The 144,179-nt window shown below is 43.5% G+C and overlaps 1 protein-coding gene across 1 annotated transcript; it reads right to left on the bottom strand.

The window, feature by feature from the left end:
* Positions 1-67,051: 67,051 nt before the first annotated feature.
* On the bottom strand, positions 67,052-138,403 carry CDK5RAP2 (CDK5 regulatory subunit associated protein 2). Its single transcript, XM_054284215.1, is given in 41 exon segments — positions 67,052-67,671; positions 68,529-68,575; positions 71,520-71,658; positions 73,531-73,677; positions 76,469-76,725; positions 77,457-77,534; positions 78,505-78,753; positions 80,140-80,261; positions 80,473-80,662; positions 80,929-81,045; positions 84,621-84,746; positions 85,890-86,074; positions 86,815-86,863; positions 89,323-89,555; positions 91,462-92,062; positions 94,228-94,344; positions 95,774-96,038; positions 98,673-99,135; positions 101,221-101,405; positions 102,018-102,065; positions 102,636-102,731; positions 106,684-106,812; positions 108,246-108,361; positions 109,950-110,080; positions 113,756-113,853; positions 118,776-118,949; positions 119,674-119,844; positions 125,207-125,425; positions 126,764-126,856; positions 127,448-127,567; positions 127,970-128,023; positions 129,327-129,489; positions 130,385-130,536; positions 131,986-132,106; positions 132,849-132,925; positions 133,730-133,840; positions 137,190-137,257; positions 137,895-137,956; positions 138,095-138,296; positions 138,299-138,317; positions 138,320-138,403. Coding segments are annotated over 41 exon segments (6,105 nt in total). The 5' UTR covers positions 138,371-138,403; the 3' UTR covers positions 67,052-67,611.
* Positions 138,404-144,179: the final 5,776 nt, after the last annotated feature.

Raw genomic sequence — 144,179 nt, 5'->3', positions numbered from 1 at the left:
AGGCATTTTTGTGAAGTCTGCTCTGAACTGGATTGAGCCCATCAATTCATTTCACATCCATCACTACCCAGCCATTAAAGGCAATGACTTTCTTTCTCCCTATTGACCTGGTCTGCAATCAGAGCAGAGACCTTGAAAGGTGAACAACTATTAACAGACCCCTGAGCCATCCAATCCCCTTTAAAGTCGTGTCCTTTTTTTCTGTTTTCTTTTTTTTTTAACTTTTTTTGAAATTTTTAATGGAAATCACTCTGCTTTAATCCAGACATCTCTCTTGTTCAGGAGACCAAGGCTGCTTGATCTGCTCGGTGGAAGAACGTGTGACATTAAAACATGTTGTATGAAAGGATCAGCCCAGCTGTCACTAATTAACCTTTCTTTTTTAATATCAGTTAATTTGCAACTTGCTTTTCTGAATCACACCTCTGTTAAGTCAAGGTTCCCACCCTGCCTTCCCCATCTCACAAATTATTCTTTCTCCTGAGTTTTTCCCTGTGGCTATTCCATGTACAGTGCCATGATGTCATGGACATTTAAAAAAATACCAGGAGTCTGTGGTTCTCTGGGACATATCAGAGATATGAGCAGAATGCAGTGGCAGAGCAGAGCCTCACAGGCAGAAATAAAATTTCACTCTATTTTTGTTCTCCAGAATGGGATGGTTAATTGCGGATGAGATAAAATTTATCCCAGAACCACATTATATGGGGAATTTTCTTGTGGGAAGATGTGCTAATATTCATCTGGCTGAGAGTCCAGGGGTTAGAGGAGCTGTGTTAGGCTCAGAGATTATTTTCTGACAGAGATCAGATCCCATGGAGAGCTCAGAGCACTGTGCTTGATTTTCCTCTCATGGGCACCACTTTCCACACTGGCCTGCCAACACCAGATTGAAGTAGAACCTTCATGAGAGGAGGACCAGGGTTTTCCACTGGCCAAGGTGTCAATATTACATTTTTGATAATCACTCTAGTGTTTTGCACAGCTTCATTCCAGCAACTTTGGCCTCAGACAGTCCTGCAGAATTCCGATTTTTCCCTGTTAGACAACAGATCTCCAGGCTGAGCCCTGAGGGGCTCCTACCCCATCAGGGAATCTGGCTGTTTCTACTCATGTCTCTGATTACAGAAACCTGTCCATTTCTCTACTGGATGATAGCTGATGTCTTTTAAACACTTAAAAACAAATACAAGACATCACTGGTCCTCATTATTTAATTTTCAAGGAATATACATTAATTGTTGAATAGAGTTGTCAGGGGTGAATTAACCACTCATCTCCACTGTTGCAAACTTACAAAATAACTTGAAAGGGGACTTTAGATTTTTAATATTTTTCCAGCATCAACTGTCTGACAACTCAAACCCCTCTGCACTGTCACAACTTCTCTGCACACTTCTTGTTTTGTTTGGATCATGTTTAACCCCAATTCGTGCCACCCAAGAGGCATCACAGATATGGGCACAGTGATGGACAGACCCAGATGGCAATTCCAGGCATGGGGAAGGGTCAGGAAGCACAGAGTCACCCCTGTCAGCCAGGAGCAAATCCGTGAAGAGCCTGGGCTAGTTAGGGAGAAGAGCTGGGTTAATGTAGAAATTAATTTGGGGTCGTGAGGAAGCAGAAGGAGCTGCTGCACGTTTGAGTGAGTTTGTGCATGTGCCTGGCAGCACTGCCTGTGTTCTGTGCAATGTGTATTTTGGGCTCTGTCTTTTAAACCCATTAAGTGTGAGAAGCAGTAATACACTGCAGCTAAATAGAGAAATTAACTCCTGCTGCACAACTTCCTGACGTTAATTCGTGTGCTCAGTGAATGCTGGGCTGGTGAACGGACATGAGTTGGCCGTTCCTTATTTTAAGGAACTTTAATCACATGAAGCTAATTGGCACAGTTTCTCCTGTGATGCTCACACGTGAGTTTGAGGTGTTTCAGAAAACATTTGCTCCACTTCTTGGAATTTGGGTTCTTTATGGGGACTTCCCCAACAAAGGGGAAGCAGTTCTGGCTGAGCTTTCATTTGACAAAGATAATACAGACCTTGGAAGCCAAGATAGTAGCAATAACACCTGGAAACACATTGCAACCTCCTGTCTGGTAAGGAACAAACATAAATGCCTTTATCAGAATTTTGTTAACTTGTTCTATGTTGTTTCTCTCCGTATTTCTCCCCCAGATGCATCTTCTCTCCTTGTTTCTTTGCACGAATATCATCCTGGCAGTATCTCAGCTGTGGTTCACACACTGTGGCATGGACACAAGCCAACACCACCAGCATCATCCCTGCAGATGGGGAAAAACAGAGACAAAATCATATTGGAGTTACAGAGTACCACTCAGCAAGGCCATGGGAGGGGGAGAAACAGAAAGAAATCTTTGGTTTGCTGTGACCAGGTGGAGGAGAGGTGAAGTAAATTCATTTTGACCAGAATAAAATCAGAATGGGTGAATTTCCTGGTTAGACCTTCATCAGTATCTCTTCCCAAGGGTCAGGCACATTAGGCAGGAATATTGAGGCACAATATGAATCAACTGCTGATAATTTTCTCTCAAGCCTGTGCACCACACACTTTGCTCACCTTGCTGCCAGGTGAGGAACATGAATGATCAGGGAAAGCACAGGAAGTGTGGCCAAATGGCAAATATCCTGAGCTGTAGAACACTGTGTCACTCAGAGGTGTGTGACACTGCCTGGGGCTGGTGTGGTGCTGCAGGGCTGTGCTGAGCACCCCAGGATGGCACACTCTGCCTGCTCTGCTCAGCCTGGAGGAAGGTTGGAGTTCGCAGCTGGCACTGAAGCAGGAGAATAAGCTGAATTATTGTAAGTGAAGAAAAAAATGTGTTTTTAAAGGAAATTATGATACAGCCAGATTATCACAAGGCACTGGCTGTGTTATCAGCTCCAAGGCTGGACCCTTCCACTGCCACTGCCAAAGTCTGTGGGGCTTCTGCAGGGACACAGAGAGTGCTCCTGCAGTCAGATGTCACCTTGTCCTTTTAACTTCTTTTAAGTTCTTCTAAGCCTTCTGCTGTTTACATTCTTGTAATGAACTTTCTCACTCACTTTACTTAAATAACTTATTGTTTTGCATTCTTCTATGGAGGAGGGAAAATCTGATGGACTGTTAGTTTGTCCAGTGTCATTGGAGAGGTGGCACTGTCATCCTCCAATTCACTGTCACTCTTGAAAATCTATAAATTTTGGAGTCAGAAACTAAACTTTCTTCTTTTTACCTTGGAGGTTCCAGTGTCCATGTTGTTTTATTTTGTGTCCTAGAGTGACAGTCAGATACAGCAGCTCACCTGAGGAGCTCCATAACAGGCTTTTAATTGCTCTCATTGAACCACTGGGGAAGGTCTGTCCATCTCCTTTAGGGCAGAATGAGGGTGCTGGAGCCCAGCCCAGCGGGGTCACAGGAGGACTCTTGTGCCTTGTCCTCACACCCATGGAGTTTGGTTGTGTGCACATTCCCTGAAGCGTGGGAGAACTCAGTTTGACTGGAATCCTGGTGAGAGCAGCCTTTCCTTGTGAGGGCTGCAGCAGCTCTGGCTGCACCATGTCTTTTTAAGCGTGACATCCTACAGTGCCAGGACAAGTGTGCTTCCAATGGCCTCCCAGCTGGGAAATGTCCATTTACAGGGGTGTGTTACAAGCCAGACATTCTCCTCCAGTGGGAGCTACCTGCCTGAAATCATCCTGTCTGTGCGATGTACCTGTCCCATTCCACCACAGTTACACAGCGCTTTTCTCTGCTATTTATTGCCTGTGACTGAATGGCTCACGTGTGGCTGGGCTGGAATTTGGGGTTTTGCTGATGATATGAAACCACAATGTTTTTTTCTAGCATTTTATGTCTCTGCCTGCCTCCACAGCCTGTGCTGCCCTTTGCTGCACATCCCCCTCTGCTCCCTAAGGGCCACTGAGGCACGAGGAGCAGGCCAGGAATTTAATATAATTTAAAATGTGATATCAAAGTAAGGAATTCATCCCAGCCCAGAGACTCAGGCTTGAGACTCCTTATACCTCATTCATGATTATCTCTCAGGTCAAGGTCCCTGCAAGCAGGACAGATCCCAGAGAGATCCTTGGGCCCTGCCTGTGCCACTGACCTCCCCTGTAGCCTCAGGCAAGTCACTTCTTCCTTCAGGATTGCTGCTTCCCCTTCCACCTTCCCTCCCTTTGCCTGAGCAGTGTGTGCTCCAGGCCAGGAGGATTTCCAAGCAAGTTTATCTTGCCTGGAGCGACAGAGCCCTGATTTCACTGGGGGCCTGAGCTCCTGCAGCACAGAAGAAAGAGCTCATTCCCTCCTCTGCGTCCCACAAAGTGATTCGGCAGGAGGATGAAGTTAATGAGCGAGTGACACTGCCTTGCTGTCATTGTCATGGGGGAATGAGGGAGGAGATGTTTCTGCTTACCAGGGATGCCTTTCTGTTAATGTTCATCATTTCCAACACTATAGTTTTGGAAATAAAGGAAATAAAGGAGGAAGAGTCTTGTCTGGAGCCTCAGTGAGGGAGGAAATGTGTCTGCTTACCAGGGATGCCTTTCTGTTCCTGTGCATCATTTCCAACCCTGTCGTTTTGGAAATAAAGGAGGAAGAGTCATGTCTGGAGCCCCATCCAGCAGCAGAGCCTCTCTGAGCAGCTTGCACCAGCAATTGGAGCAAGAAGAGGCATCAGATGATGCTGGGGAAGCAGGATTAATAGAACCCAAGGGGAGACAAGCTGCATCATTATGTGCTGGTGACATGATCAGGGCTTTTCAACAGCAGCACAGGCGTGTTCTTGGGGGGCCCTTCCCCTGGCTTGGGCAGCAGCCATCACTCAATCATAAAACACTCTCAGGTGTTGACAGGTGGAAAATGGAAATTCTTTAAGGGAGGATTGCAAGACAGTTTGAGCACTCTTGGAGGACAGTCACCACAGAGGGAGGTCATGCTAATTGCTGAAATGAAGGTGATCTGGAGAAGCATTGGCAGCCGTGTCCTACAGTCACCTTCAGCACAGCAAGATCCCAAAATGCTGCTCCCAGAGCATTGGACCATGTGCCAGCTCCTGCAGCCCTCTCTGAAAAGGATGCTTCAAGAGCACAGTGCATTATAAATTGATGCCCACGTGAACATGCATTCCCACTACCTGAGGTAATTATAAACTCTCTTCTTTAAGAATTCCTGGCAAGACTCCTCCATTTCCTTCCTTAAACCAAGTCCTCTAAGTCAGAGGACTTAGAGCAGAGAAAAAAAAAGAGATTATACTCAGCCTCATTTCATCAGCCCTTCCTGAATTCACACACTCTGTCCCCTCTAATGCTGTGAGGAAGATGATACACAGCTCAATGGTAGTTACACATTTTAATAGACAGTGAAATGTGAACAGGAATTGTGCAAAGACAAACCTATGTAATTACAAGGTTAAATATTGTGATAGCTGAGCCAAAACAACCCTGACAAAACCCAGACTTCTGACTTGCAACCTGTGACTGAAGCAATTCAGCAGAGTGGAACAAGTCTGGAGTTTGGGGTTTGATTTTATTTAGGTTTTTTTTTTATCATCTTGGAGCAGCACAATTTCTGAGTACAAGCCAGAGCAGTTGTCTGGAAGAGTGGCCACTCCTTTCCCTCCTTGGAAGCTAATGGCTCATCTACCCATTCAGCAGGAGTCAGGAGATAGTCATCTCACTGTAATATCTTTTGTCTTTCTCCACCGGCACCTCATTGATGGGCAATTTTTCTAAACAACAGCAAAATTGCAGTGCCTGCTTCTCTGTCAATAAATTCCATTATTTCACATGGAGCTTGGCTACCATAGCTAGAAAATGCTGAAGTGATTACATTGAGGAGCTACAGATCTGTGGCCTGAGCACTCTATAAATCTATGGGCAAAGTTTGATAAAGCACATTGATACTTTATCTGACAGGAGCCTGTCTAGATTTATGGGGCTTGAAGCTGCTTGCACTGTCATCCTTGATTCAATTAATGCAAAAGCAGTTCCCATCTTCACAGTTCTTACTTGTTGGACAAAATGTGAACTTGACATTCTTCCCTCACTTTAATGAGTGAAATATAAAGTGGTGGAATCAGCCAAGAATAAAAGCATGGCTCTGGAGTGGGGATGGTGATGCTCCATGTAAAAGTGCTGGGATCCATGGAGGATTTGCTCCAGTCTTGGGGTGCCATCAGTTTCTCCCTTAGTCTTTTGTAGTCCTAATAATAAGCAGCAAAATCAGATTAAATTGGGGGATGTTTACAAAATATTGTATTTGACTTTTTTATTTGCTTCCAACTGGCCGGGACTGAGTTATTGAGAGACAGGGAGAAAGAGCAGGTTGTGCTTTGGGACAGCAGGGATGTGGCTTGTGGGACAGAGGGCCTTTCATTACTAGAGAGGGTTGACATGGGATCTTTAAGGTCCATGCCATTATTTTGTGACTCTACAGAAGTCTCTGTCTCCTTCAAACACCTGCAACAAAGCACTCCTGGCTTTGTCTTGATTTGCTTTTGTGTGCAGAAAGTGTCTCTTAAACACTTGCTGTGACATTGATATGTCAGGTCCACTTCCACATCCTTTGAAGGCCCAAAATCCCGAAAGTAAATAAATTATTTATGCAACTCTTGGGCTCATCTTTGCAGGAATAACCCCCATCCTGCAGGGCTTCTTCCTGGGGGAGTGGGAGCCACTGCTGGTGTGAGAACCTGTGAATGCTTCCTGTGTCACAGACTTCTTTTCATGAAACTCCTTTCCTTAGGATTTTTTCTCCTGAGAAGCTGAGAAGCCTCAGGAACAAAATGTAAACAATGATTATCTGCTGCTGTGAAATGCAACAGGCGCATCTGTGATTGGCCCATGTTAGATGTTTCTAATTAATGGCCAATCACAGTCAGCTGGCTCAGGCAGAGAGTCTGGGACAGCTGCCTTTGTTATCATTCTTTCCTTTCTATTCTTAGTTTAGCTAGCCTTCTGAGGAGAACCTTTTTTTCTATTCTTTTAGTATAGTTTTAATGTAATATATATCATAAAATAATAAATCAAGCCTTCTGAAACATGGAGTCAGATCCTCATCTCTTCCCGCAAAATAAGACCCCTGTGAGCACCGTCACATTCCTGTGGGATGCAGTCCAAGGATGGTTGGATCTGTGTGTGATACCTGAGCTCTGGAACAAGCCCTGCTGCTGGTGTGCACTGCAGCTCTGTGTGCAGGGAACGTGGAGCAATCCAGGAAAGTGATTGACCTGCCACATCAGGAATATCTGCTGTGATTTCTGCCCAAGAAGAGGGAGGTTCTCCCAGCCATGAGGATTGAAGTGACGCCTGAGAAGTGCCCAAGATCCACAGTGTCCCCCAGGCAGGGAGCAGCTCACCCCAGAGCATCCCTGCCATCCTGGGGACCTCACCTGCACCCCCTGGCATGGTGCAACTCCTCTGTGCTCCCTGGCAGGAAAGCAATTTACTGCAATTTACTGTAAATCATCATAAAAGCCCTTCTCTTGTGACACACTCAGTCAGAAACCCTAAAGATGACTGACAGGCTCCTCATAAATATTTATGACCTCTAAAAAAAGATTGAAAGAAAGAAAAGTTTAATTCTTCCCTCGGTGAAGTTTGGCAGTGGAGACTTCCCTGCAGCAGCCAGGTCTGCCCTTGTGAACCCACCCTGCTCTGCCCAGGGTCACCTCTTCCCCAAAATCAGGAGGGTGCAGAGAGCCCAGCCCTGCCAGCTTGGCCATGGGGACAGAGGGGTGTCCCCACGCTGTCCCACTGCTGCTGCACTCAGACATCAAATCCAGAGGAAAATTGGAGAGACTGTAAGTGCAAGAGGCGTTTAAAACCCTAAAAAATTGCCCAAAGTAGGCAAAGCTGCTTTTCTAATGGCCTTAGCACAGGGCTGCTGCACTTAATAGTTTGTTTTTACCATGAGGAAGCAAATCATGACCCAACCAGGGTCCTTCAAGGCCAGGTTTCCCAAGAGAAATCAGCCCACAGGCATTTGAGCCCATTCATTACAGCATCTGAGGCTGATTAGGATTTTATATCCATGTTATTTTGCTACTTTGACTTCTGCTCTTTCTCAGTTTATAAATATTGTGACATTTACTGCTGCTAGTTTGGGAGAATAGGTTAGAACCGACCAAAGTCTCGGTCTCTGTGCTGCAGAGTCAAGCCAGGAGAGGAAATTTGAATATGGAAAATTAAGTGAATGTTCCCCAGATGAAACTGTCTCCCAATCATAAGTCATGTGATAATAAATTTCAGTTGAGTGACAACAATATTAACAAACTGAAAAAAAGATTGATGTGCATCACAGGTCCATGAATGCAAAATAAAAGGGAAAGGCTTGCTAGCCTGTGATAGGCAAAGTATAAATATGTATCACTTGGTTCTAAAGTGAGTTATGATTACATTTTCCTACTTGTACCTGAAATCTGTAGAGGTTATTCATCTTATCCCTGTATCAGCCATGACAGTTATGGCCCTGCGCTGCATACGGCACAGATACCTGTTCAGCAGATAAATCAGCAGCCATGAAGGGACCTGTTGTTATCAATTTGATCTCCAGAATAAATATACAAATATGTGTACAGCATTGTTGTCACTGAGAACAATTTCCCTTCTCCTCGCCGATACATTTTTAAGAGGTTGTTCCAAGAGCCACTTTCTGACAATGCCAGAGGGAAACAGAGGGGAGCGATGATCAGGCAGGAGGACTGGATTTATGGACTGTTGTCTATTTTCTTTTTTTAAAAAAAAAAGAAGAAGCCAATCTCTTCATTGTAGCATCTCTTGTCCTCGGAGGGCAGCGCTGGCTGTCTGCAGCGAGCCGGGCAGGGAAGAGGCTGTGGGGAGTTACGGTCAGTGAACATCTGTAAGAGGAAACCATTCCTGATGAGGCTCAGAGTGGCATTGCCTCTCCACTGGTGCTAAAGAGCTAAAGGTTTTATGATGCAGCAGAGACTGTAGTTTAATCCTGATTTACCACGGCAGTTCAGCCAGGAGCAGAGCTCAGCCAGGGCTCAGCCAGGCAGCGCAGGACCCGCACACCTGGTGGGGAGCTGGGCAGGGGGAGCCAGGGGAGATTTCTGCCCTTTTACTTGTGAGGCAGATCACAGTGACATGCACAGGGATATGGGATCACTGGGACTGTGCCCCTGCAGCACTGCCTGCAGCCTCTGAGCAGGGGGACATTGGGTCCTGCTGGGATCTGAGCGCTGGGCAGGAGCAATGCTGTCCCAGAGGGGTCTGTCCTCACTGGGCACTTCTGCACACTCATCCACATCCATCCAGTGCCAGTCCTGGTTACCATAGGTGACAGCCCTGTGCCCCTGCAGCACTGCCTGCAGCCTCTGAGCAGGGGACATTGGGTTGTGGTGGGATCTGAGCGCTGGGCAGGAGTGACGCTGTCCCAGAGGGGTCTGTCCTCACTGGGCACTTCTGGACAGACCACTCATCCACATCCATCCAGAGCCAGTCCTGGGGTTGCCACAGGTGACAGCCCCTCAGAGCCCAGCTCTTGTCAGCTGTCCCTCCCTGCAGAATCACAGCAAGAGGGGGTATGGCAGCAGAGACACCAGTGCTCCCAAATCGGCTGCTGGAATATCCCAGCAAAATGGGAAGGATTTCAAAGGACTCCTGTGCTATAAAAAACATCTGCCTGTGTGCACTGACCTGAGCCCTGTGGTTTTTGGTCCCACAGTGAGCAATAAAGGCTTGCCCAGCTGGAAATGCTGATGGGTACTGAAGTTAAGATGTTGAATTCATGCTTGCCTTCCTTGTTACAATCACTTTGTCAGGGACTGAAATGGTTCATGCCTTAAACGTTGTTATGAAGGAGTTCTGCCCATTACAACAAAAGCTGTATCAAGAAGCTACAACCACAGAAGCCCACTACTCCTTGAAGAGCATTCACATGGGAGGCAGCTGAGGGGGTGCCATAATCTACAAAAAAATGCTATTGACTTTGGCATATGGTCTCATTTACACCTTAATTCTGGCAGGGGCATTGCCAATCAAAAATTGGACTGTAACAGATGTGTTACAGGTGAGGGATGGAGCTTCTCCACATTCACCTAAAAGTCCCAGCATGATGAAAAGGCAGCAGCGACTGCACAGCCAGTGCCTTGCCTGAATTTTCTACATGCTACCAAGTACCCATGAAGATGATGACAACATGAAAAAGTTTCCATCCTTGACAGCTACATTCTGTCCTTGGACTGAGTTTCTAAGTCTGGGGGGAAGAACAGTGGTTCTGTATAATTTCAATTTCCAGGTAAGGCTGGAATGAAATCTCCTGATGACTCTGCCTCAGTAGCCCAGGGAAAAGATTTCTTCCTGAATTGTTTTGGGTCTCTAAATGCTGTCTCTTCTGGGAAGTCTTTTGTTTCTTAATTGGTACCTTTCATGCAGCTGCATCACAGCTGTGCTGAAAGTCCCCAGCAAGGATAGAGCCCCAGATTTGCCAGGAGATAAAAAAACATTGTTTTCAAATAAAGTATGACATGGATAGGTGTTTGATCCTACAAATCATAACCTCCAGGCTCCATCCCATCTCACACAATTAATCACCTCCCCTTCCCTGTCAGGCAGTTGTGTGTAACAATGCTGTTACTCAGGCACACTGTGACTCTGTGCACACCCAGGTTTTAAAGCCTTCTGACCTTTTCTCCTTGCTTTTCTCCAAGATTGTGCCTTTGTTTTAACCAGCTGTACACATTTCTTCAATAACAGCGTGGCTTTGATTTTGATTTCCCCAGGGAAAGCTCGGGCTTCGCTCTGGGAAGTCAGAGGTTAATAAAGATGTGTTTGATTTGGAAATGAGAAGGCGGGAGGGATGTGCTGGGGAGTTGGGGGAAGCAGGAAGCTTGATTGTGAGGATGGTGAGGATGTCACCTGCGAGGCACCTGAGCTGCTGCACGCTGAGCGTGTTTCATGGCACGCAGGGAGAGGAGATGAATCAGGCTGGGCTTTTTCCCTAAACCATGATACTTTAATGAAAAACAACTTCTGTCCTTCTGCAAGAGCTATTCCTATTCTTGAACTGTGAAGGAGGAGGAGGAGGGAGCAGGAAAATGCCATCTGAAATTGTTGAGCTAAATTCAGAGACGGCGCATTCTGGCCAACAAGGAAGATGTAACCGTAGATCACAGCATTCTGTTAATGAGGATTCATTTTTAGCCCAGCTCGTCTGTAATGAAAACCCCTAACATTTAATTTCCATAAAGGCAGAATTAAGGCTGTCTTTAACCTCAGTGTTCTTCTACATATTTGATTTTGGCTGTGGTGTAAATCTTCGTGCTCAAATAGCAATGTAGGATCCTCCTCCCACCATAATAAGTGGATAATGCTGACTCATAACTCTCACTGTAATTCCAGACCAAAAATGTGCAGCTCCCATTGTTGGGGATACTGTCACTAAAGAGGTATCACTGCTTGAGCTAAATATTTGCAAAAAGAGAGGATTTGTTACACACTGAGACTTCTGTGTTTGCAGGAAAGCAGTGGTGAAAGAATATAGGTGGATGCACTTGTTTTTAATATATAAAAATTAGAAAAATTCTGTTTTCCCTTGAAGTTATTTTCACCTCTATTAGTGTATTATGTTGCCATGGCCATTTGGGCACATATTTTGTGTTTTCCAGCACCAAAATATCATTGAAAATTTGGACTTTGGGCATTACAGTTGTCACTTTGCCATTACACCTAAAGAAATCCACCACCAAACAAGATATGAAGGACAAATCTCATGTCCCTGTGACACTCGAGCATATTCTAAATCACCACTTTCACTCACCTGCAGAGCTGTTTTGCATCAGTGTAAAAACTGCCCAAATTATCACAAACAGCAGTGGCAGAGGCTGATATGCACTGTGCTATGAAGGAGTGGAAGGTGAAAAACACCAAATTATTTGCTGTGTCTTCATTTCATCCCCTGCCAAATGAAGCCGCTTCCAGAGGAGGCTGGTGGGGGTTTCTTCCTGAATGTCTGGAAGAGCTCAGAGGAGGTGGAAAATGCAAAGGAATCATAAAGTATCCTTTCAGTAAGGCTTCCTGGAGAAATTAGGAATCTTAATGTTAATTAGAGCTGTGTGAATAATTCATAATGGATCACTCATTAAAAGAATGCTGCTCCTTCTTTCTGTTTGCAAATTGTCCATAAGCAGATTTCTCTGGATTGTGCTTTTTATTCAAGGCTATTTGCTAAATTATTTTAAGGGAGTATTTGCACTGTGCTGCCTTGTTCAGGAGGAGTGAGCTGGGCATATTGAATGGTGGGAATTCACCACGATCACCTCAGTTTTCACTGGATATATTGATCACCTGGAGGGTTTCTGGATGTGCTAACATTTGGAAGACGGACTCCAGCACGAACACTGGATTACAGCTCCTTGTGCTCCCCCATCTGTATGTCACATCCACCCACTGTCTCTCTGTTCAGGACTTGCCTTTGCATAGAATTATTCAGAAATGTTTAAATCAGAATAATTATTCCTGAACAGCTCTCTCTCTGCGAGCACTTATCCTATAATAAGAGTGCTGTGTACCAGTTTAGTTTAATCTGCTTGAAAGTGAGCTAAACTAAACAGGAATAAGGCATGCCAACTGCAAAAGAAAAGATGCCACAGAATTGAAAATCACAGCCCATCTCTTGTTATTTAACACAAAATCCCTTTTCTGGGTCAAAGAGGGGCTGAGGCAGCAGTGGGAGCACTCTGTAAACACCCTGCTCAAAGCACCCACTGTTAGGGAGGGGATGCTCAAAGCGACTTTGAGTGTGACCCCAAACAGCTGATCTTTGGTAATCCAAATGATTTCCCATGTGTGCCCAAACCCTTTGGCTCCAGCACTGCCTGCCTGGGGGATGTGCAGCTCCCAGCACAGCAGCCCCAGTCCCTGGGCACAGAGGGGTTAATGACCAAGGGTTATCCCCTGGGTTAATTCCCCCCCAGAGCAGGGGCAGGATTAGGATCAAACACCAGATCCAGCCACCTCCAAACCCCCACCTCCATCCTCTGAATAAATATTCCTGCGTGGAAGAAAAAGAAAGAAATAGACTATCAAAAGCTTGGTGGGTAAATATTCCTTCTGCACTACAAACCGTTGCTTACAGCTAGTATTTTTTTGGGTAATGATCTGCTTTTAGATTTTCTCTGAGATGTATATTCCATCTCTTTGGCACTGTCTCAGCCTTATCTCTGCTCATTTTTTTCCCCCAGCTTCCTTAAATCTCTTTCTTTACCTTTAAAACTCTCTTTCCCCAAGCAGTTACAGATGTATTATTGCTGGTTTTGCTCTTAACATGCAGCTGAGCAGCTCGGCAGGCAGAGGGAGGATGCTCGTGGCAAACTCTACATCCTGGATGCGGCTGGAGGAGCTGAGCTGACCCTCTGGCTCCAGCACCACCAAGTGCAGTGGGGCTGTATCTGCCCCAGGGGGAGGTGTGAAAAGTGCATATTATATGGCTCTACGCAGATATTTACATATGTATTTCGATGTATTAACATTTTAATAATAAATGTAGCCTTGTAATTAAAAGGTAACTTTTGTATTTAAAATAAGAACTCAGTAGATAGGATGCTTTTTTAAGAAAGGAATGAGGTACTTGCACCAGATAGCAGCCACAGGGCACCCAAATCTTTCAGAGAAAAAGAATTTATTGCTCCCTTATCAGAGGAAATTAACTTGTTCCCACCTCGAAGGCGCTGTTAGGATTAGAAGGAAGAAGTTGATGATGACCAGACAGAATCCTGTGTTTGAATGAAATTTATGCATCATGTATGAGGTGTATGAATATGCAACAGGTTATTGTTTTTAAGAGTTAATCCTTTGTTAACATAGATCCTTTTTCGGGCTCCTGCTGCCCAGAAAAAGGTACCCAGACTGTCCATAACTCTTTGTCTCTATTGTCTCATATTGTCCTAATTCAATTTGTCCAAATTATTTTTACTCTAATTGTATTACTATTTTTATAACCATTTTATTACTATTAAACTTTTAAAATTTTAAAAACAAGACATTGGTGTTTTTCACAGGAGGTGAAACCAGAGCTGAAGCTTGCAGCAGGACACCACTTCATAAAGGATACCAAAATAAATTTTAAAAATAATAATAAAAAATAATAAATGAGGAAATTAATCCCAAAAAAATCCTCGAAGTCAGAGGCATGGATTTGATTTTCTCAGAGCCAGCAGACAGGCTCCCTGTGCAACCACAGGTAGGATTTTCACCAGGATTTTCACCAATACTCCAAGCAGTCACATTTTAGAGCAGGGTCTCACTTGCACAGGGGCACTTCTTGCCAAACTTCAGCTGCTTAAGTTTGGTACCTGCCTTGCCCTGGTGATCTCAGGTCCATACATGCCCAAAGGAGGGTGAGAGTCATTCTCAGCTGGACACTTCAGCCAGGAGAGATTGATTGTGCTCTGCTGAATAACAAATCTGAATTAGGTTCCCTGGTGAGGCCAGCAGGAAAGTGGGTTGCATCAGTCTTTACTGGGGTGAGAATCACAAAAGACATGGGGGGTTGCAGGAGTTAAAATAAAAGATGTTATTAGAGATAAATTACATTTGAACTACCAAACCTGGGAGTAAGAAGCTGCCAAGGTACTTGGGGATGTTAGCAAATGGAGAGTTTGCATGTCAGTGTGTGACTGGGTGCTGGGTGACAAACAGGCCAGGCTGCTGTGACTGACAGCTGGGCTGTGACTGACAGCTGGGCTCCCACTGCCAGCAGTTCCTTCCCATCCCACCACTGGCATCTCTATCCCGGCCCCACACCATCCTCTGCCATCCCACAGCCATTCCTCGGGCAGCTTTGGCAGGATTCCCCCAGCCTTGGTCCTTCTGGCAGCTTTTGGGTTAACAAGAGTTTAATTCAAAGTCGCTGCTGTGCCCCAGTGCCCTGGTCCTGTGCCTCAGTTTCCCTTTGTGCCCTGATCTTGTGCCTCGGTTTCCCTTTGTTCCCATTCCCCCATTCCTTCCACGTGCTGCTCCCTTTCCCCTCGGAGCAGCAGGCACTGACACCACACTGCAAACCTGCTGAAGCACCAGGGTGGTGCCTTTTTGAGACTACCTAAAAACAGAGGCCAGGCAGAATTAAAGGAATAAAAAGTATTTCTATTCATTGAAAGGCCTCCAGGTACATTTCAGGCAGATTAAGCCCTCCAGAGGTTACACCCAAAAATGGATGATGGGTCACAGGTTTCACACTTTTATAAATTTGGTCCATTTGCATATTGGGGGTTAATTATTACAGCTTCAGGTAATGAACTCATTTACCCCAAATTTGCTCCCTCCAACTCAATTTGTTTCCATCTCTGGGCCCTGAGGCAGTGAGGTGTCCTTGATTGCCAGGCCTGGAGAGGAATTGTTGTGTCTGCCCAAAATAGGAAAGCAGCAGCTCACACTGTGTGTGGAGCTTAGAGTTATGCACTAAAGGATTGCAGGAGTAATCAAATATATGAAAAAAAATAAAACTAGAATCCTAAGGCATCAAGGGAAGGCTCAGCCCACCGTGCAGGCAGAGGAAATATCCCACTTGGAGTCAGTGGATACAAAACCCTCCTGAGAGACCCTTCAGGAGCAGGGCCAGGGCTCCCCCTCATTCCCATCCCAAATCCCCTGGGAGTTTAAAGGATGGAGCTGTGCAGTCACCTGCCAGCCTCCCCCAGCCCAGGCCATAAAGGACAGAGGCAATGGCACCTCTGTCCCTGTGCTTCCCAGGAAGGGGATGTTAATATACCCCATCTTTATTATCCTATCTGAAAAGATATTTCGTTTTACCAGTTTTTACTGCACAATCTCAATAACTCCAACTTGTTTAAAGGCTCACTGCTCCAGGAAAATGCATTACATCTTGGCTTTTAAATCTGCCAGCTCCCATTTATTGGTATTAATAATAGATTGGGAAAGCTGTTCTTTTTATTTTGGCCCTCTGAATAATTTTTTTTTCCTCGGTAGCTCTAAAATCAAATATTTTAAAAAGAAATTGTCTTCAAGCAGCATTTCTGTATCCTAAAGGTGGTCCCACTCTGTGTGCTGCTAAGGACTCATTTGCAGTACTTAAGAAAGGGGAAAAGGGATGGCAGAAATATAGTAAAACTGTTTAATAATCATTTATGAGTCCAAAGTGTCCAGGGAAAAAGTTTTTAATAATAAATACCTAAATTAGTTTTCATTTAAAGTTTAGGCATCTTTAATTTAGAAATACTATTTAGGCAGAGAAATGTTGATGAGGGCTGGAGTAATTACTTGCATAAGTGGAAATACAAAACTTTGGTGTTTCTACACAGTTCATTCTCCTCCTAACTCCACAGAGGCTTTTTAAAGCTGAGCTCACCCAGAGAATTGCTGCCTGCATGTTTATGTATTTACTGTAAAGCTACTCTTTTTTTAAAAACTTTTATTTTTGCCAAGCCAGCATTGGCTTTTTAATCTTTCACTCGTTTCAGCATTACTGTAGTGGAGGAGGATATTAATGGCCAGGCCCTTCTCTCAGCAATGCTGGTGTAAAAGCAGAGTAAATGGGCTGAAATCAGTGGAATTTCCCCACGTTTGAAGCATCCACACCCAGCCCCTGGTGCTCAGGGGATGTGGGAACCTGGGATCACCTCGAGTTTACCTTCACCTCTCTCCTGCTGTGCTAATAAAAACGTGAGAGTGGAATTTTGGCCAATAATAATTCTTTTCCCCTCTGCTGTCTGCTGTGCAAATGCAATCCCTGCATTCTTATATTGAAGCTGGGAACCTCTAAGCAATTACTTCCCAGCACATTAGCATCCATGTGCTAAATGCTAAAGGGTTTATTCAGTGCATTGCAGGATCAGGTTATTGCTGAGTCTGTCCATCATGCCCAGAAATTACTGCTATAAGTGCTTTAAGAGCATGGCCAGCACAATGGAGATATAACCCCGCTGAAGGACTGCAGTGCTCCTATTTAGAGAAAGGGGGGGGGGGAAAAAGCTGCCAAAGTGTTCAGATGCACAAAATCTCATCATCAAAAGCTCATCGCTGGAGGGACCAAAAAAATGTTAAAAAAAAAAGAGACACAAACAACTTTATACTGAAATTGAGTGGAAATTGGAATAGTGAAGGAAATATGCTTTCTTTTTCAATTCCAGATGCTCATGCAGTCTTTTGCCTGGGATTAAGAGGTCACTTATTGCAGCCTTAAAGGATAAGGACTGGGCTAGATGGGAGAATCAGCAGCTGTTTATTCTGTAAATGTTTGAATATGAATCAGGTCTTCCTTTCCAGAGATTTGCTTATTACTTTTATTTACCAGGATAATATCAGAAGTCTAATTAATTCTCCCTACCTTTTTCAATCCTCAGTCTCTCAGAGCTTCAGCAAAGCTGGAACCCTTTAGAGCTTTCCATCTATTGACTGAAATATCCTTGTTTATGAGGATGGCTATGTCTTCATCTTTTCAGCTGAGATTGCCTCAAAATGTACTACTGCAGAGCACAGAGATAATGCTGGGGAATAATAACTTCTTTTTTTCTTTTTGCATTTGGTTATCAACCAGTGGTTTATTTCTGTAATTGTCTTTATCAGAGTCCATGGTGCACAGTGGTTAATATTCAGGAATTGTTATTATCTCTTTCAAAATTTAGAAATATCAGCCTCACTGAGACATCCCGAGGTCTGGGGCTATGAAGTGACTTCTCCAAAATCACCTAGGGGAGGATTTTAAGGCTGAGATTCAACAGACCTAAATGTGATGCTCAAAAATCAGTGTCCAGTCCCAAAGTGCCTCTGCAAACCCTTTCTGGGGAGACCTGCCACTCTCTGAAGCATTTCCGGAGTCAAATGCAGCCCTGAAAGGACAAATTAGCTAATTTAACTAGGATTCTCTGTGCTAATTCAACAAGGATTTTGTTTATTCTTGATTATTTCTGTGGGTGACACTTGTATTACTGGATTTTGCTGTTTGCTCACAGCACTCTGCCTTTGTGCAGTTGACACAAATGTTTCCAGGTTTTAAAAGTTTTCAGCTAATTCCTATTGACTCCTTTTAGATTTTAGGAAAAAATTCCTTCTCCTTCTTGTGACTCTGGTGCTCCCAAAATAGTTGTTCAGTAAAAATAGCTCTTAATAACCCTGTGGCCCAAAGAGGGGGCCCAGCCATTTCCTAAACACAGCACGAGGTGTTCTGTCTTGATTACGCATTCGTTATTGATAATTATTAATTATATGCCAGTTATTACCCCACTCTCTTGTTCTATTGGCATGCTGTGCATTTCAGAGAGGCAAAAACCATTCCAGGAGGAATGGGTGATATCTGCTGAGCACAATAATTAATAACTTTATGGTAATGATGTACAACTCCTCAGCCCTGAGCTCTGGAGCACGCAAGGAAAATCTACCCAGGCTGGTTCTCACCTTGCTCTGCACACTTTGCACTAAGGCTGGGACACTTCTAGAGGCAAGAGAGGGGGTGATAATTAGTTACCATTAATTAGAGGGCACTGCCCAGGCTTGGGCCTCTTGGTTTTTTGCAATATGGTGTTACACTTGGATTTTGCACTATGGTGTCACTCTCGGATTTTGCAGTATGGTGTCACTCTTGGATTTTTGAGGGACTCCAAAGACATCCCTGGTCATGTCCAGCCACCTGGGCTTCCTTGAGCAAGGAAGGTGTAAGTAAGGAATTCTTCCTTTAGTGGGCAAGGAATGCAAAGCAGGAAAATCGTGGCCCTTGCCTGGTGTCTGAAGTTGGATCATTACAAAATTCAATTTTGAAAAGCTTGATCCTCCTTCTTGCACTCCTCTTTGAGCACTACAGTGATGGAAACAACACAGAAATACAGCCTTGGTCATGGGGTTTTCTCCCCTCCATCCATGCAGAGCACCAGTGTCACCCTGTTCTTCTGAGTTCTTCTCAGCCTTCTGATGTTTACATTCTTATAATGAACTTTCTCACACAGTTTTATGTAAATATTGTTTTACATTATTTTCTGGATGTCGTGGTTTGACCGGAAATGGGACATCTGGGATATTTTGTTTTGCTGTGATTACCAATGGGTAATTGGAATTTAAGATGGGCACTTAGTTTGACCAGTGGGACATTTGGATCCGCCTCTTGAGACTACGAACCCAAGGGGTTAAAAGCAGGGCTCTTGGCCTTCGGAGCCCTCTTGGGATTTCCGGCGTGAAGAAGTCTCTCCCCCGGCCCAGTTGCTGGCTGGGCTGGGGGAGGGGAGAGCCACGTGGCCCATTTACGGTAGGCCCGGGTTCGGAGGAAGGGTGGCAGACCCTTGAGCGACCAGTTTATTCCCCCCCCCAGAGAATGCAGCCCGTGCTCGAACTGTATATCTTGAAACTTGATATCATGTGCCGGTAGGCAGCACGGCTGGGAGGAGAAAGGGGGGGGCAGCGGGCAGTCCGGCCGCCTGGGAGAGCTTTTAACCCTTTGGGGAATGTAGGCTTCGCAGAACATTGCCTTTCCTGGGAAAGGGACAGGAGTGGAAGATGAAGGAAGAAAATCAGGCCAGTAAGGAGGGTCTGGCAAAGGGAGAAGAGAGATGTTGAAGGAATGGAGGAAGATGGAGTGGCAGTTTTTGCTGGACTCTTTTTTGTTGTATTTCCATGGACTGTTTCCTGGTGAGGCAGAGGCTGTATTGCAGGGGGAAGCGGAGGCTCGGCGTCAAGAGAGTTTGGTTTTGAGACCCCTCGGCCCCAGGGGGTATAGAAGACATGGGGGGGGGGACAGAGGTCCCAGGATTGTGACTGTACTCTGCTTGGAACGAGACGAGGCATTCTTAAAAGGCCCTGAAGGCAGGCCCCTGCCCCATCCCATGCCAGGTGGTGAGAGCACCTCGGCATGGAAAGGAGATGTCACGAGATAGCAAGATACCGGGCGGATTGCTGATTGTGACAAGAAGTCCGTGGCACAAGGAAGGACTCCGTCTATCCCTTATGAGCTGAAGATTTGATTTTTTTTCCAAAGGGTGGTGCCAGACCGAGTGTGGATAATTTTTTGGGAAATGTAAATGTGTTTGGGAATTTGGTGGGAGGAGGATAAGGAAGTGTTTCTGTGTAGTTTTCATTCTCCTTGTTTTTTTCCCTGTGTGTGTGTAGGTTAGTAATTGTGTGTGTAGTTTAGTAATTATGTGTGTAGTTTAGTTAATAAACTTCTCTTTATGTTTAAGTTGGAGCCTGCTTTGCTTATTTCCTGGCCACATCTCACAGCAGATATCAGGTAAAAGGTATATTTATGGGGGCCTTGGCTTTGCCAGGCCTTAAACCATAACACTGGAAGAAGAGAAATCTGATGGAGTGTTGGTTTGTCCAGCATCATTAGAGAGGTGGCACTGTCATCCTCCAATCCACTGTCACTTTTGAATATCTGTAAATGTTGAAGTCAGAAATTAAACTTCCCTCTTTTTACCTTGGAGGTTCCAGTGTCAGTGTCGTTTTGTTTTGTGTCCTGTAGCAACACACCAGGGCCAAAGGAAAGATCCAAAGCTCCCACTGACAGACCCACTGTGGTGAAGGGGGTCCCTTGGGATTTACACCCAAAGTCTCCTCCCAGCACTCCTTTGGCTCTGCCAAGCTGCTGTGTTTGTATTTCCAGCCTGGCTGTTATTTGGATGTGCATTAAGTAGCCTCTTGCTGGCAAATATGAGATGCTGATAAGCTTCTGAAATCTATATTCCAGCCTTGAGATAACAAGACAACAAATTTTTTTACATCCTAGGGAAAGAAAAAAAATGTGACAGGCTGTTAGGGGAAGAGATCAAGATATGTGCAAACACAAATCCCTGTCCCTCCATTCCTGACTCAGTCATTCCCTGGGTGACACAACTGGGATAAAGGGAGTGTCCTATTCCCAGAGAGGGGACAGAAGGCATGCAAGCACCAGGGCTGCAATTGATTTTCCTCTGCTGGAGCAGAAATTACACTCCCAAAGTGGCAAAAAAAAATAAATAAAAACAAATGAGTCATAAACACCCCATTTGAATCTTTAAATGAATATCGGATTTTAATTATAGAGGTTTAATTTTTAGAACGGAAAAGCTACTTTTGCACAATTACTACGTGGAACTTTTAATTAACTTTCAAGAACTTTCTCTTACTTAAAAAAAAATCTAATTAATAATACTTAGGGAGCTATTAGCATAAAATAAGTCATGGGCAGGGTAGAGAACTATAAAGCATATATTGTACAAAATCACTTGGAAGACTGTTAATTCTAAAAACAAAGGCAAAGTTTCCAGCTTTCCTAGTTCTGGCCTATAAAGAGCCTTTTTTTGGTGAATGAAAGCATGAGAAAGACATGGAAATCACAGGATTTGGAACAGAAAATGTTTTTATGTTAATCAGCTGCTGCAGAGGGCTGGAAGACTGGGAGAGGGTGTTTCTTTCACCCAGCAGAGGTTCCTTTATTTGGGAGAACATGACCCTGGTAGGTGGGGTGGTTCTAGGGAGATAGGGAGTGAAGGAGTAGGGAATGGGGTTGGGAACCCTCTCTATTGCTCCCCAAAGAGCCCAAACCCAGCTGTGAACAGAGGAGCTGAGCCTCACTGCTGGCCAGGAAAAGCAGAAAATGCTCTGAGCTTTTCTTGCCACCCACCACCAGCTGGGAAGATGGGGATGAAGGGAGCTGCAAAATCAGGTGTACCAGAAACCTTCCCAAGGCATGCCACAGCCCTCCTGAAGGAAAGGGTCTGTGTTTATGCAAAATCTGCAAGAGCAGGCTCAGAGCAGGAGGGGGGACAGTGCTGTGACGTTCTGGTGCAGGAGGATATTACTGCAGGAGCCAAGAGGGAAATTAAGTCAGGGTACAAGGACACAGGGAGGGCAGCCTGTGGTAGAACTTGTTGCTCCAGTAATGGAACAACAGTGAATGAGAGCCACTTCACAATAATATTTTGCCCAGGTCTTGTTCCAGCTGAGTTTTAAATTAACCAGTGGATACAGCTGTCAGCATTTCCTTTATGAGATTGCTCCTACACAAGAAATCCTCCACAGTCAAAGCAGCATGTTTGGAAATCTCTGTGTTTGAGCCTGATCATCTCGTGCTCTGCCAGCATTGCTTTGACTCAGCTGAATGTACACTGAATTAAACTGAGACCTGAACATCCTGGACACAGTGTCCTCTATGGCCAGCTCAGAGAGAGCTCTCACCCCAATATCCCTGCAGGGAAGGAAGGAAGGATGCAAACCTGGAGATTTGAGCCATTCCTTTGCCTGAGGTGGGGTAGGAATTGAGCTTTGCAGCCCCTTCTCCTAATGAGCTCTCTGGCCAGTACAGCTGAAAAGTAAATCAATGAGCAGGAACAAAGTACCTGGACCAGAAACATAAAACTTTGGATTGGGGACCTGCCTGAGGACCCCAAGGGCAGAAACAACCTGCTCTGCTTTTGCAGCAAACCCACAGTGTGTGCCCAGGCTGCTCCCAGCCAGGCTCTGAGAGCAGAGAATGGGATAAATCCTCCACCTTCCTCCTCCTCGTGCTGCTGCTCTGTGCCTGGGCAGCAGGCAGGCAGCCCGAGGGCAGATCCCTGACAGCCTGACACAGCCCATTGCTGTCACAGGGCTCAGGGGACCCTGCTCCCTGTCACCTCCTGGCCAGGACCGGGATTTTCTGAAGCAGAGCTGGCCCAGCTGGCTGAGCTGGACCACATCAACCCCAGCTTGGGGCAGGTTGTGTTTTGGGACCCTGCAGCCTTTGACTCAGGGCTCTCTTTTTGTGATTTCTGCTGGGTGTTGTCACCCTCCCTCCTGTGACACAGCCCCCCTGCCCTGACCATTCAGACAAAACTTCTGTTGTGGCACCCAGCACTCAGATTTCCCTTTTGTTTCCTTTGTTCCCCTGTTTCAGCAGGTCTGCCTGTGATGTCTGGTCGTGCAGGGCTGTAGGATTGGGATTTTGGCTGGAATTCTGTGCCCATGGCAGAGGAGCAGTGTGTTCCCCATGGAGCCAGGCATGCAGCAAGGCTTGGGGCTCACCCCCAACCCCAACACCCTGTCTGAAATAACTTTAAACCGCTTGTCCCAGGATTTTTTCGGCTGCTTTTTGGGATTTTCTCACTCACCTTCTCCCACAGGGGATGATTTGGAGCTCGCTCAGGTGAATCTGCACAGGTAGGAGGGGTGAGGGTGATGTGTGAATGCCCTGGAGGAGAAAAGGGGACAAAGAACAGGAAGGAAAAGAGAGGAAAGCATCAACTTTGTCAAGTTCACACTTAAATCCTACAAAAAATGTGATCCAGAGCCCCTGAGTGCACAGGACACAAGCTGGACTGCACTTATCTCACTCCTCTGACAGGCTGGGAACTCAGAGATGTGTTTTTCTCTGGAGCTATGAAAACATGTCACAAAATCTTCTACTTTTGCATTCCAAGTAATTTTACTTTTACAAGGAAAAAAAAAAAATCACCCCGAGCTCTTGAAAAACAACTGCCACAATAACAAGAAAGGGAAAAAAAACAAAACCCACCAACACCCAAACGAGTTGTGATTCTCACATCCCTGCTAGGATGTTCCAAATATAACCACCAAACACGGTTCTTAAGCCTGTATTTATTACTACACAAATCTAGTTTAAAAACAGCTCTACAGGGGTTTGTGTTCAGCTGTAGCACAAGAGCAGAGCGAAAGGACAGTGGTGCCAGCAGAACTGTAGGGCTGCACTGACCTCCAGTGGAATTGGGAGAAATACTCCAGTGGTTGAGGCTTTTTCACAGCCTTCCGAATCCAAAACTTGCCTTGTTTCGAGCTTTATGGAGGCACCAAATTCATATAAGGATCAGGGAATTTATTACAGATTACTGTATACTTAGGATTAATTCGTTAAAATACTGTAAGGGGATTTGTTTGGAATAACGTTTCCAGCCTAAGTCTAGCCTCATCAAATTTAAACTTAAATATGCAGGTATTAAATAGAGCTTTCCAAAATCAATCAGCCTGAGGGGGTTTTTAATTGATTGAGGAGGAATTTTAACTCCCCTTTTCCATTGCAGGAAATTGTTGAAGACGGTTCATTTCAGTTTTCCTTTTGGTTTGGTCACCTAATCACGGAGCTCTAATGACAGCTGCTCCCTGACATTTCCTCTCAGCACGCAGGAGGAGCTTTCCAAGGTCACACAAAGGTGATGGAACAGCAGAGTGGCACTTCTCAATCTGCATGGGGATGATTGATGGCCCCATCAGATACTAGAGAGACAAGGCGTCCTTTCATGTCCTGATCAAAGGAGAGCATCCTGTGCCCGAGATATTCTCCAGAGTGCCTTCATTTTACAATCCCAAGGTCAGCTGAAGGAAGACCTTTTTTTGTGGAATTTTTTTTTTTTTTTTGTGGCATTTTTTGGTGGCATTTTTTTGTGGCATCTTTTTCCTCTGGCCCTGGTGGCTCCATGTGAGCTGCTTTAGGAGCTGCACATCCCCGGGATGAAAAGGCTGACAGTGACACAAAGGGCTCACCCAGAAACAGCTCCTCGGTGCTAAAAGACAGCCAGCCTTTCCTGAGAGCAGCCCCTCTCCCCTGGAACAGCCAGAGGGCCCTTCCAAGTGGTTCAGGAATTTTCTCTGAAAAGCAATTAGAGAACTATTGTTCAAAGTGTGCTCAACAAGGAGGCAGTGAAGACCTCAAAGGGAAGAGGCAGAGCCTCTTGGCTTGATAAAGGCACCCCAGAAACAAGCAGGGGGGAGTCAGGCAGGCAAGGGGAGCTGGAAAGAGAAATTGAGAAAAGAAGAGAAATTGAGACAGAGCTGTGGGTTGGGGTTTTTTGGATGGGTATTTTTGGGGGAGGAGTTATTTTGGTTTTGAAGGCAAGATTAAAATATTTCAGAACAGTCAAACACAGTGAAACAAAACGTTTTGGCTTTGCATTATTTAACCTTACTTAATGAGTTCCTAAGCCCTTCATTCAAACATAGGCCACATTTTAAATCTGAATTGCAGCTGGACAAGTAGAAGGGTTTGATCTCCTAAAGAGCCTCCCAGGTCCTTCGTGGTGTTTGCTCTGCACCCACCTTCATCCCCATGTGTGACAAGAAGCAGCAGCCCAGGAAGCACCAAGGTGGGGTGTCACCCATCACCTTACACCCCACCACCCCAGCAAGGCTCTGTTTTACTCATAATTCCATCACTTAGCACTGGTTCCCCCTGAACAGAAGCATTTTTGAAAATCCCATTCATTTTGCATGCCCTGATAAGCCATAACTGTTCTGAACAAATATTGTGTTCCATGTGACAGTGGCATCCTTGGCCTCTTGGTTCCTGCTCTGTCACAGATCCTGGAGATGTTCACAGACATGATCACACAAGGAAAAACCCAATATTGCCTTGCTGGAGTGGCAGGAGCAGAGGTGTATTTGCTTGGTTTATATTTCAGAAGTGTATTTTCTGCTATTTTACAGCAAAAGGAGCAGACACAAACCCGCCTCAGGAAAACTGGTGGCACAGAAAATTCCAGCCCAAGGTTTGGCAAAATTATAATCAACTGCCAGCAGTGTTTTTCTAATGAGAGGTGTCAGGTGATTTCAATAAGCACAAATGCCATTCCTCTGTATAATTGACTGTGAATATGAATATTAAGATATATGTCAAACTATTTAAATGCCTAGTGGCTTTGGCTTTATGAAATACCCTGATCCACCTCTAGCAGAATCTTCAAGGGATGTTTTTTATCCCACTCACAACCAATAAAAAAAATTTCAGATGAGATTTCTTGATATTAGTGCTATCAGAGAGCAAGAGAGTAACACACAGCAGGTGGAGGGACACTGTGCATGTAACACCCTGTGTGCTCACTGGGATTTTTCCTTCAGCAGGCAGGATTTGCTGTTCCTACAGAATGAGTCCAGCTGTGACTTTTCACAGAAATGCTCCCCACATGGCCAGAGCAGCCTGAAACACCTTCTCTCCTCCTGGGTGTGAGCCCAGCTGCACTTCCATGGCTCTGGGAAGTCCCATGGAATCCTGCAAGAGGGAGATGCTCCTCAGTGTCTTGGGAAGCTGCCAGGTTTTAATGCCTGTGGTGTGTTATTACTTCCTTGGGAATACATGAAAAATATCAGTTAGGGAAGCAAAGAAATAGGACCTTGGAAAAATAATGACCAAAAAAAATTTTTTGAAAGGTGAAGGAAAATAATTTAAATAATTTACCTTTTAATGATGGTTCTCTGTGAAACTCTGGCGATCCAGGTGCTGCCTCTCCCACCTGGGGTACATGGACATACCAGGGATGCTGCTTTCAGGTGGAATCTAAAAGGCATCACCCAAATTCCACTCACTTCTCAGAAGGGAAAAACATTTCTTGCTTTTGTAGCTTCTCCTTGCACTGTTATTGCAATGCAGCTAGTGCAGTGGGTTGATATAATCTATCATATCTTAATTAAAAGGTCGGCAGCTTTCCCTTGGACTTTGTTCATTTTGGTTTAGTGGCACCAAACTAAAGCAATTGGACATTATTGAAAAAACATGTCTTGATGGCACTGAACCAAGACTCCTGACAAATCAGTTGGCAGAGAGCTTCACAAGTGTGTCCATTCATCATGCCCTGCAATAGTTATTTGTTTCAAAATGTCAGAATTTTCCACAGATCAGAAGTTCCCTTTCCTTTCTGTCTCTATGGCAAAGTCCCTCAGCTGAGACCCCCCTGCACTGAGCCTTGCAGGAGTGCACAGATCAGCAAGACATGTCAGCTGCTACTGAGAGCATAAACAAAGTCATGGAAATTATCCTTAGAAAGCAGAAAAATATGGATGTAATGTTATAAAATTGTTTGCAGAGTGCTGAATGAGGAGAGCCCTCCAGCCCAAGTATAAAACATCTCAATTACACAAACCCCAGATTCATTATTCCCACTTTGATGCTGTGCTGCACACATGTACAGTGCTGTGGTTCCTTCTACCTCCTTACTCCTTAGTTTGTTATGGAAAACCTCTTTCGTGGTAGAGATTTGGCCCATCAATTAGTAATTGTAAAAATGTGGGAGAAGAGTAAATTAGAAAAATATTTTCTCTCTTGAAAAAGTCGCTTTTTTTTTTTTATTTACACATTTCTTTATCTCATTCTCTACTTTAAAACCCCAGTTGTTTATTTCCCAGGCCCTACTTATCAATGCCATATGAGGAAATGTTCTCCAGCAGTTCACGGTCCTCAGATCCAAGGGTGGGATTTTTTAAAGGAGTCTGTTGATGTTTCTGTGTCAATGTGGAGCTGGGGTGATGCTGTTTCTACAATTAGGCTGCACTACCAGGACAGTCCTTTGCCACCCTATGGAGCAGTGCTGGGAGCAGGCAGAGGCATCCTCAGCTGCAATGACCTTTAGGCAAACAGCAAAGACTATTTATAGGCAACAAATTTCACTTGCCGTCACATCAGAAGCAGAATTCTAAGGGTTAAATCACCCCATCAGAGAGCTAGAACAATATCCTGCCACGTATCCCCCATCAAGAGCAATCAGCACAGCTCTGGATTTTGTGGCTGTTTATAACACACTGCCCACAAACAAGCTGCAGACCCAAGCAGGGACTTGAGATAACAAATGAATTGGAGCAAATCTCAGCAACAGCTCCTGGACAACTCGTGGACGGGGAGGAAACTAAATTAATCAGATAAATTATTTGCTCAGCTCGGGTAGGAAATGTCAAACACTTCAAAACTGAGCTTTTGGCAGCAGGATTGCTGTTCCCGGATCTATTTAAGATTTCTGCCTTTTGCATTTGTCACCAGGACTGGAAGTGAGTGTGTTTTAGGGGGGGAGATGTGCCATGCTGGGCACGTAGGCACAGCCCCTGGCTACCTGCAGGGAGGGTGCCAAGCCCTGGAAAGCAAAATGCTGCTCCCTGGGCTGAGGGAAAACACTTCCCAGCAGCTCAGAGCTAAGCCTGAGCACAATATTTCTGTCTGAAAGGATTTTTCTCCAAAAGGATTTAACTGCTGATTTTCTAAGGGGTGTTTCAATTAGATTTATCTGCTCTATGGAAATATTAACTCTGTTTTTAGAAATTCTGCACAAAAATTAATTTTTCTCGCTGGAAGTTGGAGTATTTTTATTCTGGAAGATTGCTGCAGTGCTGAGGGGAGGGATAGCCCAGCTGGCTGCTGTTCACTCTGCCTGTGGTCACAAGGCTCCCCAGCCAAGCCTTGACATGTGCCAGACCCTGGGTGTGCTCCCATCCCATTGCATCCCATCCCATCCCACCCCATCCCACCCCATCCCATCCCATTGCATCCCATCCCACCCCATCCCATCCCACCCCATCCCATCCCATCCCATCCCACCCCATCCCACCCCATCCCACCCCATCCCATCCCTGCCACAGCCCCAGGGGTTCTGTAGGACCTGGTGTCCATTCAGCAAGTTTTTCTGTTGGTGATTTCTATTTTCCTCCAGAGCCAAACCACACTTGCTATAAACCAAGACAGCAATGCTTTCACCTGGAATGATTGTGGCTTTCAGCCAAGAAAAAACCAAAAAAACACAAAAATCCACACCAAGGAAAAACTCTTCAGAAAACCTTACTGTATTGACATGGATGCTATTTAACAAAAAAAAAAAAAAAAAGTTTTACGAAAGGAGAAACAACATTTTTAGGGTTATATATTTGCACACCTTGTTTCATTTCAAAGCTAATCTCTAGGTGTAAAATTTTCCCTCTTGCAGAGGGAACATTCCTGCAGCAGTCAGATCCCATCCTTCCTTGTGTCCAGGGTGAGCAAAGGGCAGGACTCTTTATCCAGGGGCTTGCAATCAAAAATGTCAAAGAAATATGCAAAAAACTTGCAAGTTTGGCAGGACCCTGTTGTGTTTCACCAGCTTGTGTCACTGGAAATTTCAGCTTTCAACTGATATTTGGTTACATCAAGCTACGTCAAGGTGGTCTTTAGTTTAGAGCACCAGTTTGAAGGAGACGTATTAACCTATAAGGCTTTATCCACAAAATAAAACCAGTATTTGCAGATAATTCCTCCCAAGCCAGCAGCAGTGTAGGTGAGTGAGGAAACACCTGTCCACTGTCTCTTACTTCAGCAAACAGGACATTGTGAGGCCCCAAAACAGCCTGGATCTTTTCTTAGAAAAAATGAGAAAATGAGTGTATTTCAGGGGGGTGTCAAAGCGCTGAAGGGATTGGTTTGCTGAGTCAGAGTTTGATTCCCACCCAGTGGCAGGGTCACAGATTATCTCCAGCTGGAAGGGACTGGGTGGACCACGGGTCCCTGCTCTGGATGGATTCACCCCTGCAGGTGAGGACACCTGGTTGGCACTGCCAGGTGAGCCCATCCCACAGCCCCAGGGCACTGGGAGCTGTCTCCTTCCCCCGAGTTCAGTGTTTATTGTGTTCCTAACCAAGTCTGTTATCAGCAGCTTTGGAGTTTGTTGCTATCTTAGACTAATCACAGTAATGAAGGCATTGAGCAGAGCCCTTCTCAGGTGGCATTTACCATTGTTTGCTGCAGATAACATAAAGCTTTCTGATTACAGTCGGCTTTTATCACTTCAGAGCAAATCTACTCCACTGAAATGTGCTAATAAAACCCACGGAAGCAACAAACTGGAAAGAAGTGTTACAGCAATAAAGGAACACGAGGGAAAATGTACAGCTTTTGCCACTGTTATCATTTTCAATTTATTAAGATCTAACCATTTTTGTAATATGGTGCTATTGCTGGGGGTTAATTTAATCTTCTCTTAATACCAGGCTCCAGTCAGTTTCCAGTGTCAATTTAGATGTAATGCATATTTCTGCATTGCAATCAGAGAAACCCCCTCCGTGGCCCCATGACCATATGCTTTCAACAATCCAAGAGGAAATGTCCAGCACTTTACACATTCATTTATGAGATTAGCTCCAGCCTTTAAACACACAAATCCCAGACAGGATCTCGGGCGTTGTGGCTCTGAGGAGAGAGTGGCTGCCATGGGGAAGCACTGAGAGCCCTCCCCCTGTGCCCCCCTTGGAAAACCACCCCAATTTGTTTGGTATTTCCTTGGAAGACCACCAACCAAACCACACCATATTACAAAAATGGTTAGATCTTAATAAATTGAAAATTATAACAGTGGCAAAAGCTGTACATTTTCCCTCGTGCCGCCTCTCTCTACAGGGCCCCAAAGCCAGGCTGGGAACTGCTGGGTTAAATCCTGAGAGCTTCATTCAGTCTTTGCTGAAGACAGCAAAGGGTGATGTAAAACCCAGCAAAGATTTTTAAATTGCCACTGGAGTGGCTAAAAAGAGCAGGCAAGACAGCAACATACATAAAGAACAGAGAGGGGAAAGCTGAATCCAAATATTTGGGCCAATGCAGGAGATGGACAATCTGTGTCCTCCACATCTGCACACACGATACATGGAGAGTTTGTGTCTATAATCACCCAAAATAAATAGCACCAAACTTTGTGCCTGCTTTGCATGAGAGACACTGGCCTGGCTGAGATTTCAATCTTTGTCTTTGCCAGCAAGTTATCTCTTGCAAATTAAAGACATCAAACCTCTCTCATACCCACCTCCCTGGCTGATACCTGCTGCCCTGCTCTTGTGTGATCTCTGGTGTTGTTTTCTCCTGAAACATTCAGCTCCTGCTTCTTCTCTTTTGCTATGCTCTTGCGCAGCTAAAGCATTCATCTGACAGGAGCAGGAGTGGAAAAGCAAGTTATTTGGACACACTTCCCTTCTTTGGAGCCTTGTAGGTTTCTGGATTGCCCTGGACATTGTCCAGCCTCTGTGATCAGACACTGCACATTCCTGGACCCATCACCATCTATTTGTCCATCTTGGGGGACATGTTTCCTGATCCATGGGAGCCTCCTGGCTCTTCTCCCAGCCTTCACTTTGTTCCCTTTGTGGGCATGCTTTTAAGAAGGGAGAAGAAATGGGGATTAAAGAGGAGATAACAGATCTCACATCTCTGCTATGCTCAGCCTGACATAACTGGTTCCCTCTGTCCTAACAGAGCAGATGGAGAGGTTGAATCTTCAAAAGATCCAGTGATTTGGCAAGGTCACTCAAGAGCAAAGGGGCAGAGATTGAATTTAAGCCTAAAGCACTCAGGTTCTTTTGCTCTCCCTCTGGTCTCTAATGAGAGCCCCAAGTGTGGAGCCAGGGATGTCAGAGGTCCAAAATAGAAAGGCAACATCTGCAGGGATCTGTCAAAACCCCTGCACAGACATCACTCCCAGTTCAGGCACCTCTGAGAGAGGCCATGCAAGATCTAGCAGTCAATTAATGAGATTTCCAAGGCAATGGGTAAATTAGGTGCCAGCAGAGAGACTTCCAGCTTCCTACAGGGTTTGGGGTGAGTGAGAGGGGTGGGTGCAGAACACCACAGCAGGGAGGGACAAAAGGTGTGCCACTGCTTCCCTCACCCCCAGAGCTCCTGGCAGGAGCATCTCCAATGTGCTGTGCAGTCCCAGGAGAGGCTGCAGGATGTGGCTAGTGTGATAAGGAGTGGCACTGTGCAGAGCTGGCCTGAGGTACAGTGAATAAAGAGAGGAAAACATGGGTCATTCTGAATCTCAGGGACTGGGTGGGGAGCAGGGAATGGCAGAACCTTTGAGTGCTCTACCTGCCAGGCATGTGCCTTGTTCAGGGCAGGCTTTTGCAGGCATTGCTTCCTGCTGAATTGATATTTCCTCACTCCAGGATCTCTCCTGCATTTGCCTCCAGGCACCAGGCAGATCTCAGGGTTGTTCCTTACACAACATCTTCATCCTCCCTGTCAGGAGGGCTGCAGGTGACACTGGGAGGGGTGGGCAGAAAATGATCCAGCAGCCCCACAGAGGGAACCCCGGGTACAGAGACCATGGGCACAAAGCCAGAGATGGAGCTGATAAACTCAGTTCTGTGCTCCAGAGCCCAGCTGGGCACAGAGGGCACAACAGGCAGGGCATGTGTGTCCCCTCCCTTCAGTTCCCCAGCTCAGGAGCTGCCTTGTGAGCAGCTAATGAGATTAATGCAAATGGGTACAGTGAGTTCTACAACATATAGATGCCCTTCACACAATGACGGACACCTTCTGCTACCGTTTATTTTTCCAGCAATCATCAGTAGCACTAATAATAATTAAATCTCAGAGGCTGTAATGAATAATACATAGCAGCATTCTGGTAGCAAAACAAAAAACACCTTTAAAGATTTTCTCCTAAGCTAACATCAGTGCTTGTTTCTTGCAGTGATTTTTTTTTTTTGTGATGTATTAAGCACCTTTAAAGTCTGCAGTATTGAAACACAGATAGCACTGAGGCACAAAATAAACCCTAGAAACAAAGAAAGGCAGGTGCCACTAAGCTGAGCATTTTTATTTGTGTGTAACTGGCAGAGATGAGCAGTCACAGGGGAGCAAAGGACAGGGATGTGAGGGGCTGATGGGACACCGAGGGGTTGAATCCTGCTGTGTGACCTTGGGCACATCAATAAGGGATGAAGTCCATCTCTTCCCAAAGTCAAGCACTGAGGTGGGGCTAATCTGTGAGGCTTTCCAAGCCAAGGAGAGGGCAGGACTGGAGACATCTTCAGTGGCTTTTGGTGGCCACTGATTTGGGCTTTTGGTGGCCACAGTGATTTGGGCTGGTGTCACCTGTGCAGGTTTCAGGCAGGTCCCAGTCCCAGTCCTACAAGTCAGAATAATTTTCCAAGAGAGCATCCCCCATTTGAAAAAGAGCAAATCCATGTTCCCTCCAACTGCTGCGTTTGCAGAGCTGCAGGAGGAAAATGGCCAGGTCAAATGTCTTTATTTACTCCAGGGTGTAACAATCTGGTCACTCAGAGAGGCCTCCAAAGGGTCATCCCTTACAAAATGGGCTTGTAACACAGTGGTTCCTTAAGGAGTGTCTGAAGAGGCAGAGACGGTTCAGAAGAGCCCTGACAGCTCTGACACGACTTCACTGCCTCTGCAAACCCCAGATCCAATTTCTCTTCTGGACTGAAACAGCCAGGAGGCTTTGTGGAAGGTCAACCAAAAGAAACCCTCAATGTGAGCCTGGTGTGGGGAGCAGAGAAGGGGCTGATTTTCCTCTCTGGTACCAGATCAGACAGCAGAATTGCCCACTAAAGGAGCAACTGGTTTAATCAGTTTAATCAGCTATCACAGGGATAAGCATGAGATAAACAGCCCCACACCACAGCTTGAATAACACAATACCCCAGCAATGAGCTCAACAGCAACAACCCAACAGCACAGCAGAGAGCTCAGTATGAATAATCCAATACCATGGTGATTATCTTAGCATGAACACTGTGATACCACAGCAATTAGCCCGGCGTAAATAACCCCAAATCCTGGCAATCAGCATGGCATGAAAAATTGCATCCTGTACCAGCAGCCAGGGCATAGCAAAGGCAGAAGGAAGACAAGTGGAAGAGCACTGATATGAGTTTATTCCTGCATGGTTTATACAGCAGCACCTGCTCTGGAGCACTCCCAGGTTGTCCCTGTGCAGGCAGCAGAGGGAACACCTGGAGACCCCCCAAAATCAGGGGGGTGGGCTGGGCACAGGGCTCTGGAGGGAGAAAAAAAGGCTCATTCTCAGGAGGAAATGAGGAAATGAGGTGGCTTTGGGGTATTTTTAAGCATTGGATGAACCCAGGCCTGCAGTATACTCCAGAACACTCACTGCTGCTCTGATTCTGCTCCCAACAAAGTCAGTGCAGGGACAGGACCAAGGGGAATGGTTTCAAACTGAGAGAAGCTCTAGATTAGAGATTTGGGAATAATTTTTCCCTGTGGCAAGGCCCTGGCACAGGGTGCCCAGGGAAGCTGTGGCTGCCCCTGGATGTTGTGGTGTTGTGAGGGTCCCAGGATGAGGTGAGAGATGAGAATTGGCTCCAAGTTCTCAGAAGGCTGATTTATTATTTTATGAGATTATATTAAAAGAAAATTATACACTATAACTATACTAAAGAAAGAGAAAGAGACATCAGAAGGCTGGCAAAGAATGACTGACCAGAGTCCTGACACAGCTGGACTGGGCTTGGTCATTAAGTAAAAACAATTCACATGCTGGGTAAACAATTCTCCAAACCACATTCCTGAGGAGCAAAACATGGAGGAGTTGAGGCTTCTTATCGTGCCAGGAGAAGAAATCCTGGCAAAGGGATTTTTCATAAAATATCACAGTGACACATGGATTCCTGGCAGTGCCCAAGGCAAGGCTGGTTTTGGAGCACCCTGGGATGGGGGAAGGTGTCCCTACCATGGCAGGGGTGGGATGAGGATGATCTTTAGGGTCCCTTCCAACCCAAACCACCCTGGGATCTCCCAGAGGCTGCTGGAGGGCAGCAGGGGTGCAGGGGAAGGGGCTGGAGCTCAGGAATTCCTCCTGAAGGTCCCTCTGGCCATGAATCCTCCTGCCAAACCCTCCCCCAGAGATGGAGCTGGCAGTGCTACCACCCTGACTCCACTTAACACAGGAACGCTGAATTTATATGTGAGTCACAAATACATCTTTTTATGCACTCTTAAAAACCAGAAGCATAATTACCAAGGTCAATATATAATGTTTATTTCCTTTATAATAGACATTATAATTTCACTTTAGGGAAAAGCAACTGTATGCATAAAAATAAAGACAAATATTAAAGTCACCAAAATAATGGAACCAGATCACTCTACTAATCCTAAATTTAAATGCATTAACGATCTCTGTAACATTAAAGGTCTGATAAGCCAAATTAGGTTTCTTGTAAGCATAATTAATCTTCTTTTTCAATGAAGATATTACAAGGGAGTTAATTTGAATCCCAAAGGCATTTCTAAAATTGAATTATATAGATAAAGCAAATATTTGACCTTTTACTGATAATTGCTATAAAAAATCAACATGCAAATGAAGCTTATGAAAACCTCTCCTGAAAATGGTATTATTGGGGTAATAAAATCCTCTATAAGCAAAATGCCAATCATTTAATGCCTTAAAAGAGAGGTAACCCCTACCTTAACCTATAATTTGAGAGTATTAAATTACAATACTGAGGTCTGTGTTTATTAACAAATAATTAAATGGAATCAAACAGAAATGATTATGTCAAATGCAGGGATTATCTGGTTTTATTCATAGGTCATTAAATTTAAAAGACTGCTGGTGCTGGCTCACCTTCTCTTCTGAAATGATTTTTAGTGTCATTAAATGATGGTGATATTTATTGATTTAAATTGCCCTCTGACTGGAAGGGGCTTTCTCATGGCACCGAATCAGGTTATCTTTGAAGAAAATTTCAGTGTGGAAACAGCATTCACTCCTCCACCACAAACTGCAGAAATCTCACAGAGCTGGAGACTCCCTGGGTGAGTTTAGGACTACGAAGGTGCCTCAGTCTCTCGTGGTAAGCATGGACCCCTCTGGCTGCTGGGACTGACTGAACCACATCTCGTCAAATAAGTCACAAGGGCACCCAGGTATTGCCTTTTTTTTGCTAAGGTTTTGAATTAAAATGACCAGGACATCATTTCCTTGTGTTTGCACAACACCAGCCAGGGGTTGGTCTGTGCTCGTGGTCCCACATCCCTGCATGGAATCAACAGGACAAATTTGAAATTAAACCTCAGGGCCACCCATAAAACCAGCAAGCTTCCTATTAGCCAGGAAGTAAAGGAAAAGCTTTCTCATGCTTTGAGCTGCTCCATCCAGCCCAAATTTGAGGCCCAACAAAGCACTAGAACTGAATTAAAGCACATTTTGTAACCATTCTGCTCCCATTTTGATCTCCAGAATGGTCAACCAAGAACCTCAGTGAGGTTTGAATGTCCATCTCCAGACTTCTGGAGCTGCTCGCAGCCAGAACTGAGTTTTCCAGTCTCAATATAAGATGTAGAACTCCTTCTGGCCCAGTCAGCACCAAGCAGGACAACCAGAGCTGGTGCAGTCCTTGCCTTGGCTCTCTGGCCATGCTGGGAAGAATTTCAGAGCCTGGGAGCCAACAAAGCTCCCCAGTCCTTTAGGGTGTGGAAATACCAACCCAGAAATACATAATAACCTGATTTTGTGCAGGTCTGGTTTTGACTTCAGTAGCGCTGGCAGAAGATGGTCCCCAGCAGCAATTTGAGTCTGCTCCAGGTCAGCAGGGTCCTGCAGAGAAGGATCACTGCTATATTGAGAGACTTCTCCCAGACAGCATTAACCAGTCTATTCTATCTCAAGCCCCTGGTCCTTAGATATAATTGCTTTATTAAATGTCACAAATGTTCATTTGACTTAGATGGTGTCTGCCTCTCTCTCTCAAAAAGGGAGAATCTTAATTTAGACAGAAAATGGCCCATTTGCTGTTGAATTCAAAGCAAATACCCCATCTCTGACTCTAAACTCAGGCTCTTCTGTTGGAATGTTTGCAGTAAGGGACATTTAAATGGCCTGAAACAAAGTCATTTTCTTTGTCATTATTACACTGGAGTTTTCTATCTTTCTGATTAGATTAGAATTGAATCTGGTTGAAAGAAATTGAATTTGTACATTTCCCTAATCATACGATCTTCAAACACTGAACTTTCTGGTAGCAATTAGTGCGCCCTGATCGGAACGAACCTTCCGAGACGGGAACTGATGGGAACAGGGGATGAAAAGCTGTTGATGAAAGTGATGATTTATTGATAAACCACCACCTGCATAAACCCTCTCATGCTCCTCTCAGGTGATTGCATTTCTGGCATCTTCAGAGCTGAAAAAACTGCTCTGTTCTGTGTTTGTGGAAAATTCACACCCTTTGTTGTCGCGGTCAGTTGTAGAATTGCTGTGACAGGGTGTCACTGTGATGTTTTATGAAAAATCCCTTCACCAGGATTTTTCTCCTGGCAAGATGAGAAGCCTCAGAAAATAAATGTAAATAATGATTACCTGATTGCTTGGATTGTGATTTGGAGGTTGCTTACCAACAGATGCATCTTGGATTGGTTCCATGTGAATTGTTTTTAATTAATGACCAATCCCAGTCCAGCTGTGACAGACTCTCTGGTCAGTCACAGGTTTTTATTATCATTCTTGTCTAGTCTTCTGATGTCTCTCTTTCTTTAGTATAGTTTTAGTATATAATTTTCATATTGTATCATATCAGCCTTCTGAGAACTTGGAGTCAATTCTCATCTCTCACCTTGTCCTTGGGGTCCTTGGGGACCCTCACAACAACACCACAACAACAGGGTATCCCTGACTTGCACTGGTTGGATTTTTGTGTTTTCATCTGGCAGCAGGAAGCTGGTTTAGTGTGCTGGGGCTTGTAAATCCCCTCTGAGAGCAGCTGAGTGTCCCTGTGCCCAGTGTGCCTGTGGAAACTCCAGCCAGGGTTCTCTTGGATGCTCCTATCTAAGAGCTGAAACACACATTTGTTGTTACACTTTGTTTTCTGGGCATAGAACCCTCTTTCCATCTGTTCCTGGAACAAACTGGAAAAAAAACCCAACAATTTTGTGCCCCCATGTGTGCCAACTGACTGTCTTTTCTCAGTAGGAACCATTTTTAATTTCAGATTAGGCAAGCCACCTCATGATGGCAAAGGGCAGCTGGGTGACATCTCCTCCAGCCAGAAGCAGGGTATAAATGTGTGTGCACTTGTGAGTGTGTCAGCAGCGCACAGGATCAAAATAATCATCAAAAAATGGTCCAAAAGCTGAGTGCCAGCACTCAGCCTGTCACCCCTGTGTGTGAGCCCTCCTTGGTGGGCATCACTGAGAGCCTGAGGAGGGGAGGGCTGGTGCAAAGCACAGGGTTGTTACAGGTCAGGGGGTTACCAATGAGAAGCTAATCACGAGTATTCAAGGCACAGGAGATGCTTTCTGACAGCCACCCAGAGCTAAATGATTGCTGAAGTGACATTAAATTAATTTGCTTTTGACACAGATGTATTTACCCCTCTGTGAGCAGAGGATCACCTCGCTGGGGCCGGGGTTTGTCTTCAAGCCAGGAGTGGAGACAGTTTTAGTGACTGCTCAAATGGAATGTGTTTTTATATTGAGAAGGGTTGTTTCAAGGAATCATCTATCAAAAGGGAAAACAAAATTTCAGCGAGCAGAGGCACTGTTAGAGCAGAACCCGAGAGATGAAGTGCAGGATCACTGTTAGTGGAAGACTGGAAATAAAATAGGAGAACTCCAACTTTGAAACATTTGGCTTCATTACTCTTCATTACTCCTCAAACAATCAGAGCTGCCTCAAGTCATCTTCACACAGGGCTTTTTTTTCCCCCTGTTTTGAACATTATTCCACAGGGACACTCTCTGAACTAGCTCACGTTCCTGCTGCCTTTTAAGCTGACATATTGTAGGGAAGCTTCTGCAGTCCCCTGAAACCAGACACAGCCCTGTCTGGATGTTTGTCAGTGTGTAGTACAGCAGTAGCATTTAAAAAAAAATAAATAACTGTTCCAAATAAAATGAGCAGCTGGTGTTCATCTGTAATCAACAGAGAGAAGGAGAGGTATTCCAAGGGGGTGACTCACCAGGAGATGTGTCTGAGATAAGGCTGCTCAATGGACTTGTCCTCATCTCGCGGGCTGTAGAGGGGCATGGATGAGTAGCATAGTGGTGGATGGCAGTAGTCAGATAAAATTAATCTATTCAAAGTGGCTAATCCCTTCCAGATGGCTTGGGGGATTAATAGAATTCCACAACATTGGAGTCTGAGCGAGGGATCAGTGAGCACCCTTTGGCTTTAGAGCTCATGGAGGCACAGGGGCTCTTGGAGCAGAGGAAGGTGGGCATTGCAGAGCTCAGGGGACAGGACACATCTCTGCCCCCAGCACAGGCTGGCACAGCTCAGCTCTCAGGGGACACAGAACACACAGGCAGGGCCAGGACATCCAGTCCTGGTGCCATTTGTACACCCTGGGCTCATCTGATGGATCCTGCACAGAGGAGCCACGGCTGCAGCTTTGCCTGGGGCAGGAACCCAAGGTTTTACAGGCACCAGGAGAAATCCTGCTCTGCTTTCTGTGTGGTGGCCTTTCCATGGGATCCCTCCTGCAGGGACAGTGGCCTTTGGAGGGAAGTGGAGGATATCTGGTCCCTCATCACAGGTCCCAGATGATCTCCCTCTCAAGACAGCATTTTTAGCATCAAGCAGTGCCTGTGCAGAGGCTCCAGCTAATGAATGGTTGCTCAAGGAAGCTATTTTTGCCAGCTGTTGGCAGTAGTTATTTTGCTTTTAATTGTGCATTCACATGCCTGAGTCTGATAACAGTGGCTGCTGTGGAAAAATGCAGTTTCATGAATAATAAATGCTCCCTTGGAAAAAAAAACCTCCACTCTGTTTTAGATACCAGAAACCTCCTGATCCACTGTTGTCAGCTCTGCAAAGTCTGGTATTCACCAACACATTCAGCATCCTCCTGAATAATGATAATTCATCTGTGTTCACTTCACTAAACTATCATATTTTATGGAAGGAGTTAATTAAATAGTGATTTGCACTTCCGCTGAACATTAAACATTTAATGCAGATGCTCCAGTCACTGCCTGAGCTCTAAAGTGGGAAATGCCTTCAAAACTTCATATTTCCTTAAGAGGTTTAATGATGCTGGATCAGGCTATTTGCATACATACATATCCAGGCATATTTTACACCAGCATTTATTGCAAATAAACCCAGCTTTCTTCTTGCCATGTTCTCAAAAATACAGGGTGGGACACACAGATTGCAACTGAAGGGTCCTCTCTGCATGATTTGCCCCTGCCACCATCAAATTAATGGGCTCATTATTGAAAGATTTTCTAGGAAGGCATTAGAAAGAAGCAGTTATCTACAGCGGGTTGTCTCTGCTATAATTTAGAATAAATTAATTGGTAATAAATTAAGAATGCTAAAAATTAATTCTCATACAGGAGTGGGGCTTATAAGCATTGCCTTCAGCTGAAGTGTCACAGTAAATCCTCTGTAAGTAAATCATCCTTGGCATGGGGGATGTGAAAAATGCCAATCACTTATTTTTAAAATTTTAGAAGTTTAACAGTAATAAAATGGTTATAAAAATAGCAATATAATTAGAGTCATAAAAATTTTGGACAATTTGGATAAGGACAATATGAGACAATAAAAGCAAAGAGTTAAGGGCAGTCAGGGTATCACCTTCTGGGCAGCATGAGCCCAAAAAAGGAACCACATTAACAGAGGATTAACCCTTAAAAACAATAACCTGTTGCATATTCATACACCTCACACATGATGCATAAATTCCATTCAAACAAAGGATTCAGTCTGGTCAGTGTCAACTTCTTCCTCTGAATCCTGATGGGGTCTTCAGGGCTGAGTGAGGCAGGAAGAAGTTCATTTCTTCTGATAAGAGAGCAATAAATTCTCTTTCTCTGAAAGATTTGGGTGTCCTGTGGCTGCTGGTGCAAGTACCTCATTCTTTTCTTAAAAAAATATCCCATCTATATTTCCTAAAAAAATATCCCATCTACAGTTCCTATTTTAACTACAAAAGTTACCTTTTGACTACACAACTACATTTACCATACTATTAAAATGTTAATAGTACTATAATTTACTATATTTACATATAGTAAATATCTGCATAGAGCCATATAATATGCACTTTTCACAGGGAGGAGAAAGAATTAATATTAATGTGCATTGGAGGGGATGACACAGAGGTGAAATGTAAGGCAGCCTTGGGATGGGTGTGCCAGGAGGGCTTTTGCTCCCTGAAATACAAATCCATGGGCTTTGTGGGCAAGCAGTGCAGAAATGAGCCCCCACTTTAACAAAACTTGGCAGTTTTTTCCCCATTACATTCAAAATAAAATGAAATTGGAATAGTTTCTCGTTTGGGATGTATTGCATAAAAGTGAAATTTTTTATTTTAAGTCATGTTTTCAACTGAGGCAGAGGTGGGAAGACAGTGGAGGTGTTTCAACACATCTTCAAAAGCAAAGAAGTTTCATTCCCTCCACTCCCAGCAACAATTTGAGAAGAAAAAGGCAAAATTTCTCTTTAAGTTGTTCCATTAATAACACTGCATCTCCCAAGTGCCAAATTGGTTGGGTCTTTCCCTCCTCCCAAATTCACATAGCTTCAGTTTGAAATATAAGAAGCTCTGATTTTTCATTCTACCCCAGGATTTTCAGATCTAAACTTCCTTCAGCCCTTACACAATCATCTCCCTCAAAAAGAAAAACCAACAAAAATAAAACAAAAAAAAGCTTAAAGCAGTTTTTGCTGCATATAACAAATGCTCTTAGAGTACCAGCTATGCTTTAATGTACATTAGTTTTAGATCTCATTGCCCTTTTCCGACTAAGCTTGTGCCTAGAATTTTTTTAGGCTATGAAAAATTATTCACAGATATGTCAAGCATTAAGTTAGTAAATTAATATAGGTTTGAATTCAATTTGTTTTAGCAAACTACTGTTATAAAGAGCCTAGTGTAGCATGAATTATTATCCAGATTTATGCTCAGCATCTGACAAAACGTTAAGCCACTTTTTAAAGAATCCACTAATTCTAAATAAAGGCAGAACTGTGCCATTCCCACAGGGCAGTTCCCACTGTGTCATTTTTAACCTGGTGCAGTTCCTGCCATTCATATCTCCCAACTCCAGGTGCTCCAGGTGGGGCAGGAGGTGGGGACAGAGCTCTGGGAGGGGACAAAATGCTCTCACATTTCAGCACCACCTGAAGAACAGGGAGCAGAGGAGAGTGTCCAAGTACTTAAAGCAGTGATGGTGAGGTCCATCTCCCCTCCCAGAGGTGAAATAATAGAAAATTTGGTTTGCTGTCCTGCCAATCATGACAAAATTTGGTTTGCTGCCTGCTAATTTAGGGGGTAGAAGACAATCCCCACAGCTGGCAGCTTCAATCCCTGCTTGAGAACAGAACAGAGCATTTCCATGGGCTCCATGCACAGGAGCAGCTCTGCATCTCCAGGAAGGAGCAGGCAGCAGCACCTAAAAACCCACACACCATTCACAAACTGCTCCTCTGGTGGGCACCAACTTCTGATTAAACTCTGCCCATGCTGAGCTCCAGCCTCCCCTGGAAAGGAGCCACCAGCACATTGCAAGATTTACAAGGAGCAGATGAAATCGAGCCCCACAATAGTTCATTATAATTAACAAAGCTGGAATTGCACTGGGCTTTGAGCTCTATATCAATGCTAAATATCTCATTACCAGTGTAAAATATTTATGTCTCATGGTCTTTATCAGAAATGCAGGCTCACAGTTAGTGTGTCCTGGGCCAGAAGATGGATTCTGAGGAGAAAATGAACAGCTTGGAATAAAAGGCTGGCAGGATAAAATTCCTTGTTGCACATGACCCCAGTGATGGAGGGAGAAATGAATGCCCAGCAAAGGCACAGCCTGGGGCTGCAGAATTATGGTCTCTGTAGACAAACCCTCTCCACTTTCACCCCTGTGTGTCTCCTCAGGGCCAGATCAATCCTGGGCTGTCACAGCTTATGGTGCTTTGTGCTTCAGCTTCATCATGGGCTGGCAGGTGCTCCTGGGTCCAGCTCCAGGGCTGCTGGGAACTGCTGCTGCTCACCTGCCCATGGATCTGGAGACTTCCCTGCAGCCCAGCCTGCTCCACCTCCAACCTGAAGGATTTGGGGATTTCCAGGTCTTGAAAGTGCAAGATAGGGCTGATGGACTTCTTCATGGGGTCTGCATTGTCCAGGAGCTTTGCTAAGCTCCCCTGGGGTCTCCTTTTCTCTTCCCACTGGGAAGAATGCACCTCTGCCAGCACAGCCTTCCTGTGGCCCCCTCAGCACCCCTGGGTGCTCCTTCCCAGCCAGGGCAAGGCTGCAGGGCCATCACAGCCACATGCAAAGGAGACAGAAAAGTGATTTTTTTGTTACAGATTTTAATCTTTCCTCTGGAGAACAAGGGTCAAGTCCTGGGCAAGGGCTGCAGCTCATTTTTGCTGGCTCAGCAGTGCTTCACTGAGAACTTGAATAATTTGTAGGTGTGAATCCTGTTGTGGAGCTTGGAAGAGCTGCACCCCTGCCTGCCCTGGGCTGGCTATCTGTGCCTCTGAGTGAGACTTGGAGGCTTGATTCCCTTCCCCTTGAAGGCAGAGGGATGTCCTTGTCCTTGTCCCCTGGCCTTTCCCTGGCCTGTGGGTGTGGGCAGAGCAGACACATCTCCCTCTCCTGTGTGACGGTGTTCACAGGGGTCTTAGGATGAGGGAAGAGATGAGGATCTGACTCCATGTTTCAGGAGGCTTAATTGAATATTTTATGATCTATATTATATTAAAACTATACTAAAAGAATAGAAGAAAGGATTTCATCAGAAGGCTAGCTAAAAATAGAAAAAGAAAGAATGAATAACAAAGGCTTGTGGCCCGGACAGAGTCTGAGCCAGCTGATTGTGATTGGCCATTAATTAGAAACAACTCTATGAGACCAATCACAGATGCACCTGTTGCATTCCACAGCAGCAGATAATCAATGTTTACGTTTTGTTCCTGAGGCCTCTCAGCTTCTCAGGACAAAAAGTCCTAAGGAAAGGATTTTTCATAAAAGATGTCTCTGACACACTGGGACCTCTGGGCTCCACTCTGCTCTGAATAAACAATTTTCCCCTCTAGTGCCTCTTGCTCCAGATGTGTAATGAGTTCCCAGGCTCACTGCAGAGCTCAGCCATGAAGCTGAGCCCCTCAGAGTCCCAGCAGAGGTGCAGCTCTGGCACAGGGACAGGCAGAAGAGCCCCTGCTCCACTCCACAGAGTATCAGTGCCAGGTTATTGCCACACTGCCCTGAGCCCTGCAGGTCACCCTGCCCCTTCCCCAGCTCCTTGGGCTTGCAGGATGCTGCCTGGGAGAGGGCACAGACTGGGAATCAGGCAGGAAAAGGTGATAATGGGATTGTCAGCATCTTCTATCCCAGAACTGTGGTGTGAGGGATCCCAGCCTGGCTGGAGCAGGGCAGGGTGGATGGATTGCTTTGCTCACAGCAGCTCTCACAAGTGAGGTGCTGAACGGTTCAACTTGGCCACATTTAGTTTCCAAAAGCTGCCAACACACTCCAAAATATGGGGCAATTTTTAAAATTCCAATTAGGGGGTGAGCAGGTTCTGGCAGAGGGGAGCTGGGAGCACAGAGGCACCATTTGTACACTTTGGACATTTATCTGGGAGATTAGCACCTCCTAGCAAACAGGTATTAACTAAAATCTGCCTGAATTATGCTTCTAATTACAATTTCATTTGTGGTGGTGTTGTGTTTATTACAATAAGCTTCCTGTGTATTTATTGTATTATGTATTGGAGTGAGGCTTGGGCTGCTGAATGTATGTAAGGGTTTCTAAACATTGCAAAGCCCTTTATGCAGGGCAAGTCATTTTATTCAAATTTTGGAACCTTTCTCTGGCATTAACTGCAAGAAATATTCCAGGTGTCCACCTTCATTCTGATCTTTAGAAGTTTTACTCCATCATCTTTGCTTTTTATTTTTCTCTCTCATTTTTAACTATTGCCCAAAATGACAATTCTATAATTTTTTTGCCTCAATAATCTCTTTCTATTGGAGGTACAATTAGTATTTGGATCACCCTGTGCTTTTGGTGGGTGACCTAAAGGTATTTTTCTTCATTGCTGTTTTTTGAAGTGGGCATTCCCCTCCATTTTCTCAGGTGCTTTAATCCACACCTCTGGACTTTGTTGCTTTTGCTTTTTCAGTGATGGCAACCACCAAAGTGACCTAAGGAGCAGCTGTGTGCTCTAAGGATCCCATTGCAGTTTTCATGCTGTAATATACTCAGTCTTTACACAAACACCCCAGAGCCAGGACAGCAATAAATTATAGTCAGACCATTGTGCATTTAATGCTCTCATAAACGTATAAAGTTTGTCTCCAGAAAGCCATAATGAAGGAAAGCAGATTGAAGCCAGGAAGTGTCTCGTTAGCATGTGATGGAAATGTTAATCAGCAGTCTTTAGGAGGATGTAATTAGTTCCCCACACGGTGCTGTGTGAGGTTCCTGGGGGCAATCAGGCAGCAAAGGGCAGAGCAGTTGGAGGGGAAGGTGGGGAGAAGGTTATTTAGCTGTGGGAGAGGGGCTCCTTGGTGCTCTCCTCCACCTCATGGTTATTGGGGTTGGCCTGGGGCAAGGACCTGCCTGAAACCTGCCCTTGGTTCATGGAACCAGGTAAGTTGTGGCATTATTTCTTTCTGCTTCCAGGGGCACTCAGGCAGCAAAGCTGCCCAACATGTGCTGATAAAAGAGGCACCAAGCTGGAAATCTCCTCAGGTTCTGCTGAGTACCTGCTCCTCCATCTTCTTCTCCTCCCTACTGTTCTCACCTCTGCATTTTGGGGTTTGTGTGTGTCCTGGCCTGTTCTCTGGTCAGAGTCCTTGCTGCAGTTTGGGGAGTAGAACCCAAACCCCTGGTGCTGCACAAATGGCACTGATGGGTGTCTGTGGCGTTGACTCCTACATCCATGGTGTGTTCCCTTAAGCTTCCATCCTGACAAGTTCCCTGTGCCACAGGCAGAGTGGTGCCTCTGAGAGCTGCCTGAGCCCCTGCAGGAGCTTGAGCTGGAAGTTGCTGTATTTTACTCCAAATGAGCTCCTTTTGTTTCCATTTCTAATGCAATCAAAGCTCCAAGTTCTGTGCTGAAAACACAGTCACTGTGTTTCACACATCCCTCTGCTTGGAAGCTCTTGTATTTTACCAGCGCAAAGGTGTTTCCATCTGAATGGAAACCAAAGTCTGATTTTCACTGAATTCACAGAATCATTGGGTTGGAAGGGACCTTAAAGATCATTGAGTCCAACCCAGCCCTAACACCTCAACTAAACCCTGGCACCCAGTGCCACATCCACTCCTTTCTTAAACACATCCAGGGGTGAACTTTATTTCCTTGGACTTGAGAACTTTTGTTAGCTGGGCTGGATCCAAATTTCCTCCTTGTTGCTGTGCTTTTCACCCTCTGCCTGAGGCCTCAGTGCTATAACAGAAAAAACAAAAGTCCCAGTCCCTGGGGTTCTGTATTGACAATGACTCCTCCAACATCTGGGACTTTCCTACCCCAACAGATTTGCAAGAGCAGAGAGACTTTATTTTACTGGCTAATTCTGCAGGAAACAATAAAACATGCAAACCAGGGAGACTGTAAACCACCCCCATTAAACCTCATTATTGTCAATTTGTGCCTGGTACCTGCGGCTCGTCGGAAGTTCTGCCTGTGGTTAACCAGAATTGTTGTTGTTTATGTGTTTATGAGCTCCAGCCCAGCATATGCTTAATGGCTCTGCTGCTCATCTCTGTCACTGTGGTTTTCCTCACTGTTTTTGGAAGCACTGTGGCCACAGCAGGCACAAACTGTCTCTGCCCAGCAAGGGCTGCTGACCTTCTGGCAAGAGGTGCCTTTGGTAGCAGGCTGTGAACTTTTGTCCTCCTCTCTAGCACTGCTTTTGGCTGGAGAACTGCAAGGAGCAATAAAATGGACAGGAAAAATGCTACAGCACCAAATCCTGTCTCAGAATGGCATCAAGGCCAGACCCATCAGAGGGGGCTGATTGATCCAAACATGAACTGGGCAACAGGAGAAAATATCCCAGCTGCAAGTTTGCTATTGTCCCCATGGGAGAAGACAAATTTGAGGGTTTTTGTAATATTTCAGTGCCTGAAATTATTTGATTGATGACTGTGGGTGTAGGGTCCAATGTAGGAACCTATCCTTCAGGGATGGTTTGGGTGGACTGCAGATCCCACTTCCTTAAGGTTATTCCTGCTCAGCTGTCAGCTGCATCTAGAGGTGTCTGAACCCCATGGCCTGGGGAGTTTATTCATTTCAATCTCTGAGGAAGCTGGCATTTTTATACCATGCATAACAAGACTGGGCAAAACTGGTGTTCCCAGCCTTTGTAATCAGAGGGAAAAGTCCATGGTGGAGTTCTCCTGGAAGAACTGGTGTGCTTGTGCAGGGAAGGAGCTGATGACACACAAAGCAGGTCTGGGCACTCAGGCCTGGGTGTAGGTGTGGGATTCCTGACATTGGGGATTCCAGCAGAGGGGCTGTCTCTGAACTGCCCCCTTTAGTGTGGCATCAGTGCCCCTTCCCTGCTGTTTCCAGGAGGTCCCAAAGCTCTGCTGGAGACAGACCTCCATGGTCAGTGCAATATCTGCTCTGTTAACCATAAACCAAACATTCCTGCTCATGCTTTAAGCTGAATTAGTGAGAAATGCAAACTTTTACTTCAGTGCCTGCCTTTCTCTTATGGGGCTGGAGGAGTGTTACCTTTCCTGGGCTGGTGAGATAGATATATTCCATAACTCTTCAGGGAATTAATATTCATGTTATTAAGTTTAACATATTGCTCTCAGTTCCACATCTTTTTGCTTTAACAAGCAATTGCAGACTCAAAATGATGAGCATGGTTGCAAATGCTGCACCTCTCTTTGGGGTCTGGGGATGTGAGTTTTACCAATTAAAGTGGAAATATGTTTGATCTGCACAGTGAAAAAATCAACAGGCAAATTTACAGTGTGTAAGATTAAAAATGCAATGGTGGGACCTCACCAGAGACCAGTGTAACCCTCAGCTCAAGAGGCTCTCAGGGAGAGCTGATTTTGCCCTCTTTGTCCTTGGGAAGCTTATGGTGGGGTCAGAGCATCATTCCTTGCCTGGGCTGCAGCAGACACCTTTCTCTGGGGTCAGTGCAATGGGACTCCAGTGGGTCTCTGCAGAGCATCAGGTGCTAGTGGGAAAAAAAAATACAAAATTTCCAGCATCTCTGGCCAATATCTTGAAGCCAATCCTGTTTTGGGGAGGTTTGTTAGGTTTGGTTGGGTTTTTTTTCTCCAGTTCTTTTCCAAGCAAGAACATTTTAGGATAGATGTTCTGTATCTGTGGGACCCCAAAGTTCCAGCTCCCCCTATTACAGGATAGCTGAAGATTTCTGCCAAAGAAACTCCCAAAAATCTCCCTCCTGGGCTTCCTTTCTGACCTTCCAATTCAATAGATGCCTTCATCCCTCCCAGCTGCAGCTGCCATGCAGTCTGTGGCACACTGGGGATAGTCTTTACACCACAGAAGTGGTGATTGGAAAAATCTCTCCCACACTTATGTTGGAAGACACAGCTCAGGTGCTCCCTTTCTGCCAGTCCAATTCCTCCTCTGGAGGACATTCTAGCCCAGCAAGACAGAAAAATATTCCTTCATCACCTTCATTCTATGAGGTTATTTTCCAACCTTTTTGCCTTTTATCAATGCATTTTTTCCTTTTTCCCATGTGTTTTTTACCTTTTACGTCCTTTTGTCCCAGTGTGTTTTCAGGAGTGCAGTGCCATCAGGTTACTTGTTAGAATGGGCAGCAATAATCAAGAGTAGATGTTTTGGATGAAGTTCAAAGGTTTTTAATGAGCAAATTATCAGGAATCATCTTCTGGAACATTTGTTGGGATTTTTTACCATAATCTCAAGCAGTGCCTGGGTTTTTTTCTGATCTCTAGGAAACTCTCAGATTTGAAAGAACACTTAAGACACTATTTTTTATTTCAATTTTTAAAAAAATCAAACCTTTGCTTGAAGCTCCCTGTATCCTCTGTAGTGATGGTGGGTTTTGTGTGGTGCTGCATTTCATAGCTGAAACGCACTTTGGCTTTTTAAAATGTTTCCCCATCTGTGAGTTCTTGTGGCTCCTTCAGTGTCCAGGTGTCAGAGCTGCTGGGAGCTCTTCTGTGTCACTTTTGGTGACCTTGAACGACTTTGATGCTGAAGCTGACAGCCCCTTCCATCTCCCCACCCATCTGTATGCACTTCCATAGATAAAGAAATAATAAGCCTCCACACCATTAAATTCAGGCAGCTGATGCATTTCAAATGCAGAAAACAGAAGCAACGGAAAGTCTTGCTAATTTTTACACTAATTTACACCAGAGGGAATAAGAAGTCTCTTAAATCAGATGCTAATTTTGTTTACTTAACTTCCTAGTCAGCACAATGACCTTTCATCCACGAGTAGGAACAAATTAGTGCAGAAGTTCTTTGTGGGAGACAGGAGAACTTGCCTCAACCTGATACTGAATAATACCCAATTAAATGTACTTCTAAACAGCTCTGCCTTCCCTCCTAGAAGGAAGCTTCAGATAAAAGAACAAAATGATATGCCTTTTATTTGCCACTTTACAAAATCCCTCCACGTAATGCAAACAACCCTAACCCTAGTGTGCCTGATACAGGATTTGCAACGCTCTCGCTTTTTGGTAAGAGGATAAGAAGCTTATTACTGTTTATCGGGGAGGATAAAAGATTCCCTGTTCCCCTTGCTAGGAGGGGAATGGATTTTCATGTTTATCAGCAATCAGGGAAATGTGGGTGGGAGGGAGATATTTGGGTAACAAAGCTGTAAATACACACACACACACAAAAATTTCTTTCTGGTAGGTGAAAAAGAATGGAAGTTCTTCCTGTTTGGTAATGGGATAAGAGACACTGAGCACGCTCTTAGGTGAGATAATGAGCTTACATTGTAGTGGAACTGCTTTTTGGTGGCAATGCAGGGATGGAGAGGCCTCCTGAGGATTAGCAGGCAGCTCAGCAGGCACCTGGGCATTGCTGAGGGGAGCAGGGGGTGCTGGACTGGCCATGGTGGGCAGGGACCAACCCCTGCAGCTCCTGGTGCTTGGGCTAAGGTTTGCCCCAGATGGGGAACTGGACAGGGACAGGAAAGGGAATGAGGGGCAGAGTCCAGATGTGCCTTTGGTCACCAGGGATGTGGATGGTACCCTGCACTTTGGGGCATGCAGGCTTGAAAGGAACTTGAGAGAGAGAGAAAGACACCCCAGCACCATCTCTTCTGCCACCTCTGTCCGCTCTCCTAGAAAAAACAAACTGTTTGGGCTCAGCCTGGGAGATGGTGAAGAGGAGAAGCAGAATCCCACCCCCACATTGTGCATTCCAAGGGATGCCTGTCCTCTCCTCTGTCTCTGGAGGCAGCACTTCATGTCCTCAGCCCTGCTCTCATTGTCAGGTTGATGTAAATTTAATATCCTTGGGTTGTAATGACAGAAAGCAAACAAGTGCCAGGCATTTGTCACAGTGAATGAGACAAGGTGGCACCAGGCTGTGTGGGGCTCACTGGGCTGTGGAGGCAGCTGCCCACAACACCACCTTCAAGGGCTTGTTAGGGAGAAAATGGAGTGAATAAACTGATGGGAGGAGGAAGAGGAGGAAAGTGCCATGGCATCCCCAACCCTGCTCAGTGCATCAGGTGCTGAGGTGCCACAGAGGCTGGGTGGGCATCAGGAGAGGTTCAAAGACTCTAAATCTGTGGCACAGATCTTGTTTAAAGCCCACTGTCTGACAGATGGAGGTGTGGTTTGGATGTGAATGGCTCTGCTGCAGCTGGCATGGTGGAGGGGTGACCTCCCAGCCAGCCCCTGCACTGTCAGTGTCACTCCATGCCCTGAGTGCCTCTGACACCTGAGCCACAGCAGAACCCAACTCCTCTCTCAATTATTTTGGAAACCTCCCCTGGGGTCACAGCTGCTGTTCCACCCACCTCTGCCAGCTGGAGCATGTTCTGGGGGTCTCCTGTCCCTCAGGAGCTGGGAAGGACCCAGGTGATGGAAGCAGCAGTGGGGTTTTTGAGGTTCCAAGACACAACCCTTGGGACAGCCTGGGCTGACACCAACCCCATGGGGACACAAATGGGGAATCTGTGAGGGGCAGAGGGTGGAAAGGGCTGGATCTGTCCCCATGGATGGTGTGTGGGCTCCCAGCACTGCTGGGCACAGGAAAGGAACCACTGGAGCAAAGTTCTGAGGGGATTCAGCAGCCTCTCCCTCACTGGCAGCAATCTTCTTTCTTTTGGGGTTTTTTCCCCCCTCTTTCCTGTGTTGTTTCTTTTCCTCATTCCTGCAGAGGGGCTTCACCATGAGCAGGTCCATGGCTGCATCAGTGCAACTCCTGCAGCAAGACTTGTCAGGAAGATAATGTGAGGGTTTTTACCTGTTAATGCCACTGGAAAGAAAAAGTTCTCCATCAGCACACAGACCTTGCTCCAAACACCTAGTGCTGTGCAGATGGGAGCATCCCACCTGTCCCTAAAACCTTCTCATTTTCATGCTTTGTATCAATTTTACATCCTCACCAGTCTGTGCCAGTGTGCCTGCCTCCAGATAAAACATCCCAGGAAACTTCAGAGACAAAATGTGGGAGAAAAGAGATCTTTTCTTGACTTTCCTTTTCTTAATCAGTAGTTTGTGTTTGGTTTGTTTTTTTCTTTGAGCAATGACTTTCAAGGGAGCAATGGCTCTTCCTGAGAAAAAAAGAATAACAGACAGACTGCTGTAATTTTTTTTAAGTCAGTTTTCACATGCTTGTTAGTTTTTGGCAGCTTCACAGTCTGTCACTTAAATTAATTTTTCAGAAGTAGCAACTAATTGTCTTTGTTTTCTGGAGCCCCTGGGGCTCGGAGCTGAGTGCTCTGCAACCCAGAGCAACTCCCTTCTCCAACAAATTATGTTTGGGCTGACTTGTGACTTAGGCAAAAAGAAACTGCAGACATTTACCTCCATGTGAAATAAAACTGGGCTTGTAAGAACTGTGGTGAGGGGGAATTAACATGTCCTCAAGGAGAGAATTGTGGGCAAAATGTTGAGCAATTGTGAGCAGGCTCTGGTGCTAAACTGATTTGGCTGTGTCCGGCTGTGTGGCTCCTCCCTGGTCCCAGATGGTGGATCCTGCTGCCAGGTGACCTGTCTGCCCCTCTGGAAGCTGCTCTCCCCTTGGAGGGAGGTTGGTTTGGGGCCAGCAGGAGCTAATCCTGTTGTATTCCTGCCTCCTTCCTCCTGGATGAAGAGCTGGGAGCTGTCTGTCAATCCCTGCATGGGTCACCAGGGCTCCTCCTGGGGGAAATGGTCACAGGCCAAGAAACCAGCCCAGCCCAGGACCACCAGAGCCACAAGACATGTGGCAGAGCTGAGTCCAAAGAAATAAATCCATTTTCCTGGCTCCTTCCCTGCCACCTCGCTCAGCCCTGGGGCTGGGCTGCAGATGGGAAGGCCGCAGGACGCTCCTGGCATCTAGAGCCCAGCTCTGCTCAGATAAGGATTTCTTTTTGGGCTCCTCTCCAGCTGGGTGCAGATTCCTGCATGGCTTATCTTCCCCTTGCCAAGCCCTCCAGCTCCGAGGATCAGCTCCAAGCTTATCCCAGTTATCAGTGGGATGCAGCTGCCAGGCCAGGCTGGCACTGCCAGGGCTGGCCTGGCCTCTCCAGGGGTGTGGAGTGGCACTGGGAGTGCTCTGAGGGATGGCAGCACACCAGGCACGTCCCCAGGGCCAGAGCAAGCTCACATGAGGTGTTTCATTGTGGATGTTGTCCTGGGATGGGATGGGGTGTTGGGATTTAGGGCTGCAAACCCACATGAGTTGTTTTCCTTGTGGGTGCTGCCCTGGGACATGGTGGGGCTGTGGGAGAGGTTCAGAGGTGGGACCAGAGGAAAAGGGGGGACGTGTCTGCTCTGAGATCCTCTCCCTGCTGTTGCGTGACAGAGTTTTGAGGTGAAATGCCCCAAATCTTCAGGGTTTTATCTGAGGACTGTGGTGGGTCTGCCAGGGCCTTGGTGGAGGTGGAAGCTGTGGGAGCTGCTGCCCCAGCCAAGACAGGGAGTGTGGAACACATCATATCACCTTTAATGGTAAATCAGAGCAATATTTAGTGGTTTATTTGTTTTCCCTATCCACAATTCCTTGTGAGGGTCGGTGTTTTCCTTGTGGGTGTTGCCCTGGGACATGGTGGGGCTGGTGGGATCTGGAGTTGTGGGAGAGGTTCAGAGGCGGGAGCAGAGGAAAAAGGAGGACATGTCTGCTCTGAGATGACCTCCCTGCTGTTGCACGACAGAGTTTTGAGGTGAAATACCCCAAAACTTCAGGGTTCTGTCCCCACACTGGGGTCTAAGGATGGTGGTGGGCCTGCCAGGGGCTTGGTGGAGGTGGAAGCTGTGGGAGCTGCTGCCCCAACTAAGACAGTGAGTGTGGAACACATCATATCACTTTTAATGGCTAATCAGAGCAATATTTAGTGGTTTATTTGTTTTCCCCATCCACAAATCCTTGTGAGGGCTGTGGTTCAGCTGAGCCTCTGTGCTTGAAGTGTGAGCAGCTGTGGGACCAAACCTCCACCCCAAACAAACCCCAATGACCCTCCTCAGCCCCAGCTGCTGCCAGAGAGGCTCCCCTGCCCTCCAGCAGCAGGGGACTTCCCACAGCCCCTTTCCAGATGAATCTTTCCCTCTGGAGCTCAACTCCAGCAAAGGAATGATTTGCTCTTACAGCCTGTTAATGAATTTTTGAAATAAGGAATTAATTACCGTCTGTCTAAATTAGAGTTGTCCTATCCTTTGAGATCCATCTTTTTGATTCTAATTAATTTTAAAAATTACTTTTAGAGTCTTCAGTAGAGATTCTAATTTATTTTACTCTAATATTATTTCTCTGATAAGCAAGTTAATTTTTAGATCAGAATCCGCCTAATCTCGAATTTGTCACACAAACTCTGCTCTCTAAGATTCTGTTTACAGCTTTTTGGAGATGACAGATCTTGATGCACAAATCATTCTTTCTTCTTTTTTTTTCCTTTTTAACCACCTGAATGTGCGTGTTCAAAGGAGATTAATTGAAACCCTTCACTGTGCTGTGTTTAGGAAAGATCCTTAATATTTTAGAACCAAAACCAAATATTAGTTATAAAGCTTCTCTAATTGCCCTTTTTCATGGAGGAAAATGCATGTCTAATTTGGTTTTTTAAAAGAACATTTGCTTTATGGATATTTGCCTGAGTTTGACAGTTATTTAACTGGCTGTTTTTATTAACTCATGTTCTCAGCACCAAGTGCATTGGCAGCTGGGGAAAATTCAAATATCAATTTTATGTTCTTATCAAAGCTGCCATCCCACAGGCTGCAATAAACCCTGCAGCAAACTTCATTCTGGCTCCTGGCTTTGTCCTCGTGGAGATTTGTCCTTGTCGTCTGCTGGTGGCAGAGCTGACACCAACCCCATGGGGACACAAATGGGGAATCTGTGAGATCAAGGAGGGGCAGAGGGTGCAAAGGGCTGGATCTGTCCCCTGGGATGGTGTGTGGGCACCCAGCAATTCTGGGCAGAGGAAAGGAATCACTGGAGCAAAGTGCTGAGGGGATTCATCACCCTCTCCCTCACTGGCAGCAATCTTCTTTATTTTGGGGGTTTTTTCCCCCTCTTTCCTATGTTGTTTCTTTTCCTCATTCCTCTGTTTGTGTTTTCTCTCTTCCCTCATTTGTGTTTTCTTTATATTCTGATGGAAGTTTAAAAACCCAGTAGCAAAGGACAGAGAAACTGAAGTCACCAAAAATCTTACAAATAGCCCCAGAGAATCCTGGAAGCTTTCCTGGAGGCCTCAAGGGAACTTGGACTGTCCCACTGTGTCTCACGTGTGGAGAAGACCCCTGTGCTGAGTGTCCTGCTCAGTTGATCTCTGGGGTCCCTACATCCCTCCTTGGGGTCACCACAGAGCTTTTTTGGCCCTGGCCTGAGCTGAAGGGCACCAGTGCAGCATCTGCTCCATGTATCCTGCAAGAACCAAACTCCCCACATTTGTATTCAAGCTGTGAAAGAACCTCCCCAGTCATTTTGGACAATTTCATCTTATAGTTTGTTTGGGTTCTTAAGCTCCCTCTATTTGTATTTTTTAATTCCCACCTGTGTGGGGGCTATGGATCTTGGATTCTAAGAATCCCAGATGCTTAGCAGATGGTTAGCTTGAAAAAATAATCAAAGAGGCAGCAAAATTGTGTTCATGAGCTCCTATTTATTTCAATCTGGTGTTTTGCCTCACAACAAGACTAATAAGCAATTACTCTTGCATCTCGAATGCTTATGCAGTGTAAATGCATCTGTCAACCAGATTCAACATCATCAATAAAGCTGCCAAAGCTGCTCATAATTCAATGATATATGCTTTGAGCATCTTTTTTGAATATAATTTAAAGATTGCAGTCCTATGATTCTGACATTATTTCCTGGGTGTTTAAAATACCTCCAGCTGGAAGGATCCATGCCTGCATCACATAATCACCTCTGCCTGTGTGGACCATTCAAACTCTGCCATTTGGCTTCTGTGAGGGTTTTACTTTTTGGCTGGGCTCTGACAGGGTTCCCACAAGGGCTACTGGGGCTGAAGGAGCCTTTCTGGGATTTGCAGTATTTCTCCCTCCTTTCTCTCCTGGTGAAATTCAGCCCTGTGCAGAATTCCCTTGAAGTGCCCCAGGCCTGACGTGCTGTGCATGAAGGGAATTTGTTAGCAGGGAAGGTGTGCTCTGCAGGGCTGGGAAATGTTGCTTTTTAAAGGATTTTTTGTAGGCAAATGTTTTTAGGAACAGGCTGATGTGATAAGTCTCTACCTGTATGGATACACATCTGAATGGGTTTGCTGGATTTCAGCCCAGTTTGACAAAGATGTCCTAAATTTATTTTTGTTAATCACACAGTGGTTTGGGGTGGAAGGACCTTAAAGCTCAGCCCATCCCACCCCCTGGCATGGTAGGGATACCTTCCCCTATCCCAGGTTGCTCCAAGCCCTGTCCAACCTGGCCTTGGACAGTCCCAGCCACAGTTTCTGTGGAAAATTAATGTACATGAACAACTCACCTGCAAGCTGGTACCTTCAGAGCCTTAGCTTTAAAATTATTTACCACTAGAATCCAGCCCAGGCAGCTCCCAGGGCCAGTGTTGCTGGGATTTAGGGTGGAGCAGGGTTTGCTGAAAGGTTCCTGGGGTGCTCCTGCACTCCTGCAGCCCTTCTTGGGCTCTCCAGCTCCCTGAGGAGCTCAGGATCCAATTCTTCACCAGGGAGGGATGGACTGTGCTCCACTTTCCTCCTGTGCCTGCCCCCTGAAGGACAGAACCAAACTTTGGTCCCTGAAAATGGGGTTATTGTGCCTTTGCTGTCCCCCAGCTCTGTCCCAGGTGTCTGCTATTAGGGTGCTCTCCACTCAGAGGATTTTGGGGTGTGTGTTCTCCAGCTTGGAGTGCAGCTGCTAATCAGCTGCAGGAAGGGGATGCTCACTGGAATTTGGCTCCCTCTTATCTCTGCTACCAAACCCAGGCAGACTCTCTTGGCCATAGGCTTTTACTGCAGCTACAAGGAGGGATTAGCTGTTCCTTCCATCAGGATCACTTTTTGTGTGCCCAAGCCCTGTTCCCTGCACACACAGAGAATGCTAATGGGCTCTGCCTCTGTTTTCCAGCCACCCACTGGGGTGAGTTTCTCTTTCTCCTGGTTTACTTTGTGCCTTATGTCAGAGTTAATGGAATACAGATTTCTGAGCAAAGAGAGATCCCAGTGATTTTTTTAAACTTTTTTTTTTTAAGTCTCTGCATGAATAAGAATCTGAGTCTATCAATGCAGGAAGCAATTCTGCACAGTTTAATTTCTCTGCTCTCTCAACTGTGTCAACTCCTGAAGGGACAAAGGAAAAAAAAAAAAAAAAAGAAAAAGAAGAGTTAAAACAACACCCTAGGAGTGGAAGTTCAAGGTTACAAAACGAAGTGGTTTAAAACTGAATCTTTGGAAAGGATTCAAAAGGATTCATCTTCATTGCCAGCCCTGTGCAGCTTCCTCTTTCCTAGAGATTTAGGAGTGACCAAATGTTAATCTTTTCCCACATCAACAGAAAACCATCCTGGCTGAGGTTTGAGCTGAAGTGATCATATTTTGTCCTAACGTCAATTCATTCCATTTCCCTCAAGAACAAGCCAGATTTGCTCTGACTTCCTTTATGCTGGGTTTGGGCTCCTCATGCCCAGAATCTCCATAAATTCAGTGCCCACTGAGGGAAGCTGGGCAGCAGTCAGCTGGACCATGTGCTCCCAGCACTGGGCTGGGTTTGGGGGATGCTTTGAATGATTCCCTGTTTTGAAAACAGTTCCCATCACTGCTGGAGATGAGTTCCCCTCTTTTTACCTGTCCTTGTGTTCAAATCTGTCCTTTGCAGTCTTCACTTAAAATAGACTAATAATCCAAGTCTGCCAGAGCACCCTCTGCCTTATTCTGTGAAAACTCTCCAAAATACCGGCCCCAAACCCTGGGTCTCAATGCCCACCATGGGGCTCAGGAGAAATTTCAGGGTTGCTTTGGGTGCTGTATTTTACACATTGCCCTTTTTTACTCCATTTCATGCCTTCCCAGCTAAGAAAAACCTTTTAAGACTGTGGAAAAAGTAAAAAGGTGAGGATGGCTTCCCCATCCCAGCCAGCTCTGCTCAGCTGAGTTCTGGACTGTTAAACCTAGCCTGGGTTTATGACCAAGGGGAAAAAAGACAGTGGAAAAATTTCAACTGTTTTATGAAGTATTTTACAGAAGAGTGATGTGGCACCTGCAGAGCAGTGAGGGGTGTGGCATGAGGGGTTTATTGGCACTGGTGAGCCACAGGAGCCAGCGCTAATAAAACCTTTAATGGACACCATATCACTGTGGTCTCCTGAGCCAAATCCTGGTGCCCTCAGCCAGGTTACTGATCCCTGGGATGGAGCCAGGCTCTGAGGGGCTCCCCCAGCCACATCCCTGCAAAGCTCAGGGGTTTGGTGGGCTCAGCAGGCCCCCACCTGTAATCAATGCAGCTGCAAAGCTTTGGGTTTGGGCTGGTTTGGTTTTGGATGTGTGATCTTGCCCTCACAAGATGGGGGTTCTTTGCTCTTGGCTTTGAGGAGGAAACCCCAATTTCTGGGAAAATTCTATTTGTTAGAAATACCATGTCAAGTGGGCTTGAAGATTGCATTTTTGGGAGAGGAGCTGCAGCAACGGTGGTGCCACAAGGTCCCCAAGGTGGTGGCCATACCAAGGGTGGCCACTGCTGCAGCGTGGGGTGGCCCAGCCCTCTGGAAGACAGAGGGTGCATCCAGGCCATACAATATTTGAATGGTTTGGGCTGGAAGGGATCTTAAAGCCCATCTCATTCCACCCCTGCCATGGCAGGGACACCTCCCACTGTCCCAGGGTGCTCCAAGCCCCATCCAGCCTGGCCTTGGGCACTGCCAGGGATCCAGGGACAGCCACAGCTGCTCTGGGCACCACCCTGAGGTTGGAGAAGGTCCAGGGTGCTCCCATCCACGCAGGAGATCATGGAGGGGACTGGTCAGGCTCTGCTCTGGGTGTCCCAGCAGTTTGTCACAGCTGACAAACTCCAGCAGCAGCTGCAAAATCCCTCCTAAGCAGTCAGGGAAAGCAGCCCAGCACAGAGAGCTCATGGCCCACGGGGAGCAGATCCTCAGAGAGCTCCTCTGGCTGCATAAAATGTTCCTGCTGTTTCTCAGTTCCCCTGTCACAACCCAGTGCAAGATCTGCAGTTTCAGGAGGTTACCAGGCCAACACACTTCATATTGATCTTTCTCTCTGCATTACCATCAGCTGTAACTAAAAACAATCAAGGAGCAGGTGGGTGCAGCCTGCACTCAGGCAGATGGAAATACGAAACTCCTTCCTGCCCTGCAGCCTGAATTCTATCAGGCAGATTGGCTTTGGGGTGGAAGTTAGCCCTGTTCCTGCTTAAAGTGACATTTTTCCCACAAAAGAGGTAGAAATGTCAGGTTTTGGGCCCAACACAAACCAATCAGGCCCCATCAATGCTGGCCCCAGTTATCCTGAAATCCACTGACGGTGATGGAGTGAGACAGGAGTGGGAGATCAAACACAAGACAATCTGTGCTGCATTTCCAACCACCTGAGGCTTCAAAGTGCCTGTGTGGCATCTGCTGGGCTCAATAACTTGAACAGTGCTTTACAGTACCTCTGCTGTCCGTGTTTGCCATTGTTAGAAATTAATAGCTTTCTCCAAGTTATTTTAACTTATCATCCCACGTGTGCCCTGCGTGTGTTGCCCTGTTAGGGACAGTGAAATTACAACAGCATGGTTCTGTTTTTCCTTTGCCACCACTACCCTGCCAGTTTTTTAATCTTTCCTGCCTGGAGGAGTTTTTGAACAAAGTAGCTTTTAAAATCACGATGTTTCTTTGATGCAATGGCTGGAGATAAGTTTATTGTGCTTTTACAGGATAGAAGTAAACACATTTCTTAAATATATTCTCATCTACAAAAAGAAAAATATCCTGCCGTGGCTTTAGGCAGGCAGAATATTGGTGGGGACAGTCAGAGCCCCAGGCTGGGTGGTGGATCTCTGTCTCCACGTGCTCCATGCCAGGAGAAAGCAGGGAGCAGCTGCCTGTGCTGGTGTCAGTTTGCCAAGCAGTGCCTTGGGAATTCACTGTGGGTTCCCAGCAGGTGAAATCAGAGCAAACAGGCTCAGATTGCACTGGGGGAAGCAGAGAGCTTCCCCTCCCATTCACAGCCAGGTCTGTGCACCATGGAGTGTGGCATTCACATTCTCTGAAAAAATCCCTTCACCCAGGGTTTTTCTCCTGGGAAGCTGAGAGACCTCAGAGAAAAGGAAAACAATTCTTATCTCATTTGCTTCTCCTGTGTTGTGCTCATGTGGAATGTGTTTGGAGATTGTTCACCCACAGGTGATTGTTCCATTGCATTCTGCTGGGAGTTGTTTTCACTCTTTGGCCAATCAGGGCCAAGCTGTGTCAGGACTCTGGCGAGAGTCAGGAGTTTTCATTATTATCTTTTTAGCCTTCTGTAAGTATTCTTTCTGTATTCTTCAGTATAGTTAGTATAGCATTCTTTAATATAATATAGTATCATAAAATAATGAATGAGCCTTCTGAGAACAAGGAGTCAGATCCATCATTCCTGCCTTCATTGGGGCATTCCCAGCAAACCCAATAATGGGGTTACTTAATTCTGCTGGAGAATGTGTGATTTGCTGCTGTGAGTGGGGGGGAGGCAGGTTGGGGTTTTTCCATCTTTAACATCATTTTCCAGAGCTGCCAACATCCCTCACTGCCCCTTGAGTCCCTGCCTGGGCCTTGGACAGGGATGCTCACACCAGGGCCAGGAGGGCACGGGGTGAACACCCCAAAAAGTGGTGCAGAGAGCCAGGCACGGGATGGGGATGGGGATGGGGATGGGATGGGATGGGATGGGACCTCGGCCCTGTGCTTTCCCATGAAACCTTTCTGGCTCCACGTGGAATCCCTGGCTCTGGGAAAATACCATATTTCTTCACACTGAGCTGAGAGGAGACTGTAAAGGGTGAGATGTGGCCTGGAGGCAGTTAAAATTTAAATTTTTCCACTTTTCTGAGTGTTAATACCGTGATCACACTGTCTAAATAATGTCCATGCTCTGGCTGCTGTATTACCTGTCCTAAGCATGATTTACTGCTGTAATAAATTAGCCCCTAAGCCAAAGAATCAAAAATAATTGGCTTTATATCTTGGTCCCCATTTTATCCTGTTCCTTTTTCCTTTCCACCTGTCATCTCTCTCCCTCTTACTCATTCTCTGACATTTTTTTCCCTCTTCAATTCCTGCTCAGGGGCCACTTTCTGATTCTTTTCTCATGATCAGATGGTTTCTTGTCCTGTTTTCTCCTGCAGATGTTCCAAGCTGCAGGGGAGCAGCGTGGCCTGAGCTGGCTGTGTCCCACCTGGGGGGCTGCAGGAGGAGCTCCTGCCCAGGCAGGTGACAGAGGTGCCCCAGCAGAGGTTGGTAAGGACATCACTGTCACAGCTGGATTTTAAATGGACTTTAAAACAAGCCACAGGTGTGATTGCTCTGGAATACTCCATGGCTTCTGAGCATGAAATACTGCAAGGCAGAGCGTGGATGGGCTGGGAACCTTCTGCATCTGTTTTCTTCTGTCTGTGTCTCTGCTTTGTGTCTTTAACCTGAAGGGTTTGACACCACAGTTAGCAACCTGTACCCTCACTGTGTCACCACTTCCCACCATGCCCCCAAATCATATGCTTCTAGCTAAGGAGTGGAGGATTAACAAGGGCACACCTGGCACAAAAAGCTTCAGTGAATGGTGGCCTTTGGAGTTTGACCCAAAATGTTTGGCCCCATGGTGCTCCAAAAGCTGTTGCAGCACAAGACACAGGAAGAGGAGTGGGTAAGAGGGATTTATTTGTCCCTAGGAGCAGGAAGTGTCTGTGTTTGTGTGGGTAGTGTGTGTGTGTGTCTGTGGGGACAGCAGGAGGGAGGGACAGGGTGATCCTCCTCCTCTGAGCAGAGGTGTTCCACCTGAGCTCCAATGCTGCCTCTTTGGGCTCACACACAGTCCCAGAATGTGGGATTTTCGGGGTTCCTGGACAGAGGAGGAAGGAATGAATCTGACTCCATGTTCTTAGAATGCTAATTTATTATATTATGATATTATTTTATATTAAAGAATGCTATACTAAAACTATACTAAAGAACAGAGAAAGGATACAGACAGAGGGCTAGGAAGATACTAATGAAAAACAACTGACTCTCCTCAGAGTCCAACACAGCTGGCCCATAATTGGCCAATGAGTAAAAACAATTCACATGCAACAAATGAAACAATCACCTACCTCATTCCAAAGCAGCCAAACACAGGAGAAGCAAATCAGGTAATTATTGTTTGCATTTTTCTCTGAGGATTCTGAGCTTCGCAGGAGAGAAATCCTGGTAAAGGGATTTTTCCAGAAAATATGATGGTGACACCAGAATGATTTGGGGTGGAAGGGATCTTAAAACCTCTCATTCCATTCCACCCCCTGCCATGGCAGGGACACCTTCCACTAACCCAGGATCCCAATTCCCATCCCTGGATGCTGCAGCACCATCATTGCTGTCCCACCCAGCAGCTCTGAGCCCAGCTACTCCCCAGCAGAGCTTACATGGGAACAACTTGACTGCTCTGAGCAATCCCAGTGAGAACATCTTGAAAAAATGTTTCTTCATTTTCTTTTAAATAAATGGGCATTTTCTGTTTTTTGGGTTGGGTTTTTTTGGTTTGTTTTGTTTTTTTGAGAGGTTTTTTTTTTTTTTTTTTGAGCTGTTAATGTTCATTTTGCATGTGGGCACGATGCCGTTCCTGTTTCTGAATGCACACAGTGGAGTGCAAAAATCAAGATTGCATCTCATGCATAATGCATGGCCCAGCAACCCGCTCAACAAATTACCCAAGTAGATCCCTCCGACAGGGCTGGGGGGAAGGAGGGGAAAAATATATTTGTAACAAGTCTCTTTCTAAAGAAATGACAAGATAAACACATAAAAAATAGGCATGCAGAGATTTTTCTCCAGGGGGTCAATTCAGAAATTAAAGATAAGGATGATGGGGCTGGAGAATGTGGAGCAGCAGGTTGGGGATGAGGCGGGGGCAGCTGCAGGTCCTGGAGAACAGGGGGAGCCCAAAGCTGCCTGTGGAGGTCTCTGAGGGCTTGATTTGGTGTTGGGAACTTATTAGAGGAGTGACTTCCCATGGAGAGAGGTAGGAAAAGGGATTATTTGGTTTATTTATCACTTTCAGTGTGCTGGGTTTGCAGGGATGTGTTGTGGCTCTGTGCTGCTGTGTGACACTGGACTTGGTGCCACTTCTCTGGAAACAGAAGCCATAAAAATGCAGATTTTGTGTGTGGGAGGTCATTTTAGGTATGGAGGATGGTGAGGAGGGGGACAGAAAGAAGGGGACAGATCACCAAAACCTTTCTTGTTTCTCAGGTGTTACCAGCCCATGAGTAGCCTTGGCTTCCCCCACTGCTGCTTTGCAAGACAAGGATGAGACCTCTGCTCCCTGCAAGAGGAGTTTGCTGCAAAAGGTGCCAAAGTAAGGGACCACATTCCTTCCCTGTGCCCCTGCTAAGGCTGGATCATCCCCTGCAGGACAGGGAGCATCCACTGCCCCATCCCTCAGTCAGGAGCCAGCACTGTGGTGAGCCCTGGCTTGAGCTGTGGGGCCAGGGTCTGACTTTGTAGTACAGGAAAATGGTATTTTAGGAGCAGACGGGGGTTCGTTTGCTTTTCCTTCCCCCTGGAGGGTGAGGGGTCCATCCCGAATTTTCCTTTCCTCTGGAGGATAAGACAGCACAGAGGGGTTTGGTGGATGGAGCACCCTTGGGACTCTGCTCCTCTGCAAGCCAAACCTGTTCAAGCTGGAGGCCAAACTTGTTGAAAAGGATCAGAGGAAGGAATTTGCCTCCAGGGATGTAGAGAGGCAGCCCCAAAACTTCAGCAAGCACTAAACTCACTCATCATTTCCCCCTGACAATAATGTCCAGGGCTCCTGGATCCCTGTGATCCATGCAGGGCACAACTTGAAAACAGGCTTGGTTGGGGATGTTTTTTCCCTAATTTCAGTAATAACTCAGGCTCCAAATCTCATCTTATTCATGTCACTCACACTAATGAGCCCAGCCCGATCCAGCAGGGCTGTTTGGGTTTATTTCAGCTCCCTGCAGGCAGGAGCTGGGTAGGAGCTCAAGCCCAGCTGGGCTCAGCTCTGCTGGGTCCTGCAGCACCCCTGGAGCTGTGGCTACAGCTGGGCCAGCACATCCTGTCCTGGCCAGAACAACCTGCCTGGGATGGCAAATCCTGCCTGGGATGGCAAATCCTGCCTGGGATAGCAAATCCTGCCCTGGCCAGCACATCCTGCTCTTGCCATCTAGTGGCACAACCACCCAAGGTTTTTCCTCCCACTCCAAGGAGCCAAGGGCCAGCTCATGAGAGAAAGGAGGTAAGGGAGCAATGCATGGAGGGGGTCTGTGCTATTCAAGCAGGTTTTTCCCAGGTTGTCACAGCCCTGAGATGCCCTGCTGTGTGGGATCCTCAGTGTGACATGGCTGTTCCCAGCATCCAGAGGCCAAAAATGCTCTGCCAGCAGCAGAAGCCAGGGCTGGAGGTGCAAATTGCCCTGCACAGCCACTGAGAGTGGCTCTTGGGGTTTAACAGCAGGAGCAGCTTGGGCTCACTGGCACTGGATGTCACCCACAGCACAGACCTGGCCTCCCTGCTCTGCCCCAGTCCCTGCCCTGCCTGTGCTGGGACCCTCTGGGCTCCAAAGAGGGACCACAAGGGACCCTCTGGGTTCCAAGGAGGGACCACAAGGGACCAGGGTCAGGTTTGGGCTCTTTGCACCTCAGGAATTTGCATCAATAGAGCTGCAGAGTGTTGCCACTTCCTTTTTTATATTTCTCTTCCCACGTTGTCATTTAACTTGCAAGTGATGACAGGATTTGCTTTTTGTTGGTTCAGGAGTGTTTAAAATAAACCCAAAATGTCCAGAGAGCACAGAGGGGTGTGCTCAACTCTTTGGGCCAAGCTGGAATGGGGAAAGTTCACCCAAATTGCTCTGTGGTTCCATATGGAGGGTGGGGAGGGCTCTGCCCTCTCCCCAAATCTCCCTGTGATCCCACAGCAGCCCCAGGAAGCCTCAAACCCCAGCACACAGCACTCTGCAAAGCCTCCCAATGAATGGGCAGCTTTGGTGGAGATTAAAATACCCCAAGATGTGCTGTGGTTTTGTTTTTAAAAACACCTGAATGCATTTGCATTGATTTATTTTTAATACAGCAGCGACCTGGGAGCTTTGGGTATTGTTTGTGTTTGTTCCCTTTGGCAGAGGTGGGTGTTCAGTGGTGGGCACAGGACCTGCTCTGCCCCCAGGACAGTAAATATTGCAATTTCCCAGTGCTACCGCACAGCTGCACATATTGCAGGGGGCCTACAGAGCTGGGATAACCCCTGTCTTTGTTTTTTAACTTTTTTTCCCCCCTTTCTTTTTTCCCTTAGTCTCACCTGGCCCTCAGCATCCTCTCTGAGAAGACCTCAGCCTGCTCAGTGCCTGTGAGCCTGGGGAATGAGCAGGAGGTTCAAGGTCACAGGTGGTGAGAGCAGCTCCTCCCTGAACCACTCTCTCAGCAATGTTTCCATTCACCTTGCCCACAGAATGAAAGCACAGGCAGCAACTCACTAAGCAAATGAGCCCCTCCTATAATTCCATTTGCTTATGCTGCTTATTTTTCTCCTGCATAATTATTTTTAAAGGAAAATTTAATTTTGTTTAATGGGTACAAAGTTTAACACTTGGTAAGCTTTGTCTTCCACAGCCACCATCTGGTGAGCTTTTTTTTTCCTGGATTTTTTTTCCTAATTATTTTTAAACCAGCCCAGTAAATTGTGTGTGGTTAAGAGGCACTTCTCATTAAGATGAAATACTTTGATCTTGTAGGATCATCTGTTTTTAAAGAGGTAATGATATCCTGCATCTTTTTTTTAACCAAGACCTGCTCAGGTGTGAACTGGGTGCAGCAATTAGAGCCTATCAAAAAATAAAAAGGAGGGTCAGGAGAAGATCTCTGAGAGGTCACAGCAGAGACCATTAAGAAGTAAGTGGCAAATCATCTCAGGAAAGGGAAACATTTAACCTGGTTATTTATTTATTTTGAAGTGCAGATGGTGTGGGGGGAATAAAAGGCTGCAAGAAGACCAAGAGTCAGGGGAGTGCTATATATAGCTGTACAGCTGTTTCCTTCAGGTGTGATAACTCAGAAACACAGGATGATTAATTTTGAAAGTTGAAATGTATAGCGGATTCTGATTACATCTGAGTGTCTATAATTTAGCTACTTAGTAAAATTAACTTGACGTTTTTAGTGAGCTGTGAGGACAATAATGTGTGAAGAGACTGAAGAACAAGTTTGACTGCACGCTCTTCCCTTACCTCCCCCCGTTTTCCCCAATTCGTGGAGTTTATTTTTAACTTTTCCCGTTTTCCCCGAATCCAGAGGAATGGGGCTGGCTCCCCCTGCTGGCTCCGGGCTGAGCCTGTGCTGGGATATGACACCGGGAATTATTAATTCCAAAAAATTCAGGGACACAGGGTCTGCAGGCTGGACTCTGCAGGGCACAGAGCACATCCCAGACACTGGGAATTATTAATTCAAAAAAACTCAGGGACATGGGTTCTCTAGGGCACAGAGCACCTCCCAGACACCAGAAATTAATTCTCAAAAATTAAGGGACACAAGCTCTGCAGGCTGGACTCTGCAGGGCACAGAGCACCTCCCAGAAAAGAGGGATTAATTCCCAAAAATTCAGGGATACAGGCTCTGCAGGGCACAGAGCATGTCCCAGACACCAGGAATTAATTCCAGGAAAACTCAAGGACATGGACTCTGCAAGGCACAGAGCATCTCCCAGACAGGAATTATTAATTCAAAAAAACTCAGGGACGTGGGTTCTCTAGGGCTCAAAGCACCTCCCAGACACCAGGAATTAATTCCCAAAAACTCAGGGACACAGGGTCTGCAGGGCACAGAGCATTTCCCAGAACATGACACCTCCAGAAGGCTGTGGGACACCCACAAATCCATTTTGAGAAGGCCTGGGCTGGGAAATCAAAGAGCAAGAGCCAGCAGGGACCATGGGAAGAGGCACCCTGGAAGTGCAAGGCTTTGGGGTGGCTTTCTCCAAAAAAAACCCCCATGTACAGGGGCTGTAGGGAAGGAAGGGATGGGAGAGAACACCCCTAGTGCAGATAATGAGTGATATCTCCTGTGAGGAAGGGATGGGAGCTGCTCAGCCTGGCCAAGAGAAGGTTCTGGGAAGATCCAATCATGGCCTTTTTAGAACCAGATGGAAGCAAAGAGGAAAAAATGGGACAGAAACTCTTTACAAGTGACAGGACAAGGGGGAATGGCTTTAAACTGAGAGACAGGAGGTTTACACTGGATATTAGGAAACATTTCCTCCCCATGAGAGTCCCAGGCCAGGCTGGACAGGGCTGGGAGCACCCTGGGGCAGAGGAAGGGGTCCCTGCCATGGCAGATGTGGGATGGGATAATGATGGGATAATTGGGATAACTGGGATGGGATTTCATGTCCTTTCCCCCCATGTGCTGTGCAGGGAACAGCCCCAGCTCAGGGGTTGGTGAAGTTCCAGCTCTCCTCACCCTCAGAGCACCAATTCAGAGTTTTATGGCACCCATTACAAAAAGACAAATATAACCCCAATCCTGTATTGGGATCTCCCAGTGTTGGATGCCAGGGGCAAATTTCCTTGTGCAATGGGGATGTCCTCAGCTTGAGAGGGAAAAAACATCGTGTGTTGTGCAAAATCACCACAAACTCTGCTTTTGTAACCAAAAATCACTGCAAATTATGGTCTTGTTAATGTTAAACTGAACTATTTTCCCAGTTCATTTTGTGTCACTCAGAAATAAATGATCTGATGTGGCTGCTTTGGTCAGTAATGCCCGAAGTCTGAGGCTTTAAACAAAATAACACAAACACATTTGTGATTATTTTTCATTTTAATTGTCTGACTCTAAGTAACATTTTCAGACACACCATCAATCTAAGTACCTAACACAAAGCCCAGCATCAGGCAGCTTCCAGAAGAACCTTCCAGAGATGGTTAAAATGCTTTAAAATATTTAACATTTTTTCACATTGCTACAAAACAATGACAACTGGCAGAGTATTTTTTTTTAACCTACATTCTTTTAGCAGGAGAGAAACACTGGAAGGTGGATCACATTCTTGATTCTTTCAAGACCTGTTTGACTACAACAACAAATAATTTTACAACATGGCAAGTACAAATATAAAATTTCAAATGTGCCAACTTTAAAAAAATCTGGATTTTTCCTCAATACCTGCAGTACCTTGCTTCTGGTAATAAATATTAAAAACCATCTTTACATTACAGAAAATGTTAAATAAGTTATTTACCAAAAGGTGTCATTTTTTGTCCTTTTTTTTTTTTGGTCAAAGGCTGATTCCATTAAAAGAGCTGAACAAACATTTTTTACATCAATAAATATTAAGGCAGCACAAAGCAAACAAGACTCACAAAACCAGTCTCTGTTAGCAGAACTTTCTCCTTCAGAGAATCCTTTTTTTGCTGGTGTAGGAAGGTGATTTTTGATTCTCAGCTGGTGGGACCTGGTTAGAAAAGCAATAATTATAATTATTATACAGCACTTTAAAACCCACAATTTGTCCCAACCCCATCCTGCTGCACAAGGATGTGCCAAGAGGAGCTCCTGTGTTCATCAGATCTTCAAATTAAAGTGCTAAGACTTCTGTGAGCAGAAAGATTGTTTGATTATTTTACGTCATCACTTTGTAGCTCAGGTAGGGCTGAGAACAGCACAGCAGCTGCAGCTGATGGGGAGGAGGGAGAAGGGATGCATGGAAAAGGTTTGAGGAAAACGTAAGGAAGGGTTGAGAATTGTACAATTATTCAGAGTGGAGGGGTGAGAGGGGAAGAGTGGGATTTCACAGTCAAGGAATGCATTGCACCCTTCAGGGAGTAAAGTCTGAAAAAGAGAACTCAAACCAGAGCAGGGATTCCTGAAACACCCCCAGGGACTGAACTGCACCTGCACAGAGCTGCTGCCAAAAGCTGCCCCTGTTGGGTGTGTGGGTAAAAAATAAAAGCACCAGCAGTGACAAACACAGGCTCCAGCTCTGAACAAGGGTGTCTCTACAGCAGGCAGGTTATCAGGCTGTGATCTCCTGGAAATGAACTGCTCAGATGATGACAGACATGAATATTAATCTGGGGAAAGCATTAGGAAGGAGAGGGTTTAGGTGTTTATGTGGTCACTCATAAAACTCTTAATTCAGCCATCAAACACAGCGGCTATTTATCACACTAAACTGCTGTCACCCAGGCTTGATTAGGTAGCAAACCTAAAGCAAATCAGACTAATTCTGCAAAATACTCCTGACACAGCACTGTGTGTTTCTGACTAGCAGAGACCAAGCAATTCAATACAAACAAAACTTTTACTTACTTCCAGGTTTCCTCTAGCCTTCTTCAAGACATCATGTGTTAAAACCACTGGAAAGAAAGAAAAAAATATTAAAAAGAATACTGGAAGTCTTAGTAAATTCCCTGTGTTTGTTTTATGACCAAACATGAAATCATGTCTGAGCAGAGGATTCCCTCAGGACTGCAGCTCCAGAGCTGTGCCCCCCCTGGATTGTCATTCCCTGCTGCTGGCCTGTTCTCCACAATCTGCTTTTCAAACCTAAGCATCCTGGGAGTGGTTTGGAAGTTTTTCTGCCACACGAAACAGGCAAAGCTCAGCCCTGCATGGACCCCCAGATCTGCACAGCCCCTGCTCATTCCTCCATCCAAGCCACACAGGAAGATTTTCTGTCCTTTCAAGGGAAGATGGTGCATGGTTTAACTCCAGTTTGATCCTTTAAGTGTCCTACTTGGGCTGGGGAGGGCAGTTAGGAGGGGGAGAAGAGGGCAGATGGCAAAAGGAGTCAGTTCAAGGACAAAGCAACCTCTCTGTGCCATGGGGAAATCAAAAAGCAGTGGCATGCCCTGAAGGGTTCCAGGTTTCTCCATTCATCCAGCCCAGTCTGTCTCTGTGGGGCCAGCAGGAGACCTGAGAATGGAGGAGGGGGTGATTCCAAACACAACTGGTATTTAGAAATGTCAGGGTAAATATGTGAGTCTCTAATCTGTGTCAGTCCTGTAACTGCTGAAATGCACCACTCACAATCACCAATTTGATATTCCAGTCTCAAAAATAAACAATTTAACCATAATAAAGATTTTTCATTACAACAATAAGAAGCCAACAACTCCAAGGGTAGAGCTGTCATGAGATAATTACACCCCTGGCAGATTACTGCAATTTGGCACTGCTTTGTTCCATGCTCAGAGGTTCAGATGAGATTTATAAGCAATGAGCTCTCTCACCAGAGAGAGCACACAGAAAACTCTGAGCCACAAGAATGTTCCAGTCTCTGCCTCTAAATATATTTAGGAATGTTCAGCTACATAACAGAGGGAACCTGAATATCCTCACTGGAGCAGGCAGGTAACAGGATGTGTGCAGAATGAAGGCAGGCAAGGTCACCCACTGCAGTGCTTTTCCTTTCTTGCTAGCAAAAGGAGAAGGGAAGAAATCTCAAAACCAAGGGGAAGCCACCTGATAAAATCCAGCAGCTTCAGGTGGTCCCTCAGTTTTGCCGTAGGCTTGGCCAGGAATTTGTGTACAGATGCAAATTAGAAACATTTCTGAAATTGCTCTTTTAAGACAAAGGCAACTCAACATCCATAATTCCCATAATCAATGAAACCTGGAGAAAATCACATCCAGGTCTTTTTGTGTGGCAGAGTGCTCACTGCTCAGAAGAGCTCTGCTAGTAAACTCATTTCACCCGGCAAACTAGATTTTTCTAAATCAAAACTCTTAAATTCAGCCAATGACAAGAATTTGGAAGCTGTGCCACTGCTGGCACAGCTGCTGCCCTCCAAGCAGAGATTTTTGCATTACAGAGATTTCAGAAAATGCAGGTTTCAGTTTCTCAGCACCTCACTCAGAGGAGGTTGAATGCCCTGAAAAAAAGTGAGCAAATTTAGGACAACAGGCACTGTTTGCTGTAGGGAAGTGTGGGTGGCTCAGGGATAACATTTTGGCTCTAAGGGTAAAATCTGTTGATTTATACCCAGCCTAGCTCCGAAATTACTGACATGACACTGGAACCGGACAAACCAAACCAGTCAATCTACCCCAGAGATATTATTTATATACATAATGGAATGGCTTGGATTTTTACATGACAACCCCAAACTGAGCTATTTGGCTCTACAACCTGAACAAAACATAATTTATGATTTAATACAAGTAATTTGTACACATATAATATAGCAATTTTGAAAGAAGCGACCAAACACCAGCCCATAAATGCTTGAAACAACAAAAATCTGCAGGCAGAAGATATATGGGCCTTAAATATAAAAATAACAGGCTGTGGAGCAAAATAACATTTATCACTCCACATTCCATTTAACTGACTTGAGTAACATATAATATTACAGATATTTCTATCACTTTGTATGGTGTGGAAAATCTTCCAGTCTAGATTAATTACTGATAACACAAGTGCCACTCCAGCAAGGACTAATGAGCCATTCAGTCCCACCACTTCAGAGGAGGCAAGAATGGATTTTTTTTCATTTTATTTTTTTACAGAAGAAAATGAACTGTTCCTCCCACAACACACATACTGCTGGAGCAGGAAGGCAGAGCAGAATTCCATTCAGATCTCTTCTGGTGAGTGATTAAAGTGTAAAGCAGCAGAGATGTTCAAACACACACCTGGCTTAACACAGCTACAATACTCCCTATGTCCCACTTGTTTTCATGTTTCCAGATCATTTTCTAGACATGGGCCACTAAGGGTAAAATATAATTCCACAGCATGGCCTAATGTTTCTTAAAAAAATTACTCATAGCAAGATTTTGTTTCTCTTATTCTGAGCTTGTTCTCCTGCACTTCTCAGCCTGGTGCAGAGCACTGACAGAGCTCCTTGCAGGGCAGCACCTCAGAAAATGTAAAAGCCCAATTCCACATTTATTAAGATTCAGGCAAAATCACAATTTTGACAATGTCAAATCCTTTGGCTGAAAATTACAGCAAACAGAAACTTTGCCTCTGTCCAGAGCTGTTGTAAAATAGAAACAGGAGTATCCAAAATGGAACAACCCAAGTAGGAATTAGTGGCAGCTGCATGGATCGACACATTATCAGTGCTTTGTGTAAAACCATGAACAGCTTCCCATGAGATTTTCTACAGCCTTTTGTACTTTGGGCAACTTCTACCCACTGGAATGAGGCTCAGCACAGCCTGAGCCTGTCTGTCTGTCTGTCTGTTATAGCTGGGGGACACAAAGAACACCAATTTTAAAGGCAGCCACAGCCTACAGAAATAAAATCAGAGTCATTATTAAATCAGAATCATTACTGAAGCACACACTCACACTGGTCAATGATGACTTTCTCCATGTTTTCCTTCAGCTGGTTTGTGGAGTGCAGGCGTTTCACTGTGCTGTGCAACTTCTTCTCTTGCTCAGACAGTTTCTTACGTAACCTAAAGATTTCTGCTTTCATTCCTTCATCCTGAATTGAGAGAAGAAAGCAAGACATTAAACTACTGGCTGAAAGTGCTTTCTACATTGGGAATTGCTCAATACTTTTGTGCAGGTACCCTCAAGCTTCCCTGGAGTACCAACAGCTCAGAGGAGGGAAGGATCACCACTGAGTCCTGTCCCTCCTCCTTCACATCCCCCATGACATGAGATTCTGTGATACAACTCCAACTCTTAGCTGGAATTTAAAGCAAGTAATTTTTCTATTAGACTGAGGGAAGTCTATTAGATTGGTGCCCATTTTTGTTCTAAACTAGAAAAGATAAGGAAGGGATCAGTGCCAAGGGATCAGTGCCCTGTGTGCCAGGTTCAGAATTCCAGCCTCCTCCTTGTGTTCTGTTAATGGCTGATGCTGCCTCTGTCACAGGGCTAAAAGGCACTGGGACAATTCAATTAAAAAATTATTTGACAGTATCATTATTAGAGTTCAGTTTTCACCACCAATCCCAACAAAGTTCTGGTCAGTGACTTGTAAAGCAGGACTGTGAGAAGCCCTGGCACATCTGCCAGTGTCACTGATTTGGGTCCTTGTGCAGATTTAAGCTTGAACCTTTTTTTTCTTGTTGTTAAATAATAAAACTTCTGGAATTTGCTCCCACTATTTATCTCTGCAGAAGAACTGAAGTATCACATATATTTCAACTTCTGTGGGGCTGCAGAGAAGGCACTGAACACTCAGAGTGTTTTAGAACCCAAACTTCAAGAGAGAGAGATATTCTTGCATAATCTGCATTTAAGACATCAGGAGCAATCTAACATCCTTAAGATCAGGGGGTGTTGGATAGGAAACTCCAGAAAAAATTCAATTAGGCTCTAATTAGGATCATCCTGGGAATCCAGACCCCCCCACACATTAAGATCAGCCTTGCAGAAGTGAGTGATCCAAGTCAAGGCTCAGATCAGTGAGAGGAGAGCAGGAGATGCATCCCCCACATCCTGAGAGCCCTGTGGGGGTGAGGGGTGTTCAGTCCCTGCATGGATTACACACTTGAGGATAAAAATGGAAGTACACACTCCTGCCAAGGCATCCCAAATCTGGAGCTGGAGCATCAGTGGATGTGTCAGACAGCAAACTTCACTCCCACTGATTTTGTGATTTTATATATTTAGGGATGCTAAAAATATCACCAAAAATGTTATGAAATTATATAGAAGTGTTTGTTTTCCCAAAGTTTGAGGGTTTTTTTCAGAAATATCCTGCTTCCTTTAATAAACATATACAAAAACCTCAGTGAAATCCCTTTAGATTTATTTTAAAGCCAGGGTTTGAAACAGTTTCAATGTTGAGTGGTGGTATGCTGACAGCAGAGATATTTAATTCCTCATTTAGTTTACTTTTATGCATTTGCATAGTGCAATCCTTTTTAGTTCAAGTGTTATAAAACATGTCTTGGGGTTTTGTCACACTTTTACAAAAGCTTCTCCTTTTACCACTTTGGCATCAAGAACATAAAAGAAAATGCAGCTGAGATTACATCAAAGTTGCTGATGTTTCTCTTCTTACCAATACACACAGAATCAAATTGAATTTGGTTCAAGTAAAAGGAGCCCAAACCTTTTCTTGTTGAGGTAGAGCTTTTGCCACCTCCCTGGATTTCCTGGATCTCATCTAACAGGAAAATAAAAATCCATTTTTATTAAAAAGGATGCTGTAAATGAACACCTGGCCATGCAACATCACCAGGACACACTCAGCCTTACACTAAATCCATGTGGCTGGAGACTGGGGGCATGATTCTCCAAAATGACACATCTGTGACTGCTGCATCTTCCTGGAGACATTCCCAAAGTCCAAAAAACCACCCCAAACCCCCAGCCCAGCCCAGGTGAAGCCCAGCAGTACCTGAATGCCCTGAGCAGTACCATGAGCAGCTTTCAGGGGAAGGGAAACTCTCCAGAGAAGCTTCAGGGAACGTGAAGCCTCCTCCAAAATCTGCTGTACTGTGTGGGTGCTCGTGGAAAAGCCATACAGGGATGCCTGTTCTGGTACCTGTATCACAGGATTAGAGACATTTTATATTTTATACTTAAACCATTATGAAAATGTAATCTTAATTAATGGGTTTAATCCAGCTGGTGTGATTTCATAGTTAAGATAATGTACACAGCCATTGTGTGCCATAAAAACTAATGTGTTAGTTAACAAAGGCTGCTGAATTATGTATTATCTGAGAATTTCAGTGAGGGAGGGGATTTATCCTAATCAATAACCATGATTAACAATAGATTATATTTACTAGATTTGCTATGCCACATGGTAACACTTGGCAACTCTCTTCTTTCTTCATTTGCATTTTGTGTCATGTTATTTGAAAGTCAATGATTACAGACATCAATTTAAGCAATATAGATGTTTCTTCCTTAGCAGACCCTTTAAACTGTTCCATGTAATGCTAAAATAACTATCAGGGTACACATAAAATGTTTTCCTCTGCTGACAGATGAGAAACCAAATGGAAGAAATTGCATAAATGTGAAATAAAGGAGGGAAAGAATGTGAGGGGAGCAAATGAATTACCAAAGCAATGGTGCTACAGAAGGGGGAAGGGTAATGAAAAAAAAGCATTTGCAGTTCCTGCCCCATGCAGGATACAATCTGAATATTTATTTAGCATTGTTATCAAACCAGAATCCTCCTGTCACATAAAATATCCCATTTGCTAAGTAGTCTGAAACTTCAGTGATGTAAGGCTTGATGGGAAACTGCAAATTGCGAAACTTACTGCTTTTATCTGTACACCAACAAAACAAGTTAAAAACTTAGAGAGATCACTTTTTCAGTCATTATCAGTATGTTAACTAGGTCATTGGGAAATATATGATACTTCAGAGAGTCTTAAGTGTCATTCAGGCATCATTTGACTGCGTGAGCACACATGTGATATCACAAAAAGAATTTCAGAATTGTTGCAGACTGCACCTTCAACAGCTTCACTAATTATAACTGCAGAAATAAGTAGCACAAATTTATCCCTGCAGTTAAGACCTTCTGTTTTCTGAAGAGCAGCAAGCATGCTTTTTACAGCATTTATATTATCATAAAATCATAGGGGTGAAAAGGACTTTCATTAGACACTTAGTTTCCTTTCCCTCTCCAAGGCAGGAAAGCATTACATGGAATTTTTTAAACATTGGCATAATCCATCCTCAGAATTGCCTCCAGTCAGTGTCTCTGAGCACCCTCCATGCCAGTGCTTCATTATTTTTACCACTGGCTGCTGTTTTCCATGCCTGATCCAGGCCCTTCCTGCTGGGGTTTAAGTTTCTTAGCTCCTTATTAGATGCCACAGATGTGCACAGATTGTTCCTTCCCTTTAATTGAAGCTGGTAGGCAAATGTGTCTTTTCAAACCACCCTAAATAAGCCATCATTAACTGTGTCCAAAAATTAATATTACGTAAGAGAAAATTAGCAGAAGTAAACACTAACTAGTTCTCCTATTCTGGACAAAAGGACTGAGGTTATTCAAGACAAAATAAACATTTTATTGGTTAAACATCCTTAAGATGCAGCAAGAGCACCACGAGTGCTAGCACTGTCAGAGAATGAAGAAAGGATTCTACTCTGAGTCCTACAAGACAGTATTTGATCATTAATGAAATATTCAGGTTTTTGGACAAGTTTATGATATTGCTAAATGTTCAACTGATAACCAGGAAGTGGAAAAATATTAAAAAATCTTCCCTGAAATATGAATGTAATATGAAAAAAGCCTCATCAGCATACATCAATCTTTAATGTACAGTTATAACCTGGTGTTACTAAACGGCTGAATTTAACTAAGGGGAGAACTTTACCAGCTCTGTATCACATTTCTTTTAATTGTCTCATATTTCCTGGGTTTAGCTCAAGCCTTCATTATATGAAAATCCTAATTATTTTTATTCTTAGGTTACTTTTACACACCCCTAGTTTAAACTCTCTCTACAGCATTTTAGATTTTTACCTGGGGTTTTCTGCTGCTGCTTTTGTTTGGCTTTTTTATCATTTCCAGCACAACAAACACCAATATCCCCAGCAAAACCAAGCAGTTTTACCTCATTTAAAGCCAAAACTGAAAGTGAGATTGCTTAAAGGCCTAGAATTAACTACCTCAGAATCCCACTGAGTCCATCTAGACAATGACTGTGCCAAGCTTGAGGCATCCTGAGTTATTCAGTCAGTTCTTCCCTTCACAGCACTTTGCACCTCTGGGTAAAATCCACCCTCCTTTAGAGGATTTCAGTGCTCACCTGTGGAAACCCAGGGCACTGGGAATATTTCTCTGTCTGCTCTGGGGTGCCCTGACCCCCAAGGGAGCACTGACTTTGACCCTCATTCATGGAGAAAGTTTCCCAGACTTCAAGATAAACTAGAACCCACAAAAGTGTGAAACAGATTATAGAGAGTAGTGTGGGTGTGTCACTTGCTGAGAAATTTAGGTTTTTGGATTTTTAGTATGTTGTGGGTAGAAGTAAGATGGAGGGCACAGGGTGTTGTCCTGGGTTTCTTCTTCCTTCTTCTTCATGGGTTTGGGTGGTTTTGTAATTGGGCAGGAAAGTCTGCATTGGGGGCTCTGTGGGATCAGTTATTGGGTTAAAAGGGAAAATAATCCAGGTGTCAGTTTAGTCTTAAAAGACCTTGTACCAAGAGATTGTCAGCCATTTTGTGCCTTCTAATGAAAAGCTGCCAAACTCACAGCAGTGAGACTGTTTTCCTGATAAGAAATAATAAACACCTGAGTCCGAGCATGAACTACCACCTCAAGTGCCTTCAATCCAGACCCAGAGAGTGATACTCACCTTTACTCCAGGCTCCTGCAGCAGCTTGGTGCCAGTGAGCTCTCTGAGAGCCACCTCCATGTGTTCCAGCACCTGCTGTCCCTCTGAGATGTGTTTCCTCAGGGCCTCGTAGTCCTCGATGAGGCCCAGCACGTGCCGCCCGTTCCTGTCGGCCCACATGCGGTGCCCGGGCACCAGGCGTGGGGTGCACATCCTGCTGGAGCTGCTGCTGCACACAGAGGCACCGTCCACATCACCCTCAGGGGCTGCCTGAGCACCTGGGACACAAAAATCAGGTTGGTTTTTGTTGAAGAAGATGAAACAGGAAAGCCTTATAAATATGATTGTCTGGCAAAAGATTGTAAGAATATGCAAACTATAAGTGAGATGGAAATGAAAGCAAGCTTTGAGATCCCTCAGTTACTGAACAACTGGAAAACAATGGGTGGCCAGCTGAAGGTGATCCCCTTTTGATGGAACAACACCCTCTGCTTGCAGACAGGCCCAAGGGTCAGAGCAGACCCTACAGCTTGGCAGAAGGGGCCCAAAGAGGAGCTTTTAGGGTTAAAAATGTAACACAGTATGGTGATATAATGATTCTTATAGGCTGTGTGTAAATGCTGTAAGATTTGTATATTGTAGTAGATTAGTTAGTGAGAACTATAATATTCAACACAGAAGAAGATTTATTGTATTGTAACAATACAATAGAGAACCTCGCTCTCTTACCCTTTTACTCTCTTACCTTTTCACTCTCTTTCCCTCTCATCCTCTCTCCCCCTCTCTTCTCTCGGGCCTGCTCTGAGCTGTGGCTGGCAGCTCCCAGCAGGGCCCTGCACCCAGGCCCTTTGCAATAAACCACAAGCTCCAGACCTGGCTGCAGAGATCTCTCATCTCCATCTGTCCTGCTGTCCTACCCCCCGACACTCTTATAGGTTTTTATCCTCATACAAAAAAAAAAATAAAATTTAATTTGTACTCGGCTGCTGTTGAACAGGGCTGGGTGTACCTGGGTTCTCTGCTGAAATGCAGCATCTGTTCTGCTCACCAATGTTCCTCCTGGCAGCAGGGCAGTTGCAGAGATTTTCTACAGATAAAAAGGGAGAAGGAAAGCTGTATTATTAGATTTTAAAAACCCTCCAAGCTCTTCAGTTCTTTTATCCTGATGCTAGACTCTGACTCTGGAAGCAGGGAAAACCAGCTGATTTTTCTAGTGACATACCATGGATTTTCCAGTATTTACCTACTTTTATACCTGAGCATCCATCCAAATTCTAGATAACTCCCAAAATCAAGCCATAGTTTAAAAATGTAAAATACATCCTGATAAACATATTTTATTTACAAATATAAGCTTCCCATTAACTCCACAAGAAGTAGAACACATTTTTCAGCTGTACCAGACTAATGATTGTCTCTATATTTCTCCTTCAGAACTTCCACATTCCCTAAGCACCTAGGAGAAAAGCACATCTGAAAAACTCAGCTGCTGACATTGCAAGGAATCTTTCTGGTCCATGTGGTTTTATCTGGATGTATGGAAAGCTTTTTATGGTGCAGAGCACTTTAAGGAGGAAGATTCCAGTGCCCTCTGTATCCCATGAACATCAATACTGAAACAATAACCTAACCCTGGGTGTACACATTACACTTCCCTTTATTTGCTAAAACAGCATCACTTAACAGTGATTGAAATAAAGGTAAAACATTCCTCAAGGGCAAAGAGGGGACAACTGATTTATCCAGAGCCCATTTAGTGCACTTATTGATCATTCCTGAGTAATACACACTCACCCTTAGCAAACACTACAGAGCTCAGCAGTGAAAAAAGAACCCCCCCAGGTAAACAGAATTTATGGCAATTTACTGCAGGCATCCTCCCAGCCCAGAGATTCTGCTTTGCTTGGATGCCAAGGAAGCACCAGCAGCTCTAGGACAGTGCAGTGTGCACTTCACACCCTGCTCTAACAGCAGAGGGCTTTGAGGAGAGCTGACATTGATTAAGGCTGTAAGAGGCACAGGTTGTGCAGTAGCCAAAAGCACACAGAGCACAGTACCATCCAGTCCTGCACAGGGCTGAGAGCCTGCCTTCAACACACAGTTGATATTAACAGCTGACACTGGGCCCATTTCCTCTCTCTTCCCTTTGGAAAGCTGCTCCTCTAATTTTTCATGCAAAGACTTGTTGGTGTCTATGCTCCTCTCCAGCTGCACTCTCAGGGTCTGGATTTCAGCCAGCAGCTCGTGTAAATCCAGTGGATTCTTCTGATCTTTCTGGAATTCTTCTGAGGCATCACATCTGGGATCTGAGACAATTTCAAAAGAAACACTCAAATATCTCTAACAATTAAATAATATTACCCACAAGAACACTCAGCAAGTAAGTTATAGTCAGTGCTATCCTCAATATTAAGAATTAACTACAAACAGCATTAAGATAATGGTTTGACAAAAAAAAGCATGTCTTAATTGCTTCTACTCTTGAAAGATTTAAAGGGCTGAACATTTTTTTTTTACTTTGTCCATAAAAGCTACTGTGTCTCACGGCAAAAGCTAAAAAATGAGATAAAAGGAGAATGAAGAGGATTTACAAAATGTGAAGTGCAGTAATGCACACTCTGGGGAAAGGAAAAGGAATGGGGAACATCAGAGTGTGGAGGAGGGATGGAGTAGAACTGGGAGTTTAATTCTGTACACCAAAGGAAAAAGAAAACAGTGATCACCTGGCAACCAGAGGAAGAAATCTGAACCTGAGAAAAGCAAGGGCTGTGTTTGCCTTCTCACAGAAAGAGATCAGTACACAAACAACTCCCTGCATTGCTTCCTGCTGAAATCCAACTGTTCAGGGTGTTCTCCAGACAGGGAAGGGGCTCAGCTGCATGAGGAGGGTGCTGCCACTCTCTAATGACATCAGGAGCTCTGCAAGGAGAATTCTTTCCATCCCTGAGCTCTGCCTCAAAGCCCCGTCCCTACAGGGCTCTTCTGCTGCAGCCAGGCAGCAAAAACAGTGGCTGCAGGGCATAACATGGAGCAGCAGGGAGAAAAAAATCAACTTTTAACAACTTCCAGTGGGAAATTTGCTGGATGTGGTAAGGGTTTTTCAGCAATGAAAGCATCCCACTCTTTACCTCAGCACACCAACAGCTTCATGGTGGCACAGCTTCCAAGGGGGAGGAAGAACTCAGGGAAACTCCAGGGGAAGCTCCAGTTTTCCTCTAACTTTCAGTGACAACAAAGTGGACATGAAATTATGAAACATTTTCTAATTCAGAAAGCAGTGCCAACACTTCTGCCAGCCCCAGAGAGAAGCCTCTCCCTCCACCTTCAGCAGAAGCTACCTGGGCAAGCAGGACCTGCAAGGATGCAGCAGCAGGATTTTAGATAACAAATAAATATCTAAGATCCCCAGGAAACTCATCCAGCCTGAGCCACTAATTCTTCAATTCTGGTTTTTAGCTTAGCTAAAAAGGTAAAGGAAACTTGGGGGTGTGTGGTCAACATCTGACACAGCTCAGGCTTGCAGCCACCCCTACGGGAAAGCACCTGAGCAGGAGGTTGTCAGCTCTCCTTGCAGAGCAGACACAAGCAGGAGCAAAGGAACAGTGACCCAGCCCTCCTGGCCTTTGACAAGAGCATGTTCAGAGGGAGGAGGTGCAGGGGCAAAGGGCACAGAGCCAACTGTGCATTTGTACCTGTCCCCTTCCTTCTTGCTTCTTCCAGCTTCTCATACACCTTGATCTCCGTCCGCAGCGACTGCAGCAACTTCTCATTCTCAGAGATCTGATGCTGCTTTACATTAATTTCTGTTTGCAATCTGTTAAGTCCCAACAAACAGCTGAGTTAAATTCTGTTATATTTTTTTTTCAAAATCTAAAATCCATTCCTCTTTCCCTCCATAATTCTTCTCTTGCCTTTTGAGTATGTCCATGCCTCTCATTAATACTAATGGCTATGGCTAAACAGATGCCTGTCACACGGACAACTTCTTCTCTAAATGAATTTTTAAATGTGGACACAATCAATACCTGTTCAGTTCATTGCGACTGCTGTAAATTTGACATGTCAGGTATCTGATTTCATCTTCCTTCTGGCAGATTTGTTTTTGCAACTTTTCGTTTTCCTTCTTCATACATTCATGGTCCTCATGAAGGTGCTCAATGACTGCATCCTTCTTAGAAAGAGATTCTCTTAACTTTTCATTTTCCTTTTGTTTATCTGAAACAAGAAGAAACACAAGGTATCTGCAATGCCCACAATGCACTAAGGCCATGATTTTTAACTAAATCAGCTTTTTCAGAGACTATCCAGCTGCTAATCCATTATTGCTAATCCCAGCCTGAATGTTTATGGTTGAGCATGGAATTTCAGGGGTGCAAAGAATGGTTAAGTTCAATTTAATGAGTGGACTGTGAATATTTTATTGTTTTCTGATCTGGGATGAGTTGCAGGCTACTCCTGTAAAGAACAGTTTACATTTTTACCTCTAGATCCTTTTGCTAGCATTGCATTCAGAACTTGATTTTGCTTCCTCAGGAAATGTATTTCAGAAGTCAGGGAATTATGCTGCTCTGAGCCATGGATAAAAATGTTTGCAGAACCTATAAATATATACATAAAAGATGATTTATGAGTCATCTCTAGGTCATTAAAGATTAAACTTTCCAGACAAGAACAATTTAAAAAATTGCAGAAAAACATGCTATAAAAGCTATTTCTCCCCTATTTATTTTGAAGGTTATCACTACAGGCTAAAAGTCAGCTCAGGTTAATGCCAAGTAATCCAAAGCCCAGTGCAGCACAAGTGCCTCTCATTGCTGGGCAACCATTACTAAAATTGCAGAATTATCCCTGGCAGTCTTCACCTATCAGCTAAAATCCCAACAGGACAAAATGCAGGAGTATTTTGTGATATTGCCATGATTTGAAAAGAAAACTGTAGGAGGGTTTACCATGTATTTTAGTCTTGCTCTGCTCATGGTCCATTGTATTTAGTGAGAGAACAATGGGACTCTACCAGCTAATCCACAGGGGTTAATGCAGGGAGGCTTGTAAACAGTCTGGTGAGAGATCCAGCACAAGGCTGGAGTCACTGTCCTGGCCTCAGATTACAAACTCAGAGCCCATTTATGATCCCAGGGATGAAGATTTATCCCTCTCAAATCCGTGTTTCTAACATTTAGATAAATAAGCCAGTCCTGATCACCCATCAGCATCCATGGGGAGGAACAGGCCCCTCCAGAGCTCAAGTCACCCTGTGTCCCCTCTCCTCTCATCTCTGAGGATGAGATTCCCTTTTCTCCAAGGGCTGGACTTCCCTCCAGAGCCTCCACAAGAAGCTCTGGGTAACTGGCAGGAATGAAATGTCTGACTTTGACAAACATAAGGGAGATGAATCCTGCTCTGAGGACCTTGCTGCACTAGGCAGGTGACTCTAAGTGTTAAATCCTGTACCCAACAGTTAAACCCCAGCCCAGGCAATCCCCAGTGCATTGCACTGGTGCAGCACAGCCTGCAAAGGGCCACATCCCGCTGCCAAGGTGCTGCCTCTGAAATGCAAGCCAAGTCATTGTTATTGCCCTTTGTAATGGTCACTAAAACACTTCAGGACCCACCAGAATTAAATTAAATTAAGCATTTTTCAGCTGATTGGTTATCCCAGTATCTCCCACACTTTAAAGCCTGAGATAAGTACATGAGTGTCAACTATTTGGTTAATAGAGAAATAACCAGCTGGCAGAAAAAATTAGCTGAATGTATGAGGAGGATGCCTTTCAGCTCTGGCAGTTCAATTCAATTTGATGTGCTGCACTTCCTCTGAGTAATCTCATTTTATTGTAATCCCAATTGAAGCTTTTACCCACTACCTAACTGGGATGTAGTGTGCCATGATATGAACCTCTTGTCACTGCTGAAAGACTCAAAGGCTCTGGAAGCCTGGCACTAATGGCATTTTACTATCTATATGTTAAAGAGTTGAGGCAGCTATGTGAACTCAAAAGGCTTTCTCCTTTCAGACTCTAACAAAGCAATCCAAGTTGAAGTGGCAAGGCTTGATGGTCTCATCTTGATTCTAATTTAATTTATTGCCCATCACCCAGCTTTATCCTATTTGAAAAGTTATGCTATTGCAGTTCTACTGAAAGGCTTTAGAATATAACTATTGGTTATCTTACATAATAAGGGATAATGGAGAGCCAGTGGTAATAGGGCCACAATCCCACAATTTGACCCACTATTGAGGCTGCTACTTGTGTGCAGAGCCCTGCTGACATCAATTACTCTCCCCACAGAGGCAAAGGTCCATCTAACCAGAGGAAAGTGGAGCATCAGGGCCCACAATTGCAATACACTTGAGTTCTCATTCTGTTTTGTGCTGAAAAAGTGAGTGCTAAGGAAGCATACCTTGAAGGTTTCAAAGGAAACACTGACTGAAAGAAAAGCACTATTGAAAATCACAGCAATGGGGAAGGAGATATTCACTCCCAGGAAAAGCAAAATAAAGGCATTCAAAAGCTGAAAAGAAGTCTGAGTAGAAACATCAGCTACTCTTGGGTTAAAAACAGCAAACAAACCCCTTTTAATGTTCACTGCTGCTAAGAACATTTGAAACCTAGGACACTCAAAATTAAACCTTTGATTTTATTTTGAAGCCTAACATTTGAAACTATTGAAGCAATTATTTTAGTTCTACTTGCACTGCAAGCCCCAGCTCTACAGGAATGATGTAGTCATTACCAGCATTTCAGTCATTTATAGGATACTGGAAGCCCAGAGGCATTTAAATACTTAAAGAATCTAAATATTAAAAATAACATGGCAAGAACAGTGGGCAGATGTGTGTATATGCAGCCATACAATATTTATGAGTCTTAGAATAAGAATAAATCTATGCAATAACTTCTGTTGAACAAACAATTCAATATCACGAATTCAGCAGGTTGCCATAAACAATTAATTATGTTACAACTTAATTGTTTTAAAGGAAAACAAACTAAGGACATTCAGTTAAAAGCAAAAATGTTGAATGCAAGGCACAGAATGGTTTGGGTTGGAAGGCACCTTAAGGTTCCATTAGCTCCAATCCCTTCCATGGTCCCAGGGTGCTCCAGCCTGGCCTTGGGCACTGCCAGGGATCCAGGGGCAGCCACAGCTGCTCTGGGCACCCTGTGCCAGGGCCTGCCCACCCTCAATATCCCACCTTCCTCCCCAATTTCCCATCTCAACCTGCCCTCCTTCAGCTTAAAGCCATTCCCACTTGCCCTTGGGAATCCCCTCAGCTTCACTTCAGGATTTCTTTTTACACCAAAAGTGTAAAAGCTCATCTATCAGGAAAAAGGAGCCTCACTAGCAAGAGAGCATGTGCACATCTGATAGCATGAATGAGATCTTTGATACAGAGAGAAACAAGAACTGAAAGAACACAGGGACAAAAAGGAACTGTTCTAACAGGTAGCTGCTTTTTTTCCTTTACTTTTCCAAATTTCTCCTGCACACATTGGTAGATGTGCAAAGGCAACAAGAAGACAGATGGAAGGCTTAAGACAGTTTATAAAGAAAATATACTTTCACTGCATTAATGGATGCCCTTGCCAGAATCTTTATGAAGCTGTAAAAGAGTTGGAAGTGTTTCAGTGTGGTTATTTCACAAGCACAGAATGCCTTTCCAGCAGTGTAAATACTTCAGGAATGAAATGGATGCTTTTTATCCAGCTTTCCATCACTGTAAATTATCCCTGAAAGCAAACTGCCATGTGCAGGTTGCCTCCATTTAAACAACAACAGAAATGGATCATGGGGATGATGTAAAACATAATGAATCTAATGTCAATACCAGTGGAACTGAGGAAAAAGAAAGTATGTCTGTATTTATAACCTGCTTCCAGTCAGAGTAATATTGCATATTAATCAATTTTCCTATGGGGGAAAAGGTGGGAAGGAGAGTGAAGCAAAGTGTAGAAAAATAAAGGGCTGAGGTGCTTCAAAAGGTGTTCCAAAAGCATCTTTAGTGAAAGCTGGCTACTTGTGAAAAGCTTTAAATCCACCTCAGCTTGGCTTTCAGAGATGCTGAACACCAGAACAGAGAACACTGGCTCCAAACCTTTCCAGTGGCATTTGATCCCTCAGGCTCTCAGCAGGAAAGATGGATTCAGTTTCTCATTAAATGAATTCTTACCTTGATCTAGTTCCTTGTCTGTTACTTGTCTCTCAAGCTGCTTCCTCAGCCTCTCATTAGTTTTTATGGAATATTCTAAACGCTGTCTCAGGATTCTAATTTCCTGCAGATGCTCCATTAATAACTCTAAATAAAGCAAGAGACCACTTCTTATTTAGAGCAGATGATTGTATTCCTTTACACTATGTACTCTTGTCAAATCTAATGGGTGTTAATTCCAGAAGATGACACAGAGCTGTTAAAAATGGCAGATATTGAATATCTGACTCCACAACCTCTTTTCCTATACAGTGCTCAAACCATGCATTCAGTGACAACTCCTACTCTACATTCTAACTTAAAGACTTTAAAGCTTTAACTTTTTAACTTTTTTTAACTTCAGGCTCTTCAGATTTCTTCTTCCTACAAAAGTGAAATAGATAACAATTTTATCTACTTAAACATTCCCTGTACTGAGGAAAGAATCCAAAGGTCTGCAATGCAGCTCCACACACAACCAGCACACATTTTTCCTTACAACAATAGGAAGCTCCCAGAGTAACTCAGAGAGAAATTTGACTTTGACTTACACAATGCACTCCACAGTAAAGAAATCTGCTGTATCAAGTTTCATTACTGTACCTTTTCCTTCTTGCTTTGCTATTCTATAATTTTTCTTCCACTGGCTGCAAGTCTCATCCTTCCTCAGGAGCAGATCTGTTCTACCTGTCAGTGTGTGATGTGTCAGTTTATCCATGTCACACACTCCTGGTTTGCTCTGCAATATTTCTCCCTGAACAGGATGTGCCAGCTCAGCTATTAAATTTTCATTGCTGCCGATAAAGTACTGCAAGCATCACTTGTGTTTAGTGGAACTATCCAGGTCAAACATGACACCACTTATTAATTATGCAGCACTTAACAATTCTCAAGGAAACACAACACTGGCTCCTATAAAATTGGAAAATCTCTCCTTTCCCACATAATAATCTCTTGACAATTGTCTACTTTCACCTTAGAACTTGTCTATTTAAAGAGTGTCTGGAGCAAAGTAAAAGCTGGTAGCTTAAAACAACAAGGACACAAACTAACACACTTTATATTGCCTCAAAAAAGGTAATTCAGATGGTTGCCATCTCTGTGCCTCATCACTGAAACTGCAATGATTATGCAAGGAACTGGAAAGCTGAGGCAGACAAACATTCTTCATTATTTCTTAATTAGTTCCCTTGTGTGTTATTTATCAGCTTTTCCCAATATCCAGCAAATCTTCCATGGGAAAAACATTACCTGGAGGAAACTTGCTTGGCAGAAGTGGCAGTGTGCTGTGCTGGCCTTCCAGGTCATGACTGTGCTCAGGTGAGCCAAGAGGAGACTTCTCTGACAAATCAAAGTCAGATGAGCTGTGAAGAGCAGATGGCACAGGAGACTCATCCTGCAGATGTTGGTACATGGTGGCATTCTTCTCATTATTCCTTTTGTGCCAAATAAAATGGTTTAAAGTATAAAAGTTACTCTATGACTTTGGAAAGTGAACAGAGGATGCCAAATTTACAGCAATTTACAGGTAAATTTATGTGACAGGGCATGAAAAACCACTGCAAATCAGAGGTTGTATCAAGACTGAAATCCAGCAGGAACAATCACTGGCCCTCCAGCCTACTTTGCATTTTCCAGCACCAGACAGTCACCTCTGTGTTCAGGGGACCTCAAGCTGCCTTGAACAGGAGCTGAGCATTTCTGTAGCACAGAAGAATCCCAGGCTGGCAGAAAACCAACAAACACAGCACAACAACACCTGCTCTCTTCACCTTCAGCATCAAGGAGCTGTGACAACAATGAACTTCAGCAGAGCTGCACTGGAGTGACCCTGAGCCAGCCCCAAGGGCATGGGGACACTCAGGGAGGGACTGTCCCCCCTGGCACCTGCACCAGGACCCTGTCTCAGCATGCAGCACACTGCATTGTGGACATGGTTATTGTTGTTCATGAAAAGAACAATCCTGGTGGCACAAGTTTCTCTTTCAGCCTCTCACCTGCTTGGTGAGAAGTGGGGAAAAAAGCCTTAATCTGTTTTCAATGGGTGGTTTAGTAACAAAATAGATATTAATAAGCAAAGCCCTGCCAAACAGCTAAACATGCCACAGAACATGGAGTATCCTTATCAGTTGATGAAACAACCATATTTTTGCTAAACATTCAGCTGCACTCTTACCTTTGAGCTAATTCATAAAGTATGGTGACTTCTGTACCTATTGATTCTCCTGCAAAGCAGAAACAGCTGATTAAAAACACACACTGAGAATTACCATTTTCCCCCCATCTTACTCTATTTAAATACAGAGTGTTAAATTAATGAGAAATTAGAGGATTCAACAGATATTAGCACACTTTGTATTAGTGTCAAATGCTGTACATGACCAAAACCATTTACAGCCCAGCAACAAAGCAATAGCTTTGCTCTGGAACTCACAAAAAAAATTATCAGGGACCAACCACAGATGCCAGATTTTACTGCCTTGGTGTTTTAATTAGCATACCTATTTGAAATAATTGTGCTACATGGCAAAAGGATTACAGGCACATGTTGTTATTTCTTCAATAACATTTATATAAAAGAAATTCCATTGCACCTTGGATTTTTTGTGCTGGTTTTGGAGTCAGGCTAACCATGAAGGAGCACATACAGGATTTTGCCTGCAACATTCTCTGTGGAATTGTGTGTGAGCACAGGCACAATTCAGTGCAAGAGATCTGGACTCAGACTCTAATTTGAATAAAGGAATAAGAGCTTGGTGGTGTCACCTTGGCTCCCCCCTATTTTAAAATTTTTGTGCAATTAAGCAAAAGTGGCATGGAAGAGTTGCACAGCTGAAATTTCAGGGGAATGAACTGAAGGTCAGGATGGAAATGCAGAGACAGACAGCTGCTCATGCTTCTTCTTTACAGTCAATTCTTAGTACACTGGATGTTCTTTACAACCCTACAAACATCATTTTACTTTAATGTGTGATTCAATGCAGCACCATTGTGTTAGATATATTGAATTGTCTCAGTTGTCAGTGACTTTTCATAGTATATAGGATACCATCTGTTGGTTTAAAGGCATTTAATGTTTATTCACTACAGTCTCCTCATTTGCAATGCAAGGAAACTCTGTAGCCACCGAAATCGTTGAATGCACTCAATCTTTTATTACCCTGCCATGACACAAGGCTGTAATACCTTTTTCTCACACACAGCTGCTTTATATGAGCAATCAAAACTGCAACATCCTGCCATGATGTGCATGAAAGGCAGAACACAGACCATGCTGTGGCTGGGCCCCAAATGGGGCTGAGCAGAGGCAGCTCCAGAGCTATAGGAGGGTCAGTCCCCATCTCAGGCACCTCAGGTGTTTTGCTCCTGCAGCTGATATCTGTGAAGGATTGCTGGCACTTGGGGCACCAGGAAAAGGTCTTGCTTGCTGTTCCTCACAACAGCATCCCTCTTGTACCTCCTTCCTGCTAACTTCCTCCAAACTACAGACTGAAGGCAGAATGCAAGTTATACTCTTCCTTCTAGTGCCAAATGTCAATTGTGATGCTCATTTTCCAAAACATGGTTGTATTTTAGCTCTCTTATGAATGGCAGCGTACATTTCTCCCCTAGCCAGACTAGCAGGCAGCAAGATGCAGGTCCCTTAGGAAAATCATGGAATAATTTAGGTTGGAGAAGACATCTTAGATCATTGAGTTCAGCTGTTACCCCAGCTCTGCCAGGCTCATGTCCTGTCATGTCATGTCACTAACTCATGTCCCCAGGTGTCTTCAACAGTCAGCTGGGCTGTTCCCTGAAACAGGAAAACCTGAAGCTATGTGTAACAAAACTTTTATACAACCACTATATTTTTGGCAGTTAAAATGCGCTTGTGTTGAGGTGACCCCAAACAGCAAGTGTCAATAAAGAGTACAGCTACAAAAGCAAAACCCAGTCAAGGAGCAATTGCCATAAAGTAAAACAGAAGTTCCACCTCAACATGAGGAAGAACTTCTTTAAATTGAGGGTGGAACAGGTGTGGAGTCTCCTTCTCTGCAGATATTCCACACCCATCTGGACATGTTCCTGTAGCACCTTCTCCAGGTGACCCTGCCTTGGCATGGACTTGGATTGGATGATTGTCACAGTCCCATTTTATGAAAAATCCTTTCCTTAGGATTTTTCCTCCTGAGAAGCTGAGATGCCTCAGGAACAAAATGTAAACAATGGTTATCTGCTGCTGTGGAATGCAACAGGTGCATCTGTGATTGGTCTCATGTGGTTGTTTCTAATTAATGGCCAATCACAGCCCAGCTGTCCGGACTGTCTCAGTTATCTCTTTGTTATCATTCTTTTTCTATTCTTAGCTAGCCTTCTGATGAAATCCTTTCTTCTATTCTTTTAGTACAGTTTTAATATAATATATATAATAAAATAATAAATAAAGCCTTCTGAAACATGGAGTCAGATCCTCGTCTCTTCCCTCATCCTGGGACCCCTGTGAACACCACCACAGATGATTTCCGGAGGTCCCTTCCAATTCTGTGATTCCTTGTGGATCATAAAATTCTTACCTTCCCTGACAAAACCCATCCTAAAGCAACCAACAGCAAGGAAAGCTTCCTTCCACCAACAACCAAATAAAATCCTTCCCATTTCTAGGACGTTCATCGATCTGACAAGAAGCACAAACATTGCTGCTCACCGTAGAGGAATTTCATCTCCAGTTTCTCAAACTGCAGCACACTTTGGTTCAGCTGCTCACGGAAGCCTTCAGCCAGATCATAATCCACATCGCTGGCCTGCAGCAGCTCCTCAAAGGCCCTCACCAGGCTGCTGAGGTGCTGGTGGTAGGTGGCACAGCCACAGCGGATCTCCTTGATCTGCTGGCATTGGAAGCTCAGCTCCCGAACTTGTGAGTGAACCAACGAGTCATATCTGAGAAAATGAAATTAGCTGTAAAGCCTTGCTGGCCATAAATGACATTTAAATATAAATAAAATGGGAATTAAGCTTATATTCCTAAACTATAATTTTATGCGGTTCAATTTGGTTTTTAAATGCTTTTAACAGCCACAATGAGAGATGTATTGTCTCTGCTTGTTGAGTTTGGTATTTAGAGATTATTCTCCTTCACTTAACTGCATCATTTATAAAATGGGCCAAGACTAATGGGATGACTTGATGGCCTGCTTGGAAAGAACATGGATGGCAGCAGAGGTGCCAAATTAAACTAAATAAGAGTGAATACATGTAAATTGTTTTCAAGAATACACATAATTTTCCTGACTGGTTGGGGAATTTTTTTTGGCTTGGTGTTTTGTGGTTTTCTTAACTCCCTATGGAAGCAGACAACTGTCCCTTCTCTGAAACTGTATTTCCTGCCAAAACAGGTATTGGACTTTCTGAACTGATGATTTCACCCAGTCTGAAAATTCTCCATATCTCTGCATGTGTATTGCAAGAAACAATGACAATCACTGTGGTGCCCAAACTCCTGTACTCCACAAGCCAGGATATAAATTGCAACTCAGATCAGCTGAATTTATTTATTGAATTTACACTTGCAAATGTAGGCATCCCCTTTGTACTGCCAGTGTCTGTACCACAGGCAGAATTCTTTCTCCAGAATCATCCATTAGCAGGGAAAAAAGGAGAGAAGATGTTAAAAGATGCAGGGAATCAAACAAAATCTATGGTGATGTGGGTTGTTACAGCATTTTTACTGTCATTTGTATAGGAAGAGATGCATAACTCATTTTGGGGTCTGTCATTTGTGACTCATGACATTGTCCTAGACAGTGGCTGTAAAAACCTCACAGTGATCCACAGGGTCTCATCCCTTAATTCACAGCTGGAACTTTGTTTGTAAAATGGATGAGATATATTTTTAAGGGATGTAAATGCCTATGGACTCTGTAACACCACTGTATTTTACACCAGTGAGCCTCAGACACACACAATAGTCCATGCTGGTGGTTCTTCACTGTCCTCAAATATTTCCACTCGAGCATTTGGAAGAAAGGCACAAGGCTGAATGCCTTTCCTTGTTACAATTTCTGGCATTGTAAAGCCCTCAGCACAATAACAATATTTAAAAGGGAGAAAAGGAGGGTGGATGTTAAAAAAGGCTCACTCTTATGATCCCCCACTGTATGTTTGCAATTTGTACACATGCAGCCAAAATGCTGCCCCACGTCTCAAACAAAATCCAAGACTGATTCTTTTCAGTCTCCCATAAATGATTTTCCAGCTTATGAGCTTATGCTATAAAATTTCATTCATTAATTCTATATTTATCTCCTCTCACATCCTTCACAGGAAGGCATTACAGCCCTCAACTGCAAAATAAACTGGAACTAGAGCGTGAACATCTTATGTTTACACATCAAGTCTGGGCACTCAAACAGAAGGGCCAGCACCAATCTGCCAGCCCATTGCCCACAAAAACATTTCTGTCTTAAATGAGGTGTTCCATTTTCCTACATTTGGCACCTGAAAATACCCTGAGTGCTGCAGACTGTGGTGCTCTGACAGAGGTGAGCCTGTCCCACAGGTAACTGAGATCTGAGCTCCAGAGAGGAGCTCTCACAGCCAAGAGAGTTGTGGGCCTGAGGTGTGGGAGAGACAGATGTGTTTGGGACAGATGACAGCACAAATTTATCAGTTTTGTACTTAGGGGGTCTTTTAACAAAACATTTCAGTTCCTTTATGCTAATGTTAGTGAAATTTAGCCCTTACTGTAACAACACTTGTGAATAAAATTATCCTCATCTCACCTTGCTATGCTATTTGGTGTTGCTGTTTACAAAAGGAAACCTCAAAGAGCAGCAGTTTTACTCACTTGGATGGTGATGTTGCTCTCAGACTGCTCTGAAGAGGATACATGTCATCAAGATGCACATTCACAACTTGCTCTTTGTCAGCTTCTGCCTCATTGGCCAACAGCAGCTCCTTAAGGTTTTGTGCTGCCCACATATCAGGTGCTTGCAGAGACTCAGAATCCCTGGTTTTGGTGTGGATCTCATCCAAATCCAGCTGAGGGACACCAGAGGATGTCTGGACTCCTTCCATGGCTGTACCTTGTATTTGTGTGACAAACCCTTCCCCAGGCAGGGCTGCATCCCTCACAGCCCCACTGGAAACAGCACTGAACCAGAGCTGCTCAGAGCCCTGCAGCTGCAGCAGGAACATTTTGTACTTTTCAAGCTCAGACTGCATATTCTTAACTCTTTGTTTCAATTCTTCTATGTCCTCTGTGGCTCCACAGCCCTGGAGTTCATCAGTTCTTGCTCCACTCCCTTGGTGAGCACACAGACACCTGGAGTCTGAAAGTGCAGGGGCTGAGCCAGTGTCCTCGTGTCCCATGGGATAAAACTCTTCATCCACCTCTTCTAATGAACTCTGGATATTCCCATTGCTAATGCTATGATGATTTTGCATTTCTGAAAAACAGGAGGCTTGTGTGTGAATATTAGCATTTCTATATCTGACATTCTGTTCTTAACAGCACTAGGATGAATTATTTCAATTCTATAACAGCAGAATCAAAATGTAGGTAATTACAAGCTATACATTATTAGTTTGGGACTTTTGACCTCTCTTAATGATTTTTCATTAATTCAATTTGCACATCAAGTATTTCAAAACCTTTATTGCCTTTCAAATGAACAATACTCAAAATACAACCAACTTTCTCTTCCCAAATGCTTGAAAATTTCTTTTGCCATATGCTGTCCTGAATCAGGCACTGATCAAGCCCAGACCTTTCCAGCCACAAAAAATTATAACCTCAAACATGAGGCAAAGGAGACTCTGATTTCACATGGTTCCTCCTAAAGCTTCTAATTAAATATTCTTCTTCTCCTCACTTCAAAAATCTATACAAAATCAATTGGAGCAGAACGTCAGTGGAATTTTAAAAATACTATCAACAAAATAGTCAGATTTGAAAAGGAGGTTACAATAACTTCTTTTTAAAAGGTGTTCTAAACAAACCCCACTAAAGGGTTTGGTATTAAAGGTTTTGCATTTGATATGAACATCACATCCTCAGGTGACTTTGCCATCCCTAAGTAATGCAATCACCTCAGATTCAGCCCAGTAAAAGCCATGAATTCCTACAGATGATCCATGTTTAGAGTTCTGTGCATGTTGAGGGCTGTAGGTGTAAGTAGCCAGCAAAATGATTATTTTCTAGTTACCAGTAAATTAAATTTTCCCCTTCTATTAGTTCTGCAAAAGATCATTTGAATTAGAACTTCCCTTTTGGGAGCCAATTCATTGATCTTTCAGACAGGTTGCAATACTTTCAGATTGGTTTCCAGGAAGAATTTCAATGTCCAGGTTCAAGCTGTAAATCACTACAAAAACTCAAGGGGAGCAGCTCTGTATGAAAGCCCAAGACCAGGAGAATAAAAATAAATGTTATATAAAAGCTGGAATAAAATGAAGCTGTGATTGTGGGATATCAGCATTGCCCAGAGAAGCTTTGGCTGCCTCATCCCTGGGATGTTCAAGGCCAGGTTGGGCTTGGAGCAGCCTGGGAGAGTGGGAGGTGTCCCTGCCATGGCAGGGGTGGGATGGGATGAGATTTAAGGTCCTTCCCACCCAAAGCATTTTCTGATTTGAAAATTTTCTGATTTGAAAATCTGAAAACCATTTCAGAGGATGTTTGCTGCACTCTACTCATTTTGTGTGGCACTCCAAAGGAAAGAAGTGTTTCCAGGAAAATGCCTGGGTATGAATTCTGGAGGATTCAAGGAGGGAATGCAACACTGCATTCACGAACTTCTGCTGCAGTAACACAGATGGCAAAAATCCCCAACACCAGGTGAAGTCAAACTCTGAAACCCTGACTCATGCATCACTCCAGGTAACAAACAGAGAAAATAAAACCAGATGCTAACAAAGATATTCCAGATCAGAGCACTGGCTATGGTTTATAATGCAAGAGTGCCCTCTAATTAAAGAGGAGAACTAATGAGCTCCCTGTGTCCACACCCCCACAGGGTGCACTGAGCAGGACCCTGCACACCAAAGGATTGCAGAACTGGCCAAATCCCCTGCACTCTCCAGTGCTATCCAGGTTACTCAAGCCCTCCCCAAAAAGACTAATGGATGATGCACAAACGTGGAACACACAGCACTGAGTCTATTTACATTTTCATTAAATGATACCATTAGGCTTCAGCCTACTTGAATGCCTTCAAATAATTCAGATAAGCAAAATTCTATCACTCAGTTGCTTCATTCCAATAGTTCAGAACTAGATGGAGAAGCAGTAACAAACATTTAATTCAGAGAGGAGTTCAGAAGTGAGGTCATTAGCAACAGAGATCAGAGTCAGGCATACAACTCATTATTTTTACTGGAAACCAGACTCATAAATCCCTGTGGCCCTTCTGAAAGCACAACCCTGAAAGACCAACTTGGATTCTTGGAGCAATTAATCCATGGCAGCTAAGAAAACCAGATTTAAAATCTACAAATAACAGCAAGGGAGATGATTACCTGAAGCAATTTACAATTTTGTATAACTCAGAAGAAATGGAAGCTTTTAAATTTCCTTTTTTTTTTTCCTAAATTCTGTACCATATAAATGCTCTACCTTGATAGTTTTGCTGATTTTTGTCCTTCACATTTTCCTTCTTGTCCTCTGTACCTGGATCAACATCATGGAACTCCACCTGGGTCTCAGTATTATCCAGTTTGGACAATGAGACAACTGGAGGGGAAAGGTTAAAGAGAAAATGGAGACAACAGTGGGGAAAGGTAAAAGAGAAATCAGTAAGAGACTGAAAAAAAATTAAGTGGGAATAGTTTAAAAATAACCAAATCAAAACTAACCAACCAAATCAATAAATAAAATCAAAAAAAGTAAAAAAAACCTCACATCTCATAAACACAAACCTGGTTCTCTGACAGTTTGGAACAGGAAAATCTTTACTGATAACATGAGTATCTTTAAATACTTGAACTAATTATAAGGGCAACCACTCAGAATTCATTGCAAAGGCTCCCACTAACAAATGAAGACAAACATTTGTAGGTCCCCTTTGTAATGGAACAGTAAATCAATCTCTAGTGCATTTTTAAATGTTTTATGTTCAGCTTAGAGAAAAGCCTTAGAAGTTCCTCCAGTGTGAGCATTGATCACAAAGCAATCTGCTGCAATCACTGCAGCAAGTCTCAGAATCAGCAAGTGTGCAGCACAGCTGTTACCCAAGGGAAGAATCCAGAGAGGAAAGGAAATCACAGCAGCTCTGCAGCTCCTGACTCCTTCAGGATCTAATTCAAAGCCCTGCCCTTCAGGATTCTCCATGGGTTTTACACCTACCTGAATTAATTGCTCCAGTCCCAGCACCCAAAGCATTTATAACAAATTGTACCATATCTGTGCCTTACCACAACAATGTTATTTTTAACAACACTCTCTGCAGCCTCTGGGTCTGACAGTGGCTCAACCACCACCTGTCTGAGTCTTATTTTTATATTTACCCTGACTTACCTATCCTTCACACCCCTCCTCAGTTTTTAATCTAACTGCTAAGTTAATTTTTATTTTTCTATCACCCAAATCTTCATCTAATACCCATTGCTCTGTCTTACAATTTGTCATACTTTGCTGATCATAGTACTCTGTCAACAACTGAGTTTAAATTAACCCAGCCACAGTGGGAACAGACACAGCTGACTTGACTGATCAGTGGAATATTGGAAAAGTTTAATTATCCAGCATAAACAAAATCAGGATTTTTATACTCTCTTTTCTCCATTACAGGCAGTTTTCATTAAATTTGGCATCTTATGAAGGGAATTTTTAATTTACCCAAACATTGATATATGTGTGCAAATGTAGCACCCTGTGTTCTGCCATTTATTACAGACCTTACACATGCACACAGCACTTTTTGTCCTACCAAAATCTGGTTTACCTCTTAGTGGCAAACAGAGAAAAAGGTGTTTTTTCAAGGTCTACATATTTGTCTACTCAAGAAACTTGCAAGATTAAGCAGTATTGTAGTATGTAAAGATGATCTGCATTTACTTTCTGCTGCAAGAGAAAGTAAATGCAGATCATCTTTATATACTACAATATACTCCAGGTCCTACTCCAGGCAGGGCCAGAGTCACCAGATTTGTTCTTTTTTTACCTCTCCCTGCTGTGTTTCCCTGTGCAGGCTCCCCTGGAAGGTTTCCAGCTCCAGACTCATGCAGTAATTCTCCATTAGGCTGTTCCTGAAAAGGTTTGGTTTGTATTTCACAGGCTCTCAGACCTTCAGGAGGTGCCCTGGAAGGATTTTGTGCTTCTGGAGCTGATTTCTGCAGCCAGGAGTTCAAGGGGACATTTCCTAATGCCCTGCAGGATCTCACAAGCACAGGCAGCCTGGACTTCTTGGGCAAGGAAGCAGAGCCAGCCTGAAAAAGGCATGGAAGAAAAGAGAGAGTTAGTGATTTGTGTGTAACAGCCAAGTGTAGGAAGTATAAACAAACAGGCCAGGAAAAATAAAAATTCTCCTGTAAAATCAGGCAGCTGTCACATCAGTTTTGAAAATAAAATTGCAATACCCTTGGCTACATGAGAAATAAACATTCAGAGAGGCAAAACACCCATTTCTGTGGTACAATTTTCTGTAAGTCCCAGCTGTTCATGCATCCGTAACTTTCCAGCTCCTGAAGCAGGACAGCAAATCCAGCAGTGCCCACCAAAGGCTTTTAACCACCAGGTGTATCAATTAGCTCTGGATTTGTGGCTGCCTCAGGAAAACAGTTTCTCACCCAAACTGACCCCTCTAACTGCTGCTTCCCACTGTTATTTATATCATAAATGTCTGCCAGCCCAGCAACTTTCTCCCTTAAAACCTTTTTTTTTTTAATTTGAGGATCCTCCTCATTTTTCAACAACTCCTAAGCTTGTTTTCCTTTCTTCCTTCAGTCTCCACCCAACATGTCCTACTTCCACAGCTTTGAGAAAATCAGCATAACTTTGCATCAGCCAGAGGACATTTATTCTGCCACAGAGAAATCCTTTATGAACAAAACCATTTTCTTCACCCATCCACTCTATAAATTGCTTCTGAAGGATTCCCATTTCCTGCTGTAACAGACATTCCCTCACTGGAGCTGGGGGAAGCTGCATTTCCTAAGTCACTTCATTTTAGTCTCTCACCTTTGGAAGACTCTGCATAAAATAAATGTTCCTTGTTAAAACCCCACAGCATAAACCAGTGCTGTCTCCAAAAAGATAAAAGCATGCCATGTGTTGATGAGAGTTATGGAATTGTGTGTAATAATAATAAAAACCAATAATGGCATGTTCAGATAGATTTAGTTTATAATTTTGCTGTTCATTTGCTCCACCAGTGCTGTTAAGTCCCCTAATTTCTTTCACCACCCAATGTATTCTGAAATCCCTTTCCACATTCACTTCTCAGCAATTACAGTCTTTACACAATTTAAAATCATAAAAAGCAAGTTCCATTTTCCAAATGCCACCCTCAATTCCTTCTGTACATATATGAGAACAGTATCCTTCACAGGCTGCAAAATAAATCCAGAACTTCCAGCTAACTAAACTGCTTTAATAACACCAAACCATTTCCAGCTGTCTCAGGGCTGTGGCACAGACACATTTGTCACCCAGATTACCCAAAGGCCACTTCAGCTGGCTACATCAAATTATTTATAAAAGCCATTCCAGAGCTAAAGATACAGTGCATTAGTCCAAACAAGAAAGCTTTTAAAGCAACTCATTCAGGGGCTGCATTGAGGGTGCCACTGATTAAACCAGAGAGGAAACTGGAAAATGGTGAATAAGAACAGGAAACTGAAACATGGGGAAAACAGGAACTTGAAAAAGAAAAAAAATGCAGAAAGAATCAGAAAATCATGGAATGGTTTGGGTTGGAAGGGACCTTAAAGGTCACCTCATTCCCATGGCAGGGACACCTCCCACTGTCCCAGGCTGCTCCCAGCCCTGTCCAGCCTGGCCTTGGGCACTGCCAGGGATCCAGGGGCAGCCACAGCTGCTCTGGGCAAGAATTTTTTCCTAATATCCCATCTTCAATATCTCAGTATCCTGCCCTCCTTCACCTTCAGGCCATTCCCCCTTGTCCGGTCACTTCATGCCCAGAACAAAGCCTTATCAACATCCCTTCATTTACAAGCCACTTCCTTCAGAAAAATGAACCCAAGAAGAACAAGCCAGAATAAAAATGAGCCACTCCTAATTGCTACCTCTCAGAAACCTCTTGATCACTAAAGTTATGGAAACCACTCTTTGCAGAAGGTGCTACAACATTCCCTGTTAGCAGAGCACAAAATCAAAAGCAACGCTCCCCTTTGTCTGCTCTGCAGGAGCCAAGATCTTCAAAGAGTTTTCAACTTCACTTCTATCACTGCTGCTGAAACAATACACAGAACTCTTTAGCAGACACTGTTTTCCCACCTCTTTGTTTGGGATCACAGTCTGCCTGCAGACAGAAGCTTCATAATTCATCTGGCCCCAGCACAGCCAGCCTGCACTCCCAGAACAGCAAACACCGCAAACTGTCCCCATGCCACAGGGCACTCCTGGCCACACTTCTCAGGAAGCAAGACACAATGATAGGATCTTAATAAAACCCTAAAACTGAGATTTGAGTTTGTGGAAGTGTTCCACTGACCCCTCCACAGCCTGCTCCCAGATGTGATGCAAATCTGGAATTTTCTAGAACACTTTTGCCACTTAGACTTCATCAGTTAGTTCCAAGTGCTCTAGTTGTGTATATTATGAACAAGAAACACAGACTCTCTTTTTCCAAAAGCTGTAATATTTACGAGTGTGTGGTCCCAGGGAGAATTGAAATTCAATTAATTAACGTTCTAAAGCATGCTGAAGTAGGAGATGAAAAGCTCTGAACATTAAGAACAATTATCTAAAATATATTTGGCTTACATCTCTTTTCCTAATATTAAAAATCATACAAAAGCAAGATTTAATATTAGAAATGAAATATATTTTTCCCTTTTTATACATCTATTCCCTAAGTACAAAAAAGAGAATAAACTTACTTCATTTGTTCTAGTAAAAGAAAGTCTTTCATGCTGTTCACCCTTCTTATACACATTTTCTTGCTGATGTTCTGCTTCTGCATTTAATCTTGAATATTTTGACTTTTCTTCTGAGGCTCCTTTTTTGCCTTCATGTTTGAATCTCATGACATTACTCTCTAAAGTCATTGTTTGCATAGCTGCATCTTTCAATTCCACTTTCAACAACTGACTCGCCTTATTAATCTGTGGCACTGCATCTGGATAAAGCTTCTCCTCCCCATCAAAAGCTGATTTCAATTCTGCTCGCTGCTTTAAGAATTTAGCGACCTGCTTGAAATGTTTGAGTTGAGCTCTTAGTTGAATAATCATTTGCCTAAGATCTTTTTCATCCTTTTTCTCTATATCTTCACTTGAACATTCTTCCTCTGTCGTGTTCAGATGATCTAACAGTTCATTTACAATTTTCATTTGTTCTTGTCTGCTACACTCAGGAAAGAGGAGAGAAAAGACATGAATTTAGATTTTTATTTAAGCAAACAAAAATACCTTCCAAGAAACCCTTCTGCTGTGTTGTGACATATCTGAAATTCCCAGGAGGTTCTGTTTTTACTCACTAATGAATTACTCACTAACAGAGTTTTTGGAACCTTTTCACAACATGAATTATATCATAAATTGCCTCATCATGGCTTTTTTCCTATTTAACACAGAAATATGTGTGAAATAGGAGAAAAGTCATATGAAATATGAATGGATTCTCAAAAAGTTTACTCTCTACCTTAAAAGTTAATTTATACCAACAGCACACCAGACTCTAGGCCATATAATCATAGATTAGCCCAAGTTGGAAAGAACCCATCAAAGTGCTACTTCTGGGCCTGATGTTGATTTTGTGTGCAAATCTACTCCTCCATGAATTTCTAATGGAACAGGGAAGATGAAAAGTGAGAAATCAGCCAAAAAGCCTACAAAACCAGCTCATTACAGACACCAAACTGCCCCATGGATAACTAGCAGTTCATGGACAGCAATGTTTTAAGAGAAACTGAAGCCAAATAAGAGGCATTTAAAGCACAAGCAAGCTCTGAAATTCTAGAGACAATTTCATGTGTCCAATAGAGAGCAGTTTGTGCCATTAAACATATAAACCAGACTTTTAAACAACTGCATTTGTATCATTTAGCATTTGAAATGGTAGAAGCTAACTAGGCTTTTTATGGCTTCCTCTGGCATCTAATGGCATTAGTGAGAATTCAGCTGTGCAAAGCACAGGCTCATCACCCATCAGCCTGGTCATTTATACTTGAACACAGGAAAAATTACACACTAGAGTGGTGAAGATGACGGTGCTAGAATTACTCATTAGCCAACTTTTAAGTAAAGATAACAAATAAACAATGTTTTCTCTTCATTTCTAAGGGAGTAGTATCTCCTCATTCACCACTAACTACTCCTGTGACAACTAAGACAATTTATGCCTGTTGGGAGAGTTTTAAATAGTAATGTGAAAGTACAGAATTGCCTGAGTGAAGCCAAGTGCAGCATGGTGAGCACAGAAACCAGGGTTTGACTTGTGTAACTCCACTGGAGATTCTGCTCCCAGCACTGAAAAGTCACAGAATTCTGCACATAGTCAGTCCAGAGACCAGGAAAGCAGCTAGAGAAGGAAAAGGAGCTACAGGACAAGGAAAGGAACATGAGAATGAGCTACAGCAAACTATAACTCAGTGCTCAATCAGATTAAATGGTGTGAGCATGAAACTGGGGTAAATCAGTCAGGGTGTGTGGTTTTCCTTGCTTGGCATTGCCCAGTTCCTATGGAAATGAGCATTTCAGTTGGGAATTGATCAAATCCCAGTGTAACACACACACACACACACACACACACACACACACACGCACTTGAATTCCAGGGGTGCCAGTAGGGCTTATATAGATTTAGGTCCACAAGTGTTTTTTCTTACATGAAAAGTTACCCAAGAACTGAGAACATAGCTCAGCCAGTCCTACACATGGAATAACCCTTTAGTCAAGTGCAGGAAAGATCCCCAACTCCCTAAACTGAGAGCAGCAAAGCCCTGTCCAGATGTGCAGCACCATCCATTCAAAATTATCCCTGTAAAAAGTCACTCCAACTCCAATTCCTCCATCCTTAGATCCTTTTACATTCTGTTTTTACAGCAGTAAGGTGTTGTCCCTTCCACCACACCACTCTTCACTGGCCTGTGCTCTCAGATATTTTGGTTTTTCTCAAGAAAAATAGCAGCTACTGTCAAATAAGCCCTTTGACTCTGTTAGACCTCACCCTGGAAACAATCAGTCCCTGCACTAAAGCTCCCTGGATCAGTAACTTTGCAGAGTTTCTTTCTTGGAATGGGGTTTTTTTTTAAGGATTTCTACTGATAGTATGTTTCCTAATTACTTAATTGCATGATAGACTAAAATGGCTCTGAAGGTGCCTTGCCAATCTCTCAGGTAAATTAGACAGTGCCATTATCTAAATTCACTTTAGCAAAATTACCTTATTCTCCTCTCAAATAGAAATACTGTCAAAAGCAGTACTCACGTAGATTCCAGCACAGATGTTCTATTTTCTCTTGGAGGAGATGTGAACAAGTTCTCTTCTGCTTCATGTTCACTCATTCCTGTTCTCAAGTGTTTGTCAGTTGTATCATGCTCAAATTGAGGCTTAATTGGGCTCCCATAATGTCTGTCTTTGCAGAAACTCTCTGAATAGCCTGATGGAGTTATCTGTTAAAAAATTGCAAACATTGTCTTATTACACAGGTATGTAATGTTCTATTAAATTCAGGGCTGTAATCTTTCTGTAATCAGGTTCTGTAATTCCTGATGCTCTTTATCTACATTAAGAAGCACCCACAGATATTTTGCTGACTATTTATTAATGGAAAAACTAATTAACATCTATTTCATATGATTAATTCATAGGGATCAGTTGTTTAGTAAGGAGTGAGAAGATTTCCCTGAAGGTCTTTATCTAACAAGAGGTATGAAACTTCTGGAATGTTGCCTGCAGACTGCAGCTAACAATTTTATTAGCTCAGCTTTGAATCATTTGTATTTACAGTGCAGATTCTGTCCTGGGATCTCCAGATTCAAGCCCTGATGTCTGGGACAGGACAAAACTTGGAAGCATTTACAAGCTGCCAACTTTCTGTATAAAACAGCATGGATGTGTTATATAAATTCCAAGGGATTTCTACCTGAGATCTCCACAGCCATTCAAACCCCAATTAAACAATCAAAATCTGCAGCAATGACATGAGAACTCAATCTGGGCCCATCTGGGCACAATTCCCATCAGCAACAAGAGCCAAAAGAGTTTTAGAATACATCACTTACCTGTTTATCCACCTCACAAGGAAAATCCAAAGATACTTGAAGGCATACCTGGTAAACAGAGAAACAGAGAAATTATAGATTTCATAGAGGAAAATATCATCCTTCTTCAACATTACAAACCAGTTTGCAACCTGAATTACTTTATGATTGCACGATGCTTTATCTCACATTGATTAGATTGAGAGGCCAGCAGATTCCTGTTTGTATGAAAATGCAGTTTACCATTTACCAAGTTATCAAGCATTTCAACCCTAAAGATCTACAGAATTTTTGCCTCAATCACAGCAAGTGAATCTCACATAATTTGTACTCCAGGCCTGCCTGCAATGGAGGCAGGAGATCAACCTGAGTGGATGTAAAGGAACACAATTTCAAGGGACTCTGTTATCCCCATTCAGGGTGACTATGAGTCCTCAAAAAGAAAACAATGAAAACAATCTTGAATGCAAAACCAGCCCAGAAACACAGCAAAAAGCTTCCAGAAGAAAACATTTAGTTGAAAACAAAATCAGAAACCAAGACAAGTATGTTTTGTTTGCAAAATACTTTATGCTCTAAGAGAATGAAGACATTTTAAAGGCATGCAGAGAAGACAGCACTGTCCCAAAATGTTCCTACCTGACTGACCCTCTCACAACACTGACTGTTCTGCACCTTCTTGTCATTGTCACCATCTTCAGGCTGCATCACAGGCTTCTCTGGTGTTTCAAGACACTACACAAAGTATGGAATGATGCGAAAATGTAGCACAAAAAAAAAATACTGTGATATGAAACGTGCATAAATAAGTCAGTGATATGTCTTAAAAGAAAAATAAAAAAGCCTGTAATACAAAGTAACAAACACTGAATTAGATTCCTTCAACAAGATCAAAGAAAATTAATTTAAACCCCAGGAATTACTCATATCAAATAAAGTGAAACTTCATCTTATACATTCCTTCATTTTTATTTAACCCTTCCTCCTCAGAATTTATAGAAAATATAAAAACCATTTAACCTCTCATGGCAAAGGAGCTCTGCATCCTCAGTCGTGTCCCCATTCTGCCTGTTTTATTTTCCAATTTCCAGAATTTATTTTTATTTGCTACACAATTTAGGCTCTTCTCCAGCATCCAAGAAATAGATGCTTTTAAAACTAAGCACATGTGGCTTGCTGTACACTAGAAAGATTTACTGTGCCACTGAAGGTTACAATCTGCTGTGTCTATGCCTGAATTTGCCCATTTGCAGCAAATGCTGCCAAATCATCTTTTAGTCCCTGTTCCCCACAGAACCCATCTCATTGCCTGAGCAAAGAGGAGGAGGAGGATTCAGCTTTTTTAGGAGCAGCACCCAAATCCCTGATATCAGCACCACTGAGAGCAGGAGCAGAACCCCTTTGGATGCTGTTGAGCACTTCCAGGGATCCAGAGGGAGCCATTCCCTGTGTCCTGTCCCTCCATCCTTGTCCCCAGTCCCTCTCCAGCTCTCCCTGGAGCCTCTTCTTGTCCAGGTGAGCACCCCCAGGTGTCCCAGCCTGGCTCCAGCCCATGGAGCATCTCTGTGGCACCTCTGGAAACTCTAATTATGCCCAATCCATGGGCAGGACACAGCCCTGGCACAGAGGATCCCAACCTGTGTGGGACAGAGTTAGTTCTGCTTCCTCAGAACACTGGGAATTGAATGGATGTGTGCGGTTTGATTTTGATTTTTTAACTGAGTATGCACTGAATGTATACATACATAAATATATATATAGGTTAAAAATTATACACACACACATATATATATAAAATATACATACATATAAAATATACATATATACCTATGTATATTTTTTAATACATATATATGTATATAAAAATATACATATATATACTAAATCAATGAGAAAACCCCTTTCATCTCCCAACCCCTTGCAGTATAAGCAAGGCTCATAGTTTTAGGTATGAATTTTAAAAGGCACAAATTGGATGGTGCAGAGTATTAATATATTTGCCTTTTACAGTTAGAATTCTATATGGAAAACTGATTTTCAAGCCATGTTTGGGTTATCTTGGTATTTTCATTCAGACTTGGTTCTGTAGGACAACACAAAGTGAAGACAATTTGAAAGCTGGTGAAAGACACAGAGGGATTTAGGGTATATAACAAGGGCATGTATTACAAAATAATTTTTGTTGTAATCATGGGATGCCAAAAGTCCAATAATGTTAACTATTAGTTTTAAAAAAACCTATTTAGGTCAAATCTTTCCTTTGCAGGTTCAGGATAAATCCTACATTTGTGTATAAAAAATTAACTTATTTGCACATGCAACTTATCCATGCAATTCAACTACATTTTATGGGTCAGCACTATTTAGTATCAGCTTTTCCCAGGCTAGTACTTGGTTTAATAAGTGAGGATTCATTAATGAAATTACTGCAGAAGACCAACAGGTTGTAAATACACTGTGACAATAAATCACTGCACTATGGTCCTGTGTCTGAGAGGCTGACACATCCTGGACTCCAAGGAATATGACCTCATGTGCAACAAAATATTAAAAGAAAATAAGTGTCTTAAGGCCAGAAAGATAATTCTACCAAAAATAAGCTGCCTGTTTGCAAGTATTTCCGTGGAGACTGAAAACCAGGAGAATGTTTCTCCTAAATGAAGCACTGATGTGCTTGGTTTGCAAAGCTCCCCAGAGCCCCGAGGGCTGAAATCACTGAGGCTGCTCCTCTCTGAGAAGGCAGATGTTCAGAGGACGGCACAAAAACAACCTTTTCCTCTCCTCCTTCTCCCTCCCAGCACGAGCAGGAAGCCAAGGAGCAGAGGACAAGGGGCTGTCAGGAATGTGCACATTCCTGATTTGTGCTCTGCCTTTGGGAAGGAAAAGCAGGATGGGAGCACTGTAAGAAGCTGAGGAAGATCCCATATCCAAATTCCTGTTATAACACAGATGTCAGTGTCACCTCAGCACTACCTGCCAACAAATTCTAGCTCAAAAAACACACACAAAAAAAAGTAAGAGGTTTTTGAGAGTGGCTGTTAATATTCAAAACATACTGTTGTGACATCCATAACCCAATATCCACTTATTGCCACACCTGATAGCTTTTGAACTAAAAACTTTTAACTAAAGATCCTTTCATTTTTGAGCTCCATAGTACCACAATCATTCTGACACTGATTAAAATCCATATTTAACTTTCCTATTTCCTTTCCCAGAACGCTGAGGTTTATTTATATTTTACAAGCCTCACTCTGTGTCATTTTCCATCTGATTCTGCAGTTTCTTTAGTGAGCAGCCCTGGATGTACCTGTCATGTCGAGGGGATCCTGTCACGATAATCCTGCACAGGACAGGAATTCCTTTTGGAATTCACTGTGGCATCCACGGGGATGCAGAGCCCTCTGCAGGATAACGAGACAAACTGCTAAAAATGTTAATTATGGAGAGTGCAGGCACCTGGACAGGGATCACTCACCAGCTCTTCTCCCAAACCTCTCAGTGACACATAAATTCACCATTTCAATAAAACCATGGCACACCTAAAGGTCTGTTTCTAATTTTAAATATACTTTAATTAAAGACAGCATGACTGTGTCTTAAAACTGAAGAAGCAAAAATATTTTGGGACAGTCCCTGTATACTTGCAGCACATCCAGGAAAAGACAGAAGCTTTATTCCTGAGTTCTGCAGAAAAAGCATTAATTCCACAGTCCTAGTTCTTGAATCAGCCAGTCCTGCACAGAACTGATTCAAATTATTTCTAATCTTGTTCTTTTGAGTTTAATTCAGGAATTCAAGACACAAAGTACCAGCACCATCATCATTCCTTTTGTATTTTTTCCTTCCTCTTCAATACATTTTGCACAAGGATGGAACTGAAAGCAAAAGCCACAAAGGAACCTAAAGACAAACACTACCAGTGACTAAATTACTACAGTGTTTGAATTACCACATTTCAAGTAATACTTTCCAAGCAGGAAGGGTCACCCAGAACCTCCTAGACACACATGTGGGGACCCAGCACCCAAAATGCTCCCAGTGCAAGGATTTTGCCAAGGTCTCTTCTTCCCCACAGCTGAGACCAGTCCCAGCTTTGGGGTAATGAATGAAACACCCAGCAGGGATTATTTAATTTCCTTGCACCTCTCAGCAACCCACTACAGTGCTGGCCCCTTCTTCAGGCACTTCTCTGTTCTATATGAAGAAACAGCCACATGTTTAGGTGAGCTGAAGTTCAATTCCTTGGGTTTTGGCTACACTGAACCTTCCTATTTTGAAGATCCATCAGAGATCTGAAGGAAACTCTTAAATAATTAGATACAGCCTGAGAATGATTATGCAATAGCAAACAGGAATAACTGAAATGTTTTTTAAGAAAATGCTTTCTTTGTAAAGTTAACTATTTCCCTCCCTTTCAATTGACAAAACAAACAGATCACAGACCCAATTAATATTTAAATGAGTATGTTGCTTCCCTAAAATCAACTTGACACATCACTGAACACTGGCATTGAGCTGCTTCTCTGTCATGCTAACATGTTAAAGTTGTTTACATCATTAATTTAAAAAGTTATTATAAGGAATTAGCAACCTCAGCCCCAAGGGCTTTACCCTCCTGCACTGATGTAAATGACTCCACAACGCAGATTGGATGTGAGATCAGACTCTAAAACAGAAAACCTACCTCTCTGTGGTTTAGTATTTCCAGGGCTTCCTTTCCTTGAGAGTCCTTTGTACAACAACCAGACTGTCTTGCCTTAAGTTCTTGATTAATTGACTGCAGCTCTTTGACCATCAGGAGCAGGTCAGCAACCTAAATAACCAGAGGAAGAACAAGCAGAACTGGTAACATCCAAACTAGTGGGAAAACAAATGATGGCAGATCAATCTCCAGCTAAATGCAAACTGCACTGGGTTAGTGTATCTGCTCTGTGTTCATCTCCCTAGGTATGGAAACATGCTGCTGTATTTGTGAATTAGTGTTCAAGGGACCCTCATTTGGAACACTGTAGTTCACAGTCTGTGTCATTCTTATTAAGTTAACAAGTTTCACAACTCAGTAGCAAGAACAAACCTGAGGGCACTCACACAAACAGCTGATTTGAGAAGAAACATTTAATGCAAGAAAAAAACAGCATTATTGGAAAGAAGCAGCATTTAGGAACAGGATGTTCTTCTTTCTCCAAGCCCCTTTAAAAGTCAATCTCATTCTGAGCAGCTTCACAGACACAGAATCTGACTGGGCAGTTGGGTTCAAAACTCTCTTGGTCACAAAGCCATGAAGTGTATCAAGAAGTTTGGAGAAAAAAGTGAAATCTTTTTATCAGACCAATAAATATACTTGGAAAACCAGGTCAGCTTTCAGTGACACCCTTTTTCCAGTAAGAAATTACCTATAAATAACTTTTGCTATTGAGTGTCCTTGAGCCTTCTGAAGGAACATGCTCAGAGATAAAAGTGGTGAAACCCCAGAATGGCACTGGGACACAATCTGGGGATTTTTTAGGGACACCTGTTCCAAGTAAGACAAACTTCCTTCCTTCAGACTACCCACCTCCAGAGCATGAGCACCTGCCTACAATTCAGCTGTCCCTGAGAAACAGAAAAACTTCACTTATGCTCACTCCCAACCAACCAGATTCAAAATTATTCCTTGTCATGAACTGGTGCATGGATCAGATGTCACTGTGCAGGATCAGGAGAAAGAGAAGAAGCTTCTGAACTTTAATACTGATTCATTGTTTGGGCTGCATATTTCATCTCTAAATTTCAGTTCTCCTTACACAGAATAAAGAACTCACCTCAGGATTATTTTATAACATGCCCTATTTACCAAAAAATTTGCAAATCCTGGGGTGGAGTGTGCTATACACAATATATAGAGTATAGACACCACCACCTCCATGATTAATAAAAGTACATGAAATACACACTGTGGGATGCTCAAGGCAAAACCTTTCTTTGGAGATGATGTAGATGAAGTCTGAAACTTGTACTGAGTCAAAACCTTGAGTCCAGGTGTCCAAGACCACAAACCCTGGCTGCAAATCACTCAGCCTTCAGCTGGGTGTAACAAAGTCTAAATAGTTCATAAAAGGTGGGTCACAAACCACAGAGATGGGAGCTTCAAATCCTTGCAGATCTACCCAACTGCATCTAAAAAAATGTTTCTGTGAGAGACACAGAAACTAGAAACAAAGCAGAATTAAGCCATTAGGAACAGTAAATAATGAAAAAGATCAATACCTTTTTTTTAAGTTCTTCCAGAGACAGATGGTCTATCTGAAGGCTTAAATGGTCTTGTTCTCCTAAACAGATACTCATATAAGATGTTTGATCTCCACAGAAAGATAGAGTTTCATCTGCCAAAATAGCCAAGGCCAGACGTTATTTCAGAAATTCCATTTGCAGGAAAACACAGCACAGAATGCACAGGACATTTCCAATAAGAACCTTCCAGTAAGTCTGTGGGAGGCCACTCAGAATGTTTCATTCCCAAAATAAGCTTTCTGTTTAATTGAAAAAAATTTGTCCTCATATTTCTTTGTGCTTCTGTCACACAGACTTGCTGCATTTTCTGTGGCTGTATTTTCTGTGGTTATCAGCATGAGTTGTGAATGTTATTCTGAATTATAATTTACATATTTAGCATTACAATTAGAAATAATTTTTAGGAAGGATAAGTTAGGCATGAACAGTTATTCTATTTTAACTATAGTTTAACAAGGTCTCAAGGAAAAATGCCAGGTTAGACAAAGTTAATGAACTTATTTTGCTTTTGGGTCAAAAGAATGCAGTAATTGGATTGAAAATAGTTACTTATTCATTGCCTCTATAACTGCAGGAATTATTTATGTTTCAATAAACACCTGTTTATTTACAATATAAATGGCAGACAATTCTAGAAATAAATCTCATTAGATAGGGAGAAAGCATAACTAAATTAGGACAAAGAAGAGACATGCAAATCCTTCTCCCAGTTCTGACACTGATCCTGTGGCTGCTACAAGAACCCAAAAGTCACAAATCATTACTAATTTTCCAGCCTTTATTCCCACCAGCCTCACCCTCAGCACAACAGCTCCTGAGAGTCCTGGAGTGTCCACAAGAACCTTTGGCCCACCCTGGTTGTTGATTATCTCTGGGCTTTTGAGGTTGGAAACTCTGAAACAGCTGAAGTTTACCTTTAGTCACTTATCAGAGCTGTCAAGTGCTGCTAAAATTGAAAATCTAAGTTGAAAGGGGAAGTGAACAGGCTTTACTGTTATTTATATATCCCCTATGGGATAAAACAGAAACATCTTGTACATATGCAGTAAACTATTTAATGATACCCACTTATATTATTCTTTTCTATATCTAAGAATATACTAAAAACACCTCCCAAGACATACAGCAAAAAAGCCAGAAGCTAAGCTATATTTAAAAGCTCTACTTTTTCTGAATTACTAAGTAACAAAACTTCTAGGTATTTTTTTTCTTTCTCTGGAAATGCTTCTGTTAGGAGGAGGTCAGCAGTGCCTGAGCCACAAACTCTTTGGGAAGTGATTACACCCCATGGTCAGAAAGTGATGCCATGGCCACCAGGTGATTCCAAGGCAGGAATCTCTGATTTTTGTGGAAAACAGTCAATTCTGTGGGTACAAAGCTGCAGGCAGCATGAAATGATCCCTGCAGTAGAACTGCCATGGAATTTCTAACATTTGCTGCATGGAAAGAGAGAAACTCTCCCTCTGTATGTGCCCTGATTGCTCCAAGGCATTCTGTTACAAATCCACCAAATCATCTGTATAGAAAGTCAAAAAGAAACCTTTTTGCACCTTTCAAAAAGAAATATTTTCACACCTTTTTTTACTCTCAAATATTTTATCTCCATGCCAGCAAACTGACTGTAATAAAACCACTTTTCTTTTGTGCTAGAGGAGGGTTGGGGTGGGCATGGATACAAACCTTTGTGATTTTTCATGTCCTTAATCTGATCTTGTAAAATCTTCTGGAGATTCCTGTTACCTAAAACATCTTCCTCCAGTTGTTTTCTCAACATGAAAATGTTGTTCAATTCCACTTGCAAGCTATTTATACTGGGGAAAAAAGGGGACAAATAAATCTCTGAGATTCAATTCAAAACATTTTGGTGTGCGCTGTTTTTTCTCCACTCAGGCTTGCAGCCATTCCCCACTCCCCATGGCTGGGTTTCATCCCACACTTCCATCATTCTGATGCATAAGCACAAACAAATCCCTACATAGAAAGAGGAGATTAAATGTTTACACACACAGCATTTTCCTGCTCTTTTGGGCTCTGCTGCCTAAATCAGCTTCCCCATGACAGAGCTCTTCCACCAGCCTCTTTCTGAGCAGTTCTTTTTAAGGAAAATCTAAATTACTATCTTCTAAAAACTGTGCCAGAAAAATATCATTATCACATAACGCTGATGGCTTTGTGTATTCCATTATGTGGTGACCATGGAAACTTTGTTCCCTTGCCACAGAGCTCCACCAGATAATCTAATCCTGCACTTAGGAAAAATATCAAAAGATTCTGTTTCATTGAACATAGGACCCAGACATAACTAACTGTTTTATTTCTTCATTTATCCACAGTCTGTAAAAAGATCCTTTGAATTCTAAATTGTCTCAATTGTCTCAGTTACCACAGTGGGGAATAAATGTTCAAACTTAGAATTTATAATTTTTGAGGTGAATTAATTTTTAAGCAACTTTGCTACTAAAGCTCTTCAGCATCAGCTGCCCCTTGCTACATCTTCCCACACCCTTCAACTACATCAACAAGGCAGTTCTGATCAATCTGTAAAAATATTTTAAGTGCTGAATATAAACTAACCTGAAATTGCAATAAAATGAAATAAATTTGATTTAATAAAAAATAAATAAGAAGCTATTACAGAATTCTTTGTATTATTTGTTCTTGCATTTACTTCACTTAGTGTTTTAAGATAAATTAGGCTGCTGCAGAATTTCCAAGCCACTACACCAAATGACAGAGAATTCAGTGATCTTTAAAAAAATTTCAATCCACCTGATGGGAGACTGTACAGGAGCACAGAGCACATCATACTTGCATGAGAATCACAGAGTACTGCAGATGCACATTAATTAAAAGGCTACATGTATGAAAAGCTTCTCAGTCTGTCTCCTGACAAGTGTGCTGTTGTCAGGGGCTCCTGCACAAGAAACTACTGCTTTAAACAATTCTTCCTCATACAAGAGCTTCTTTGAAGTGAGAGCTCTCTTAAATGCTCAGCAAAAAAAGATTAAGAGTAAAACCAAACCAACACATGACTAGAAGCCAGGTAAGCACATTTTCTCCTTTCCATGAGTTAAAGGTTTTATAAGAACAAGCCCTGATTCCCCTCTTGGAGAGAGAAGGAATGTCTTGGTCCTGACATCCAGTAATTCATTTTGAAAAATAACCACCCAGGTTGCTTAAAATAAATATTGCCTAAAAGAAGATGTCAGCAAGAAAACAGATGTTTGCCCAAAATCCATGTCAGTGCTGATGGCAATTAAACCCAGCTTCCTCATCTGTGTATCTGCAGGGCTTGTTTACCCATTCCCCAGAAGTTTGGGATTCAAGCCTTGATGAATTTTCCAGCATGTCTCAACCCCTAAAACTGGGAGATGGAGGAAAAAGAGCAGCTCCAAGCCCTAGCTCACTGCGCATCCTCTGCTGTTGTGGCACAACAGGTACTGACTGCTCCATGCACTCTAAAATCACAAAATCACAGAATTCTCAGGTTGGAGGAGACCTTCAAGATTGAGTCCAACCTGTTCCCTGACACCTCAACTCAACCCTGGCACCCAGTGCCACATCCAGGCTTTGTTAAACACACCCAGGGATGGGGACTCCAGCACCTCCCTGGGCAGCCATTCCAGAAATTTCTCTCTCTTTCAATGAAAAACTTTTTCCTGATATCCAACCTGAATTTCCCTTGGTGCAGCTTGAGGCTGTGTGGTCTGGTTGTGTCAGTGCTGCTGGAGAAAGAGCCCATCCCCATCTGAGTACAACTACCCTTCAGGAAGGTGTAGAGAGTGATAAGGTCACCCCTGAGTCTCCTTTTCTCCAGGCTGGGCACCCCCAGCTCCCTCAGGGGTTCCTCACAGAGTTTGTGTTCCCAGCCCCTCTGGACACACTCATCTCAACATCCTTCCCAACCTGAGGGGCCCAGAACTGGACACAGCACTCAAAATTCCACATCAGAGATCAGGAGTAATGATCCTGATCCTACAGAAGCTCATTCCAAAAGCCCAGTGATTACACCTGCAGTTCTGGGCTTGCTTATTTGAAAGGCATTCTAGAACAGCCAGTTTAGAGCTTTGCTGTCATTGCTGTACAGAACGTGGAGCCTCTCCCTGCCCACAGAGCCACTGCCAGGTCCCACTCTTCATATGAAATCAGAAATAATCTCCATCAGCTGACTGCTAGCAATTACTTTTCATCAGAATTTTTTCTAGCATCTAAAGCAGGTCCAAAACTGGGAGATGGAGGAAAAAGAGCAGCTCCAAGCCCTAGCTCACTGTGCATTCCTCTGCACTGACTGCTCCATGCATTCCAAAATCCCACATCAGGGATCAGGAGTAATGATCTTGATCCCAGAGAAACTCATTTGAAAATCCCAGTGATTACACCTGCAGTTCTGGGCTTGCTTATTTGAAAAGCATCCTAGAACAGCCAGTTTAGAGCTTTGCTGTCATTGCTGTACAGAACGTGGAGCCTCTCCCTGCCCACAGAGCAGGAGTCACTGCCAGGTCCCACTCTTCATATGAAATCAGAAATAATCTCCATCAGCTGACTGCTAGAATTATTTTTCATCAGTATTTTTTCTAGTATCTAAAGCAGGTCCTGAGCTGTGGCCAAGCACAAGCTGGCATTGCTGCTAAGTGCTTAACTCACACACAGATCTCATCCAGTCTAGTGCTACTTCTCTTTATGGTTTCCAAACTACAGTGGCCTATAAAACAACTGCAAAATATAAATAAACATCCCCCAAAGCTGGCAGGTATAAGCCATTGCTTTCATGAGCTGGCTCTCAAATGTTTTAAATACTTCATTCAGAAATTTGCAATTATAGCAGTAAATTATTTATAAAACATTTCAATTTCATTTGTCTACAGACTAAGAATTTTCTTTATGATAACATTTCCTCCTCAACTGCCAAGCAATAACAGGGTACAGAGTAGGCTGCAGATTTCTTTCTGAATTGTTGTGTTCTTTGATTCTAAAAGGTTAAAAACCACTTGGTCCTGCCACCCTTTTCAATGCTTTGCACTGAAAGTGTACTATGCAAACTTCAATTACTCTGTTTTGTTTAACCTTCTCCCAAATCTTGCATATTTATATTCTCATCAAAATTCTCACAGTGTCACTTTCAAGATAAGCATTATCTGTATTTTAGGAGTAAAAAATGGCAAATTGTCCAGTGCCCAAAAGTTCACTGCAATTTGGTTTTACAACAGATGCCAAAACAAAAGACCTAAGTATGGAAAATCCAGCTGCCTACTTTGGTACATAAATTGAAACAGGGCTCATTTGAGATTCCAATCTAAAAAGAAACATTTTAAGTAATTTAGATAATAGAAACTAACTTACATAAATATTTCTCTTTAGAGACTACTACAGAGAGCTTATAAACAACTGGCCAGAACAAACTAATCTCCACTAAAGCTGCACATTTTTTACAACTTCTGACTTTTGCCCTTTGAGTTCAGATTATCCCCCAAAGCAGAAGCACTTACCTATCTGACTCCTTGAAGGTCTTCACTAGAGTAGAATAAATATTCTGTTCTTTCCTTAAAGCAAGAATCAGCCTCTCATACTCAGCTTCTTTATTTTCCTGAATGAAAAGAAGAACATCCTGTGTTTACAATGTGATTTTCATGTCCGTGCCCATGTGTGTGCTGGTGTCCTGAAGCACTTGTGGAAGCAGCTGAAATCCCAGTTTTCTGAACAGGATCACCAACAGGGATCTGAGAACCACTCACTGTCCTTGAATCCAGCTGTTATTGAGGGAGGCAAAGAATGTTTCACTGTGCACCCACCATGAGTGGATCACACACCTCAGCAGTGCCCCAGCATTTCTGTCACAGCCTCAGAAATTTCCCCCATCCGCAACAAAAGTATCCTCACTCCCAAAGTTCCCACAACAGGAACAACCTGGCAGGCAGCTGCCCCAGAGGAGGGGAAGGGAAGCAAACAAGCCAAAGCTCCAAGCACACATTTTAGAACAAGTCCTCTTTGTGTTCTGGATAAAATTGGCTTTTTTGAGGTGAGGAGATCCAGAAAATTCTGTTCCAACTCTGCACAAGAAGGGTTATATTGAGCTCCAAATAAAGGATGAACATATCAGATACTCCATAAGTCAGTTTTCTGCACACTACAAGCTGCTGCTTCACTTGTGTGAAGAAAATGGTTTATCTGCAGTCTTGCTCACAGAAAGGATAATATTATTATTATAAGAATAAACATAAACTCTTATGGTACATTCTCAGTAAGGATCCACTAATTTCCCCAGACTTTTTCACTCCAAAACAACCAGAGAGTCACTTTTTCAGCAGGAAGTAAAAAATGCAACTATTTAATGGAGTATTTTCTTGCACTTACTATGTAAAAGTATCTAAGATATCAGTCATTTCCAAAGAGAAAATAACTGGGATATTATAGCAAATTTAGATGTATTAATATCAGGCACAAATTCTGCCTCTGTTAAAGAATTTTTGGTTCTATTTTCTATTTTGACTGAAAACTGAAAGGAGGAACAAAAAAGATGCCACAGCTAAGGGAGAATTTCAGCTAAGGGAACTCTTCAGAGATACTAAATCATTAGTGAACAGATCATTAACAAGGAAGAAACCTACACCCAGGAGTTTTAAGCAGCTGTTATTATTCCAACTGCAATTCCTAAGGAGGAAATTGCAACAAAAAAAAATTCAGCTACAACAGAATCTCGTTAGTTGACACTAAAGATGCAAAGACTGCTAATTTGAACAATCCAGTGTTCTGCAAAGTAAACAGCACAAAAGCAAGGACAACCGGTGTTTACTTTTAATTATTTACACTCTTACTTCACAATATGCCAGCAAGCATGTTAAATAATATTTTGCAAGTGTAATCAAGCTGTGCTCAGGTGACTCCAGTTAAGGGAACCAGCCTGGCAGGTCCTGCTGCAGCTCCCACCACTGATGCTCCAGAGTCTTTGAAGGAGTGACCTTGCCTTTGGACAGGAGCTCCATGCTCAGCTGCCATCATCTTCCTTGAGAAAGTCTCATTATCAAAGAAATGAAAAAGCTTTCTGCACCATTACTGTGTACCAGTCTAATTATTTTAACTTTGCCTGATGCTTTTAGAAACCTTGATACACCAGGCTGCAAACAACATAAAAAGAGACAGGAAATGTACCTTCAAAGGCAGCACATTTGTCCAATGATCTGACCACCATGATGCACTGATGGAGTCAGGCAGTGATTCAAAAATTTAACAATACCTAAAGGCTGCATCTAAGAGACATTTCCAGGTTCTAGTGCAATTTAGACATTAAATACTATTCTGTATCAAAGTGAAAAATCCTGAGCTTCACATCTAATTTATTATCTAGATGAGCAGAGGAAGAGCTCCCAGCAAAGCTGCTGACTGAGCACAGAGAAACACAAAAACAGATGGAGGTGGGTGATCCAGAGGCCAGTAATAAAATAATCTCATGAAAAAAAAAGTTTAAAAGTACATCTTGCAGCCTAAATTAAGGAGTCTTATCAACATGCTGGAATCTCAGCCTTTCAAGAACAGACATTAAGCAAGAAATACATGGGTTGTAATTTAAGTTGGAGAAGTTTGATCACAAACACTGACCAATGACGTAGAAAGCAACAGGAAAAAATTAATCTTTTTACTTAATTTAGTTGTTTCACAGTCTGTTACAAGTTCTAGTGAACTCCTCCATATGTCTGATGCAAACCTTGCAATTATTACTGAAGACACTACAGAATTCTACCCTAATTAAAGCTCTTTCTGAAGCCCTGGCAGAGCACTGTCATTGTGCAGTTAGTGAGCACAAATGAGGGAAGGAATGGCTGCTGCATGAACAAAGCAGTGCCACACACAAACCCTGTTCCTTTTAGGATTCACATGTTGGGTTCTCCATTTGTACCAAAATCTCAGTAACCTCATGAAATCCTCCTAACTCTTTCTGCCTAACAGGAGACATGAGCTGTTTCTTAATTCCAAATGTCACAGGCTATACACAAATTATTAAATTCTAAATTCAACTACCTGGGTAAAGGTTAGCAAAATCACGAGGATGTATTCCTGATTTTTTCAGAATCTTTCATGAATATTAAGGATGAGGATTTGCAGCATGAACATCCCTTTTTTTTTGTACATTATTACTGTCATTTCTAAATAACACGTAGGAGTGAATTATTTCAATCAACTCCCCGACGGTACACAAAACATAAGGCAGCTCTGTAACTTAAATAGACTGTAATGCTGTGGGAGTTAATGAAACATTAAACCTCTTGACACATGGTGTGAGAGAAAATGTGTTAGAGGAGATAGCTGCAAGACATCCAGGACCATATTGCAGTGAAGGATTTATATTCCCGTGAAAGGAGGCAATCTAATATGTTAAAGTCTATATTTAAGTCTGAAATACTATTCCTAAGCAGCAGTGATGGAAAACATAACTTATTTTCATTAAAGGTTCCTTAGATTGTAAGCAATGAAAGTAAAAGGCTTATACCCCCACAATAAATAACTTATTGGCAATGTCACATGAATATCTGGTTGCCTCACTGATTGTTCCAACAACCCTCAGGATCATTTCAAAATCTCTGAAGGTTAAAGGATAAATGACTGAGAGAAGGATATTAGCTATACCTCCTCACTGATCCATCCATTCATCCATCACTAGAATTTGGTCATTTCTTCCAATTTCTAAATTCCTTGTCTGCAAAACACATTTAACTCAGACTTCAGAGATCCCCAAGTCAGAAGTTGTCAAACTCCCCTAATTATCCATACCCTCACTCACTCTCTCTAGACCATGACAGTGGCTCAAAAACCCAAACTCCAAAATTAGAACCTGTAATTTATCTTTCCTGGCCTGGCCAAGGCACCCAGCAGAGTTCTGGGTGTTGGTTGCTTTAAAATTTATCAATACATTAAAATAAACTACAAAGATCTGCTGAGAGAGAGAAAAGTTCTGTATCTCTCCAATCAATTTCTTCAACTTTAAAAGCTCAGTGAGGCTGAAGAGCCTGGTTTCTGTCCCCTCTGGTGGGGAGGATCCAGCTGTGGGTTTGTTGAGAGTCAGTGCAGCACAGCAAAGCCATCCAGGAGTGGCAGGCAGCCAATGAGAGCAGAGCTCTGGCTAATCTGTGTCCAAAAACTGGTGATTAACATGCCCAAGTGGGTCCTTGCAGGAGACAGGTGACACAGAGGTTGAGCTGAGAGGACAATGGGCTGTGATTAGCTATTGTTCAGTCACTGAGTGCACGGAGCAGAGAATGGGCTGTGATTAGAAGGTGGGGCTGGGTGATTTCCTGCCCTGGTTACCCACCTGAACAGAGGGAGGGCTACACAGGCAACTCACTGTTTGATTTCCATTAATTCCCTGTGATTTTCCACCCCAGGTCCCCTTGTGACAGAAGTGAGGTGCATGCGCTGCAGTTTGTTGTGCACAAGTGGAATTTCCCCCAGCCTTTCCCAGACCTTTTTCTGTGTCTGCACATTCACATCACTGGGACAAACCTTCACTGCTGCCCAGGCTAACAGGGCTGCAGCTCCTTTTCTCTGAGCTGGTCACACAACCAGGACTCCACATGTTCTTGTCCCTCCCATGGTTAATTATAGTGCCCAACACATTCATCATCTCACCACCAGACTGCTCAGAATGTGACCCAAACACTGCACTTGTGTTTCCTTTGCCATTTGCTCCCTTTATTCTGAACTTCCTTGAGAAAGTCTTGTTAATGACTGACATATTATCAAAGAAATGAAAAAGCTTTCTCCACCATTACTGTGTACCAGTCTAATTATTTTAACCTTGCCTGATGCTTTTAGAAACCTTGACACATCAGGCTGCAAACAACACAAAAAGAGACAAGAAATGTACCTTCAAAAGCAGCTCATTTGTTCAATGATCTGTACACCATGATGCACTGATGGAGTCAGGCAGTGATTCAAAAATTTAACAACACCTGACTTTTTTTTTTGCTAGAACAGAAGGTAAAGAGAGAAGGAAGTACTTCTAAAAGTAAAATTTTGAATTTTGACCTCTCACTTCAGGTACAAATCTTTTCCATTCATGGCATCAAATACAGTAATGGGCATATATTGCTCATCCTTTTTTAATACACATATTTCTGTACAAATTCTTCTTTGCTTTAAAGCAGTTTTCTTCTTGCCCTGGACATGTTTTCACTCCTACCTGTATTTATCCTCACATTCCATTTATCTCCTGTGGGCACCAGCTCTGTGCAATCTTTCCCCTTATCTGTCCAAAGTACACAAACTCCTCTCTGCACCTCTTTCCAGAAATGCAGATATCCTCCCACTCAGTGAATTATGGCTGCCCTAACCACCAAAAAAACTCCACCTCTTTATGGCAGGCAAAACATCTGAAAGTAGGGAATTTAGTGATGCCATATAAATTTATCAGAGCACAAAACATGGTGAATTACAACATATATCAGCCAAAGTCAAAATTCTCTTCAATCTGAAGTTCAGGTACTTACCTGCAAATGATCATTTAGCAAAACTCACCTCCAGCTCCCTGACTATCTTGATAATTGACTGTTGAGTCTGTGCAGCACATTTCTCCTTTACTAAACCCTCATTTTTCAGTTCAAGTTCTTCATTAGCTCTTAAAAGGTTCTTGCACTTATTCTGGAGCTCCTGCAGCTCTGCATCCTTTTCTTTAACTGTTCCATCAAGTCTCTAACAAAAGAAAACAAGTAGTTTTACAAAATTTAGTCTAATTTGAAACTGCAAAATACAAAACCTAACAAAGTTCAGAAGAATATCCAAGGATGACCTGGAACATGTTATTTACACACCTTGTGAAAAGAGCTCAATTTAAGACATCAGAAGTAAAATAAAAAGATAGAAAGAAGCTTTCCCTACCTATGCAACCTTCTCAGTATTAAAAAATGAAGTCAAGGCATGCACCTTTGTCTCTAGGTGATGAGCAACCTCATCTCCTCTCTGCATTGCTGAATACCATCACTAATTTTTACTCTGTGAAAACTGAGCAGGGCCCTGTTACCATTCAGGCAGGAACCTTCCCATCCAGGACATTTGGGGCTCCCAGAAAAGGAGATAAAATATTTCAGTATCTATTCATCAATTTCCACTTTGTGCACAACAAACTGAAAATCATGAGCACTTCAGAGCTTTTACAACACTGACAATCCTACATAAGTATTAGTAAAGCTTTCTTCCCCCTCTGTCCACACGCTTCACAAAACCCTAACAAGAAATCCTGGGGAATGTCACACACTCTGTAATTACAGGTCTGTTCTGCAAATACAGTATTATGAGAAGTGAAGGATTATCTTCAAAATCAACAATAACTCCAACTACAAACGTGATTTTGTAATAATTCCCCACACAAAATCAAATGATAACATTCCATTTTTCATTTCAGAGTAAGTCTACCTACCTCAAGCAGCAGATCCTTGTGATTGACACTGTCTGTCAGCTGCCTTATAACAAGTTCTTGGCTCTGCAGCTTCTGATTGCTTTCACTCAAAAGAATATTGTAATGGTGTTCAACTGCTTTTTCTTTCTCAGTCATTTCACCATGTAATTTCTCTAGTTGATTTCTAAGGTCCTACAAAAAAAATGAAACTGAATATGCAGCAAATCAACTTTCAAGAAAGTTTAAGACTAACAACCCACACTGTCACTGAAGAATGTACTGAAGCCACTTTCTCTTGGCATAAATGAATACAATTAAAGAAAGAACAACTTTCAAATGAGATGTCAGTATTTTCTTCCATAAATCTAGGTTGTTGTTTAAATGCTTTTCATACAAAATGGCTGTTCTCCAAGGCTGTTGGGAATATTATGCACATAGATGTTGTCAGAATGAACATTCATTTCTGAGTCAATTTACTCTCTGGCTAGAAATAGGAGAAAATTGCTTACAGGTGATTCAGTTTGTCATTTGCCTTTTTTCTCATCACACCATGAAAATTGTTGCACACTGGTTACTCTGGCATCAAACAAAAGGTCAGAAATGTTAAAAACTTTTTTCTTTTGACAAGAACACAAACTTCAAATGACCAACCAGCTCAAGCTCATGATCAGAAGGGATGAACAGAACTTGATCTTGACTCTGGCTCTGCTAATTACTTCCTGCAGCTCCAAGATTAGCTGTGTTAGATCTACATCTTAGCTTCCCAGGAGAGAAATGTGGACATTCTGCTCCTAAACCACAGGAACAATCTCTTTCAACAGCTTCTACACAGCAGCAAGCCCCAAGGACTCTGAGATCTGTTAGGACCAACATGAAATGCTGCAATGGAAGAGCAGCAGGTCCTGGGCTGCACCAAGCACAATCCCAGCTCTCCTCTGCAGCCCCACAGATCTGTCCCACTCCAGCTGAAAATCCACAGCTCTCCATGGGCTTTCAAAGTCTGGCCACCTGAAAAGCCTTGGCTCCCAAGAAGTAACATCAAACAATTCCTGTTCCTGACATTCCAGGACAATCACTGCATCTATGTGAATATATGAGATTGTTAGCATGGATTTATAGCCAGCTCACAGATAGAATGGAAAACATTTAAGAGCACATGGCAACAGGAAAATTTCCAACTTGGCTTCTCTGTCCTTCCACCTTCTCTCCCACCACCACTGTTTGTGTCACTTCCAACATTTTTGCTGGTTGGTTGGGAGTTTCAACACTGTCAGCTGAAGGAGACACCAACCTCATTTTGCATAAACACCAACCTCATTTTATAAACTCTTCCTCTACTGCACACATTGTGTAGAAGAAAGAGAGGTAGAAACTTGTAACACAGGAGCTGTTACCTAAAATTAAACAATTAAAACTTGCAGGAGACTTTATACTATCTAAACTTCTGTTCAGACCCAAAGAACCAGGTAACACAGCCTACATCTTCAAATAAATGTTTGCTATTTATTCCCCAAAAGGGCCCATTTGTGAAGTAGCATGAGCCCTTTAAATAGTTTGCACATATGGTAGTCACTTATAAACTTTATTTTTACCTCCAGAGGGATTTAAAATTTAATAGTTGTTTCTTATTCTAAGTCCAAAGAAATAGCACTAGTGACATTTTAATTGTAGCCTCTTTACAAACTGTTTTATGTCCTTTCCTTGACTTAATTACCTTGCTTCATGCAGGTTCACATCAAATCCTTAACATCACTTTATTACTTCACTGTTTGATTTCTGTTTATTTTGCACATTAAATGCAAAATGTCATTCACAAAGCCTTTTGGTTTCCTTTCTTCATTTTAGCTTCATCTCCAGGATTCAGCTAAGAAACACCTAACAGCTCCCAAAACCCCCTCAAATGTTATTCAAAGAATGATTACACCCTGACCCTCAGTTCTACAAACTGATTTTTTTTTTCAGGAGCAAAAGAACCACTTGCTTGACTAAGAAAAACTGAAGAAGAGCAGAATCAGATCCAAGTTTTGTCTAGATACCCAAACTCTCCAATATGTTCCTGTTTTTCCCTAACTGCTGCCTATAAATACAAACTGCAGTGGGAAGCTCTGATAATTGCAAAGGCTTTTGGCTCCAAGTTGTGGAACTCTTCAAGTGGGTCACATTAAACCTATTCCCACACAGCACTGCAATTGGAAGCAAAGGATCAACAGCAGTGTTATCACATTCCCTCTGCTGCAAAGGTCACTCCTTGGCTTTTTTAAATGTTATTTTTATGCTATCATGTTACTGAGTGGCTTCAGCTGACACATTACCTGTAATTAAACTTCAGGGGACTTTTCAGCTGGCCTGCAACTTCAAGTGACCAACACTGTGACTCAGTGAAAACCAGAAGCAGCTTGAGGATGACAGACATGCAGAGTTAGAGACATGCTGCTGCAACAACCTGTTATCTCATCTCAGTGCTCCTGGTGCACAGCACCTGCCAGGTGCAGAAACCAGATTTCTGCCCTAAAACAGCAGAACTCAGTAATGGCCAGGTTTATGGGCAGAGCTGGACTGACAAGGGATGTAATTGTGGATAAAGCAGAACAGCCTGTTTGAAATCTCCAATTTGTTCACAACTTTGCCTCTCCTATTTCTGCCCCCAGAACTCCCTAAATCCTTCCCAAGGCAAGCTAAAGGTGAGACTGAAAATTACCTTCTTTGCATGAGCTGGAATTGTGTAACACACCAAACTATCCATCACTGTAGCAGCTTGCTTGAACTCATTGACCACTCAAATTGTCAGGGAGAAAATCTATTGGTTTCTATACATTGACTAGCAAGGGTAATATAGTACCTACAGCTCTCAGAGCATAAACTTTGCAATTCTCTCTGCCAACCTTTTCCCCAAGAGACTTTCCTATGATTAATGATAGCTGAACTAAGAAAAATGAATGTGAAACACTCTAATATAGAAGACTGGAGCAGATGCCTCCCCCTCCTTGTCAGATGAAAACCAGTTTGGTGAATAATTAAGTTGTGAAGCTCCAAAACCTTCCTCTCAGGCTAAACTACAGCTAGGAAGACTAAATAATAAATTCTGCCTAATGAGTTATTATGCATTTCCCCAACCAACTGATCAAATATGAATATCTAGTAAATACACTTGAACTGTCTACATTTAGGCCTGGAGAGAGAATGTGAAGCATTTAGTCATGTAAATTTGAACAAACTTCTCAAGGAAGAAGCATTCCAGCCCTGTTACAGGCACAGCACCATCACAGCCATGAACACATCAAGGATGAGATGTTTATTCCTCACCAATAGTGTGCAAAAATATAAGTCTAAAGTTTCTTGTTCCAAAGAGCTTTAAGTGATGTTTCACAGCATCTTGATAGTGATGCTTATTTGGAAAGCACAGAACAGAAAGAGCTTTAAAAGCTCTTTCAGATGCCTTTTAAAGTTGCCCACCCTAAGGCAGGAACATGGTTCAAGAACATCTAAACCCATTAATCCAGGAAACTCCTAAAATTGGAGTAAATCTGTGGTCTGGATGATCAGCTCACATGTAACAATCTTATTTGATTTAGTTTCACCTTCTTCCTTTCCAGGACAGTAATGCTCAATTCATGTCCAGAAAACTGGGTTTACAGCAGGCCCAGAAATACATTTTAGGAGGGTTGTTTGTTGGGGTTGTTTGGGGATTTTTAATAAGTATATGCAAAATTTAGCATTACCCCAATTACAGTACATGGAAAGTCACTGCAAATTTCCCTGTGAATGAGTGAAGAGCTAGAGCAGCAGTTCATTACAGAGACTGAGGGCATTTTCTGCAGTTTATACACTTTTTTTGCTAACTTTATTCCAACAAAATAGAAACACTGATGAATAGGCATCTTGGAGCATAAATAGAACTGAGTTTTTAAGGCTGTCTCATAAAAAGTTTTGCAGCAGATCACCGAAGCAGCCTCCTATTTGTCAAAGAGCAAAATCTCACAGCATATTGTTTAACTCCCACATATCTACTACTTAATGGGCAACACTTCACAGGCAATGTGGCTCTATCCAATGTACTTGCAGCTCTGAAATTGAAGCAGCTGTTCTGCAAGGAGTAGGAAATAGGTTAGGGATATAATTTTTATAAGACTGCTCATCTTTTGGCAGGAATGCTTTTCCCCAAGGAGCTCATCATTTACATGAAAAACTTGGACATAATGGAGTCAAACAGGGCTTCTGTAATCCAGCTAACTTCAAATCCCCTAGCAACTCTCTCCTCAGTCCTATTTTTCCTGTCTTTCTTGTACAGTTATATTCTAGCTGCCCTGAGAGATGAAAAAAAAAATCTGAATAGAGAAGACAGTTAAATACAAAATACTTCAAATCAATAAATGTTCTTTGTGGCTGTTTCACTGACAGCAGCGATCTGTTCTCGCTCTCCTTAACCTCAACACCCCAAAGAAATCTCAAAGCACACCAAAGATAGAGATTTTGTGATGGCAGCCAAACCACAGTTGACAATCAAACAAAAATGCTTTAAACTGGGAGTAGGAGGGGGGAGAAGAACTTCATTTATTTGCAGGTAAAGAGACCCCTCTGCTGGTTTTAAGGAATAGTGCAGGAGCAGCAATTTCCACGTCTCCCTGCTTTATTAAGGTCCTTATTTAATAATGGAACCAAAACATCTAGTGAATAAAGACAGGCTCATTAAATCTTTTATGTAATTTAATATAGCAGGAGACTAATCCCTAACTGAGGAGGATCAGACTGTGGATGCAAGCAGGACTCTGCTCATTATGCAAATGCTGCCCTCGTGGAAGCAATGGTGAGAAGACTTTAACAAAATCCACATGACAAAGCATTCAGGTGAGAAGTGGTTTGTGTCAAAGCCTCAGCAGAAGGTGCATCCTTTTTCCAAATGAAGAAAAGGAGAAACTCGGTAAATTCACTTTGTTGCATCAGCTGTGAGTGCTGGGAGCAGGAGAGCTCATCTGAATGCCCACAGCAAGGTAAAAACCCTCAAGAGAATATGAAGCAGCAGAAATAATGAACAGCACCGCATTTTTATGTTAAACTGTGATCAATTAATCCTGTGCTTTGGGTCTTTTACAAGCAGAAGTTATTTAATATACAGCCTTCACAGTGACCCTGCCAGGAGAGCAGAGAGCAGGCTGAGGTTTGGCTCCAGGTCACAATTAGAAGAAAGTTTAAGTAGTGAAATTTAAGATAATCTATAGACATGCAACAAGAAAAATATGGCAGAAATGTAAACATACATCATCCTGATGTTCAGATTCTCCCACCAGAAAAACTGGACCAACAGTAACCCTCTACCAGTTTTAAAGGTTAATGGCTTTTTTTCTAGAACTTAACTATCAAAATTATATTTAAAATATTATTCTGTGCATATTATGTGCCAAAATTTTCCTCAATCTTCACATACAGCATTAGGCAGTGTCAGGCATTTCCTTCCCAGAACTTGTTTAAATTAAAAACCTAATTTTGTTAGAAAAGGACCTGCTAAAGCACTGAATGATTTCTAGACTAAGAAATAAAGCAAAAACGTGATAATAACATTAATGGTTTTGTCACTTCTGCTCTTCTGCAGCTGTGCTTCATCCAGCTCCTTCTCCATTTTCTCTCTTTCCAAATTGAGATCACTCAGCTCCTGCCCAGTGACTTTGATGATTCTCTGCAGCCTGTGGTTCTCAGCGTCCTTGCTGAGGTTCTCTGAGCGCAGCTCTGCCAACAACGTCTCCTTCTCCATCAGCAGAGCCTGGTAATCTGCAGCTCCCTGAAACACACACAGCATTCAGCCTCCAGAAAGATGTTTGTGAAGCCTGGGCGTCTTTATCACCATTATATCCCACAGCCCTGCTCCTCTTCCCAGTGTATCAAAATTGGGGTGCAAAGAAACAGTGAAATGACAAAAACAAGAAAGTGTAACACTAAAAACTTCCTCTAGTGATGTAACAAAACTTTCCATGACATCCAGTGCAAGCTGAGGAAGTCTGAGGTGCCAAAGAATGAGACAAAGGTTGACATGTAAAGGAGCCCACAGTGCAGACAAGGTCATGGCAGTATTATTGATTCACAGAGCTTTAATTACATCCGACTATTTCTGGAGTAGAGTCCAGTTTCAGTCTGGACTAGGGCAGGAAGTTACTGAGTCTTTCATGGAATCACAGAATTAAGGGTGGAAAAGACCTGGTAAGATGGAGTCCAGCTGCCAACCTTAAGAATTAAGGGTGGAAAAGACCTTCAGGATGGAGTCCAGCTGCCAGCCCAGCACCAGCACCGTGCTCACCACCAAGCCACATCCTCAAGTGCCACAGCTGCACATTTCTGGGATGGTGACTGCACCCTTCCCCTTGGCACAGATCTATTTTGTGCTCCACCACACACAGCTACAAGTGGCCCTGGAGCAGAGCAGAGGTGACAGGAGCAGAGGGCTCTGCAGCTCCTTTTACTCACACAGAGCTGCCTTCAGCTCAGGGCTGGAGCTAAGGGGCAGAGTGATGAGGAGCAGGACTCACTCTGCACTGTGGGCTCTGTGGACAGCAGGGATCAGTTGCACACTTCTTAAACTCAGAACTTTTTTAAAAAAATCATAAAGTCCCTTTTCTCCTTCACATACACACAAAAAGCATTATTAAATCCCATTTTCACAAATAACATTCTAGTATTTTATAAATAGTGGTTTCACAGTTATTGTATAAATAAATCCAAGCAGGTGTTTCACACCCAGTCCAACTCTAATAGGAAGCCTGTGCTGGCGCCATAATTCTGGGGGGAAAAAATAACCTCAAGATAACCTCAGCTCCCCAGATATTTGTGACTTTATTTTTAACTTATTCTGATATTACATGTTTCTCCCTTAAAGATTCTCAATTTTTTTAGATTTACAAAAAAATCCGAAAAACAAGCTAAATTATTTTAACATTCTATTGTGCAAATTATTTTATTTAGGAGGTTTATTTCAAAGTAATAAACATTAAAAATTTTAAAACAACACTTTAAACTGATTTCCATTCCTCTGCTTTCAAAGACAGCAAGCACTGCCTGCTGTGTGGAATTACAGAGAAGGGAGGAGCAGGAATGGGGGAAATCACAACAAATTGCTTGTTCTTACCTTGAATTTCTGGACATGTGCCTTGTGAGTTGCCTCTCTTGCCTTAGCCAATGAAGCATTTAACTCCTCAATTTCAGAAGCCAGCTCCTCATTCTTTAAATAAAGTGAAATGAATATTATGTAGGAAAAGTTATTTCCAAGGGATGGCAATGCAGTAATTTCTACCCCATCTCATTAAACATTCATCCAACTACACAAAACACTTACAAGAACACCAAATACATCATAGTAAATCTTATATAAAGAAATTCTTGCTCTTATACACTCACTAGACTGCCTATCACTCAAGTGAAGTATTTCCCACTCTTCCACACAATCTGAATTTCAGCTGATGTTGACCTCTCTCATTTTAGCTGCCTTTGACAGCTCCACTTACTCAACAACATAAAATACCCCTCAGATCTTCTAAGTGGTGCTCAGAGCTGATAAAAATCAGTATGCAGCTGAAAACATTTTTCTTCCAGGCTCTTAAGGGAGGAAGATACTTAACTGATACTTTCTCCTCTCTCCTTCAGCCCAAGAGCCCAAACTGCAGACAAGCAGAACTGCTTGGAGAGGTGACAGCAGTGACAGGGACCCACTCAAAGCCTCCTCATGGTGCCAGTGAGATCAGACCTGCCACACACACACAACACCCCCTTCTGTGGCACTTCAACAAACCAGCAAGATCACAATGATCCTCACCTCTTTTTCCTTTGCTTTTAAGGCAACAGTTAGTCCTTGGATAGTTTTATCCCTTTTCAAACCATTCTTCCTTTCGACAGCAAGCTCATTTTCTCTCTCTTGCAGCTCTTCTTGCAGGGACTAAATTAGATTATGTGAAAGTTGCATTAACTTCCCACTAAGAGATACTGTAACTGCACATTAATAAGTACACTCTCTCAGAGTTCTTGGAGCTTATAACTCAGGTTATCAACATAAAATACAGTTCCCAAAATGAGAGGCAGCATCTTAAAGAAGCGCCTGGAATTTTGTATAAGAAGGGAGCATCAGCTTCAGTATTTGATGAGTGTGTGTATCAGCTTTACTGAAAATTGCTTCAAAAACAGGAGGGGTCCTCCTGTCATCCCACATAAAAGAGAATTTAGCAGAGGACCTGCTCTGCTTCTCCTGGAGTCAGGGCCTCTGTGCCTATGAAAGGATAACAGAGGGAGCCCAACACACACTGAAAGGGGTCAAGGAAACAGGAGCAAAACTGGAACTTACCTGAATTTTTTTTTCAAAGGAATTTCTCTCATTTTGAAACTCCATTCTAAGAGCCTGTAAGAAGAAAACAGTTGTTATGGCCACTTTCATTCATTCTCAACACAAATACACTCATTAAGCATTAAAGTGAAGCAAAATGAGCTTAAAAACCCTGGGCAAAAAATAGGCCAGTCAAAACTAAGAAGAAAAAGGAAAATAGAACAAAAACCCTCAAAACATGTTCTTCCATGCATGAGACAGAACTCAGCACTTGCCGAGTTAATACAGGTGCATTTTTATGTGACATTTATCTTTGTCAGCAAGATGCTTTTATCAAGAGAGATTTTAATTAGCACTTTTCCCCGGGGAGGTGACAGAATTATTTGTTTTGGAAAAGTAATCATACATAAAACCAGAGTTGTGCAAAGGTATTCATCAGATTTTTTTTCTCCAATACTGCCCCCAAATGATCATATGCACTCTGTCCACCTCCTGTGAAATGATTAAAGATGATGCTGTTTTCACCTTGACACACAAATACTCTTGTGAAACCAGGGGGTTTCCTGGCACAGATTGATTTAATTGCAAGATCACCCAGAACTGCAAACTTTTATAACCCCTAATCCATCCAATCATAAAAGTTTCTTGACATAGACAAAAAATGTGTCTGTGTACTGAGTTGAGCAATATTAAGTTCCTAAACAAAAGGGAAGAAAAAAATCTCAGATGCTTGACAGCCTCCATAATTAACTTTCTTAATTCTGCCAGCTTTAATTTTGGCTTTGAATAACCAATAGGAAAAAAAAAAAGAAGACAAGAAGCCTCAGGCCCTGTTTCTACATTCCAGTTTTCAGGATCTCTGTCTTCCTATTTATGAGCCAAGTGAAATAGGAGACTGATGCTTGTACCTTTTGTAAGCTAAAGGGCAAACCTGCACTTTATTTTATGAGAGGTTTTTATGCCTATCTTCCTTACCACAGCTTTTTTTTCAGCCCATAACAGCAGAGACACTTCCCAAGAACAAATTCTCAAGTCACATTCTGAACTTTTATAGCAATTATGTCATCCAGTGAGGGATCTATTAACATCTAGGATTTCTCTAATATATGTTTCTGTAAAGCAACTGCACTCTGTCTATTCCACAGGCATCAAGTCAGTGGGAAACACAACCTCTCACTGAGGGAATGGATAAATAAGGATGAATATTGCCCACCAAGCCAAGCATAACCCATGAATGGTAATGAACTGGAAAATGGAGGAGGAAATAATATTTTTAAGAATTAGCTGATGTCACTCACATAGTGTCATGCATAAAACCTTTAAAATTCTACCCCCCCATGAGATTTATAACAAGAAATTCATCAGGCAGTGTCCTCACCTCTATCTCACTATCCTTTTCAAGCCTCAAGGCAATGGTAAGTTCTCTGATTTTTTCTGCTGGCAAGTTCCCATCAGAAGATCCACTCTGAGCCTTTTCCTTCTCAAGGTGTTGAATTAAAGCTTCTTTACTTTTCAGTGACAGATTCAGTTGTTCTATAAGTCTAAAATTACAAGATTTTAAGTATTAATCTTGCACCATCTACCACCAATTCTCCAGCAATTGCAGTGAATCTTGCAGACAACTCTCCTAAGTGAAGACTTAAGACAATACTCGTAGAACTTAAGGAAGGACTTTCATAACCCTGGCAAACCTAAAAATGGACTGTAATTTTAACATAAGCAAACAGGGCTGAGCTATCTGCAAAGTCCTCATTCTTATTTTCCTCCAATACCACTTCAAATATCAACAGTTAAGTTTCAATATTTTACTTACACTGTCCTTTACAGCACACACAAAAACCTTATTAATCCATTTCCTTTCTTAGCCCACACACCACATCCTCATGTGCCTTCAGCAAGTGTCTCTCAAGCAGTTTCATCTAAATTTGTATCTAAGTGGTTCTCATTTCACAGAAACAAAAAAGAAAAAATGAAAAAACCACACTAAAAACAAGTCAGGTCAGTGCTGTTGGCATCTCTCAATACACATCTTCACACTCCAGTATTCCAAGAACAATAATGATGTTTTCTGGCAGATCTGAGTGTTACACATGAAAACTTTGCAGCAAAAGATGCCATCACTGATTTCTTGTGTTTTGCACCCTGGATTGTATTTCTAACAGTGTTTCTCTTCCCATTAAATTTACCAACCTGACCTATGAGTTTATGTTTCACACATCCTGATCCTTTCAGGCTTTCAGGGAACTTTTAAAGATGACTTTGCTGCACAAAGCACTGAACTGGTTGCTGTGTTGCCATTCACTCCATGGGTGGCCAGCAACTCCCCTGTACCCAAGGGCAGCACCAACCCAATCAAAGCCAAAGCTGGGCTGACTCTTCACACTTCAACAATAAAGAATTCCAGCAGTCAGAAACATTACTGGCAACACTTCTGACCTGTCTTTCTCAGCTTCTGTAACCTTGTCCACATCCTTGGCAGGGGCATTGATAATTGAAGCAAGTTTCTGCTCAGCAGCAATTCTCAGAGCTTTCTCCTTCTCTGTCATTGCAAGGGCTTTTTCCACCTCTTCTTGGGCAGCTTTAAGATTCTGAAATTAAAACACACAATCCTGATGCCTCTAAGAACTAAATGCTCATGATTTTTTTCACATACAGAAGTTTCTTCTACCCAACATATGTCAGGAAGCTTAATTTAGGAACTTTTACAAAGTATTTCAAGTTCTTTGTAAATGCTTCTGAACTCTGTGTCTGCATTTTCAAGATTAATCCACTTTCTATAGTACAGAAAGAAGGGAAATTTGTTTCAAAGAAATAAAAAATACCCTAACTGATAGCAGAACTAGAAACAAAAGTGCCCCTATGCTATGGTTTTAGATTTAGCAATTATAAAATGGTTTTGTCCCACTGTCCCCTCACTATCATAATAAATAGCTACACTTAAATGAAAGAGGTTAAAGAAGGGCTTTTTTGTTCAATAAAATTAATATTCCCAAGCTCACTGCAGCTAATTGGAACTCTCTCCAACATCATTTATAATATTGTGCAGGAATTGCTAAAGTATGAACCAGACATTTTTCTCTTGAACAGCAAAGGAAATGGAGATAACAGCCAGAGATTTCAGTCAACTTCCTCTGGGTGACCCAACTGAGAGATGGAGAACACCAAAAAAAAGACATAAGAAGTTGCCACATACTACATCAAATTTGATTCAGATTTCATTCATTTTTACACTGCAAGCTTCCCTGCTGTGCTCACCCAATTTAGTTTCCTATGAAATAAAAGCCTCCTTGTAGCCTAACAAGCCATTCCCCCCTTGCCTTCACATCTAAACTAAAAAGCATCTTTTTGGGGGAGGGAGAGGAAAAGCTCCTTCACCCCTGAACTTCTCCACTCAACCCCTCTCCTGAAAATTTGTTTTGCCAACATTCACCTGTCAGTGAAGAACTATGAAGGAAATTAATCTTTGTTAGCACTTCCTAGATTTATATAATTACATGGTGCTGTGTAAACCTGTGACTAAAACCACACTGCAGTGTTTGAATTCATAAGTAGAATAAAATTAATGTCAGAGGCCAACACTACCTTTGGGCTACAGAAAATATCCCATCACCATGAGATAGAAAATCTGCTCTTCAGCCTATCAGATGTGGAAAATACCAGCCTGACTGCCTGATTTGGGACAGAGGAAGCCATTTAAGAACTTCTCTACCAATTCAACAGCACAAAGAATGATTTCAGAAATCCCAGTTCCACTAAAATGGATAAGACGTCATGCAAATTCCTCTTTCCTGCTCCTTGAAGGAACTCACTCAAATGGACTTCAATCATCCTTGTGGGTCCCTTCCCTTTACACCACAATTCCCCTGTAAAGTAACCAGAGCTCAGCAATAAATACAGGAATGAACTGGCTCAAGCACAGACAGTGAGGAATGAAAAGAGACATTATGAAAATATATGCTGACCACAATATCAAATCTCAGATAACAGTACAAAGACAGCAGTGATTCCTTATTATTCCTTCAGCTGTGGTCACTCACCTCTTCCAGAAGGTTTATTCTGCCAGTCAGCATTTCCTCCATCTCTTGCATCTTCTTCTGTGCCTCTTTTCCATGCTGCACTTCAGCATCACCACCCTGGGCCAAGCTCTCAACTGCCTTACTGAGAGAAATAACACAGACATAAATCCCAGTGCATATCAACAGGGAAAACATTTCAGGTCCCAGAGGCTGATGGATTATGCTCAAACATCTTCCACCTTCTCTGCACCTGCTTATCACTTTAAGGTTCAATACAAACATCTACAGACTATGCAGCAATTTGGGTGCTGTTTGTAGTTCCACATAAAAGCCTTGGCACAGTGGACAAAGAAGCATTTTAGATGTATGATGAAAAAGTGAAATATTTCCTTTCTTTTCTAAAGCTTCCAAATACACTATAAAGCTTCAGCAGAGCTGTGTTTTCTACAGGAAGCAGCACTGGAATAAATTGAAGATACGGAGCTGCTGAGATCTCTGCATTTGCCTTTCCAGTATTTTTTAACACCTTGTGAGAATAGAACAGGTAATGTCTCCTTACTCAACACCAGATGACCACTTGTTCATGACTGCCACATAAATTTTCCTTTCTAGCATGACCTTGTGCAAGGTTCCCTTCAAAGCACAGCAATACCCTTTGAGCAACCTGGAGAGATCAAACAAAATTCATCTGCTCCAGGAAAACAAAGAAAATTCCACTGCTATTGAGGCCTATGGGGCAATCAACAGCTGCCAGCCTGGATTAGTTTTAAACCAGAAATTTCTAAGTGCCTTTAAGATCTTCCAATTCCTAAAGCACAAAACACACAGAAACACATAGAAACAAATCCTAAAAAATGAACATCAGGAAATAAACTGGTGCTTACTAGGCCTTGATGAGCAGCTTCTCCCTCTCCCGCAGTTCACGCTTCAGACTTTCTATCTCAACTTTCAGCTCAATGTTCTGTGATAAAAGAATGAAAATATCTGCAAAGAACTGCAAGATCACCCATCCCAAAAGTCAGTGTGTAGATTACTTTTTGCTTGGACCAGCAAATATAAAGTATCATTGGGATAAGAACAGACATTTAGCTGTTAAAATACATATTTTGCAAGGTTGAAGCCTTCCAGAAATATCAATAGCATTAAGGACCATTGCACTCAAGCAATACAAATCCCTGCACACACATTTAACTGCTCCAATAGGGAGCAATGCACTTCAGTTGAGAAATTTCTAGGGTTTCCAAGCATATATTTTCTTTAAGCTACAAGATATATTATTTTCTTTGCAAAACCTGATTTTATCAACTACAGAGGTTTTTAGTAATTTTAGATTTTTTTTTATAGCTTGAGGAAACCTCTCATGAGGTAATTGTACAAAGAACTCCTTGGCCAGGAAGCTGACAAACACCATTTCAACACATCAGCAATTACAAAAAAATCACCAGTGGAGAAGATCAGGCAGCAATATTCAGCTGCCACTGATCTACCCAAACATCAATTCATGTTCTTAACTACTGAAATATGCATCAAGAGAGACTCAAGTTTCCATTCCATTATGGAAAAGAGACCTGAGGAAAGCACCTGTTCAGGTCACTTTAATTTATGTTATTACTGAAAAGGATAAGGCCAGAATAAAATAATCACACCAAAATTTCCAATAACAAAAAAAGACTTAAAAGTCAAGTGAAACAGACAAAAATCAAACAAAACAAAACAAACTCTTCAAAAAGAGACACAGTTCCAGGAAATGGTTCTAAATGCCTACAATTTTGTAGATTTCTTCCGTGGGACCGTCAAACTTCTGCTGCATTCGCTCCTCCAGAAAATAAATACGAAGCTTCAGGTTGAAGTTTTCTTTTTTCAGATCCGTGATTTGCTGTGAAAGAAGAAAGATAATGAGAAAAAGGGGGAAAAAGGAAAAATCCTAACCTCCAGCAGTTTTGTTTTCACCAGTGCAAGACCAGAATTCCATCTCCTCAAGACAGTTAAACTCATACATACATGTGGATGACACACATGTCCAATTGCGAAGGTACTAATTAAATATATAATAGTCCTGTGCCCTTTGAACTATTCCCTAAAGCATCAAAATACTGACTGACTTGACACAATGAGAATTCAGGAGAGATTTCTGAATCTAACAACATTAAGTAATTCCTCTAAATGATGGAACTTGAATAAAATGCAAGACACAATACAGTTTTCATGTTGAAACAGAAATATTTTCTAAGCAAAAGCCTGGGAAGGCAGTTTCATTAACAGAACTCAGGTAACTTAATTCACAAGCACACAAGTGAGCCCAATTGAACACCAGTAAAACCTTTATCCCATCCCATAATTCAGAGTGCGATTCTTTGGGAAAAATTGCTTATCACTTTTAACCTTCCTTGTAGAAGCAGTAACTTATTTGATGGTTTCATTAAAGAAAGGAGTCTCCCTCTAAATTTTTTTAAAGAGATGAAGCATAAAACATTCATTCAAATAAGACTTATGTGCCCTGCCAGATGCTTTCAGCAAATGGAAATCTAATATGTTACAGAGCTACTAATAAAATATTTATGTAGGCTTTTCCAGAACACTACGGTGCTATTTGTAAAAATTATTAGCAATACAATTTCCAAAATATTCGCCTTGTGAAACCCAAGATTACTTTCTGTAACTGCACTCAGAACCTGCATCTGCAAATAACTGTTCAGTTTAATAATCCCTGTCCAGAAAGCTGCCTTGTCATTATTCACAAAAGTGAAAATCATCTGAGCAATTGAAAATCCTACATAAACTTTGTGGCTCACTCCCACACCCTGAAGAACCTGTCAGTAAATCATTCCCAGCAGTCTCTGCTCATTCATAAAAAGTCCAAGTGACAAAAACACTTTGAAGTTGCACCAGCTGAACTTTTAATTAGTCTCCCTACATTCAATATATTTCTGAGTCAAAAGGAAAATATAATTTCAAAAGAATTCAGCATTTCACAACTCTTGTTACATGTATTTCAGTGGCAACAGAGATAAACCAAAGTGCTTAAGGGTAATATTTTCAAAAAGCAAATGAAACAGACTATGCAATCATAAACCAAGGAGTAAAACAAATGTCATCTCTGATGTTGAGTTTCTTGGATGAATGTTAGAGCACACAGACAATTTATAAGTTATTGCTTAATGAAAGAAAACATGTAAAATGTGAGAAAGCTCACACTGCAAAAAGATTTTAAAAGCAACCCTCTGAAGTTATGCATTTGAAGGCTCAGTCTTAATTCCTTTATGCATTTTGATGTCTGTATTTAAACAAAAGGAATGAAAACCAAGACTGATATACATACTGCACAGAACATTCCACAGCATGAGCAGCATGGCAGCAAATCCTAGCTCAGATTAGCTCCTCTCCAAGTCTGCATGGAGCCAGTTTTGTTCAAAGGGGATTTGTCAGCAGTGGCTGTAGTTTCACAGCACAACAGTTTCCAACTATGAAGGCTGTTTAGATGTACAGCAAAACTCTAAGAGGGTTTGGAGAGACAAGAAAGAATCCCACAAACATTACCCAGCTCCCTTATTTGATATCCATCACCCCCTCTGCTCATGAACACCTCATTTCCCATAACAAGCTCTTCTCAGAGATGCTTTTCACTCTGCCCATGTAATCATGTTTTCTACGATAGAATGGTTACCTCCATATTGCAACAAAGTGGGGCTCCATAAATAATTCAAAAATCTGCATCTCCAACATTATCCAGCTCAGCACCTTCCCCAGGTATAAACATTAAAGGACCTTTCCTACATGGATCCACCTTTCAGCCCACTTAAGAGTCATTACAGCCATCCTGTTCTCTCTGAGCTGCAAGGCCAGAGCTCAATCTTTTCATTACATCCTTCTCACAGCCTGTATGAATAACAGAGTTACAGAAATAAGTTTACTGGTGTTTAATGTATACTCTTCTTCCTTCATGCCAATGGATCTTTGAGCTTCATCACACTGCTGGCATCCATAAAAGTTCTCATCCCATGGGAAGTTTTACAGCTCAGTTTAACAGAGGGGTCTGAGCATACCAGGATGCCAGAGCTGTGGGGAGGCCCCTGCTTTACATCACACAGGACAAACAGCAACAGATTTTTCCTTCTTTCTGCAACTTTTTTCCCCTGTGCCCAGGAACCCTGCAGACAGTAAACCACTGGCAAAATGTATATTCTGGACTGAGGTCTTTGGCACACATCACAGTCAGAGATTTTAAGCACATGCCAATGCCAAGGCAGTGTCTGTCTACCCCAGCCAAGACACAGAAGAGAAAGGGAAATAGACACAGACTGCAAAAAACATCCTTCACCCAAGGCTTTCCAAAACAAGCTTTAAATTCTGAGCAAAGAGCAGGGGGGTATATAAGGCCACAGGAAACTGAAAGAGTTTGTAAGAACCCCTAATTTCAAACAGCACTGCCACAAAAGGTAGCAACAGCAGCACACAAATTGCAGATTCTTGGCACAGCCCAACAGCAGCAGCCACAGCCTTTATCTGTAGCAATCATCTCAGATTTTATATTGCCTTCCCCTCTACAGCTTCTTCACACAACAATAAATGCCTCTGAAGTTTTTCACTCTAGGCCTGAATGGGGAAGTTGTCCTGAAACACAGCCCAATCAAATCAGCATTCAGCAGACATAAACAACTGTCTTATTCAATTTAAAAAGCCAATACAGTTAAAATATTTTTAAAATCTAATGTTTTCCTTTATATTCTAGTAATTGCCAAAATACTTTTATCTACAGAATTGTCACAATGATACCAGACTTCTACAACACAAGCATTCCAAGCACACTCATACTATAAAGTTAAAAGGCGTTATGCTGTAGTCAATGAAATCAAAAAGCCAAATCCCACACTAACCTAAATGAAAACAAACTTGATGCTTCCCTGAAATAAATCAGCAACAGATGTGCAAACCAAGTTCTGATGTTTCTGGTGAGCTGCAGGAACTTCTGAGCAGAGGGTGCCAATTTTGTTTCACAACTTCAGCACAGCAGTTGGCTGCTCTGAACAACAAATTCCTGCCTCAGTTTTTGAAAGCAACACTTAAGAAACGGAGGTTCAAAGCATGGACAGGGACATTCACCTGGACACACCTCCAAAAGATGTGTATCAACTGAAACAAACTAAGAGTCAACCCTTCAGCCAGCACGCTGGAAATATCTTGGCCATAAATCTGTCACCGAGTCTTACATTAAAAGTTCTGCTTACATTTTCATAGTCCTTCATGGTCCGAGCCCGAGCTGGTGAGACTGTGTCTTCTGCCACATCTGGTACTACTAGACATTAAAGAAGACAGAACAAGTTCAGACAGCACAATCTCTCTAAGTAGGGTTTCAATTTGGCAAAAGTCTATGCTAATCTAAACATAACAAAACTTTTAGGGAAGTGAGAGAGGCACTGCTTGGCCCCCTGTTTACATTACATGTCAGTATCCACATTCCTTTCTGATCACGCTAAGCTGTCTATAACTTAAACTCCCAAATTCCATCACCAACTAAAATTATGATGTACACTGGAATCAGGCTATGCGAGGTGCGCTGTCAAGAATAAACCCTCAGAGCAAGAGCTGGATGATGCAGAGCATTCAACTCCCCTAACCCTGAGCACAATGTGGCCAGGCAGCACGGCCTCAATGGATATTCCGAGTATTTTAAGTACACGCCGCAAAAAACCGCTGATCATCTTATATAAGGCTGAATGCCCTAATGACCGCAGGCAGCCAGCACACAGCGGTGACGGCAGCAGCTGCTGGCCTTAAAAACTCTTAAATTATGTCAAAAAGCGCATCACTTAAAAGGGGCTTTTTTGCCTTTTTTTGCCGCGAGTCTGAGGTTTTATCCGCAGGTTTGGGGTCCAGCGCGAAGCACCGAGCGGGGCAGGGATGTGCGGGCTCCGGCCGCGATCCAGCCTTACCTTGTCGGCCGGGCGGGCCGGGCTGGGAGTCCCCGCGGGAGATGTCCGGCAGCTGGAGGGCGCTGGGGAAGAAGGAGGAGATCGCTGAGAGCACAACGCCCGCGGGCTCGTCCCGCTGAGCCCGTCCGCGGCCGGCGGGCCCGGCTCCGCCACACGCCCCGCGATGCCCAGCGCGTCCCCGCCCCGCAGCTCCCCCGTACCTGCCCTGGAGCGGCAGCGGCAGCGTCGGGTCCTCCCCCGGCAGCGAATCCATGGATCGGCCGCGCGGCTCCCGCGGCGCCCGCCGCCTTTGTGCGCGGCTTTGGCGGCTTCCCTGGAATTCAAACGCCCGCAATCGCTTCCGCCATCTTTGCGTCGAGCGCGCTGAAGCCGCCGAAGCCGCCGCGGAGCGCGAGGAGGGCGGGCACAATGGGAAGTGAATGGGAGCCGCCATGTTTGATAAGGGCGAAAGGCTGAGCCGGGCGGGCAGCGGCCATGCTGGCTGAGGGCAGAGCGGGGCGGGTGCCGGCCGGGCGCCATCTCGAGTGAGGGAAGGAGCCCTAGCTGACAGCTCGAGGGGAAAGGGCACCTGAGGTGGTGCGAGAGGGAACAGGGTGATCCCAGCCGCTGCCCCGGCTCTGCTACAAAAGTGTCCCCATTTGGGAGAGGCTTTGGAAGGGAGGCACCGAGCCCTGGCTCCTGCCGAGCCTGGCAGAGCCGCTGGCGCTGATGTTTGCCATGTTCCCCGCAGGGCACAGCCGTCATCGGGCTTGGCGGAAGAAATAAACACGCGTTAGTTCCACATTCTGGTCACTGCTCATAGCAACGGGCAGGGGTGCAGGCAGCTGCTGTCACCATCCGCGCAGGCGGATTTTGAATGATGATCTGAGAGGTTTTATTTTGGTAAAGCGAAGTTGTAAGCGTGTCGGCTCTCCCAGTTTTTGTGGGAGAAAATGCAGCTGCATTGGACATTTCTGAACATGGACAGCGGGAAATGCTGAACTGCATTAAAAGCTGCTGTTGTGGCCCCTCCTTCAGGGCCATGGCGAGGGAGCAGCGCCGGGCACAGGTGGAGCTCCAGACCCCTCCTTGCTGTGCATCCTCGCCTTCCTTTAATTAATTTAGAGCCAGTGTGCAGGAATGAAATACCTGTCTGCAGTATTTATTTACATCATCACATAATTATTTAGGCTGGAAAAGACCTCTGAGATACGGAATCCAACCTTTGACCAATCCCCACCTTGTCAGCCAGCCCAGCGCACTGAGTGCCATGTCCAGTTATTCCTTGGACACCTTCAAGGACAGTGACTCTGTCACCTCTCCAGGCAGCCCCTTCCTAATGTCTGATCACCCATTTTGTGAAGAAATTTCTCCTGATATCCAATCTGAACCTCACTCCTACAGCTTGAATCCGTTCCCTGCTGTCCCTATTGTTCCCTAGGAGTAGTGCCCAACTCGCCTGGCTGTCCCCTCCTGTCAGGAATTGTGCAGAGCCACAAGGTCCCCCCTGAGCCTCATCTTCTCCAGGCTGAGCCCCTTTCCAGCTCCCTCAGCTGCTCCTGCTGCTTCAGACCCTTCCCTGGACATGCTTCAGCTCCTCAAGGTCTTTCTGGTCACAAGGGGCCCAGAACAGGGCACAGCACTGGAGGAGCCTCAGCCATGCTCAGCACAGGGGACAGACACTGCCCTGCTCCTGTGGCCACACTGTTGCTGGTACAAACCAGGAGCCATTGGCCTTCTTGCCCACCTGGGCACAGGTTCAGCCACTGTCAACCAGCACTCCCATTTTCCACTGGGCTACCTTCCAGCCACTCTGCCCCCAGAGTGCATCGAGCATCAGGTGGTGCCTCATGCTGGCACTTGCTCTTACCATTCTCTGTAACACAAGGAAGCACAGGGGTGACCCTGTGCTTTAGATTTGGTTTCCTCTTTAGGATTTGGTTTCCTCTTTGGTACCAACTCAGGTCAGGTTTCACTCTAGGCTGTCTCAAGGGCATTCTTACCCACACAGGAATTAGGCCACAGATAAGGGCTGACCAGAGCCCATGAATTCCATGAGTTTATTATTCTCAGCTCTGTGAGTTCATTATTCCCAGTTGGCCTGATGCCCTGTGAACTCCATTTCCTCCATGTACCTGCACTGTTTAAATTGACACTCACCTGTCAAATGCCCCAGGCTGGTGGGAGCAGCCACTGCAGCTCTGGATGTGTGGGTCATGTGGGCTTCCCATTCCTGCTTAATTCTTTCAGCTTTATGGGTACAAGTGCATGCTGGAGCTGCAGCAGTCCCAAACTGCCAGAAGTGCCAGGCACTACTTAGCACAAGTAAAGCCCTTAAGCCCATCTCCTGTCCAATTGGACATGCCTCATGCTTTGCATTTGGGGTCTGATGACCCCAAGGGATGTTTAGTCCCTTCAACTCCCCCATGAGAGACCTCAAGAGACACTGGTCACCTCATGTGACTGCAACTCTTTTGCAGTGGCCTCTGCCAAGCTGAAATTAAGTTCACAAAATCAGGTCTGCCATATGGCATCAGGATCTGGTCAGCCAGGCTGAAATGTGAGTTTTCCTCCTTTACAGAGCAGATCTTCATAAAATAACTAAGTCCACTCACTTGAAATGATAATACCAATTTGTTTAATCTTGTTTAAGGTTTCTCTGAGGTTTTACACATTTGATGTAGGTCTTTAAATCAGCATCCATCAGCCACAAGTGCAGAGCAAATCAATCTGCACACTGAGCACATGAGTCTGCAGAGTCACAGCCCATATCCAGCACACTGGAGTCAAAAGGAAATCACCAGGGCCCTCCTTGTGAAGTTCATTACTTCATGAAAAGCCTGTCTGATGGACAAAGATATTTGAACCCCATGTTCCCTGGAAGTGTTCAGGGCCAAGCTGGCTTGGAGCAAGCTGCTCTGGTGGAAGGTGTCCCTGCCCATGGCAGCAGGGGAAATGAGATTATCTGTTAGGTTCTTTCCAACCCAAACCATTCTGTGGTCTTATGATTCCATGGATGGAACATTTCCCTGGGAAATTACTGCACTGCCCCACGTTTTACAAGCTGCAGTAGCACCAGGAAGCTGCAAGGGGCAGACAGGAGTGGGAGATGTTGTTTAGAAGCATTTAACAACTTGCCTTTAGATAATCTGCTTAATGTTGTTTAACCTTAAATTCATTAGTAGCACATTTAGGGAGATTACACTAAACCCTCACGCCAGGAAGCCGTGTTGGAACTTTCCTTCTTCTCAAGGCAGCCTGAGATCCTTCCCTCCTCAGGCAGAGCCCTGAAGGGAGTCTGGGAAAGGACTTCTGGGGAGTGCAGTGGTAGGGTGAGCTGAGCAGGACAGGAGCCAGCTGCTCACTGTGCTGTGCTGTGCTGTGCTGGCACAAGCAGGGCTGATGTCACCAGCAGCTGAACACGGGTCCCCCTCACCCTCCTGTTCTCACTCCCTGCTCTGGGCACCTGGTCAGACTCAGCTCTGCCTCCTCCTCACACAGCTCACAGCAAGATTCCTCCTAAGTTAAGTCATGCACGATCCAACTGCTCTGCTAATGCAAATCAGGTCTCAATAAACTCCCTTAAATTTCACCAGTGTGGCCCTTCCTTACACAGCTCTGGCTCAGTCAAACATCTGAATGAACACTGAAAACCACATGCTCGCTCAGTGTATGAAGCCTTACCTCTCCAAGTCTGATTCTGAAGAGTCAGACACAGCTTTCACAAAAAAAAGAGCCTTTAGCAGTTGTGTTTGCAAAACAAAATCAATTTCCTAACTCTGCCAAGTGAGAAGGAAATGCCAGTTCTCCACAGGCCCCTCTGCAAACACTCCCAAAACTGATGCCACAGATGTGGATTTCAGAGTATCTGTAACAAAAATGGCCTTGGAAAGACATCTGTGGTCATGAAGAAAAATCTGATACAATCTATCCTCATCCCATTTCCAGCTTTGCTCTGAGGGTTTCCCTGTTAGTGATTCACATCTCTGACAAAATGTGTCCGTGTGAGTGATACAGAAAACAGTGGGAACACAGTCATTGTCAGCGAGGCTCCCAACCACAGCTGAGGGCTGGGATGGTTCATAGCAGACACAAGAGATCAGAGAGTTCATTTTTTAGCTGGATTTTCCGACACAGAATGTCAACTGTGCTTATGAATATCTGTGATAGAAAACATTTTTGTGCCTTGGTTCTCATCTCACATACAGGGGCATAATGAAGGAATAATTCTCTTGGAACAAATGTTATTACTGGGATGAGATTGGATTCAATCCTTTCTGTCACTGAGAAGACTCTTGCTGAAATTCAATGAACAAAAACACAAATGCAAAAATCCAAGTGGCATAGATACAAATTATATACATTTATTTTTATTCATTTTAAATAACATTCTTCTGTATAAATTCTGACATATATTCAAATCATACACTTTTTTTTTCTTTTTAGAAATGCATTTGTAAGCATAGCATATGCTTGGGGGACGCCGTATTTGGATGCAGAGTGAGACTGATGGGTTTCAGATGGGAGCAAGTACAACTTTTAAGGCCCACATTTTTCTTATTTTAATCCATTCCTCTGACACATAAAGAGCAGAGTCCTGTGGGAGCTCACTCTAAAACTTCACTTTAAAGAGAAAACTATTTTTATATCCTTTATTTAAAGGAGACTGTGCAAACTTTCTGCCACATTTACATTGCCTGTAACACTGAAGAGGATGATGCTGCACAGCAGTGGTTAACTGGCCCAGGATACCTGAAGGATGCTGGATATTTCCCCTCCTCTCTCCTAAATGCCTGCTAAGTTTGCTCAGCCTGGTCCAAGGGAATTATCATTCCAGTGGCTGACATCTCCTGACAGCTCCCCAGGGCTAATGCTCCTCGTAGCTATTTCCAGCTACAGTGGTCCACGAGGTTGGAGATCATCTCCCTCATTGGCTCAACCACTTTTCTGCATGTCTGCTGCTCTCCAAGTGCTCCCCAAGCTGAGAGCCCTGCAGGCTGCCCCGAGCCCTGCCCCACCCCAGCTCTGTGCCCTTCATCTGCTCCTCCTGTCCCTTTGCCTTTACTGCTGGGCTGGGCTCACCCCAGCCAGACCAGCTGGGCCCTCACCCTGCCAGGGACGGTGCCTGGAGCTGCTGTCCCACATCCACCATCCCCTGCCCTGTCACACGTCCCCTCTGCCCTGCAGCTGCTGTCCCATGCCAGGAGTGCCCTCTCTGTGCCAGCTCTGCAGCTGGGCAGCATTCCCAGGCAGAAGGTGCTGCAGTGGCCATCAGGAACACCTCGGGTGCCTCATTGTCACCTCAGCCCCACAAGTCACCAAGATGCCCTGCCCTGGCCTCACTGGCTGCTCAGCTGGGCCTCAACACAGCCCTGAGAGCCCACTTCTGGTTTTGCTGCCCTTACCCCACCCTCAGGACAAAGCTCAGCCCCTGGGGAGCCTCACAACAAGCCATGGCACACAGCATGGTGCTGGTGGCCTCCTGGCACATGTGTTTGAGCTCTGCCACCCCTCCAGGTACAACCCAGCCCAAGGTGACTGGAGACAGAACCAGCTCAGCTTCTTCCCCCCCTCCTGTGCTGCCAGGGGAACTGATAAGAGCACGGATGAGCTGATCTCACATCACCAAAGGCAAACATGAAGTTGTTTATTCTTTCCCTGCTGAGGCATTGATCTCCATTTATTACTGTTGCTCCTGTGTGCCAAGGCCTGGGTGGCAGGAAGTGGCTGGTGTGTCATTCTGTCATTTGACAAGCACAGTGCCAGTGCCACATCCTCACTGCGCTCCCTGTTCAGGAACATCCTGTGCCATCCAAATCTGGGCAGCCAGGTCCATCCAAGCTTCCCATCACACCTCCAGGCTGTCTCCATCCCTTCATCCAGCTGTGCACTCCACAGGCAGCAGCTGTCCCACCCTGCAGGGCATCCTGACTCCTCCTCTTCCCAAACACAAAGCCTTTGGATTCCTTTGGAGGTCACAAGCAGCCCAGGTGCCAACACCTCCTGTGCTGTGGCAGGCAGGGACCAGGAGGGCTCAGCACCTGAGCCCACGCTCTGCTGGAGCAGATGGTCCCTCCTTCTACAGTGAGACAAAATCCAAGCCTGTTCCTGTTACAAAGCAGCCCACAGTCACAGCAAAATTTAAGGAAGAGGTGTTTTGTGGCAGAGATTTAAAAATCTGCTAATGTATTTTAGAAACATTAAAGTGAACAACCTGTCCTTCGATTTGCTTGCTAGCATCAGTCCCAGAAGCCAACACTTCCTAAATTACCTTTCCTCAGCCCATGAAGTGACCAAGTGCAAGTG

This window comes from Melozone crissalis, unplaced genomic scaffold (assembly GCF_028551555.1).
Source record: "Melozone crissalis strain CALT ecotype California unplaced genomic scaffold, PUWL_Pcris_2 ptg000041l_1, whole genome shotgun sequence".
NCBI lineage: Eukaryota > Metazoa > Chordata > Aves > Passeriformes > Passerellidae > Melozone > Melozone crissalis.
Note: the sequence above shows the minus strand (reverse complement) of the source record. Positions and strands in the feature narration are given on the sequence as shown.